Source organism: Adiantum capillus-veneris, chromosome 14 (genome assembly GCF_014529385.1).
Source record: "Adiantum capillus-veneris isolate H3 chromosome 14, ASM1452938v2, whole genome shotgun sequence".
Lineage (NCBI taxonomy): Eukaryota > Viridiplantae > Streptophyta > Polypodiopsida > Polypodiales > Pteridaceae > Adiantum > Adiantum capillus-veneris.
This window is the reverse complement of record NC_140944.1, coordinates 107,710,579-107,854,757: the sequence shown is the minus strand read 5'-3', so window position 1 is coordinate 107,854,757 and position 144,179 is coordinate 107,710,579. Positions and strand designations below refer to the sequence as shown.

Below are 144,179 nucleotides of genomic sequence, written 5' to 3'. Positions count from 1 at the left end.
AGAGAGAGAGAGAGAGAGAGAGAGTGCACGCTAAGGTCTCCTTGGTTAGAGAGAAAGAGAGAGAAGGTGAGAGGGCTCTCACGCCAACAAACTAGAGAGAGAGGGGAGGAGAATAAGCATTGGTCTTACAATCAGCAAAAACAACAAAGCGATGATGAAAAGAATCCACAATAGAGAATCAAGAATCGACATCAACATCTACAAAATCAAGAATTGATGTAATTGGAAAAGTTTGATCTGCTGAGTCCGAGGCAAAAGGTGTGCAAGCCCAAGGCAAGAATGAACCTCAATAGATAGCAAAGGTGAATGATGGGAGGAAAATCTGGAAACTCTTGGCTATTTTTGAAGCACTAAACCAAAGTTTTTCCAAGCACTTAGAGGAAAATTAAAATTTTCAAGGAAAATCTCAAAAATTTGTAAGGGGGGTTGCACTAAATAGATGTAAGGCACAATACTTTCTCCAAAAACTTGGTGGAGTTATACTAAACCTAGGTTTTTTTCCTCTAATTGTTGTGGGTGTCCTAATCTTCAAATTAAATCTTATGAGTGTGTGGTCCATCCTATGGTGTCAGATCCCCAACCCGCCTATACCAAGATCGGGATGGGATCCTTGACAGGTCTCTAGGTCTGATAACAATCAGAGTCTCTAAACAAGAGAAATCCAAGGAATAGACCTTTACCATTGACAAGGGCTTGGGTCTATAGCCTTAGAAGAAGACCTAGTCATGTCTCGCAGCGGAAACGGGACAACCTCTTAAAAGTCCAAAAAAACTATTTTGGCCATATAACTGCCACAATTGGGCTAAGATTCCTCAACCGACGCTTTTTTCCCCCTAACAGATGTGAGGGCACAGCCGCTGGTGGACTCCTCTTCCAAGTGAAGAAGTTTTCTAAACGTTTTAGTGCGAAGGGATGGATAGTTACATGAATAATCAGGTCCACCTGTCCATGATTGACAACCTTAGTCAATCCCCACTTACCACCCCGCACTCACACATGATTCTTTTGTTATTTAATTACTACCACGTTCTTATCACAATTAAAATAATGATTCATTTTATCTTTCACAACTGAATTTCATTAAGACAACTTTTGAAAACAATATTGAAAACATTCTTTTAGCAAACAGACATCTTTAAACTTAAGACAGGGTACTGTCAATCAAAAACATTGTCCATAATAACCATGACCAGTACTCTTCTTGTCTCAAGACCACCTAAGGGTGAAAAAATGGCACCCATTCCTTATTCATAGTCCGGAGTGGATAAACCCCCACCCAAGGTTCCGGGTGCCCATACACCAAACCAGTTGCCCATACAACCGGCTCCCCTAGGATAAAAAACGGTATCCTAACTTATATAGAAACATCAAGACACGACACAGAGTAGAAACTCATCGTTCATGGGGATAACCGACTTATCCGTGGCTAGAAAGCCAATCATTATCATCAAAATATACCAAGGAGTCGGAGGTGTCTTGAGCCAAGCTGTCTTAAGGATGATCAACATATCTTTCCTAATTCAACCAATTTTAACCCAACAATTCTTTCTTACATTATAAACAATGCACGTTGGAAGTTGCCCTCCGTTTTTGGTCAATTATTCCTTTCTTATTCTTACTCGCTCCTTATGTATGCAATGCTAACCTAAAAATAAACTTTAAAAGATTTAATTGAACAAAATAGAAATCCACCTGGGACTGCTCGCCCATGTGCTGCTGAGCTACAGCCTGCAAACTTTTCTCCATCGGCCTATGGCTAGGCCCAGCCTCATGGTCGTTAGTGGCTTTATTTCTTTTGTTGCTAATATCCTCTTCCTTGGTAAGAGGATTTCCTCTGGTTCTCTTTGGAGCCATATCGGCAGCCTTATAAAAAGACTTAATCAATTAGAAGTTTAATTGAATAATCTCTTTTTTTCCTTTTTACCCAAAAATAAGGATTTTTGGAGTAAGTAGGTATCCTTGATAGTTAATTGGATAAGATATTCCTCCTATAACTTCCTTGTACAATAAGTAATTTCCCATAATTACCATTTAATTAAGGAAGCCATTTAACTAAGTTTCTCCTTAGTCTATATTCCATGAATATTTTATATTTAACCTTAGTAAATTATAAATTCCTATCGGCTAATGGATTACTCACCCTAAATTGTAATTTGATATGTTCTATCTTTAGGAATTTTCATAAATTTGATTTATAACCTTTCCCTCCTATACTTATGGTCTAATTTAGGCAAAATTTTGTTGATAGTAATTTGTTATACTAACCATTTATGCTGAGGTAATTTTCCCACCCTTCAATAGTGATTTTGGACCTCAGATATTTATTTGATAATTAGATAAATTCATTTACTAATTTCCTTTCTCTATTTTATACACAAAATCAGTTACTTTTAATGAAGATAAGTATTTAAACTATTTCTTTGAGGTTGGGGTATCTATCACAAATTCCTCAAGGTGGGTTCTACCTTTGATAATTATATCAAATATTTTTGGATAAATTTACTATTTTACCCTTTTTATTTATCCCTAAAAATAATGGAATTTTATTGATATAATTAGGTAAACTAATTATCTGAGGTTAACATAATTACCACGGGTTCCTTAACATGTGATTAACCTTTGATAGATAACTCAAAGCATTTTGAATCGCTTTGTTAATTTCTCCCTTTTAATTTTTCATAAAAACAATGTAATTATGCTAAGATAATTAGGTAAATTAATTATCTGAGGTTAACATAATTATCCTGGGTTACTTAATCTATAATTAATATCTAATAAATAACTCAAAATATTTTAATTTAATAAACTAATTTCCTTTATTTAATTTCTCCTTAAAACAACATAATTCTACTAAGATAATTAAGTAAATTAAATATCTAAGCTTAACATAATTATCATAGGTTTCCTAAGGTGTGATTAACCTCTTATAAATAACTCAAATCATTTTGAATCAATTTGCTAATTTCCCTTTTTTAACTTCTCTTAAAAACAGTGTAATTCTCCTAAGATAATTAGGTAAATTACTTATCTGAGCTTAAAACAATTATCACGGGCTTTGTAAAATGTAATTAATCTCTAAAAAATATCTCAAAGCATTTAGAAACAATTTGCTAATTTCCCTCTTTTAATTTGTCATAAAAACAATGTAATTATGCTAAGATAGTTAGGTAAATTAATTATCTGAGATCAACCTAATTATCATGGGCTCTCTAAGATGTAATTAACCTCTGATAAATAATACAAAGCATTTAGAAACAATTTTCTAATTTCTCCTTTTTTAATTTGTCCTAAAAATAGTGTAATTCTACTAAAATAATTAGGTAAATTAATTATTTACAGTTAACATAATTATCATGGGTTCTTTAAGATGGAATTAACCTCTAATAAATAACTCAAAGTATTTTGAATCAATTTGATTATTTTCCTTTTTATTTCTCTCTTAAAATTAATGTAATTTTGCTAAAATAATTAGGTAAATTTATTATCTGAGGTTAACATAATTATCATGGGTTTCTTAAGATGTAATTAACCTCTAATAAATAACTCAAAGCATTTTGAGTCAATTTGATTATATTTCCTTTTTGTTTTCTCTAAAAAATAGTGTAATTTTGCTAAATTAATTATGAGAATTACTCAAAAAATTATAAGATAATTTTCCTAGCTTAATGACAGTCTAATGCAGCTCTGATAATTATCTCAACATAATATAAACTTAATTAATATAATTCCCATTAATTTATGGTTAATATGGACAATTGTAGTCCTAATATGATATGATAATTAATTAGCTTAATATCCCTCACCTTAATTACAAAAATCAGCAGAGAATATTTAGTTAAAAGAGGATTTTTTAGTATACATAAGATTAATCTTTAATTTATTAAGAAAATAGGTTAACCTAGCTTTGCTAATTAAGAAGGATTAGACTAATTACCGTTTAATTTAACCAACTAGAGCTTAATCTCTAGTGATTTCTGCGTAGCGGTCTCTCTAGATGAGAGAGAGTGTGTCGAGGCTCCGAGTCTGTCAAATTGTGAAGCAAGGAGTCCTATTTATAGGTTTCTGGCACTCGCAAGCTCTCACAGGCTGTAAAAGGCACTTGCTTGCAGTTCAAGCAATCCCCAGGCTGAAGATGGCGTCCCTTGCTGCTATTTGAGTCCCTAGCAGGTTCCACACAGTCCCCCCCAGCTTCTAGAATCGATTTTTACTAATTTCTCTGATTTTTAATGATGAAAATTGAAAATATCAATAATTTCTAGAACCTTAGGATAAGAAAGTCTTTATTAATAATAATTACTGAATCCATCCAATTTTACTTAACTAATTAAATTCCTAGTGTAACCTTTCAAAGCCCGTAACTTCTCCAGATTTCATCGGAATTGGGTTGTGAAAAATTCTAGCCCAGGGTTTGTTGTGCTAAAGATTCCAAAAATACCAATATTTGCCACAGTCGAACAATTCTACATTGCTTTTTCAATAATCATATCAGTTTGATTAAGCTTTATACAATCTTTAAGGTTTCAGAAACTGGAAACCTTACATATGGATGGAGAGAGAGACAAAGAGAAACCCTTTTGTTGGTGCCTAATCCACTCTCTTTCTTGACTTGTCTTGGTCTCCAACTCCCATCCCCTCCTGGCCATTTCCTTATGTCACGTGGTAGGTGCCTCCAAGGTGCATTAGATATAGTCAAGAAAATTTGTAGGTGGGATTACACTAAATCTAGGTTTTCCTCGAGCACTTGGGTACACAATAGTTTTTTATTATTTTATTAAATATTCTATTATCTATGCTCTTTATAAATAAGCTTGAAAAACTAGAGGAGGGAGAGGGTCTCCACGTGTCGCCTTCTAGTTGATTTGCATGGCATGTTGGATCAACACCAAAATTGAGTTGTTGAGTCCTTGTTGGGTCATCCTCCTTGCTTTAGACACTTTAAAGAGCCTTCAAAAATTGCGTTAAGTATTCTAGATTTGATGCAAATCTATTCTTTCCCAATGACTTGCAATAGTCAAAATTGTACGTCTGACAACCCTGTTAATCTGTTTCTCTATGTGTGTGTTCCAATAACAATATAGCATAAACACCAAAGAATTTTAGTTTCAAAAACTCCCAATGTTCAGTCGGCCAAGTCGTTAATTGAGCAAGACTAGAAGGCCTAGCACCGGTCCCACATGATCACATCCTATACAGCCAAGTGAGCAAAATTTTCGAAGGAAACATAATACTCAGTGTTGGAATTAGGGTTGCAGACAAACGCACACAACTTGGAGAAGACAAAGGAATCTCAAGGCACACAATAGAGAGTGTGTTACTTAGTGTGCAATGGAAAGATAGATAGCCCTAGAGTGATGGGCTTATATACAATGCTCGCGGGAAAAACCTCCTAAAGAGGGAAAAAATGCCCCAGCGGTCCTAGTGTGTTCACACACATCACTACCACATGTATATGGTAACAAATCCCCCCTGGAGTGATGCGGTGAACGAGAGCTGGCACATGAGTAAAGGGAAGTGCCATGCCCTAAGGACATGATCAATCCACAAAGGGCAGTAAGCCCAAAGCTTTGTAGAAAGCTTCAAGCTTCTCATGAGACAATGCCTTTGTGAAAACATCTGTAAGGTTATCTTGTGTTGGCACATAAGCCAAGATAATCTCTCCTGAGAGCCTCTCCCTAACATAGTGGTAATGCACCTCAATGTGCTTTGTGTGAGCATGAAAAATTGGGTTCCTCGCAACTACCAATGCGCTCTGACTGTCAGTGTAGATAGTGTTGGCAGTGTCCTGTCCAACACCCAAATCATCCATAAGGCGTCTGAGCCATACACACTCAAACGTAGCTGTGAAGACTGCCCGGTACTCAACCTCACAACTCGAAGTGGCCACAGTATGTTGCTTCTTACTCAACCATGATATACATGAACTGCCAAGCATGAAACAAAAACCACTTGTGGACACTCGCGTGTCAAAACAACCAGCCCAATCTAAGTCCGAAAAAGCATGCAACTCTGGCGGCAATGATCCCCCCTTGGGATAAAACAAGCCAAGATGTAAAGTGCCATAAATGTCTTGTGAGCTTACATTACTGTCTCTAGTACATGACAGCAAGGGCTAAACAGAATCTTCCACAAACACTACATCCCGTGAAACCAGAATACGCTTTTTTGCGGATGATATAACCTGTAACCTTTGCTTTCAGCACTATAACCAACAAAAATACATTTGACAGCCTTATCATCCAATTTTCTGCGCTGTGTTTGTGGCACCAAAGCATATGCCAAACAGCCAAAAACACGCATGTGCTCAATAGAAGGCTTTCTATCATGCCATGCTTCATATGGAGTAATAGACTGCAAAGCTATTATAGGACACCTGTTAAGTACATAAGTGGCACACATGATGGCCTCAAGCCAAAAAGAAGGCAAAGCTTGACTTTTGACCATACATCGTGCCATTTCCATCAGTGACCTGTTTTTCCTCTCAGCAACACCATTTTGTTGAGGTGTATAAGGCACTGTACATTGGTGTTTTATCCCACGACTAGCCAGAAATGCATTAAATTCATGAGACATATACTCCCCCCCTCGATCAGAACGGAGGGTGCCCATAGTACATTTCGATACATTTTCAGCCATAGCCAGAAATTGTTCAAAACACATAAAAAATTCGGACTTCTCTTTAAGCGGAAATACCCATGCATGCCTGGAGTAATCATCAATGAAAGTCACGAAGTACAGGTAATTGCCCAAGTATGGAGTTTGCATGGGCCCACAAACATCACTATGCACAAGCTGCAACCTGCATGTGGCCCGAACTGAACCATCTTTTGGAAACTTAGAACGTTGCATCTTACCCAAAATACAGCCTTCACAAACATGTTTGACAGGTGCTTCAAGAGGCGGCAAAGAAGCAACCATATCAGATTTTTGCAAACGCAGCAAACTAGCAAAATTCAGATGACCAAAACATGCATGCCAAAGTTTTGTATCTGAAATAGCCCTTTAATCTGCAACAGCATTTGCAAAAAAAATTCCACACTTGTCATAGAAAGTGAGCTTATATAGCCCCCGGCACAAAAGGCCAGATGCAACAATTTCATCACCAAAACTGAGATCATGAACTGTACATCTTTCATCAACAAATTTGACTACAAGTCCAAGTCTAGCAAGTGCGGATACAGACAAGAGATTCTTCTTGATCCCAGGTACATAAAGTGCATCAACAAGTGTGAAGGAACTGCCATTTGCAGCAGTAAGAAAAAACTTTCCAACTCCCTGAACTGGATAAGAGGCATTGTTGGCACAAGTGACAGAATCCCCATGAGGGACAGACTCGAGAAAGGTAAATAATTCACGATGTGAGGTAATGTGCTTTGTAGCACCACTATCAAAATACCACACATGTAAATCTATAGGAACTGACAAGCATGCATCATGGATAGCAGGATTGTAAGTGCACTCTGCGCTAAAAGCCCATTCTGCATCAACATCAGCATCACAGTCTCCTTTCATAGAAGACTCAACAATGGCTGCATTTGTAGTGGAACCAGCATTTGCAGTGGAACCACCCTCTTTCTTCTTAGCCTCTTTGGCCTTCAACTTAGGACACTACTTGATCAAGTGATCATTAGCTTTACAATAATGGCAATGCATCTTCTTTTTGCCCTTATCACCAGAATTGCCAGACGAAGTGCTGCTAGAAGAAGCATTAGGAAGAGAAGTTTTGTCACTCGCAGCAGAACCATAAGAAGTGGCTGCATTGCTGTTACCACCCTTTCTTTGAGAAGCAATAAAAGCATGTTCAACTGCACGCTATCTAGTCCTGTTTTTTCTGGAAAGTGACTCTTGCAACAGCAATGTGCATAATGTATCAAACTTGAGAACTTCTGGATTTCCTTGGGTCATAAGTCTCCAAGTACTAGCAAAAGTTTGGTAAGAATCTGGTAAGGCATCAAGAACAGTTTGCACAAGGGAACTGTCTAAAATGACTTCACCTGCAAAAATAAGCTGCTCATTGATATCCTTGACACTAGCAAGGAAAGTGTCCATGTCATCTTCCTCATGCATAATCTTCGACTCCAGCTCTTTACACAGCAAAGCAATTTTAGCCTCATTGCGACTTGCATAAAGACCATCCAAAATATCCCAAGCCTGTTTTGCAGATTTTGCTAAACGGATGTGAGGAACAATGTTACGCTTCACAAAAAACACAATAAATGCATGAGCTTGCGCATCCTTTACATCCCAACGAGCTTGTTCTACAGTAGGAAAAACAACTCTAATAGAAGCAATCCTTGTAGCAAGACCTGCAACAACCTCAACATCGCCTGCATCCTCAGAACCAGGACGTACATCAATGCCCTTCACAATATTCCAGACGCCCTTTGACACAAGAACATGTTGCATCATATAAGCCCACATAGGGTAATTGTCCCCATCCAACCTGTCCTCAGCAACAAACATCTTGAACACATCTGTGTTGTTGTTGTAGCCATGGTAAATGTTGCACCTGATGTGAAAACTACCCGAAAATAGGAGAAATGAGGCGGGAACAACACGTGCTATATAGCACAAACCATAGAAGACTGTAAGGCACCTATTATGCAAAAATAGGCATTGACAGAAATTTTGTAGAAAATGACGAAGTTGCCTATGCATAGCTGCCTGTAGTGGGAAATGGATGCCGAAATGAGCCCGAATCAAAAATTTGAGCAGACTAAGCTCTTCGAGCTCACCCAAAATTTTTGTTGACCTGCGAACGCTTGCCAAAGCTCACTGAAATCAGAGAAAGTGAGCAGGCATGTGCTGGAGCAGTTGGCGACTAAGCACAGGAGGATGCAACCTGCTCTGATACCAATTTTTGGAATTAGGGTGGCAGAAAATGCACACATCTTGGAGAAGACAAAGGAAGCTCAAGGCACACAATAGAGAGTGTGTTACTTAGTGTGCAATGGAAAGATAGATAGCCCTAGAGTGATGGGCGTATATACAATGCTCGGGGGAAAAAACCTCCTAAAGAGGGAAAAAATGCCCCGGCGGTCCTAGTGTGTTCACACACATCACTACCACATGTATATGGTAACACTCAGACGGTATAGACTTGAATTGAGCACTAGTAGTAAGCATTGTATCCAACCCAAAATTACCCAAAATAAGAATACCTGCTGCGATAATTCAAACAAGTTAATCCATCAGTGGGTTAACTATATCATATAGGCTCTTTCATCAAGTATTAAAAACACATCAATCAACATAATTTAACCTAAACCAAGGTAACAATTAACCAGTATTGCAAGAGGATCCCTTTATACAATGATTTTTTATTTAAAAATATACCCTATGACCGGTTCATACCAAAGCTAGGCCCTTTGTTTTATACCCAGCAGGAGGTCAGCTTTACCATATACGGACCTTCACCAAGTTAAAAGACAACCTATAAGCTGTTTAAGCTCCATACCTCTTGTATTGTAGGAGGCTACTCTCCTTCCATGTTAGAACAACCCGAGCTAAAGAGAGGGCCGTTTTTATGCATCAACAAAAAGGCATTCACAACCAAGGACACGGAAACATACTATTGCCCTACTTTTGATTTATCAATAAAAGGAAATCATTTCCTAAAGGAAACTAGACCAACCATGCCATAGCCAAAACGGCTCAGTAGAAGTCATATTACAGTATAGAAATGAGAATAGTACCAACACATCAAATGTATCACAGCATTCAAATAGCAGTCCATAGCTTACCTGAGATGGAGTCGGAGCGGCCAACTCTACGACAGCATGCTTATCCTTGCCTTTAAACATATAGTCAAATACTAAACCTTATACCCTTGTGGTATAAACCCTCACAGTCTCAAATAACACAAGTAATCACACTCTCACAAGTACTAATGCTAAGTTAGCAAAATTGCTCACCTTTATAGTGTTGGGAGCCAGAGGCCCCTTCCCCTTTCTAGTAGTGTGGCAGGCCATCTTCAAGAGGAAGATGATGACACAACAGCAACCCACATTCCTTCTTAGTAATGAGGCAGCCCCGATTTTGCAGCATCCTTATCTCGCACAGAGAACGGGGGAGGGTAGATAGAGAGATAAAGAGAGGGAGGCTGAGAGAAGGGAAAGAAGATGGCATTAGAACACGTAGTGTCACAGACTGCAGTGGCCATTGAGGTTTAATTACAAAAGAAGGCAAAAAAATGGCATAGTGCGGCCGCCCATAGCTCTTTAGCTAGCAACTAGTAGTGAATTTTTTATTTAAGGCACCTATCAACTTATCACCTACTGAATGTACTTCAGTTAACACTAGAATGGTAACAGGACACTTTTATGTCCTTGGACACTTTTGTGTCCTATAAAGTGACCATTTTGCTTGAATTATTTGAAGAGTATGAAAATGAATTTCTAGGTGCTATATATCCACAATGTTGCCTCATGAGCTGAAAAAAACTTAGCATTTTTTTTTGAGTATCAATCTCACCATTAACCTTACTCTTGCACAACATTTTTGAACCTAAACTGTGTGAAAAAACGGATCCTGTTTTTGGTTTTTTTTCAATTTTTGGCAACTATACCACTATAAACTTCATGTTTGTGAGGTTTAGATGGCTAGAGGTTAGGCCTTCATAGTTCTCAACATGTTTTGATGCTTGTAGGGAGAGCTAAGTGTTAAAATTGAAAGTTATGACCAATTTATAAGAATTGCATAATCCTGTTTTTTGGCCAAAATTAGCACTTTTATGATTTTTTTGGTGGCTTTCTTGATGTCCAAATTCAATTTTGATTGTGTAAGTGTAATGTATAACATAAAGATAATCTTCCTTGAGTTTTGGGGGACCTAATATGCTATATAGCATAGTATATGACGATGGTTGAGTTTTTGATTGCTGAAGAATACGATACATTTTAGAGTAGCAAGTATAACTTTCTCAATATTGCTAGTTTCTTAGGCCAATTGTTTGTATTTTGTAGGTAGTAAACATATCCAATCATATACTACAAACTTGGCTAGATATTGAGTAGTTTATATGGGTTTCTAGAGGTCATAATGCTAAACCGAGTTTTTTCATGTTTGCTTTATTTAGCACTTTATCATTGCCCCCAAGGTTTCAATTGTAAGAGATCCATTATCCTTTTGACATGCTCCATGGCTCCTTTTGAATCCATAGGCCCAAAGGGAACTAAGAAAACATGTATATAGTATCTGTATTGAGCTTGACTATAGAAACTTTGATGATAGGCCCGCAGAATGGCAAAAATGAAACTTTTTTGTACCTATTTTTTTTTCCCAAAAAAAAATTAGTGAGGTCAAAGCAACCATATGTTTTGGTCACCAACCCATTGAAGTTAATGGGGCATTTTATCTCATGTCCTACAAAAATCTCCACTCTTATTTATATGCAATCAACCGTAAGAAATTGCTGTTTTGGGCAAAATGCACTGGTCCATCAACTTTGGAGGCTTGTAGTGACCAAGGGATGAGAAAAATTACAAGTTTCTCATTTTTTCCATATGTAGTAGTTATTGAACTATAAGCTCATGAAACGATTTTTCAAAATGAGTGGATCTACTATGCTTTTGGAATTTTTTCCCAAAACCCTGAAAGGACACTTTTATGTCCTGTTAGGTTACCATTCTAGTGTTAATAACCCAAGGCTCCCTAGGCCAAATAATCCCCCGGTTAAAAACCCCACAAGGTTATTAATACACCATCCCTAGTAATGTGTGTGTGTGTATGTGCGTGCGCACACACACGCACGCGTGCCAATTATCACCTTGTGACACACACACACACACACACACACACACACAGATCACTCTACCACTAGAAACTTTTAAATTATTCAATGTTTTCCAACTCAAAAGCCGCATAGACCTTAAAAAAGCATGAGGATCCAACTCCAAACCATCCTCGAAAGCTCATCCCGGAGAAAACCGTATGAAAGTCCAACCTGATAGTTTAGGTGAACCATATGTGCATTATCCATCAAGGACTGTGCAAGGCTTTATCCTAGATTCCTCAGACATGGTATCTTAAAAAATCAATGCTATAAACACAAAAAAGTATGGTTAATCAAATCAATGTATATAAGACCTGAATATCGAGCGACATTATGTGAGTAGTTTTTTGTGTAACCCATTGGTAGTTTTATGCCTATGATGTGTGCAATATGTTTAATACTAATGTAACTTGCTTACAAGAAATCTCTAGGTACCTACGAAACAAATCCAATTCTAGACACTTGTCGAACTTATAAGCCGAATATAGACTACAAAAGAGTTAATTAACAACAATATCAAATACGCATGCCATAGCTAATTTCCTCACGATTAAATGTTCTTTATTTATGAAAATGAGTCCAATTTTACCAAGTTAACATGCATCAGTGTTAGACAATCATGTCACAATCTGTTTCTAAGTAGATGCATGAGCACCTACCTGTTGGTTGTTCTGCGAGCCAGACTATCCTGGATAGGTGGTTGCATCATTATTCAAGAGGATGCATATTGATGGTAATGTCCCAAGTGTTGCAATTGTTTATCACACAAAGTACAGCAGTATGTGATGCATCTAGTTGGGCATGCAAAATAGTGATTTTCAAGGGTTGACAAGTAGGAAACCTCTCTAAGGATAGTGCATGTACATGCCATGAACTCCATGGGGTTTGTAAAATAAGTGACCACAAAGGGATAATTGACGCGTTGAAGGATGCCTTAAGGGGGATGTTCAGATGAAAAATTGTGAACAGCAGAGCGGGTCTTACTAGCTTCAAGTGGTGGGCTAACATGGAATCCCTACAGGTAATAAGCACGCAGGTATGCGAGAAGGGAAAAGACAGAGAATGAGAGAGCGATATACAAATATAATCAGCCAGGTTAGGAGAGACTAAATAAATCTACAAAAATCAATGGAAAAGAAATCTTTAAATCAATTTGCCACCTTATGTGTGGTTGTACACATGCTAAAATCCATTGTTTAATAAAAATATTTGTTGAATAATTTAAATCTAGCCATGTACTCACATCAAAGCTTATGTAGTGCCAAAAAGATAGTCTCCCATGCAATAAGTCTTCAGCTATGTTCCTCCATCTTGGTAGATGAGCATACCCCAGATAGATAATGTCACACTTAGCCAACATAGAAACATATCATGTGCTCCAATATTGCTAGATTAGGCAGGGATCAGTCAACCATGCAATCCCAACTAAGTGGAGGTTAATCTTGGTGCTTTATGTATGTGTGTGGATTGAGTACAACCGGGGTGAGTAGTTCCAGAAGGAGAGTGAGTAGTAACATTATGTTAAAGGTTGCTGAAAAAAACCAGTAATATGTATATGATTTGAGAACAGGAGAAATCAACCTTCAGATGATCCTGTAATTCCAGAGAAAGGGAAAGAAAATCACGCACTTGAGCAGCTCATAAGGTAAAGAGAAAATATGAGGTTATTCAATGGGTCTCCTGTGGTAAGGCATATGTGAGCGGAGAAAGGTTCACCAAAAACTTCCTTTTCACCAAAGAAAAAAGGGGGGATACTTGAAGGACTTGTGATTGTGGCCTTATCCCATTCTTGAGGAGAGATTTACCTGGTATTAAATAAGCTTGTGTGTGTGTGTGTGTGTGTGTGTGTGTGTGTGTGTGTGTGTGTGTGTGTGTGTGTGTGTGTGTGTGTGTGTGTGTGTGTGTGTGTGTGTGTGTGTGTGTATTCAAGCTTTAGGTATAGCCTGCCAAGGTTTAACCAAGGCATTTCCGTCCAGATAGAGAGAACGGGATTATCAAGAGGGAAGAATTTAGCCAAGGGTTAGTCAAGGAAATGTCAAATAGATAAGTGTGTGTGCACGTGTGTGTGTGTGTGTGTGTGTGTGTGTGTGTGTGTGTGTGTGTGTGTGTGTGTGTGTGTGTGTGTGTGTGTGTGTGTGTGTGGCCATTCCCCATCCTAGAGGAGAGATCCACTTGGTGGAGGAATGGTCCACCAAGTGGACCAATCCCCCACCAACTGTAGTAAATGCTTCCTAAAAATTTCCATGTTTATAACTCAATCACTTGTACTTTGAGAGTAACATTTTATGTCAAAAAACTGTGTGTTGTTTATCAAAAGAACCATGTAAGGTCGATCAATAATATCTCCGCTCAAATTTTCAACAATTGAGAAAACCTTGAGCACGTCAATTTGTAGAAAACAAGTGGCAACCCGGATTGCATCCCTTCTTCTATGAGAGTGTGCATGAGCCCCATATAAAAAGATCATCGGGATCTCAAAAGACCAATAAACAGAGTAGCTTTTTGATACACCAATATATCCATCAAACATGTGCAATTCCCAACACACATTCAGTCACGGCCTAAGAAGAAATTAGTTAACATTATTCTTTCGCTGGTATAAAGTTGTATCTATCCTCAACATGAGTTACCCAACATGCTTGCCCTTACTGTATGACATCGAACCATATATGAGTTGTAAGTTAGATATGTGAATGAAAAGACTTCAAAACTTGAGCTCAAAAGACCATTATATTTTAAATTATTTACTATTTTCCAATTCAAAAGCCGCATAGACCTTAAAAAGGCATGAGGATTCAACTCCAAACCATCCTCAAAATCTCATCCCAGAAAAAATTCTATGAAATTCCAACCTGAAAGCCATCTAGTTCTTAAGTGAACCATATGTGCATTATCCATCAAGGACTGTGCAAGGCTTGATCCTAGATTCCTCACACATGGTATCTCAAAAAATCAATGCTATAAACACAAAAAAGTATGGTTAATTAAATCAATATGTATAAGACCTGAATATCAAGCTACATTATATGTGAGAAGTTTAATGGAAAAGAAAATTTTAAATCATCTGCCATCTTATGTGTGGTTGTACACATGCTAAAATCCATTGTTAATAAAAAGAGTTGTTGAATAAAAGCTAGTCATGTACTCACATCAAAGCTTATGTAGTGCCAAAAAGACAGTCTCCCACGTAATAAGTCTTCAGCTATGTTCCTCCATCTCGGTAGATGAGCATACCCCGGATAGATAATGTCACATTTGGCCAACATAGAAGCATATCCTGTTATCCAATATTGCTAGATTAGGCAGGGACCGGCCAACCATGCAATCCCAACCTAATCTTGGTGCTTTATGTACGTGTGTGGATTGAGTACAACCGGGGTGAGAAGTTCCAAAAGGAGAGGGAGTAGTAACATTATGCTAAAGGTTGCTTAAAAAAAACCAGTAATATGTACATGATTTGAGAACAGAAGAAATCAACCTTCATATGATGTCGTAATTCCATAGAGAGGGAAAGAAAATCGCCCACTTGAGGAGCTCATAAGGTAGGAGAGGTTGCCATTTTGTGAGGGGTCCAGAAAGAGAAGATATGAGGTTATTTAATGGGTCCCCTGTGGTAAGGCATATGAGAGCGGAGAAAGGTTCACCAAAAACTTCATTTTGACCAAAGAAAAAAGGGGGGATACTTGAAGGACTTGTGATTGTGGCCTTATCCCATTCTTGAGGAGAGATTTACTTGGTATTCAATAAGCTTGTGTGTGTGTGTGTGTGTGTGTGTGTGTGTGTGTGTGTGTGTGTGTGTGTGTGTGTGTGTGTGTGTGTGTGTGTGTGTGTGTGTGTGTGTGTGTGTGTGTGTGTGTGTGTGTGTGTGTGTGTGTGTGTGTGTGTGGAGTCAAGCTTTAGCTATAGCCGGTCAAGGTTTAACCAAGACATTGCCATCCAGATAGAGAGAGTGGGGTTATCAAGAGGGAAGAGTCAGCCAAGGGTTAGTCAAGGAAATTTCAACTAGATGTGTGTGTGTGTGTGTGTGTGTGTGTGTGTGTGTGTGTGTGTGTGTGTGTGTGTGTGTGTGTGTGTGTGTGTGTGTGTGTGTGTGTGTGTGTGTGTGTGTGTGTGTGTGTGTGTGTGTGAGAGAGAGAGAGAGAGAGAGATCCCATTGCCATGCTTATCTTGGCCGCAGTAATGTGCAGGTCACATACTAGTAACATTATATGGCGGAGGGGAGTCCCCTTTACACGTGGTGCAAGATGCAAGATGAAGGCTATGTTCCAAAAGAGAGAGAGAGAGAGAGAGAGAGAGAGAGAGAGAGAGAGAGAGAGAGAGAGAGAGAGAGAGAGAGAGAGAGAGAGAGAGAGAGAGAGAGAGACAGAGGCTGCCGAAGGCGGCTGGCTCTACTAGTAAAATTAAAAAGAAATCGTGATGTGAGTGCTTGGTATTTGAGGGTATGTGAGAATGTGTGGGGAAATGTTGTTTAGCAAGGAATGCCACAAACCAATTATTTGATTGCTGTTGTAATCACTAAAGTCGGCCAACAAAAAGTTGGTGCCCCATAATGTTGAGTGAACTCATTGTTGTTGTAATCACTAAAGTCGGCCAATGAAAAGTTGGTGCCCCATAATGTTGCGTGAACTCATTGGAGTGCCTCAATGGTGGTTGGTGAAAAAGGTTCATAGGTTGTTGAGAGCGATAGTGAGCATAGGAGGGTGAACCACCATGCACTGAACTTGCACAGATTGGATGTCATTAATTTCAAAATGGCCAAAGCCAATACAATAAGGACAGACTCGCCCTTCAATTTTACATCAAGCACAATTTTGATATCCTTCTCATTTGTCAAAGTCGCTTTCTTGGCCCAATAGTCAACCATGGCGTTGTTCTTGTGGTACCAAGGGATTACTAGGAGGACGTCACACCCTATTAAAGGCATGATGTAAAAGTCCTCGTGCCTTGAATACCCCTAAAAAAGCAAACAAAGTTTTCCAATGATAGGTGTAATGGCAACATCCCGTTCGAGTGCCACAAGAACTACCTCTGCCTGTGGCCCCATCCCCGTCGCATGTAATTCCAAGTTGGGCTACCAATTTAGGTGAAATGAAGTTGGCCTTGGCTCCTCCATCAAAGAAGATGCGGGCTTCATGATCTCTTACTTTTGCCCATGCATAGCAAAGTTCTGTGGTTTCATCCATCTGACTCGGGTCTGACTCGGGTCAGTCCCCATACAATCCGGTACCAGTCCTTCTTTCCTCATTCCTTTTTTGGCACGTTCTTCAGCTACTCTGGAAATCTCTGGCCTATCTTCTGATTGTCCTCGTTGTGCCTTTTTGGGGCACCTTGCAGAGATGTGTCCTTGTTCTCCGTAGTCAAAGCACTTTTCCTCTTTGAGATAATCTAATCTCTGTTGCTTGGTCAATCGAGTCGTGCATCCTTCTTTTTTTGGAACTTTGTCTTTCTTCTATTGTCATTTGTTGAGTTTTGTCCGTTCTTGGGGTAAAAACTTGATCAGTGGGGTGAGTCAGGTTACCCAAATGCATCGTGAATCCCCGCTTAGCATGTCCCATCAATTGTTTTATGGACTTGGACTTTTGCTCAAGGCAGTAATCTTGGATCTCTTTGGAAAGTCCATAGCAAAACCGTTGTGACCTTCTTGAAAGAAGATTCCAGTAGAAAAGCATCCCAAAACCTCTCACAATAAGCATTCAAAGTGTCATCCTTAGTCATCCAAAGATGGTTCCAAGCGGTCATCACATCTCATTCATACTCCTGAGTCAGTTAAGAAGAAATAAAGAACCGCTTGAACTTTACCCACTTGTTGGTAGGGGTTTCATTAGGAGAAAGTTGGACTCACTTTTGGGCCCTGTAAGAAGTTCCAGGTCGGCTTAGAGAGAGAAAATGAAAATGTTAAATTGTGAATTTTATGTGATACTTTTTGCGCCAATAAAAAGCCAAAATGACATTCTTTGGTAGGTAGCCACCGTCTATATCATTCTTATCCTTTGTTCTCTTGTTAGGAATCCAACCAACCGTATGACTAATGATTTGAAATGCCAACTTACAATCGTTCCCTCCAAAAACATAAGCCACACAAACTCTATCAAGTCTAAACATGAGAATATTTCATGAGTTTTGAGTGTCTGCCTATTTCTCTATCAACTCTAGGAATGGAGAACTCTTCTTTTTCTAATGAAAACACCAATTTGAACTTGCAATCCTCAACCCCTTCAGCTTCAACACTTACCCAAAGAAATAACACACATCATCTTCACGTTGATGTTTTGCAAGAGTACGCACCACTACAGAAATGTAGGAGGGAGTCTTTCTTATCTCAACGGGAGAAAGAACTTAGAAGGACAAACAAGGAACATCATTTGGATTTGTGGACCGATGGGTCTATTTATCCGAAGGATCCTACGACAAATGTGCCACCTCCCTTTGTTAATATCACTAACCTCTTACATTTCACAGGCGATGGCAAGGATGGGCTATTGGGATAAACCGAACATTTGGAAATGAGAGGATTGAATGCGGAAAAGCAAAGAAACCTCCTGGCGATGGAGAACATGCAGCTGAAGAAACTTAATGAAGCATGCTCTCGGAAGATTTCATCAAACAAAGAGACAATCCAAAGCCTTGAGAAGAAGATCACAAGTTTTCCAGAGAAAGACACCGTTCTTAGTAGTCGAAAAAGAAAACGAGATATGTGCAACATTGAGAACATGAAGATTGGTAATGGTGGTGTGAAAAAATGAATACAAGCTTTAAGGTAACTCAAAGTTTGTTTGTGCTTTTGTATCTTCAATGTGCTTCACTAAGAAACAAATACACTTTCATATACATGATCATAATGCATGGTGATTTTTTGGCAGGTCTTTACTACATCCAAACTCGAACGGTGTAGGCTTCAATGCCGAAGTGCATTACAACCGTCTAGTTCCAAAAGTAGTTAAAGAGATGATAACTCAGAAAAATTTCCGTAAGTTGAAAGAGATGCTCCTTACCTCCTTCATGAACGAGAATCAGCTGGAACCAATGGAAGTGCAAGCAATACTTGATGAGAGTGGTATCTTGCAGATGGGATACAGGGCACTATTCAAAGAATTAGCTAAAACGTCTCAAAATAAACTACATATATGATCATTGTTGCCAAAGCCATCACATGTAAAGGTTGCTCGCCGGCACGTAAACAATGAGGTGTTTGAGAAACTTGGGCCACCATTCCATATTGAAGCAATGTTCTTAGGCAAGGGTGGCAGAGAGGTATAGTTTAATGAGCACAACAACCTCTTCATTGATCTTGAAGCATTGCAAAGGTATGCAATTCACTTCTTTGACATTAGTCAAGAGGAGTGCGGTGGGGTTCTCAAGTTTGTTTGAAGCTCAACGAGTGCGAGGTCCTGAAGAACAAGAAGCAGGAGAGAGTCACCACTACCCTCATGAACAGAGCTCTGGATCCATCAATAATGAAAGAGGATCCACGATACTTCAGCGTGCAATCCAAAAACAACATTCTAACTATAGGATCATTTCAGGTATACTAAGTTCACTCTATAATAACAAAAATATTAATTATTTGGTTGTTGATTTTTTGTTTTCATTTTTCATTACAGGTTGATAAGGAAGATTTTGAAATCTTCGATTGGGTTTTTAGTTAAACCCAAATTCGCAGTGAACAAAGAAACGGTGGAAGGATTTAGTGACTATACAGTGGAATGGCACATGGCAGGTGACTTAAAGACTCTTAAGTGTATGTACAACATAACACATGGAGCAGTTGTGGCAAATCCATGCTTATATTTCGTGCTGATGCACAATCTCTTGAAAGTGTGCAATGGAATAGAGCTCCCAACAAACCTCTTCAAGATTAAAAAAATTTAGGCCAGTGCTTGATATTCCTCTGAGTAGAGTTCACGTCTGTACACTTCATGCACTCTGTCAAATAATTGAAAAGGTGGTTCATTTGTACGTATGTTTTGCATGGACATTAAAGCTAGAGAGTGAGTCCAAAAGAGTGATCAAATCATTAGAGGGGGTGCACTCAGACATTGGTTTGCATGGAGGCAACGTCAAAATTGAAGAGGACCCTAAGATGTCTCAAAATCATTACAAGGTACCTAGGAAAGCATCGATAGGCGGCGTGAAGGCTAGAAGGTTTCTTGGGTTTAGCCTCAAAGATTCAGATAGAGCAGAGAGGAGAAACCTATTCAACAAATGGAAACAGTTACATAAAGTGGTTAAAGACAATGATAGTGGTTGGGCAATCCAAAATCACAAGGCGAACGTGTGGAAATCACTAGATAAAATTTTCCACTACATTGAGCAGCATTCTTGGGACCAAAGTAAGCTCAGATCATTTCAAGTAGCCTTGCTGGATTGGAAGAAGGCTTACCTTACAGGGTGGGGTGGGCAACATATCACACATTACATGGTGGGTTAGTATTCTATGTATACAAACAAAATTTAAAATTGTACTCTACTCACCATTTTGTTTTATTTCAATGCAGCACACATTGTTCAACCATGGTCCATATTTTGCCAAGACATACGGTTTACTATCAATATGGTCCATACAAGGCATGGAAAAAACCCACTACATGGCAAGAACAGGTTATTTTAAGCACACTAGACATGGGGAAGGAAAGGATAAGGCCAATAGCCTATTAGGGTTACACCAATGGACTTATAGACGACTTATTCATAGAGCAAGGTAGAAGGAGCTTCTTAAGAGTTCAAAAATTACACGGTCTTTACAATACATCCACAAAGAGAAGAAACAGATGGCTTGGGGAAATTCAAATGCGGGGGAGCAGCACCACGTGAAGTCACAAGTCAGGAGTGGAAGAAGATGGACTTGAGCCCGTCGTTTTTATCCACTTTGATGCACCTCCTTCTTCCTCACTCTGTACCTCTTTGATGTGCAAGCTCTGTAGACGAGCTCGTTCCTCTATTGATGACAGCATCCCCACGTGCATCAGGCGTCTTCTTTCCCTCATAAACAGCCGCTTGTTGTATGGATCTAAGCTCTCCGGGTATTCAACCCCTGCAACCAGAGCCTCAGTTGTGTAGGACATGAAATAGTGGGCTCTGAGTGCTTGGCACCCATACCAAATGCCAAGGACGTGTAGAGCAAACTATTTCTCGATCAGAATTAGTCTTTCTGCTTTTAGTGGGAGGGGGTGCCCACCACACAATCTTGTAAGAACTTTCATTGCAAACAGTGGGAACTTTGCATTGTCCTTTGAGTATTCCTTGTGGTGTATTATTATCTACAAAACAATATTAAAACATTTATGGGCTGTAAGTGAGATGAGTACAATTGCCAAGTACTTGAATTGTTTCTACAAACCTTTTTGTGGTTGAAACACCCGATGTAGTGAGACAACGCCGCATCCTTGCCTTGTACTCCAGTGAGACAAGCCCTTGCCATGAGCCTCCTGCTCTTCTAAGGAAACTATCGTCATACACTAGCACATGTCAACAAAAAAATTGATCATGATATTTCATCACTGGGCCATCTCCAATACCATCTGAATGCCTTTAAAAATTACCATCTGATTCTCGTCCATTTCCAGCATCGATCCTCCCCATAAGTGAATAGACTGGCTATTCATTACCTGAGCTCTGGGTGCCAAGGGCCTACCCATGTTTTCCAAGCCGAGTTGTTTTGTTGTCAATTGAAACTGCTCATCTGTTGGTAAATTGCCCTCTCCGGACTTTGCTTCATTGAATGTATCTTTGATCAGTTGCCACCCTGAAGTGAATTGTGAGTCGTAAATAGTTGTGTCAGCAATAAGATGTTGGTCCACTCCATCATCATCCACAAATCCCATGTCTTCCTTGCAAAAATTTGCAATTGCAGCTAGGCACTAGTCCTCCTGTATATTCATCTCATGCATGATATCTGTGAGCAGAACATAGTGGGTGTCGCCCGCCATAGAAAAGCTGGGAGCGCAATTCAGAGGCAAAGTCACTTCCTTATTTGGGCTTTCTTGCTTGCACCCTAATGCTGCATTCGCAAGAGAAGCAAGAGTTAAGCCCGCATCAAATGTTTCCTTTAATACCTCTACCCGCTCTTCTTCTGGGTCAAACTGCACCTCTACATCCTCTACCTCTTCCTCCGGCGCCAATGGAAAACTACCGAAAATTGTTGACTGGGAAGTCTCTAACTCACCATCCATCTGCAAGTACAAGTAGCAAAAAAACCCGTGGTTGAATTCCACTAAGTGACACTTTTTTAAGTGCTTTATACACATGTCTTGTACAAGCACTGTTTTGGAGGGACACTTTTCTAGACATCGATTCAGTCTCCTTGCCGCACTCTTGTCAGGGTCAAGGTCGGTTGGGTGCACATATGTCATGCCATCAATTGTCATGGAATTGTCATAAATGACTGCCTCATACTGTTGCAAATGGGTTTGTAGGTACTCAAATGAGCAATCTATGATCCTCTCTATATAAAAAAATCTGCATTAAACATTCCCGATAGTTTTGGTGCACGATGTTGAGCACGGGCGTTGTATAAGAATGTGAATAGTTTTTCTTCACATGTATCCTCGCCCACATTGTCTGTCTCCAGGACTATGATCCCCATGACTGAAGAAAAAACAAGCCAAAACTACTATTCAAAATTGATATGTATTTGGTGTCATAACCAAGCAAATATTAAGCCTGGAGTATCCCTCAAGGTCTCTATTCGCTTGGCTCTGTCTCGTGCGCTAATGTCATAATAGGTGACGTGACTAGAGTCCGAACTAGGCGAATACGGGCCCCAAGAATCTCCAAAGGGCCCTATTCGCTTGGTTTTGACCCAAGTTGAATTTACATTGTACCCACTTCCATTCAAAACAGGTGGATTGGAACACAGCATTTAATGTTATCAGTAAATGCTTTGTATCCTCGCCCACATCGTCTATCTCCAGGACTATGATTCCCATGTCTAAAAGAAAATGCAAGCCAAAACTACTATTCAAAATTGGTTTGTATTTGGTGTCATAACCAAGCGAATATTGGGCCTGGAGTATCCCTCAAGGTCTCTATTCGCTTGGTTCTGTCCCATGCGCTAATGTCATAATAGGTGACGTGACTAGAGTCAAAACCATGCGAATAGGGGCCTCAAGAATCTCCGAAGGGCCCTATTCGCTTGGTTCTGACCCAAGTTGAATTTACGTTGTACCCATGTCCATTCAGAACAGGTAGATTGGAACAGAGCATTTAATGTTATCAATAAAAGATATATAGGCTTACTCACTCAATATTCCCAAACATAGCATTGAATAACAACTCAGGCACCATCACATAAGGAGTAATTATTCCAACCATGCGGTGCATGGAGAATCTTAACTAGGACGTACGATTTGTAATTATGCCAATCTTCAGGTTTTGAGACTTCTAATCTTACCCTAACGACCACTCTTGGCCCTACTCTTGGCCCTTGGAGTGTTGTTCCCCTTGTGTCCTAACCCTGTAACGTAGTGGCTTCACTGTGCACACAGTTAACAACACACAAGGAGAGAGAGAGAGAGAGACAGAGAGAGAGAGAGAGAGAGCCTGTCTGCAATATCCAATGGCACCGAGTTGGATAGTAATGTCGCAGGTTGCTGAGAGCAAGAACCAGAAGGTGGCCAGGAGGAAAAGGAAAAAAAGGTGAAGGCAAGGGCGATAGCGATGCGGCAGCAAAGGCCTCAAACCAGTGGAGGTCTCTCAATGCAGGATCGCAAGAGACGGCCAAGGAAATGAGCAAAGAAAAGGCGAAGGCAAGGGCGGTCTGTTTGTTCTACTTGGAGATGGAGATGGCGGCTGCAACGATGATCGGCATCTGACTCTAAACGGTCACTCAAAAAAGGCATGTGGGTTGTGCTCACAAGGACAACCATTTTGGGAGTAATAAATGGGCTCAGATTCCCATGCAGTACGATCTATCAACCACAATCTCGGGTATAATCATGCGGATAAGTGAAGTTGTCACCCTCGCCGAGGTAAGAATACTAAGTTTAGAGGCAATACCCCCTCCAAACATTTTAACTATACCCTCGCCCTAGATGAGCGCTCATGCAGTGAGCAAATAGTAAAAGCTTGAGCGCTCTTCTACCTCTTTTTGCATCCTCTACTGCCTAGTGTTTTAACTCTGCCTCTGCCGACGCTACAGAGTAAGCAAACCGTCTCTTTTGTGCTCCCAACCCTTTTTGCGCATCCTCCTCTTACTTTCTAGTGCTCCTCCTTTTTGCGCATCCTCCTCTTACTCTTGTTCTACAGTGTTTTAGTGATGCAGAACTCTACACACAATGAAGAGGTATGCTACTACACTTTTGTGCACTTGTATTTTGTGAGGTTAGCACCAAGCGAATAAGGGAAGGCAAACTTTGTTCATTGCACCTGTTCGCTTGGTAATGACCATCATCTTTATTAATGATGTTTGCTATTATAACTTTTTAAGGTTAGTACAAAGAGAATAAGGGAAGGAAAACTGTGTTTGTTGCACCTATTCGCTTGGTAGTGACCATCGTCTTTATTAATGATGTTTGCTATTATACTTTTATGAGGTCAGTACCAAGCGAATAAGGGAAGGCAAACTCTATTCATTGCACCTGTTCTCTTGTTACTGACCATCATCTTTATTAATGATGTTTGCTATTATACTTTTTTGAGGTCAGTACCAAGCGAATAAGGCAAGGCAAACTCTGTTTGTTGCACTTTTTCACTTGGTACTAACCATCGTCTTTATTAATGATGTTTGCTATTATACTTTCCTAAGGTCAATACCAAGAAAATAAGGGAAGGCAAACTCTATTCGTTGCACCTGTTCGCTTGGTACTGACCATCATTGCACCTATTCGCTTGGTACTGACCATCGTCTTTATTAATGATGTTTGCTATTATACTTTTTTGAGGTTAGTACCAAGCAAATAAGGGAAGGCAAACTCTATTCATTGCACCTGTTCTCTTGGTACTAACCATCATCTTTATTAATGATGTTTTCTATTATACTTTTCTGAGGTCAATACCAAGCGAGCAGAGACAATACAATCGTATTTGGTGCACTTCTTCGCTTTGTGCTCACCCTAGAAATCTTAAGTCCCTTGTGCAACAAATGACATGTCATTTTTTGTTATGCTATTTGTAGAGATGCCTCGTGCAAAGGCCACGCCTAGAAGGGCAACAGGTGACTCTTTGCATGCTCAAGCAAGAAGACACCGATATGAGGTGCACAGACGTGTCCTACAAGAGCTGTGCAGGATCAAATGATACATGCAACCGATCATTCCATGTCTTCCTTTCCAGCAAGTAGCGCAAGAGATTTGCCAGCATTGGATATTTGTGAGCATTGGAGAGTGGACATGCGATGGGCCAGCAGTGCACTTCTCTGCCTGCAAGAAATTGCAGAAGACTACCTCGTTGAATTCTTCAGCGATGGATATATCCTGGCTGCCCATGCACACCGTGTTACGATGGGCTCCTTCAGCCACTACCGATCCGGGATAGTAGAACCATGGATATTCTTAACATCCCCCCTCTCCATCCTCGTGCATGGCAGATAGAGCCTTCTAGGGTAGAATTAAACAGCAAAAGGACACGATCATGGGTTGAGAGAAATGACACAGATGGGTAGGCTGAGCCAGCCGATGAGGGGCCTGAGTAGGCCAGGGCGGACCCTGAGGTGATCATTGAAGACACAGAGATAGTTATGGAGGAACCAGTTATGAAGCAAAATGAGCAAGGTGTGGAGGATATGGAGCCAGTTAGGGAGGTCCTGTGCCAGTAAGGGAGAAGCCTGTTAGGGAGGAGTCTGTGCATGTTAGGGAGGAGCCTGTGCCAGTAAGGGAGGAGCCTGTTAGGGAGGATCCTGTGCCATTAAGGGAGGAGAATGAGGCAACCACGGATAAAGCTCAAGAAAGTCAAGGGAAAGCCTCTGCTTCACAAGGGCCATCCAACGAGGAGCCTTGATCAGAGGAGTTGATTATTTTAGAGCAATCAACAAAGAAAACAAAGAGGAGTTGCAAGTTGATCAGCGCAATGCCTCTGCATGCACAGATATGGCTATCTGGAAGGTCAGAGGAGGCCTGCATTTTCAACCTTGATCAACAAGACTTCTATGTGGTACTTATCAAGCTCTTTATAAGTCATGCTTGGTTCATTAAATGGCTCACTTCCTCTAAGACATGGGTCAATACCAAGCGATTCAATGGCTTATGGAATTGGATAGTTATACCACTCGCTCGGTATTGACCCATGTCTTAGCGACAGTCGTCAACGTTGTTATGTGTTACGTCTCAAGCTTTTCTTTATAATTCATGCTTGGTTCATTAGATGGCTCACTACCGCTAAGACATGGGTCAATACCAAGTGAGTCAGTGGCTTATGGAATTGGATAGTTATACCACTCGCTCGGTATTGACCCATGTCTTTGTGGAAGTCGTCAACGTTGATATGTGTTACGTCTCAAGCTTTTCTTTATAAGTCACGCTTGGTTCATTAGATGGCTCACTACCGCCAAGACATGGATCAATACCAAGCGAGTCAGTGGCTTATGGAATTCGATAGGTGCCCCAATCACTCAATATTGACTCATGTGTTTGTAACAGTGACAGTCCGCTGATATATGTAATGTCTAATTTTGCCATTGATTCATGTTAGGCACGCTTTCCCGCTGATGTTCAGAAAAAACATATGTAATAGATCCGTTGATCTTGCCTATGCTACAGAACAAAGGAGTTTCCTTTTTGGCTCTGTTGGGATGGTTTAGCAGGGTCAATTTTGATCTAGCACATTTTCTAGTCACTGCATATTGTTTCTTCTTGCCTTGTAAAAGCCATGTTGGATTTAGCATCTTTCTCCTCATCTTTGATGGTTTTGGTGTAGTGATCATTGGAGTCTGTTGTTATTTAATCTTGAAGATAAGATTGTCTACTACGCAAACTCTGAGCAAAGCAGGTTGTTTCACGGTTGTGTCAAAACGTAAGGCACATCTGGATACATTTGGAAGTAGTATCTCTTTGTAATGGGTTACTGACTCAAGTGGTTACGTATGTAGTGCCGTGAAAAAATTTGTATGCTATGTAGAGCATGTTTTGTTAAAACATGATCTAGGGAGCCATCCGACATGAACTGGTCACTATGCCCATGCAAGTTGATGACTATAGTTGTGGTTGGCAAACTTGTTTGAATGCCTTATTGCTCCTCAGTCAAACTTTGGATGTACCAAATGTAAGTAATCGTGTTGTTTCATTGTTTGTTTGTTGCAACGTTTGTATTAAAAGAAGGAATACCTTTACTTACTTTCTTATTATCACGCTTCTACAGGAACTTCAATTACATAACTACACCCCCAACGATGTGCGACAATTTTTTGTAATGGCCATCTAGCATATTATAATCTCGGTAAATAGACGTACAAGAGAGGAAGGGGCGAGAGCTGAGGAGTTTGAACAAGCTTGCATTGACGAAATGACGCAGTGCTACCATCAAACTCAAGAGGAGGTTAGAAATATGCAAGAAGCAGTCAATCAATATTATGTGGACGGTGGAGAAGTAGAGGAATGGGCTACACGTCATCGGAAAGAGCAAGAACACAGGGAAGCTTCACAAGTGCAAGATGCATGGGAAGCCATGGAAGAGGCCCATGATTTTGAACGACACGAAAGGATGCCCGAGACCAGTGTCCCCCGAGGGAGAAGAAGTAGCAACCGAGGAAGAGGGCAGTGGAGCAATGGCATCAATCGAGGGAGAGGAAGGGGACTAGTGGCACCAACCAAGGGAGAGGACAGGAGAGCAGTAGCAAGGGAAGGGAGCAATAACTACCTCTCTTTGTATACATCTTGACAGAAACAACACAATTTGTAAAGTTTTGAGACAATGAAAAGTGTACATTTTTTAAACATTGTTTGAGTGGCACAAAATGTCTCTGTATTAGTCATTTTGAAGAGTACATCATGGTTTGCATGGCATCAAAGCTCATTGCGTGCACAATGTATGTGACCTAGCTTCCGGTGGAAGCAATTAAGTGAAGTGTATTTGAGAAGGACTTCTTGCACAATGTTGTTTTCTCCTTGCATCTTGGAATATGAGAAGAAGAAAGAGTTATATTCTATGTCTCGATGTATTAAAGACAATCAAAATTCATCCATTTAGTAAGCACATTTCTATTGTTGAGACTGAATGTATACAATTTTGACAAAAGTGGAAGTTCTTTACATGTAAGATCTACCCTAAGTTGTGCAAGAGTTGTGCTTGACATTGTCTCCATCACAGTAAATAGGCTGTCTCAAAAGTAGAGCTCCATTGATAAAGGTTTGTTCTCGAGGCTAGACTTTGTATCTTAGTCGAGTGGAATAAGCTGCCCACTAAGAAGATGATATCTAATATAGTAAAACGACACTATGAAATTTTAAGAACTTATAATAAACTTGCAAATTATGGACTTCTTTTGCAAAATACAGCTTTTTTCATGTGACTGTTTCCTATCCCAATTATCATCTAAAAAATCCAAACAGCTCTCAGACTTGCAAATGAACATTGTTGCGGTAGTTCTTATTTGCTCATCGAAGAAGAAATCTATAAACACTTCAAGAGGCATAAATAGTGCAAGCCAAACTATTTTTGTGGCAATTGAATACTTGAGGGACTTTTGTATATCCTGAAACAACCTATTCCTAAAGCTTTCAGTAGTTTGTGAAGCTGCAAAGACCAATCCTTGTTGTCAAAGGATGGAAGTGACAAAGGAGCTACACGACCCCAACCAAAGGAAGTTCTCGGTCCCAACTATGACAAATCATAAAAGAATATTCCATTATCTGCAAGTTCCTTGTGTTGTCTTCCTTGGTACATTTGCTCACCAATAAATGCATGGAAAGCATCAAAAATCCCAACTATGCTCTCAACTAGTTTCCAATTCGTCCTATTTGATGGATAAATATTTGAAACATACCAAAGATGATATCCACCACTTAACCTTTGAGTTTCCAATCCGTCCTATTCGATGGATAAATATCTGAAACCCAAAGATGATATCCACCACTTAACCTTCGAATATAATCATGCACTAAGTGAGATGCTCAAAATAACTTACAGTTGGGTCGATGCGGTGGAAAACTTAGAGGACATGTTTGCAACCTTAAGTCAGCATGCTGGAAAGCATGTTGTATAAGGACCCGCTTTCTTTGTGCACACTAAACTCTTTAACTTGTCCCTTGAAAGCCTCCACAAAATCATTGCGTTGCCTCCTCTTTCTCCTCCTAGTTTGCAGTAGTATCCAACTTCCGATAGTTATTCAAGATGGTATCCATGCTTGATCATCTGTAGTATAACTGTTAAAAATGCTAACAGAGCCAGTGGTAGTGCTATGCCTTCGAGAAGTAGTCATGGTGTGCACTAGAATACATAGACAAGTTAGCACAAATATGAAAAATGGAAGAAAGTTTTGAGAGAGAAGTAGAGCTACTCAAAGTCATATTCGGGCACAAAAATAGATACTAGATAGAGTCTTCAATGAAAGTTTTGAAATTCGTCGGTACAGAGTTAGTACGACTCATGGCATTTATGCCTTGAAAGCGTGAAATTGTGCAATTTGATGAACAAAAATAATATTTTCTCCCTTTTTTCTAAAAGAGCTTGGCTCCAGAATTTTGATTCTCAACGTAACGTTAGCCTCTTCCTCATTGGTCGAGCGCCACTCTCTCTCTAGAACTGAAAGGCCCAAAAGTGAGTCCAACTTTCTCCTAATGCTTTTTGTAAAAGAAGAGTGGACTTGGAGTGGGCTCCTTTGTTGAGTAGTGCCCTCTTGAAAATGCTATATCAAACTGTTGAATAAAGGCTAAATCCTTGGGAGCATCTTGGAATCCTGAAAAGGATTCAAACTTTACTGACGGTCCACCTTACTTAAACTCCTTGGTCATTTTGCTCTTGTCCTCGAGAAAATAATTTCCTTGGCTCTATAAAAATGTTTCTTCTTTGCATAGAAAATGTAATTATCGGAGTCCGAATTGTCATGGAAGGATAAATCCTCAGTACAACTATCACAAACGAGTCGGGATCTGCTCTTCTTTGCCTTCTTCTTATTCTTTCCAAAACTTTGATTCTTGGTTTGCTTCCTTCCTTTTCCTCGCTTGAATCGAACGAGGAAGAGCTATCCAAACTGTCACAGGAAGAAGAAGAACTGGGTAGTCCTTTGAACACCATTTTTTGCACTTTCTAGCTTTGTTTACCCTATAGGATACCAAAAACATTAACATATAGTGAAGCCAAGTGTTTATGCAACATTAAACTATATTTTTTAAGTGTCCAATGTAATTGGGCCTTTTGGTGCAAGGAACTATTAAGTAGAGCTGAAGGACGTGATAGTGTGCTTGAAAACTTAAATTCTAAGTTGATCTCACCTTTTTATAGTGTCCTTGAGTGAAAACATACATTCCATAAGCAAAAAAAAGGGTTGCCACAAGGCCGAGCAAATTGGCCATCCAAAACTGATGGATGGGCCATTTGCCCGCCCTGGTGCCCACCCTTTTTTTTGCACTTGGTAGGCTTCTCTACCCCCCAAGATACTTAAAAAACATAGATTAAGTGAAAGCAATTGTTTTTGCATCATTGCTTAGAGATACCACTTCTTTTCACTCAGATGTGTTTTATACTTTTCCCAAAATTAAGGTAAGTTGAAAGGAGTATCATGTGCATCCAACTTCCGTTGTGTTGTTGACAGGAGCAAAGCGAACCCCAAACCCTGACGGCCTCTAAAACACCGGGGACCGAATGGCACGCCTCGAGCCTGTCATGGTAAAGCAAACAGGGGGCACCACCTAGCTTCAACGGCTAGGACGCAAACAACACACCACCATAACAAAGTTTTCATCCAAGAGAGATGGATGCTTGGGAGTAATGATGAAGAGGAAAGGGAATGAGATCAAGTGAGAGAGAGAGAGAGAGAGAGAGAGTGAGAGAGGGGGTATAGCGGCTTAGTACTTAGGCACCACAAAAGGATGGCGAATCCGCACACCCTTCACACATACACAAGCTCACTCCAAACACAAGACTAGGTGGCGATTCCGCACACCTCACATGGGCAAAACATTGCAAGAAAACATACTCACAAAACCTCAAGCTTTATTTAGAGAATAAGGCGATGAAATGGGGAGCATAGGGTAGGGGAATGAGAAGAGAGAGAGTGGTAGAGCACATGGCAGATAGGTGGGAGTTGATGGCGAAGACTCGCACGAGGGTTATGGCCATCATCCTTCATTTAGTTGCCCTTCATCTTCCATGGCCCAAGGGTGTATAGGTCATGCTCAAGACGAGCATGGTGATTGCGGTGATGGTGATGGTGTGGGTGTGGGTGTGTGTGTGTGCACTAGGCACACACAGTGCATAGTGTACTCTTTGGTGATGTTGTGTGTGTGTTTAGTGTGATGGTGACCCCTCTTCATATAGGGGAGGAGGGGGGAGAAATTCTAGAATTTAGAAATGAAGAAATCATTATCTACATAGGCCATGTGACTGTGGGCCCCACTTCTTTGGCTGTGTGTATATGTGCCAGAATAGCAGTCTCATGAGAGAGAGACTAAGAGAGAGAGATGGGTTGATGAAAAAAAGTGAGAGGTGACATGGAGAATAAAGTAATTACAAGAGGGGAGAGAGGGGAGTGTGTTCAGAGGTGAATCTGTGTGCAGATATGTGTGAACACAAGAAAAATCAGGTAACCACCGGGTGGGGATGGGTCTGTGGGCACCTTTTGCAGTGAAACTGAGTGTGTGTGAGTGTGGGGGAGGTTATTTAGCTACAATACAAGAGACATGGCGCCCTTTAGAGAGAGGGGGAGGTATTTGGGTCATGGGATATGATAGGAGAGAGAAAGGGGGGTGGGGTATACTATTTTGGAAGATAGGGTAAGTTGCATGTGAGTTAGGGTGCATTATTGGTGAGTTAGAATGCATTATTGGTGAGAGGTGGGGTAGCTTGAGGGGAGAGAGAAAGGAGAAAGGACAAGGGGAAGAGAGAGGGGTTGACCTTTTGAGTGGAGGAGAGGAAAAGGGACACACGACGGGGCAACAGTGAAGAAAAAGGAGGCAAGGTGGGGATGGGCTGCCCCGCAGGCATGAGGTGGCCTATTTTACCTTTCTCATATATTTACATAATCATACTTTTTTTTTTCTTACTTTTTTCCAATGCCTTTTATCACTCCCTCCCCAAGAGGGGGTTTTCATGGGGTGGGGAGGAGAGAAGAGGGGTATGGGAGCTTGGCTTGTGAAAAGCCCCCATCATTAGTCCTCCCCTTTTGGCTAGAGGCATTCATGTCTCTAGTTCATCTGTTTGATCATTATCGTCGGAGTAGAGGCTGATGGTGTGTCCTCATCTGGAATGTCAATTGGTGGAGCCTGATCAAATCGAAGAAAATAAGGTTTAAGTCGCCAACCATTTACCCTGGTTTTATGAAGTTTTCCATCAGCCTCCATAAGCTCGTAGCTTCCATTGGCATACTTTTTCCTGATGATGAAAGGGCCTTCCCATCGGAGCAGGAGTTTCTTATCCTTGTGCGTGTCGAAGCGATTGTCGTAGCAGAGCACCAACATTCCTTTCTTCAATTCTTTTTTTCGGAGATGCTCGTTAAAGCTAAGCCGTCTATGCTCTGCTTGTGCTGCATAATAATTTATTGCTTCTTCTCTGTCTAGATGCAGTCTTTCCAAGTTGATGATGTGATCTCTCAAATGCATGTTGGGTTGTTGAAGTTGGCTTGCCATTACTCTGAGACTTTGTAGTTGCACTTCAATTGGCAAGATTTCTTCCTTACCAAATACTAGATGATACGGTGTGAATCCCAAGGATGTACGAAATGAAGTTCTGTAGGCCCATAAAGCTGGTAGTAGATACTTATCCCAGTCTCCGGGATGATTGTTTACCTGCTTGGTAATAATTTTAGAAACCATTCCATTTACCTTTTCAACTAGGCCATTACATTGAGGGTAATATGGTGAAGAGTGCCTCCTTGTAATGCCTAGTTTCTGCATTAATTCTCCTACCAAGTCTCCTCTAAAACCTGGCCCTCTATCAGATATGATCTCTAGAGGTGTGCCAAACCTACAACATATGTGCTCGTAGATAAATTTAGCTACCTCTACTGCTGTGATTCTAGTGGTGGCTGTAGCCTCTGCCCATCTAGTCATGTAGTCGACCCCCATGATAATGTAGAATTATCCTGAGTTGGCCCTAGGTAATGGCCCAATGGCATCGATACCCCATTTTTCAAATGGGCCATATGAGAGAATAGGTGTCTGTGGTTCAGGCATAAGTGACCTAGTGCCGGCCTTTTGACACAACTTACACGTTTTGCACCAGTGGTGTACATCACGGTTGAGGCTAGGCCATATGAAGCCTGCCTGCAAGATTTTCCTACTTGTTATGTTTAGGGCAAAGTGACCACCACAAACCCCGTCGTGACAGCTAGCAATTACTCCCGTGATTTCCTGAGAGAGAGGGACCTTCCTGAGTATTTGGTCCTTACCCTTACAATACAAATCGTCATTAATGAGTCGATACCTTGTGGCCTTCCGCGTCAGCCATTGCTTCTGTCCCTTTGTTAAATCTGATGGGCATTCCCCTGTTTCCAAAAAATGCATGATGTCAGGCAAGGAGTCACTGCCTTAAAATAGAGGGAGCTTTAGTTTTATTGCTCCAACCACCACTTCCTGTAGTCTTTCACTTGCTAGGGCATCTGCTTCTTGGTTTTGAGCCCTTGGGATATGGTGTATTTGAACTTCTTCAAACTTACCCAACAAGGTTTTTACACCACTTAAGTGAGTCCTTAAACTAGGATTCTTGCATGTCCATGCTCCATTTACTTGCCTTACCAGAAGTAGAGCATCCCCAAATACATTAAGGTGTTGTACACCTTGTGAGACGCACCATTGTAGACCGTTGGTTAGTGTTGCATACTCAGCTTCATTGTTAGAATGTGAATCTAACAATTGGCCCAACGAAAATACCTTTGTCCTTTTGTCATCAAAGACCACTATGCATGCAGCTGCTTTGTCGAACGCTCACTTGTAGGCTCCATCAAAGTAGAGAGAGTATGCTCCTTCTACCATCGGTGGTACTGGAGGTAATCGTACTTCTCCTTACTTAGATTGCTTCTCCTTCCTTTCAAAGACTTGGTAGGTCATGAGTCCCCCCAAACTTGCCCTTGTCGTGCTTTCTACCTGTACCGTGTAGTCAAACTCTTGCAGACGAACTAGCCATTTAGTGATCCTAGCAGACACATCCATGTGTTGTACAACATAGGGAAATATTTCATCCGTGGTTAGAATCACAAATTGCTTAGGCAGCAAATATGACCTAAACTTTGTAGTTGCAAATCTAAGAGCTAGGACTAAGTGTTCCACATGGGTGAAACCTTTCTCTCCTGCTGTCATCATTCGACTAGAGAAGTAGATTGGCCTCATGAAAGATGTCATCGTATCCTTTTGGAGTAGCACAGCCCCCAATGAGTCATCACCAACACTTGAGGTGACATAGAATTTTTCATCCCACTTAGGTGGTGAGATAGTTGGCAGAGTGGCTAAGACCTCCTTTACCTTGTTGTAGTGATGTTGGCTTTCCTCGTCCCAAGTGAAAGTTGATCTTTGAGTGAGTTGTTGCAGCGGTAGAACAAGTTGTGATAGTAGATGTATGAATCTACTTAAGTACCTCACCTTCTGTAGAAAAGAGACCAGTTGACGTGCGGTCGTTGGTGAAGGTAGGGCTATGAGTGCGGACACCTTACTTGGGTCGGCGTTGATACCTTTTGCTGAAATTTCATGGCCTAGTAGAATGACTTTACTCTCCCCAATGTGGCATTTATCCACATTTAATTGCCCACCTAGGCTCTGCAACCTGGCCAAACCTTCAGTTACCTTTTCTAAATGTGAAATACGGGAGCTATATATACAAAAATCATCAATGAACACTCTTATGGATGTTCCAAAGAACGGTTGAAAAACATATGTGACATATCTTTGGAATGTGGCAGGTGCATTTGTGAGACCAAATGGCATAACCCTGTATGCAAAACAACCCCATGGCGTGATAAAAGTGGTTTTTAGCTGATCTTCCAAGGCTATGCGTATTTGAAAGTATCCAGAATAACCATCACAGACGGTATAGCATTCAAAATCCGCTACTTCATTCAGAATTTCATCCAAGAAAGGGAGAGGAAAGTGGTCTCTCTTTGTAGCTGCATTTAGTGGTTTGTAGTCAACACAGACCCTCCACTTACCATTCTTTTTAGGCGTCACCACTACGGGTGACACCCATTCTAAGTTTTCTACAGGATAGATGAATCCCGCCTGCAGCAGTTTCCTTACCTCGGCCAAGAGTGCCTTCTCCTGTATGACCCCCAGTCGTTGCAGCTTTTGCACAACTGGTTTTACCCCTTCCTTCAGCTTAATATGATGTTCCACCATTGTAATTCCTGTGATTCTTTCATAGTTGTCAATGAACAGGTTAGGAAATCCCATCAACATTTGCAAAAAACTATCTTTCTCCTCAAGTGTTAATTTCGTAGACAACATCTTTTTTTACGAAATCGGGTGCAGCTTCCCCCCTTGCCAGTGACTCAATCCACTGTTCCCACAAATCCACAAATTTGGACTCATAGGTGGCATATTCTAAAATACCCTCCTGCTTCAAGTTTCTCAACTTGTCCCACAACTTTTTTGAAGTGGTACCTCCCCCAAAGCTCCTCTTAAAAGCGGTTTTTAAGGGTTCCCAGTCATCCTTGGTTGCTTGTGAAAGTGCATTGTACCATGATCTAGCTTCTAGCTTCATGAGATGCTTAAAGATTCTAACCCGGGATTCATCCGTATCTTTGTTTCTCACTACACATGCTACTTCAAAGTCATCTAGGAAGTCTGTTACCAAATCCTCCCCCTTCTTTCCTTTAAATGTTGAAAATGCTACACTTGCCATGATTACTGAGAGAGATCTAGAAAGACACACTGCTTAACTTGCAAAAGTTTTTTTCTTCTTTACAAGGAGGCGTGTATACCCTCTTATACTAGGACATAGATTAAAACTTCAAACGGTACATTGCCTTGTACCAAAGGTAAGACAAATGGTTGATCTGATGCTAGAACCTCAAAAAACCGCTCCCCACCCAGCATGGTGTCAATGACGTGCTGGTAGTGAGCCTTCAAGTCCAGTATTACCTTGATTGAGCGTACACGTGTTGGTATGTGTGATCTGTCTTGAGGTAGGTTGTACTGATTCATGTGAAGCTTAGAGGTGCTTAGTCACTGTCCAAGCTTGTGGGAGAGGGTGGTGTTCTTTCTTGAAACAAACTCAGTAGATCCCTAGTTTCTCTAGTGAGAGTGTGAGCCAATGATTCCGTTATCTGTGCTGCAGTATCAGGTGCGACTTGAAAACTGACTGTGATAATTACCTCGGTGACTTGAGTTACCCGATTCTCAAAGTAGAATAGTGTTGATTCTCTATTGTGCAGAGCTCCTTCCATTTTATTGTTGTTGTTTGGTTGTAGGTTACGGACATGGTTTCGACCTTCTCCTTCTTCTTCTTGGCACTTGGCCTATGTATATCCACTGGGTTTGGCGTGTTGGTTGACTCTCCCACTGCAAATCGATTACCGTTACGCCTGGCACTCGAGCTTCGATGGAGATGCGGAGTTCGTCGAGTTGTGCTTGGAGCTCTTCTTCTTCTGTCGTCCAGTTAGCAAATCCTGCTAGCCATTCATCCATTCACAATAGTTTAGGGGTTTCAGTCTTGTAAACTGAAGGGTTTCATGAAAAGATCCTCAGTGGGGGCACCAAATGACGGGAGCAAAGCGAACCCCGAACCCCGAACCCCGACGGCCTCTAAAACACCGGGGAACGAATGGCACGCCTCGAGCCTGTCATGGTAAAGCAAACAGGGGGCACCACCTAGCTTCAACGGCTAGGACGCAAACAACACACCACCATAACAAAGTTTTCATCCAAGAGAGATGGATGCTTGGGAGTAATGATGAAGAGGAAAGGGAATGAGATCAAGTGAGAGAGAGAGAGAGAGAGAGAGAGAGAGTGAGAGAGGGAGTATAGCGGCTTAGTACTTAGGCACCACAAAAGGATGGCGAATCCGCACACCCTTCACACATACACAAGCTCACTCCAAACACAAGACTAGGTGGCGATTCCGCACACCTCACATGGGCAAAACATTGCAAGAAAACATACTCACAAAACCTCAAGCTTTATTTAGAGAATAAGGCGATGAAATGGGGAGCATAGGCTAGGGGAATAAGAAGGGAGAGAGTGGTAGAGCACATGGCAGATAGGTGGGAGTTGATGGCGAAGACTCGCACGAGGGTTATGGCCATCATCCTTCATTTAGTTGCCCTTCATCTTCCATGGCCCAAGGGTGTATAGGTCATGCTCAAGACAAGCATGGTGATTGCGGTGATGGTGATGGTGTGGGTGTGGGTGTGTGTGTGTGCACTAGGCACACACAGTGCATAGTGTACTCTTTGGTGATGTTGTGTGTGTGTTTAGTGTGATGGTGACCCCTCTTTATATAGGGGAGGAGGGGGGAGAAATTCTAGAATTTAGAAATGAAGAAATCATTATCTACATAGGCCATGTGATTGTGGGCCCCACTTCTCTGGCTGTGTGTATATGTGCCAGAATAGCAGTCTCATGAGAGAGATACTAAGAGAGAGAGATGGGTTGATGAAAAAAAGTGAGAGGTGACATGGAGAATAAAGTAATTACAAGAGGGGAGAGAGGGGAGTGTGTTCAGAGGTGAATCTGTGTGGAGATATGTGTGAACACAAGAAAAATCAGGTAACCACCGGGTGGGGATGGGTTTGTGGGCACCTTTTTCAGTGAAACTGAGTGTGTGTGAGTGTGGGGAAGGTTATTTAGCTACAATACAAGAGACATGGCGCCCTTTAAAGAGAGAGGGGGGTATTTGGGTCATGGGATATGATAAGAGAGAGAAAGGGGGGTGGGGTATACTATTTTGGAAGATAGGGTAAGTTGCATGTGAGTTAGGGTGCATTATTGGTGAGTTAGAATGCATTATTGGTGAGAGTTGGGGTAGCTTGAGGGGAGAGAGAAAGGAGAAAGGACAAGGGGAAGAGAGAGGGGTCGACCTTTTGAGTGGAGGAGAGGAAAAGGGACACACGGCGGGGTAACACTGAAGAAAAAGGAGGCAAGGTGGGGATGGGCTGCCCCGCAGGCATGAGGTGGCCTATTTTACCTTTCTCATATATTTACATAATCATACTTTATTTTTTTCTTAATTTTTTCCAATGCCTTTTATCACTCCCTCCCTAAGAGGGGGTTTTCATGGGGTGGAGACGAGAGAAGAGGGGTATGGGAGCTTGGCTTGTGAAAAGCCCCCATCATTGTTACTTCAAGCAAAAAAGACACAGCTTATTGAAACATATCACCAATTACAACAATTTTCAAGATTGACAGATCACATTTAGAAGAATGTACAAGATAGAGAGACAATTCAAAATATTTTGTTATTACTTGAAAAAAGTTTATTTTACATCATACATCTTAGGAGTTCATAATTTTCTTGACCATTTCGTGGCACCTCTCTTGCACGTAAAGCAACTCCCCAATCAAGAGGGGTTGCGCTATGGCCTTTGGGTCAGTTGAGCCAATGGAAGCATGTATCCCTATCTGGGCAAGCACTTTACCACGGAAGCCACTACCAAATGCTATGCATACAAGGGATCTACGCACTAGGAACACAAGATGTGCAGTTTGAGCAATGGTGCTCAAACACAAAACCTTGCTCAAAGCTTTCAACGACCACGTCATAAAATGGCCTTGGGGAGTAAATTCATTATGGAAAATGGCAATATCGCTAGGGGGAGTTGTCCTAGGTAATGTGCAAGGGAAGACTGAGGTCCAAAGCTCATCTGCCTGCCACCCGTCCTTGCTGCAAAATCATCAACCTCCACGACGTCCTGTCATAAACCAATCAAGGTTGAGAAAAAAGGAAATGAAGGATACAAAAGTAACATGAAAATTAGGATAGATTTTGCCTCTTGATCCTTGTCATCCTCCTCCCTGTGTCCCTTTCCATCTAAGTCAATGCTTCCATGCACCACAGCTACGAGCTTTGGATCATTAGATGGGGGGTTTCGTAGTGGCATAGGCATCCTAGCAGCCTCAACCTTGACTTGAAGGCTTGGAATTGTTCCTCAACCACCTCAACTGATTTGCTGCTAGGACCTCCACACACACAACTGCAATAGTGTCAGCAAAACAGAGTCCCCAAGTGGCAAGAGCTTGCTTTCAAGGGAATTTGGCGTATTGTCTAAGGGAAATTTGGTGATGTTGCATAGCACGCTCAATCATTCATCCATGCGTAGGCCAAATGCTTTCTCCAAATCATGCATAAGCACATACTCCTCCCTATCCACTACCACTGAGGAGAAGTGTCTTATTTCCACCTCTGGGATAGCCTCATTCGTCGATGGTAGTGGAACTATAATGTCACTAGGGCCAGCTACGATGATGGATTTCTCTACCACCTCCTTGAGCCCCTTGGGGTACTTGAGCTCAAGTGTTTATCCTTCTCTTGCAAGGTTCATGGGGTCAACCATCTGCTCCTTGGTGTCCTTGATGAGGACCCAACCTGAAGGTGTGGTAGGCGGAGCTCCTCCATATCAGGTTCCTCGCTCACCAATAAGATGAATGCTGCCAGCCAGGAAAGGTACTCCACCCCCAACTTGCACTTCTTGAGCGCTGACACCCCTGGGGCTTGCTCGTCCAAGAAATGGCCTGCGTCGACCGCAATTTCTTGGAACCGTCGCAACCGCTTAGAGAATAGGCGATCACCTTTATGTTTGTAGCACAAAAGATTGCAAGGCACCCGCACCCACATCCCTGCATGATGTGGGGAGATAGATACGGAATATTTTATGATGTGCTCCTCCATGAACGCAAAAATATCGGCAAATGCATCCATGTGAAGGGCAATTGTGGCGCCAGGGTCAGGGAGACAAGTAAACAAGGTGTGGACGTCCAACTTATCTTTGTATTTGGTGTCCTTGAGAAAGAGGGTGAAGCGTGACAAAGGGGTGGATGTGGGTGCAGACGCAGAGGCTGTGGAGGCGTCCATATCTAGCCTGGGATGCAGATAGAGAGTGGAGGAGCTCAAGAGTTGCAAAAGTGAAAAATGTGAATGAGTTATGCGACCCCCTTTTATAATGGTCCCTTTTTTAAAGACATTTCTTCAAAAAAAAGACACTTTCACCAAAAAATGATCTATCATCTCAATGCGAAAAATTATATTCAAAGACATGATTTGCCGAAGCAAATCATGTTGATTACATTGGAGATTGTTTTTAAAATTGCAAGAGTTGCAAAGTTATAAGAGTGATAGCATAGTTCCATCCATACCCCAGTCCTCCTCGACCTTCAATGTGTCTTCCATTCTCTTCCCAATCTGCGAACATTATTACAATAAGCATCCAATGATCGACAAACTATGATGTATTAAAATGTGGTGGAGGATTCTCACCTTATGACCTTGTAAACGACATTGCGCTTGTTGAAGGGCATCAAAACCCATAATAACCAAATGTTCTCGCACATTACTAAGAGTCCAATGCTTGTTCACTTGGATTGCCTCCAAAGCATCATTGGGCATCCTCACTGCAATGTTAAAGCTTGCAATAGCTTCGTCTACACTCTGTAAGGGAGTCCACACTCCAAGCTTGCACATCCAACGATCATAGTGGAATCATATGTACAAGGAGGTGCAAGATTTCAAATAGCGCATTCCAATACCTGAAGCTCCAACCTTACAACGGTATCGGTCTCCATTGTGCATGCCCTCACAGAACCCCAGTCCTCTTCTAAAAGCCTTCCTAATTCCTCATAATGCACATCTTTACATACAAGCATTGTGGTAGTCTCCACAAATCCAAACTCTTTAAAAATGTGCACAAAACAATGAATAGGCAAACACCAACTCAAGCCCACAGACCTAGAAGCTTTAGAGTATTTCAAAGAGTTTTGGACATCTATTATCATCTTTTGCTTGAAAGATGCTACTGACCACAAATCTGGCACCGGCCACTCCATATTTATAAGGAAGTTACTTTTATGGGTTCAAGCATTCCAAACTCTTGTGTAGAAGTAGGCACAATATAGGAGTGAGAATAGAAGAAAATCCTTCTTCTAACCAGTTTGGTTGGGCAAAGATGTGCAAACATTGTTGCTCCAATATCCGCATGTATAGCATTGAATGTGCCAAAGAGACTATGTAGTGGCTGCTCCTCCACCAATGTGGATGGAAATATGACTATAAATGCATGGCAAATCTTAAATATGAATCCATAATAACATTACACTGTGATTTCACACCTAGCTTTGTATTCTCAAAACATGTACTTACAATGTGTTGGAAATCGAGGTGGTTGTTGCGATTGCATGCTAGACATTGAGAAAACATATTGCACAATGGCTACGGTCCCCTTGTCTTTGTGGTTCTTGAATCCAAGGAGATTTCCTTTCCAATGATGATCCAAGTTTGCACGATTCCGCAAACGATGAGGGCCAATAGCAGATGGTTGCATGTATACCCAAGCACCTTTGGTGGACTCTTGTGGCACCCACTCATCATCTATACCTCTTGTGTTGTGGCATGCAAGTATTGTGACCTCATCCTTTGGCCGCCTTTGCGAAGTAGAGCTGGCCATGGTTGAACAAAGAAAATTAGGAGGAGGAGCAGGACCTTGCTTGTTGCCACAATGTAGGTGGGATAAAGTGATAGGAGAAGGTGGTTAACCCTTGCTTGGTGTGGCAATGCGAGGAGAAGGTGGATAACTCTTGCTTGGTGTGGCAATGGAAGGTGTTAGGGGAGGAGAGAGTAGCTTCCTTGCTACAGCAACGAAGATGGTGTAGAGAGAGAGTGTCGAAGTAGAGGGTGAGTGTGATGGTTGCAACCAAGGAGGGGTTGGAAAAAGGGTTCTAGAGAGAGAAAATCACTTTTTACCTAAGGACTACTTTTGGGGGGGCTCTGGATAGTAAAAAAAGATTTTTCAAAAGTTTTAAAAAAAATTTGAATTTTAGGGTTTTTGGATACACATTTTGACTTTTTGAGGTCAAAAAATGCTTTTTTGACCATAAAATAGATTTAGAGGGGTTTTAAGAATATAAAATTTAAGTTTTGAAAATTTTGGAAAATTTCAAAACTTTTGGATTTTTTCATAACCGGATCAAAAAAGGAGGGAAGTTGGAGATTCCATATGGCCCATTATCATCTTTTGCTTGAAAGATGCTACTGACCACAAATCTGGCACCGGCCACTCCATACTTATAAGGAAGTTACTTTTATGGGTTCAAGCATTCCAAACTCTTGTGTAGAAGTAGGCACAATATAGGAGTGAGAATAGAAGAAAATCCTTCTTCTAACCAGTTTGGTTGGGTAAAGATGTGCGAACATTGTTGCTCCAATATCCGCATGTATAGCATTGAATGTGCCAAAGAGACTATGTAGTGGCTGCTCCTCCACCAATGTGGATGGAAATATGACTATAAATACATGGCAAATCTTAAATATGAATCCATAATAACATTACACTGTGATTTCACACCTAGCTTTGTATTCTCAAAACATGTACTTACAATGTGTTGGAAATCGAGGTGGTTGTTGCGATTGCATGCTTGACATTGAGAAAACATATTGCACAATGGCTACGGTCCCCTTGTCTTTGTGGTTCTTGAATCCAAGGAGATTTCCTTTCCAATGATGATCCAAGTTTGCACGATTCCGCAAACGATGAGGGCCAATAGCAGATGGTTGCATGTATACCCAAGCACCTTTGGTGAACTCTTGTGGCACCCACTCATCATCTATACCTCTTGTGTTGTGGCATGCAAGTATTGTGACCTCATCCTTTGGCCGCCTTTGAGAAGTAGAGTTGGCCATGGTTGAACAAAGAAAATTAGGAGGAGGAGCAGGACCTTGCTTGTTGCCACAATGTAGGTGGAATAAAGTGATAGGAGAAGGTGGTTAACCCTTGCTTGGTGTGGCAATGCGAGGAGAAGGTGGATAACTCTTGCTTGGTGTGGCAATGGAAGGTGTTAGGGGAGGAGAGAGTAGCTTCCTTGCTATAGCAACGAAGATGGTGTAGAGAGAGAGTGTCGAAGTAGAGGGTGAGTGTGATGGTTGCAACCAAGGATGGGTTGGAAAAAGGGTTCTAGAGAGAGAAAATCACTTTTTACCTAAGGACTATTTTTGGGGGGGCTCTGGATAGTAAAAAAATATTTTTCAAAAGTTTTTTAAAAAAATTAAATTTTAGGGTTTTTGGGTGCACATTTTGACTTTTTGAGGTCAAAAAAATGCTTTTTTGACCATAAAATAGATTTAGAGGGGTTTTAAGAATATAAAATTAAAGTTTTGAAAATTTTGGAAAATTTCAAAACTTTTGGATTTTTTTAAAACCGGATCAAAAAGGAGGGAAGTTGGAGGTTCCATATGGCCCACACCCCCCTGCCCCCCACCCCACCTTCTCATTAGGTAAGAGCCCATTAAGAAGTGTAAGACTACTTTATCCCCCTCCATTTTTGAGGACATAGAGTGTGTCCACCACCCTCTTCTCATTGGCCGGCCTCTAATTAAGCTTAATCCCAAAGGGTCCCTAATGGGTCGAGGTTGCCCGTACTTGTGATCTGCTAATCCACTTCAATTGCCCGTACTGCTTTCCGTTCTCGAGGTGGCAGGAGGAATCGTCTGTTTCTTACCTGAATCCATGTGTGTCGTGAGAAAAGGGGTCGGATTTCTCAATAGAAGAGAAATTAATTGAGCTCCGATACCACTGTAACAATCTTGGACACCCCGAGTCTGGAATTTGTTGCGACATGAGTTAGAGAATCACTTCAAACACTTCAAAATTAAATCAAGGTTCAATTTGAATCGACACGGCCCGATGTAGTTCCGTGCCCGGAGAGATTGGCCCTAAAGATTGGCACCCCCTTTTGGTATTTCTTTTTATATTAATAATTGAGAAAATTACAGGTGTCATTGGGTCGTCTCTGCTCACCGGCTCGTTAGCACACTATGAGCTAGAGAAGACCCAAAGGACTTATCTAAAGGCTCTAGACCTAGAAAAGCAATTACATAAAAAGCTTTCAAACTCAAAAGCATTATGTCCCAAAAGTTGACGCTCAACTTCAGCCAGCACAAATCACGAAAATTAGTATGGCCATTCACGTCAACAGCCCGGCGTGTTTTACAAAAATTTTGCACAATCCATGTACGATCAGCCACTTCAGCAGCCTTAGCGCTTTTTGCGGAGTTATCTGTACAGCCAACTGCTTTGCTGTTTTAATTTTCCCTAGTGTCCCTTGGGGCCCCGTTGGCCTTTATGTCACTGCTAAAAATAATAGGTGTCCTACCAGCGATTGTGTTTTACATCAATTTTCTCCAAAGTTTCTAGGTTTGTGCACCTTTGGAATTGGAATTGAGAGGTAAAATCTCAAATTTTGTAGGCAGGACTACATTAAAGGTACATTTTATTAGCACTACATGACATGAGAGCCCTCCGGATGGAGCGTCAACTTCTATTCCAAGAAAGAAAATATTTTGTTTAAAAGCTACAAAAATTAATGTCTAAAGAGATGTTTGACAATTTGATAAGAGAGATTTTGAAAATTTTGGAAATTTAAAGGACATTTTTGGAAAATTTTAGGCCAAATTTGAGAAGTATTGAGGAATTTTTTACATTTGGAGCTTGTTCTCTCCACTCGTCCTCCCCTTGCCCTACTATAGACATTGGAAAATAAGTGGGGGTTACCCATAAGACATACGCTTATGGCCTCCATTAGAACCCCATTTCCTTACACTACTCTCGTAATACCATATCGAAGTATATGGTAAGCCCCCCGAGGTTGTAACCTAATGCATGAACATATTTGTCATGGGGTGTTTGTGCATGTTTGTATCGATATATAGCAAGTAGAGTGTTTTAACTCCTAGACACGGTTCACTCACAAAACAACATCACAAGGAGTGGCATATTACTTCCAAGAGGCTATGTTCTCTAGTAGCCATCATCTTTTGTGGTTTTTCCATCAAAATAGAATCTATCCAATTGGGTTTTCTCCACATACATGTGAGGATTATAGTGTGAATGGTTTGTGTTTGTAGGTCCCTTGTATTGTTCTTTGTAGTTATACAAGCATTTGGACAAGACTTAGGATTTTGATGCATTTCTACAATTTGCTTCATCATGATATTTCAATGAAATCATGTTTGAAATGATTGGGATTGGGATGGGTTGTACACCATCAAAACACCTCGGATGTCATCCATCCTGGGAGAAGTATCCCTCTCCTCCTGCACGCATAAGTGCTTGCACCATGAGGGACTATATTGAGTCTCGTCAACATATTGAGTGCACTCACGTCTAGCTCACATGGGTTCTTTAAAGAAATGCTACCCATCTAGTGTAGTGTTTCTGTTGGTAGCCAACTCCAAATCATGTGGCACCCTTTTTCTATCATAGTAGAGATTGGTCCTATCATTTTGTCTCCATAACTTTGAAATTTTTATAAAGATGTATATTCTTGCGAGGGATTCCTGCGAAGGAGAGAGAAAAGGGGGAAAGGAAGGGGGGAGGGGGGGGGGGGCCGGGGGCAACTGTATAATCATGTTGATATACCATGTGAATTTAGTAGGAGGGGTTTTTTAATTTGAAAATTTAAACAATTTTATTACTTATTTAACAAAAATACATTAACTAGGGGGATTTTTTTAATGCAAAAAACCAATTAATTCATCAAAAAAGAAGGGTCCCCTATTCATGTCAACGTTTTAATAGAGGGGTTTTTTAAATATCCTGAACGCCTGTTATATAAGGGGTATGAAAAAGCTGAAAATATGTGCAAGTTGTCAAAGAAACCAAACCTACACTTTAACTACCCAATACCTTTTCAACTTAGCCAAGAGCCCAAATAACATATCCCACTAATCCAATCTCTCACTAATCCAATCTCTTGTACCTACTGGCTCTACTTTTACTTTCCATTACAGAGAATCTTCTCAAGATGCTTTAGCATCTCCACTTAGCATCTCCATTCAACTCACAATTTAAAATCAATGCTAATGGGTAGGATTTGACCTCATCACGTAGGAGAAAAAAGGCTCAACCTCAACCACTAGGCTACAAGCCTATGGCACCCTTGGAGGTGCCCTTAAGCACTAAAAAACAACAATAACCCCCCCCCCCCTCCCCCCCCAACCCACCCTTCCCTTTTCCTTTCTTTTCCTCCCCTAAACTAATTAATGGTTTCTCAAAAAGTCGTTTTGGGGACCTACTCCAATCATATTCTAAAGGGTATGAGCAAGTATTGCAGTATTTCCAAATCCACAAACACACATAGCAAACCCAATCACTATCTTTGTGTCAACTAATCTTTGGGTCTCCACTGTATAATCATGTTGATATACCACGTGAATTTAGTAGGAAGGGTTTTTTATTTGAAAATTTGGGCTTTTTTATTTTTTATTTAATAGAGATACATTAACAGGAAAAAAATTTAATGGAAAAAACCCATTAATTCATCAAATAAGAGGGGTCCACCTATTCATGTCAAAATTTTAATAGAAGGTTTTTTAAATATCTTGAATGCACGTTATATAAGGGGTATAAAAATTTTGACAATGTGTGCAACATGCCAAACCTACACTTTAACTATCCCACTCAATGAATACATTTTCAACTCAGCCAAGAGCCCAAAAAACATATCCCACTAATCCAATCTCTTGCATCTATTGGCTCTACTTTTACTTTTCATTACAGAGAATCTTCCCAATATGCTTTAGCATCTCCATTCAACTCACAATTTAAAATCAATGCTAATGGGTAGGATTTGACCTCAGCACATAGGAGAACAAAGGCTCAACCTTAACCACTAGGCTACAAGCCTACGGTACCCTTGGAGGTGCCCTTAATCACAAATGGATACCTAAATCACGAATAAACCAAACCAACTTTTAGAGAGCCACACACAAAATAGTGAAATGCGACAAGAGACTACGTTAACATGTAAAGCTTTCATCTCGCAATGCAAAGCCATACTTGGATTCAAAATGCAATGTTACACGAGGGAGAAACAAGTAGATGAAATTGCAATAGAGAGAGTCTCACACAATCATATGCTCAAAAGCTTTCTCATTAAGAATTTTGTTCCAACTTACAAAATTTGACCTTTACACTTGGTCAAAGGTGAAAATCTTGATTCTTGAACAACATGGCTCAATAATTTGATAATCCAAGTACCCAAAAATAATATAAATAGATCTTAGAAGCTCATAGCCCTAAACTAACCACTAATGGCTCAAATATATCTCGAGGTGTCCACTATGAAAGAGTGGAGTAGGATAAGGAGACATAACGTTAGAGAAAAATTACTAAAGAAGGACATCACTAGACTCACCTTGTAATCATTTGATACAGGAAAGGTTTAGTATTGCTATAGTAAACATCTGAGCTAAATCTAGAAAATGTGTCTACAATTCTCAAAAAGTCTTGTTTTAAGCAGAATCTGCGAAAATTCTAAGGTAAAGGGGAAAGGGCAAAGGGAGTGCGCGCGCCGGGGGGGGGGGGGGCCGACCTCCTACAACCAATAGGCGCACGCACATGGGCGAGTATGTCTGTACAATTTCTATGAAATCCTTAAAAAAGGGGAATCTGGTGGAGATCCATTTTGAGTAGAAGTTGCTGCGGGAGGAGGAGGGATAGGTGGCTAATGCCCTCTTTCAAGTCGCAGACTTTTGCAACAACCGTGGCCTCGAGTATCCCACCCATTCCACCCCCTCTCAAACCACAATCACCATGGGAAACCTTCATCATGAGCGAGTTGAAGAGGCTAGAGCAGGAGGTAACCAGCTTGAAGTCGGAGTTAATCACCAAAGAAGCCCGGATGTCCAACCTAGAAGAGCAGTTACAAGATGTTGTGACCAAACAAAAAATTCAAGAGAAAACCCAAGAAGAGATATTGAAAGCGTGCAGAGGTTTGCTACTACGACCTACATGAGAAGATCAAGTTAATGAAGCAGACTAAATCATTGCAAGGCACATCAATATGGATCTCAAATGAATTGACACCCCTTCAACTCAAAAATAGAGCCAAAGAGTTGGCTAAGTCAGAGAAGCAAGGAAGCAAGGAAAATGGACTTTGAGTATGCATCATATACACATGTCAAATATAACGTATTGGTGAAGTTTGATAAAATTTGGTATTTCTGATCACCTCCAAAGACTAAATCTGGAATAAGATAGTATGGTACCCTAAATCTTGGCTATTAGGTCAAGCAAAAGTGATCCAAATTGAACCAAAATCTACCAAGGAGCATAACTTTAGACAAAAAGGAACATGTGTATCAAGTAAAACTTATCACAACAAGTCGGAAGACAACACCAATATTGAACTCTTCTTCACTTTTTTTTTCTTCTTCTTTTGCGAGAGAAGGGGGGGGGGGGTTCTCCCCACTGGCAAATTATTGCGCTCTAGGAGATTGGCCTCTTCGCGACGCGTTCATTGTAGCCATTGACAATATTCCACATCTATTGTGGTCTTGTTCTCGTACGTGATAGTTTGTGGATAGCATCTCTTCAGCTCTTCGCTCGTGTTTTCTTGACTCACAATTTGGTAAATTTTTCTGGATCTTTGGAGTGCTTTCACCTTTCCTTCAGTCGTATGCATACTTTTTCAGCTGGGTTAGACTCTAGGTACTATGGACAGTTTGGAGAGCACGAAATTCCCTGAAGTTTCAACAGATTCAAGTGGAGTACATTTCTTTTTCAAGATATCCCTTAAACAATCTCTTCAAGTTGCCTATGGCTTGGACGAGCTCCCTGTTACCCATTACCAACTCTACTTTGACTGTTTCTGAGTTACAGTTTGTAATACTTTCTATAGGTTTTCCTCACCTTGAGGTTTCCCATTTGTAATTCAATCTGACATTACAAAATACATGCTGGACATTTCCTTAAAGAATCAATGCGCTCCAAAATACGACATCCCCACGAGGAGCTCATCAAAAACATTTTGTGCTTACAACTAGATTTTGCATACATACCGAGAATGGTTCATAGAGGCGACAGTGACCGACTGATTGACTAGCAATTACATCTTACAGCTATTTGCCCATGTCAAATTCTTGAATACTGCAAGATTCTTTAGAGTTGCAAGTATAAGGCTCATAGCTTCCTTCAAGTGTCACGCAACATGGCTTCAACAAGCAAGCATAAGACATGTTCAAACCACTAGAGAAACCGTTGCTTTGCATAGGATGAAAAATGACAGAGCTAAGAGAGAGAGAGAGAGAGAGAGAGAGAGAGAGAGAGAGAGAGCTTTTGTCACTCAAGCAGCACTTCCCAGTTGTCAAGCAGTGCTTCCCAATGTTCGGGAAAGTCTTTCCCTAGATGGCCATGTATGCAAACCAGAAAGAGTACTGATAGCATTCTCCGTATTTGCAAGGTTTTTCAAGATATTCCCTTATATATTGTACCAGTTCTCTTCTTTTACATAGGATTGAAACCAGCTAATCTACATTTTCAACCGGCTCTATGCTAGGCTGAGGCAAACACATGCTTCTCTGTGTAGGTAGCCCATTCTGATCTTTATACATTGCTACAATTCCTTCTGAAGATATTTGCAGTTAAAGAGGAACTTTCAATGACAAATCCCGATTGAACATAGACAAAAAGTAAAGTCATTTTACGAACCTTCACAAAATTGACAATGAATACATTCAAAAGATAGAGCAAGAGGAGATCAGCACAATGGTCCTTCAAAGTTCAAAACTCTGTGGTAAACAAATATACAAATGGAGTCCAGAACCAGCACTTGGGTGTACCCAAACCAACCAAGAAGACCAGATTATGATGCTTGCCACTTCTACGGGTATGCCTAACAACTGGGGTGCGCATGGCTACCATTGTATGAAATACATGAATGCGAGGGCAGAGCTTATAGAAGGCCCGTGAAGCAAGTACAAAGTTTCTCTATACACACAAGCCATGGAGCCTCAAATTGCCGCTCTACCAGAAGTAAAGCAAAATCCCTCTGATCGTAATCGGAATTCAAAATAATCTCCTCAGATATCTACATGTATCTTTCCTGTTATGCTTTCGCCAATAGATTCTCTGAAATCCAGAACAAAATAACTGAGGTACGCCAATGAAAACCCTGACGACTCCACCACATAAATATAGCCTCTTCTATTCTAAGCAATCTACATTGGGTGTGTTGGGCTTCTTCAGGTGACACATTAGATACTTACATCACCAAAATACGCAACTTATTAGATAAACACAATGGAAAAAAATTTGCTTACTTGCGAACACAATACTGGAACTCCCGGCCTCGTTTGAAATCGATCTCACCTTCTTCCAGCTAAACATAAAGGGATCTTTCACTTAAAACACTGAATAACTAGTTGCAGAAACAGAATCTATACAAGCAAACTTACTGGATCATCTCCATAAATCTTCTCATAGCATGCGGCGGATACACATCTCAAAGCACAGTTCTCTTTTTCGATGGCTGAAGACTTACAATGCCAACCCCAAAGCCCGCTGTAAAGCACATATGTAAGCATCTTCTGTGTTAAACAAGAGAGAAATCTCCTTGCAGTGTAACATTTTTGCATGTAGAAACGTCAAGCAATCAGAACAGCTGAATAATTACCTATAAGGCTGCAGAGCACAAGAATGATTCTTACTTGCTATTGTAGACTACAGTCTCGACACAAGAAAGAAACTCGAAAGTGATAATACAGAGCTACTGAGACAAGATTTTTGTCAATGCAATGGCGTGTTGAGAGTCTCATCCCCCATTGCTTCTGTATGGCTAATGGCTTTCCTGGGCTGGCCACCCACTGCATCGCCTGTAGGATGCATTTAGCTTAGTACGGTCAGGGTCCAGATTTGGGGTTTCCCATTTTTACCCACTTTATGGAGTTCTTTAGGTTTTTCCCAACATCTATATTTTTGAGTGTTTCCCTACAGGGCCCAACTCCCCTTTTTCTTTTTCTCTTTTGAAAACACGGAGCAGATATTCTATTACTTGACCCCCCTTGGAGCACCCAAAATGGTGCCTGTCACGAGGACGTGGCAACTGCTAACCTTCGTTGTTGGTTTCTTTCCAATGAATTTTGTTTAATTTTTGAGACCCTCTTTTTGAAGTTGCAAATGGTCGGACATTGTATGGCCAATGTGAACGGTAGTTTCATCCGCAGACGGGAAGTTGGTCAGCACTGGAACTCGTAAAGTAAAAGGATGTCTATGCTCAGATCAAGATCATGTAGGAACTCGTAAAGTAAAAGGATGTCTAGGCTCAGATCAAGATCATGTAAGTCCCCCCGTCGCACTTAGCAAGTTGGTGGATACTAGGAAGTGAACTCAACAAAGGCATAGAGTCAAGGTGGGATCACCAACAGAAAGTATCCTATAGATGGGCCACATTGCACTTTTGGATGGGGTCCCGATGAGGATAGATGGTCAGATGACCAGTGGGAGCCCAACGGAAGCATCTCCTAAAATTTAGGGAATTTCTATTTTGGGCCACGAAATGTGTTCGGTATGACAAGGGGAACATTTTATTCATCTGCTGCAAAGTCAACTAATGCACCGGTTGAGAGAGTTTTAAGAAGGAAGCCCAATGCGGGGACATTGCATGCATGAGTGCCAAGTGGCACTTTTTGGTCAATTTACCAAGTTTGGGAGAACAGAACTCGTAACTGACTTTTTGAAGCAGTTTTGGAGGCTATTAACTATGATTTTCAGCCATTTCTCTCCATTTTTGAGCTTCCCATGACTTTGCCTAGGACCAAGGAGCTCATTTTCAGCGTTGGAAGACATCAGATGCGTGTTTGCAGGGCTGTTTTGCTGCGTTTTCAACGATACAATACGCAGGTTTTGGCAGCCTTGGAAATCTTCCCCTTTTTGCATCTATTTGTTCACAGATGTATTACAGGTCAAGCGCGGAAGAGGGTGTAACAGACTTGGACACTCCAAGTCAAGAATCAATCACCACAGCACCAAATAACCACTTCAAAACAATTCACAGATCACAATAGATTTGCACTAACCCGACGGAGTTCCGTGCCTAGAGATATTGGCCCCAAAGACTAGCTCCCCTTTCGGTATTTCTTTATGTATTAAATCAATGTCGAAGTACAAAGAGCGGTTAGGGTTTTCACTCTCAGACTCTGCGTCCAGATGCTCTGCAGAGTGAGCCCTAAACCGTTTACTTAAGGTTACAAGGGATGCCCAAAAGCGGAGCCCCAAAAGCTTTCAAAAATTAAAAGCAAAGTTTCCCTCTCTCTCTCTCAAGAGAGTAAAAATAAAGCAGTTCATTCTCTCTCTCTCTTGTCCAATTTGCGTCGCCCATGAGGTTGCTTTTCACTTCCGTAAAATCCGGAAATCCGTACACTGCTTCCACGTAGCATTTAGGGTTTCAGCCAGTAGTTAGGGTTAGGGTTTCTGAAAATTAGGGTTTTTGACAGAACTAGGGTTTACAGGAATTTTAGGGTTTTTGGCAGAAATTAGGGTTTCTGTTGTCGATAACCACGTCATCACTTTGTGACATACCCCCCTCTTGAAAGCATTGTAATCGACCGCTATTACGCCTGCAAAACCGACAGAAGCCATAAACCGTCTTAGCAGACATTGATTGTTAGTACCTACGTACTAGGAACACACATCTAGCACATGTACCAAATCGACAGTCACCTCACACGACATCACAAGACATCACTAGACATCACATGACATTCAACATTCATTCGGATCTTAGACCATGATTTATCGGCAATGTAGCTAGCAATCGCATCTAGGTCCAATCGGGACCTCATCGATGTCCGATTGACTAACCCCTATTGCAACCATGTCTATTCGAGATCAATCATATCAAAATGCTACAGTCATTTCGTCTATCAGTTCCTGCACTCAAAAGAAGTCAAGAACAAATCAGTATCATAATCAGGAATTCCATTTCATAAAGTCATCCAGAAGAATACTGTCAGCTCTCAGTATCCCTGAAGCTCAAAGAGACATCAGTGACTTTAGTATCAAAATCAAGGCATCTATTGACAAAGGAGTGGAGTGACTCCCCTCTTGTGCATCCCACTGCACCAAATCTCCGGCCAAGCTGAATTTTGGGTTCCATTTGGAGTAGACGATGCTAAACCAAAAACATCGAGGTAAAGTTTCACAATCCGAGGAGTATCTGCTAGGTCCTCCTCCTCATCCACTTCACATCAAATGCAGAAAAGTTCTTGAACTTAACCAAGAACCGGCTTCGGACTTTACCTTTCTTCGTATCCTTGTGTGCCAAAATCTGTTCAAGAACAAGGATTTCCTCGTTTTCTTCCACTTCGGGTTGCTCATCAGGCTCCCCATCATCAGGCACATCACCCTTAAAAGGTTTCAAGAGACTCACATGAAATGCATTGTGAATCCTCCAAGTATCTGGCAGTTTCAATCGGAAGGAGACATCATTTATTTTTTCAGTGATCTGGAAAGGGCCGTAGTATCGCATACTAAGCTTTGGAAAAAGCCTCTCCTTTTCCTTTTTCTTTCTTAGGTGTGCCTTCTCAAAACGTAAGAGCACCCAATCATCCTCCTTCAATTTTAAGTCGCGACGATGGCGATCCGCTGCCTTTTTTTGTCGTTCTTGAGACTTCTGCAAAGTCTCGCGAACCATGGCAAAAGCCGTATCTAAGTCTCGCGTGTATTCATCCGCTTCAAAAAAATTTATCTTTCGTGCTTAGGAAGGGTGGAACCTTCGCAGCACCTTCAACAATCTCAAATGGTGCCTTCCCCGTCAAAGAGTGTATCGTGTTATTGTAGGCAAATTCCACCAAAGGTAAGTACTTTTCCCATTGAGTCTTCTGATCTGAGATATAAGACTTCAATAAATCTAGAATCACTGAATTGGCAATCTCGGATTGCCCGTCAGTCTGCGGGTGGAACAATGACGAGAACTGCAACCGCGTGCCAATGTTCTCCCAAATTGCCTTCCAAAACAAACTCGTAAATCTGGGGTCTCTGTTGGAGACAATCGTCTCAGGCATGCCATGTAATCTGAATATCTGGGCCGCAAACAGTCTCGCTAAATGATCCGGCTTGACTGTCTTCTTCACTGGAATGAAATGAGCCTACTTGCTAAATCTGTCAATAACAGTCCAGATCCCATCGTGACCACTCTGTGTTCTCGAGAGATCAAAAATGAAATCCATTGCAATACTTTCCCGGGGGGGGGATATGGGTAAAGGCTATAACAATCCCTATGCCTTATGCCTGTCAAACTTGACCTTCTGGCATACTAAGCAATTGCGCACAAACTCTTCCACATCCTTCTTGAGTCTCGGCCAATAGAAGTATCTCTCTACCCCTTTCATGGTGGTAGCAATGCCACGGTGACCCGTACAAGGTGGACAGTGGCATTCAGTCATAACCTTTTCCCTCAACGGTTGTGTAACACACAACATGGTTTTTCTCATCAAGTAGCCTTCCCAAATGGAGTATCCTGCTACTGTCTCCCAATCCCGTATCCGTGTGCAAATATCTGCAAAATCTGTATCTGTGGCATACTGGTCGACCATATCCTCGAAGTTCCTATGATGTATCGCGGAAATAGCCAGAACCAACGGCTTCCGAGACAAAGCATCTGCCACCACATTCTTTTGTCCCTGCACATGGACAATCTGGAAGTGAAATTGTAACAAGATGTTCGTCCACCGCATCTGCTTTTCCGAAAGCTGCTCAAACTCTGATGGTCTGTCAAGACAATAAAATCCGCTCCGAGTAGGTAATGCCGCCACTGAGTAAGAGCATGGATAACCGCCAAAAGCTTTTTCTCATAAATCTGTGTTGTCATCTCCGGCCTAGAGAACAATCGGCTCTCGTAAGCAATGACATGGCCTTCTTGCATTAAGACCGCACCCAGACTACGACCACAAGCATCACAATATACTTCAAATGACTTCTGCAAGTCCGGCAAAGTCAAAACAGGTCCTGTAGTAAATTTCTCTTTCAATGTCTGAAAGGCACTCACCACTGTGGATCCCCACGAGAAAGGGACTCCTTTCTGTGTCAAGATATGCAAAGGGGAAGCAACATCTGCAAACTTTCGTATGAACCGCCTGTAGTACAAACACAGTCCCAAGAAGCTTCTAACTTCATCAACATTCTTCAAATCGGGCCAATCACGTATAGTCTCTATCTTGGCCGGATCCATTTGCACTCCTACTGTTGAGACAATGTGTCCCAAAAAGCGTATCTCTGGTAGGAAAAATTCATTTTTCTTTGCATTAATCACTAACTTGTGATTTCATAATGCCTGAAAGACCTGAAGCAGATGATCTCTCTGTTCTGCCTCATTCTTGGAGAAAAGAATGATGTCGTCAAAGAAAGTGCCAACAAATAGCCTGTGCTGTCGAAAAATCCTGCCATCATCCGGTTAAATGTCGCGCGAGCATTGGTTAAGCCAAAAGGCATCACCAAAGACTCAAATAACCCAAAAGTAGTCCGAAAGGCTGTCTTGTAGACGTCTCCCGGCGCGATTTGGATCTGATGATATCCACTCTTCAGATCAATCCTGCTAAAGCACGAGGATCCCTGTAACCTGTCGAGTATATCATCGATCCTAGGTATCAGAAATCTGTTCTTGATGGTGATTTTGTTGAGAGTTCTATAATCGATGCACATTCTCCAAGATCCGTCTTTCTTCAAATCCAACAACAGTGGAGAGCAATACGGTGAAGTACTACGCTGGACAAGACTCTAAGCACGAGGATCCCTGTAACCTGTCGAGTATATCATCGATCCTAGGTATCGAAAATCTGTTCTTGATGGTTATTTTGTTGAGAGTTCTATAATCGATGCACATTCTCCAAGATCCGTCTTTCTTCAAATCCAACAACAATGGAGAGCAATACGGTGAAGTACTACGCTAGACAAGACCCTTTTCCAAGGGTCTTTAACTTGGTTCATAATCTTTTCAGTCTGTACTCGGCTCACACGGTAAGGTGGCTGGTTCGGTGGCGTGCTTCCAAGTATCAGATCAATGGTTTGATCTTCAGACCCTCTAAAAAGCAATCGGCATGAGTGTGGAGAAAAATCTTGGCGTTCTTTTGTTCAGGTCGAAACATATTCAACCTTTATCCATCGTTCAGTTCTCTCCCAAATGAGGAAAGAAACTGAAGTTCATCAAGTACAATCTATGAGCCCTTCATTTGTCAAAGTCGCTTTCTCGGCCCGGTAGTCAACCACGGCGTAGTTCTTGTGGTACCAAGGGATTTTGAGTAGAACGTCACTCGCGTGCCCTGAACACACATGTCATTGCAAACGAAGTTTGCCAATGCTCGGTGTAATGGCAACATCCCGTTCGGGTGCCAGTCAAACTACCTCCGCCTGTGGCGTCAGTCTGTCGGGCATAATTCCAAATCGAGACGCTAATTCCGAGTGAAAAGAAGTTGGCCTTGGCTCCTTCAAAAGAGCTTTCTGATCCTTCACTTTGCCCCAAAAAGCGGCAAAGTTTGTACTTTCATTCATTCGATTCGGTGCAGGTCCCACGCCATGTGGTACCAGTTCTTCTTTTCTATCTGCCTTTTTTGCCACATTCCTCAGCTGCTCTCGAACTGTCAGGCATGTCGTCGTCCTTATTATTCTGTTCTTTCGGTGCCTTTGGGTTTCAGCCAGCAGCTAGGGTTAGGGTTTCCAGAAATTAGGGTTTCTGGTAGAATTAGGGTTTGTAGGAATTTTAGGGTTTTTGGTAGAAATTAGGGTTTCTGCTGTCGGTAGCCACGTCATCACTTTGTGACAGAGGGGGCACTCAATTTATGCTCGTGGGATGCTTCATTGAGAACCTATCCACAGGTTAAGAGCTATGGACTGCTCTCTCTCTCCCCCACGTGCAGTTATGTGATGCCCCACAAGAGGGCTCTTCATTTGACTGATGTACAGCTGTGTGGTTTCATGCTTTTGTGCTGAGGCAAGAGCCTCCTTGAGCAGGAACAGGGGTAGCTGACTGCTACTCCAAAGCAGGCACCGGTGAGGGTCATAACCTCACCGTATAGGTGCATTTTCACGCTGTGTATGCGCTGTAAATTGACTGTTTTTCAGCCATACAGACGCCAGAACCATTGGGAATAGTGCCCCACTGGCAGAGGACAGTTAGGGGACTGTTTGGGGCTGAAAACAGGGCAAAAACCATTAAATACAGCGTGCTGAATTTACTGTTTTTGGGCAGGAACCAGAAAATTTACGCCAGTGGAAGAGAGTTCCAACAAGGGAATTGGTTTCGCGCAAGTTTTGGGCCTGTTATGCTGCCGAAATTTGACCAGAGCAGGTGGTATCTAGCTCGATATAGATAAAGGATTCCTAGGACTCTTCTTTGTAATTTACCCTCCTAAAGAATAAAGAAATACCGAAAGGGCTGCCAATTTTGGGGCCTACAGGTTGTCGGCGTCTTCTCGGAGCATTCTAGCTTCCGAGCCGTGTGTGTGTTCAAGTGTTAATTCCCGTCGTAGGTTTCCTTTGCAAAGTGCTTTGTGTGTGTGTCTAAAGTAAAGAATTTCGGGTGAAAGCCAACGTCTACCGCCCTACGGGCCGGTTTCAGTGCCTATCCCAAGGGGAAGTAAAAACTGTTACATAAGACGCATGTAGGCAGTTACAAGGTCTATGGGCAAAGTACAAAAACTGTAAAATACGAAAAACCCACGAGGGGAAAAACCCCTCCTACTGAGGTAAGAACTGCCCTGGTAGAGAAAAACCGAGAGCTCGCTGCTGCTCCCTCCCGCCATCGGTACCCCTCCTTCCCCTCACGCTGTCCCCCCCCCCCCCCCCCCCCCCCCAAAATCGCGCTGCCCCCCTCCCTGCTCCCCCGCTCGTACTGCTTTCAATCCAGTCGCTCGTGCTACTGCCCTCCCCCCTCGCACCCCCCCCCCCCCCCCCACTTGCGCTGCTTTCCATCCCGCCACTCGTGCTACTGCCGCTCCCCCCTTGCACACCCCCCCTCCCCCCCCCCCCCCCTTTCGCGCTCCCGGCCCCACCCCGCCCCGCAACACCCTTCTCCTCCAGCCCCCATATCCTCCTTTCACCCTCGTGCCCTATCTACGAGCTGTTTTCAACCTACTGGTGATCTTCATCGATGTCTTCGCCTTCTTTTCAACACCAACCAGCCTCCCCTTGTGTCTCTTTTCACTCATTGAGAGCGGACCGTGCACTTAGCGGCCGGCCAATCGACGTGAGGTGGGAAAAAGCAACCTTGGTGTGAGCGAAAGGCCGCCAAGGGGTGCGCCCGCGGAAAAGAGTAGAACTCGGGTGAAGAGAAGATCCTTCTCAAACGCAATTTGCAAGCGAAAGAAAACCTCAAGAACCTCAAGATCCTCAAGAACCCAAGAACCCAAGAACCAAGACCCTCAAGAACCCAAGTTCCTCGTGAAGTTAAGAACCAAAGATCATAGTGCATGGTCGTCACCCGAAGCGGAATGGATACTTCGCATACAGGTGATGAGCATGAGAGAGGCGGCGAAGATTTTACCCCACCAGAAGATTTTTTCAACCCTCCCCCTTCGCCATCTACTCCACAAGTTGTACTAACTCCTATGGAGATGATGGTCAAGTCGATGTTGGACATGATGGCACAACAACATGAAACGAATCGAGTTGCATTAGCACAACTCGCAAGCAAAGCAGAATAACAAGAAGCTAAGGACCGTGAGCGCGATGAAAGAATTGCAAGACTTGCCGCAGAACAAGCAGCTCATGACCGTGAGCGCGACGAAAGAAACGCAAGACTTGCCGCACAACAAGAAGACAATCGCCTTGCTTTAGAACGCGAACGCGACGCACGAAAAGAAAGAAAAGAACTAAGAAAGGAGGAAGCAATAGCACGAAGCGCGGCCTTGGAGGTCGAGCAAGAGGCTCAAAGAGAACTACGAACTCAAGAATTGGTTCGACAGGTACTTGCCTCGAAAACCGAACCACCCAAAGATCGTGGGAGTTCCTCCAGTGGTGCAAGCCACGATGCGGATTCCAACCATCCAGTCACAGAGAAGTTGACTTTCAGTAAGTATGATGGTAAGATGGATGCTACGGTTATTCATTCTTGGTTGCATCAATTTAATGCTTATTTTGCGACAACTAAGAAGACAGGAAATAGCAAAGCTTTGACGGCAGCTCTGTACCTTGCCGGTGATGCCATCAATTGGTACCACGCATGGCAAGAGGCACAGCTAGCCGCACACCTAGAGGAAGCCGACAAATTCACGCCCTTTCCGTCAATTGGGCTGATTTCCAAGACAAGCTCAAGGCACGGTTTATGCCACCTCAGTACCTCACAAACTGCTGGTGTGGACGGAAAATTCTGGCCATCATCCTATTGAACGTAGCAGAAGCATTTGTGAGACCAAAGGGCATCACTAAAAATTCGTAAAGGCCAAACGTTGTTCTAAAAGCAGTCTTGTGCACATCCTCTGATCTAATGCGGATCTGATGGTACCCACTCTTTAGATCTATCCTGCTAAACATAGCTGCTCCTTCTAATTTGTCCATAATATCATCAATTCTAGGTATAGGGAACCTATTCTTGATGGTATTCTTGTTCAGTGCACGGTAGTCAATGCACATACGCCATGAGCCATCCTTTTTCTGCACCAACAACACTGGAGAACAGAATGGAGATGAACTGGGCTGAATCAGCCCCTTTTCTAACAGCTCCTGTACTTGGCCCATTATCTCTTTCTGCTGAGCCGCACTAACCATGTACGGAGGCTTATTTGGTGGGCTACTGCCTGGCACCAAATCTATCGCATGGTCCTCGGGTCTCTCTGGCGATAATTGAGACGGTAATGAATCGGAAAAGCAGTCACTATGCTGTTGTAAAAACATTGACCTCTCTTTATCTAACACAGATAAATTTGATTCATCACAATATGGCACTTCACGTGCAAAAACCAAGACGCAGAAAGATGCTTTTTCAATACAGAAGTAATAGCAGAAGCTGATACAGTGGGAATAGACTCCCCTTTAAGCTTTACATCCAGAATGTGAGTCTTTCCCCTGCTCTGTACAGTGATCTTTTTGTTGTAGGCATCCATGATTCCCTGTACACGAAACAACCAAGGAATACCTAGCAACACATCACATCCGTCCAGTGGCATGATGTAAAATTCTTCAACATCTACATAGGACTGGATATGTAGACGCAACTTTCCAATGATGGGTGTCACAGCCTCTGTATGGCCAGGACATGCCAAACCTGCCTCTGTTGTATACCCCATCTCTTCAGGTCTGATTCCCAACTTTGAAGCCAATTCTGGGGAAATGAAGTTGGCTTTGCCACCTGTATCAAAGAAGATAAGCACCGTTTGATCCCTGACCTTTCCCCATGCTCTGCAAAGCTCACTTGCATCTGAATTTGGCTTGTCGCCCACCATATCTAGCACTAGACCAGCCATGGGCTTCTTTCCTTTCTTGTCTTCCTTGTCATCAGAATCAGCTGGCCTTTTCTTTGTAGGACAATTGTAAGCAATGCGGCCAGGCTGCTCACATATAAAGCATTTGTTCTCTGTCCTCAGGACCTCCTTTTGCTCTTCTGACTTGCGAGGAAAACGTCTTTTCCATTTCTTTGCTGGTCCCTTTTCTGATTCAGCCGTAGCTTTATCTTTCCTTGCGTTGGCTGACTCCCGAGTCCCTTTAGGAGCCTCATTGGGAACATGCTTCTTGGCTGAATTTTTCTTGCCTGATCCTGCCTTGACGCCAGTGTTAAATTCACAATCTTCTCCCTTGAGCAAACCATTGCCAGTGTTTGCTACCTCGATGAGCTGCGTCAAAGTAGTGACTTTTGTCTTCGTACAGTACTTTCTCAATCCTTTAGGTAGGCCACAACAGTATTTTTCAATCTGTTCTGTCAATGGCACAAACCTATAGGAAGTTACTGGAAGTAGAGCTTTCTAAAACTTCCGATTGTAATCATCCAGATTTCTGCAAGTGGCAGCATTAAGCTGGTGCCATTCTGTCATGACATCTGCTTCAAAGTCATCAGATAACCATGCTGCTGCAAAAATCTGCTTGAAGTAAATCCATGTGGACGGAGCTTGCCCTTGAAGCAATAAAGTTGTCCACCATTGTCCCGCATTCCCTGTCAAGAAAGTGGCTGCCTTGCGGACCTTTGAAGCCTCTGTAAAGTTTCCCCTTGCATAGGCCTTGTCAAATTGCTGGAGGAATGAGAGAGCCTTCTTCCTGTCATCAAACCCTGTAAAGGTCGTGAAAGACACACCTTTGCCACCTTCTTTGTACGGAGTTGGCCTCTCCAGCGACGTTAAATTGTCATATGGAAGTGACTGAAACATGGGAACACTGTAAGGATTCATTTGTGTTCCCTGACCGCAATTAAGTTGACCTGGAAATGCCATATTTGGCTACTGAATTGTCATTCCAACCATACCAAAATTTGCCTGTGGCATCCCAAATTGGCCCTGAGTGCTCTGAAACCCTGGTAGCATGCCCGTGACACCATACATGGGGTTAGGCATCATCGTTTGAGCACCCCCGAACACTGTTCCTGGCGTGTAAAACTGATTTCTAGGTGCATGACTAGCCATGCTCTGGAATACCGATCCACCTCCAAAATAGCCAGGGTGTACTGAAGGTGGTGGGAAGACTTGTTGCATAGCCTGTAGGTTGCTTCCCTGCCCATTAGAACCAGCTATAGGCTGCTGAAAGGTGGCGGGCTGAACTGGTACAGCTTGAAAGACTAGCATCTCAGCCACCTGTTCTTGCACCTTAGGCACAGGTTGTGGAGACTGCATGTTCTCCGTCAAGTGTAAAGGTGTTTCCATTGACTGTGCAGTATGAATCACCTGTGCTCGAGCCTTAACAGGCTTTTGAATATGATCCAATGACCCAACTTGCTGAGACGGAACAGGAGGTTGCAGAAAGGCTAAAAACCTCGGATTCTGCATTACTTGTGTGAACATAGCCACAGCAGTAGCCAACTGGGTCCTGAATATATCATCATCCGTCTGTGGTGATCTTGAGGACTCACCAACTTCATGTGTCTGTTGACCCTGTGAAGAGGAAACCTCTTCAGTCACATCATCTGGTCTGTCAGCCATAATTGCAATTCCTTGTGTCTGGTCTATGATCCCCTGTGTCTTCAAGCCCAACCTAACCAAGGCTCACTTCTATGGGAAAAAGTGATTTAATCCCGTCGATGGAACCATGAAACCGTTGTCTTCCACTTTACCTGTACTTTCAAGACACAACAAAGGGGAGAGGGATACAGGCTGCTAGATTGCACCTGTATGCGTAGACCGACACCAGATTGGCCCCTAACTTAGGCGCCCCTTTCGGTATTTCTTTATTCTTCCAAAGAGGGAATAAACGTTGTGGATCCCTACAAGCTGCCCCACACAAACTTGGCTGAATTTCAACTGTTCCAGCCCGATTTCGGCAACATAACTGTACTAGGACCCTTCACAATCAGTATTCCCACACATTGACCGACTTTCCCAACGCATACGGGCACTTTGCAAAACCTGGCGAGAATCTGCAGCACGCTGAATTCTCTGTTTTCAGCCTCGAAAATGCGCCAGATCACCTGTACAGCCGTCCCCTCGCGTCGCCGAACCTCCTGGGGGTATTAGGGACCGTTTAGGGCCAAAACCCTAAACCTGCAAAAATACACAGCAGGCTGTAATTTACTGTTTCGGGCTCCGTTTCGCGTGCCGGTCACATCCGTAGCAAGTCCTCGAGCTCCCGCACCTGTAGGGCTACTTGCCCTTTGAATCGGACAAGATTTCTAGCGTGAAACCTCTCCGAATTCACCTGTACCTGCGGGGGATTAGTCGCTAGCTAATCCAGTACCTATGCAAGAGGCTCTTGCCTCGGCAATCGCTCATGAACCCACACAACTGTACATTGATCAAATGAAGAGCCCACTAGTGGGGCATAACATACTGCCAAAGGGGAGAGGGAGGGCAGTGCGTAGCGTGCAAGGCATCACTCCTGGCACCGCACTGTGCATAAGAGGGAAAGCAAGCACTCCATAGCTCTTAACCTGTGACAAATTCTGAAATGAGGCTCTCCCTCCTTCAAATTCAGTGCCACTTCTTGTTGCGTGAGGAAAGTGCACCAGAAGGTGCCACTTGGCACGTTTACAAGCATTTTCCCGTTTTGGGGTTGCCGCCTAAAAATCTCCCAACCGGTTGCCCAGTTGACTTCACGGCAGAGTAAGAAAATGTTCTCCTTGTCATTCCGGAGGTAATGACGCAAACACATTTTCAGGTCCCAAAATAGCAGTTCCCTAAATTTTAGAAGATGCTGCCATTGTATCTTTCTAGGTCATCCGACCCTCTTTGTACACTGTGGCCACATCCAGAACTGAAATGTAGCCTCTGTAGCAAAGGATTCGACTCTGGCTAGTCAATGACCCCACTTTGGCTAACCATAGTCTTTGTCCAACCTTAGTGCTCTCTTGCCCTCAGGCCTGGACTCCCTCTGGACAGTTCCACACTAGCTATGCAATGCAGGGCAGTTAGATTTCCCGAGGGGTGTTTCCAAGAAGTGAAAATAAATCAATAATAAGAAAGAAATCAGCAAAAGGATAAATAGTAGTCACACGTTGGTGACACCGTATGCTATTGGCGATCTCCCTCGACGCCATACAGTTTGGTACCAGTACCTCACTTTGAAAAGGAGGGGATGTCACGTGACACATCCAACCCTGTGTGTCCGTGGACAAGCTACACCATGATCAGAGTTCAGTCAGTCCAGATTAGAAGTGATCTGGCACTTTTGTGAGTCTATTCGTAGACCGTGCATGCCCAGTCACTTGGTATAGATGCATATCCTCCGGTTGCACACAACATGATCATCAGAATTCCCATCAGAATCCATTAGAATTAGTCAGGGAAATTTTCTAGTGCATTTAGCCTATTTTCCCTATTTTTGACATTTTTCACTTATTAATTTAAGTGACTTCCCAACAAAAGTAGGTAGAGCAATTTTGCTAAGGAAATATATAAGCAAACCCAAGTTAGCACTAAATGGCAGAAGAGGCAGCAGGAGCTCCACGCTCAACAGGCAACTTCTCAGCAGAAACCCCCCGGGCAAGAGACTTAGCGTTTTCAGCCAAGGACAACCTGATGTTTTCTCCATTGCAGATCAGCCCCAGCGTTTTGCATGGCAGATCAACCCGGCAACAGTTAGACACAATAGATCAGCCTAGCGTTTTTGCATTTGTAGAACCTCGGCGACAGAAACACCATTTTCAGCCCTAGCGTTTTTGCATCTGCCAGCAACCTCAGCGTTTTGCATATCTATCGCGACAGAATCAGCCCTAGGACTCGCGTTTTCAGTTTTCAGCAGTTAGACTTCGCATATCAAGTCCCGAACCTCGCAGATCTCACCTTCCCGTAGCAGTTCCCCGCCGCATGGTCAGTTTCCGCAAGGTTTACAGTTCAGCCCAGAAAACACAGATTTCAGCATCTGCGTTTTCAGCGCGTCGTCGTCGCATCGTCGTCGTCGACATAGAGTCAGAATTCAGCAGATACAAGATTTGCATATTTCAGCCCATAGAGTTTTTGGACAACAGTCGAAAGATTGCAGATTTCAGCCCTTAGGTCGATCACCGTCGTCATCGTCGACATAGCCTAGTCCTGCATCAGTCTCATGCATACAGTTTTTACCAGATTGTGCAATCATAAGTAGACCACTCTCGCCGACGAGTGGGGCCTTCGGAGGAGGGTTTTACAACGTCTCTGGTGTCGTATCTCTCTTCTCTCTCTATCTCTCAGTCTCATACACTTGCACACACAGTGTCCATTCACTTCGTTTGTAATCATTGCACTCTCTCATTAAGAACAAAAGGCTCTCCCTTCCATAAGAACATAAGGAACCTTGAGCACACTTCGGAGCACTCATCTTGAGCAAAGCGCAAACATTCATTCCACTGCACCTAAGAAGAAGGCTTTAGAAGAAGGATCTAGAAAATTCTAGAAGGTTCTAAAAAGTATCGAGGAGATTCTAGAAGTTTATAGAAGCATGGAGAAGATTCCGGAAGAATCTAGAAGTTTTTGGAAAGCTCTAGAAAGTTGAAAAAGGATCTAGAAGGTTCTAGAAGAATTAGAAGGATCTAAAAGGTTCTAGAAGAATTAGAAGGATCAAGAAGGTTCTAGAAGATTCTAACCTCCTCAAAAAGAACCTAGAAAGTCCTAACCTCCTCAAGTAACCTTCTCAAGCACTAGTATAAATAGGGGTCTTGGGCCACAAGCCCCTCAGTCTTGCCAACACCAGTTGTGAGGCTCCTATGAGGAAATCCCTCTTCTAGTTCTTATGTTCAAGTCTTATCCTTGCAATCAAGCCTTGTCTTGTATTCAAGTCATGTATTCCAAGTCTTGTATCTAGCTCTCTTAATAAAGTATTAAGTCTTATAATCAATATTAAGCTTATCATCAAGTCCAAGTTCTTGTACATTGTGAGCGCCTCCTCTTGCTCTCTTCTAGCTCTCTACGCGCTCATAACAGTTTGGCAAGACCACCATCTCTTAATCTTCTCAAGCCATCATGGAGCCGACGATGGAAGGTGTCATCAATGCATTGCAAAGCATCCAAGCTCAGTTACAAGAACTTCGCGAGAGTAACACTCAACTTCAAGCAGGGCAACCCCTAATCTTGGGACCGGCATTGCAAGATCTTCAACATCAAATTCAAGAGCTTCAAGAGATAAGCACACATCAAGCACAAGCTGCAAGATCCATCTATTCTCAACAACATAAGAAGGAGCCGAAGGTCAGCATGCCTGAAACATTTGATGGAGCTAGATCAAAGTTTAGAGGTTTTCTCCAACAAGTGCGTCTCTTCATTCGAATGCAAAGAGAGTGTTATCCAGATGATGCCTCTCAAGTAGGCCTTATTGGGACCCCCTCTCGGGTACGGCGCTCTCTTGGTTTGCACCCTTACTTGAAAAAGAATCTCCTCTCCTTCATGACTTTGAAGCTTTTGTGCGGGAGTTCTCTGCAACCTTTGGGGATATTGATAGAGCAAGGGTTGCTGAAACCAAACTTAGAAATCTCCGCCAAGGATCAAGACATGCATCCGTCTATGCATCCGAATTTCAACAGATCACTTGTGATCTGACTTGGCATGAGGACTATTCATTAGCCAATTTCGGTGGGGATTAAAGGATAACGTAAAAGTTCTTTTATTCACTATGCCAAAGGTTCACACAATAAGCGAGTTCATCTCTCAAGCAATAGAATGTGATAATCGACTATTTGAGAGGAGACAAGAGAGGCGTCTTGAGGCACCATTGCGACCCCAAACAAAAGTGACACATAATGCTACACACCTCAACAGGGCCATGAATCGAGCCCATGCAAATTGATTCAGCACGGCCTCTCTCAGCCCAGGAGAAGCAAAGGCGACACATTAATGGCTTATGTGTGTATTGCGGAGAGCAAGGGCACATGGTTCAACAGTGTCCAAGGAAGAGAAGAATGAAGGTTCATGGTGCAATGGCCTCAACGTGTTCGGAAAACATGGACATCCAACCCCAATAGAGACTGACCGGTTGGACAAAAGACAAGCAAAAAAAGGTCTCTTTCTTCCCGCTGATTCCACTTCAAGTTTTATGCTACTAGTCAAGATCCATATGCGGGGTAGGCACATGGATAGTGAAGCATTACTAGATTCAGGCGCAACGGCGTGCTTCATGGACAAATAATTTGCAAAAGAACAAGGCGTACCACTTGTGGAGAAGTCTAATCCAACAACTATAGAAGTCATTGATGGTCGTCCCTTCGCTTCAGGGGATGTCAGATATGAAACTTGCCCCATAGAAGTAACATTGAAGGAGCATGTTTCAAGAATAGCGTTCAATATTATACAAAGCCCAAGCAGTCCAATTGTTATTGGGCTACCGTGGCTTGAATTACATAATCCTGACATCAATTGGAGGGCTCGGAGAATTGAACCACGAAAAGTCCAAAAGAAGAAGGGAAGGCATAATAGGCCTATATATCTTGGAGCCAAGGTCTTCGTGCGTGCAGCCAAAAAGTATCCAACTTTCCTGATATTTGCAACACCAACCGACACGTCGACAACAAAAATCATGGAGGCATTGCCACGTCAATATCAAGATTACAATGATGTTTTTGAGAAGAAGAATGCAAACCTCTTACCAGAGCATCGACCCTATGATTGTACTATAGAGCTTCAAGAGGGAACCCAACCCCCTTTTGGCCCAATATACAAGCTATCTCAAGATGAATTGGTAGAATTACGAAAAAATATTGATGAGAATCTTGCTAAGGGGTTCATACGGCATTCAAAGTCCCCAGCAGGAGCTCACAAAGAGTAGCAGGAGCTCCAATACTCTTTGTAAAAAAGGACAGAACTCTCCGGATGTGCGTGGATTATAGGAGCCTGAACAAGATCACCATCAAGAATCGCTATCCCCTTTCCTTGATCCCAAAGCTTCTTGAGCGCCTTGGGCAAGGCAAGAATATTTACAAAAATAGACCTTCGTGGTGCTTACAACCTAGTCAGAATCAAAGAAGGCGATGAATGGAAGACAACCTTTCGCACAAGGTATGGCTACTTTGAATATACCGTCATGCCGTTTGGCCTCACAAATGCTCGAGCTGTTTTTCAACATTTAATGAACGATATCTTTCGGGAGTATTTGGATTATTTTGTGGTAATATATTTAGATGATATCTTGATCAAGAAGAGCATGAGCACCATGTACGATTAGTGCTTGAAAAGCTTCGTGCATCAGGGTTATATGCAAAGTTGGAGAAGTGCTCTTTTCATCAATCTAAGGTGGAATTTCTTAGTTATGTAATTTCTAAAAAGGGAATCAAAGAAGGTTCAAACCATCCTTGATCGGGAGACACCCACCTCGGTAAGAGATGTTCAATGTTTCCTTGGATTTGCAAATTTTTATCGTGTCTTTATACAGGGATACTCCAAGGTGGTTACACCACTCACAAGGTTGACAGGACATAATAAGTTTGTCTAGGACTCAGAGGCTGCAATAGCATTTCAAACTCTCAAGCAAGCTTTCACGACCGCACCCATTCTAATTCACGCAGATCCTACAAAGCCTTTCATCCTAGAAACAGACGCTTCAGATTTTGCCCTTGGCGCTATTCTATCCCAAGTAGGAGAGGACGGTCGAGTACATCCACTGGCTTTTCATTCCCGCAAGTTCTCAACTGCAGAAATCAATTATGAAATCCATAACAAAGAGCTCTTAGCAATCATCGACTCCTTTGACACTTGGGTCACTTACTTGAAGGAGCTCCTCATAAGATCACTGTCTATACAGATCACAAGAATTTGGAATATTTCATGCCATCCCACGTCTTGAATCGTCGCCAAGCCAAGTGGAGTGATATCCTATCAAGGTTTGATTTTCTTCTCTCTTATAGACCTGGCCGTCAACAAGGTAAGCCAGATGCCTTATCAAGAAGATCCTACCTTGCACCTAGAGAAGGCGACACAGCATTTGATCAACAAGAGTCACTGATTTTGAAACATGAGCAGCTTAAGCTAAACATCACCATGAGCCAAGCTCCTTAAGATTCTACTTTTTTTTCTAAGATGAAGCCAAAGACCCACTTGCTCATAATATTTGTAAGGTGCAGCGGAAGTGAATGTTTGAACTTTGCTCAAGATGAGTGCTCCGAACTGTGCTCAAGGTTTCCTTTTACTTACGAAAGAGAGAGCCTTCCGTTCCTTTGGTAAGAGAGTGCAATGGACACAAACAAAGTGAATGCACACTGTGAATGGAAGTGCATGAGATTGAGAGATAGATAGAGAAGAGAACATGACACCAAAGACGTTGTAAAACCCTCCTCCGAAGGCCCCACTCTCTATGGTGAGAGCGGTCTACTTATGATTGCACAAATCTCAACAATGCTTGGACTTGCCGACGATGAGGACGACGACGAGATGGACTGAAATCTGAAAATGCTAATGGTTGAAATCTGCAAATCTTCTATCTGCTGAATTCTGACTCTATGTCAGTGACGATGTCGATGACGACGATGCAACGACGACGCGCTGAAAACGCAGATGCTGAAATCTGTGTTTTCCGGGCTGAATCTACAAACTTCGCCAGATCTGATCGTGCGGCGAGGGTCTGTTGCGAGAAGGTGAGATCTGCGAGGTTTGGGAATTGTTCTGCGATGTCTGACTGTTGAAAACTGAAAACGCTGAGTCTAGGGCTGATTCTGTCGCGAAGGTTTGCAAAAACACTGATGGCTTCAGGTTGAGGCAAAAACGCTAGGCTGAAAATGGTCCTATTGAGGTGAATCTGCTAACGCTGGGGCTTCTGCTTCTTGCTATCGCCAGGAATCTGCAAGATCCAAAAACGCTAGCTGATCTGGTCCAAAAACACTAGGTTTATGCTGTGGAGCAAAAACGTTAGACCTCTTGGGGGTTATGTTGAGAAGTTGCCTGTTGAGCCTGTGCTCATGTTGCCTCTTTTGCCAGAAAGTGCTAGCCCTAGGTTTCTATTTATACAAACTTAGTAAATTTGCCCTATCTACTTTCCAACAAAAGTCACTTAAAGATAATAAGTGAAAAATGTCAAAAATAGGGAAAATAGGTCTATGCACTGTAAAAATGCTACTGATGGGTTCTGATTGTAATCTGATGATCATGCTGTGTGCAACCAGAGGATATGCATCTAATCTAAGTGATTGGTCATGCACGGTCTGCGAACAGACTCACAAAAGTGCCAGATCACTTCCTATTCTAGACTGACTTGATTGAACTGAACCCTAGTCATGTTGTAGCTTGTCCACGGACACATAGGGTTGGATGTGTCACGTGACATCCCCTCCTTTTCAAGGTGAGGTACTGGTACCAAACTATATGGCGTCGAAGGAGATCGCCAATAGCATCCGGAATCCTGGAAGGGACTCTTCGTCGGCCCACTCTGATGTGTGGATTTGTGCAGTACTTGAACTTCATATAGGTCTGGAACGCTTGCTTCTTTGGTCCGCGCCGAAAACGACACAAAGTCTTCCGAGTCTCCTTCAATGCTTCAACTTCGTCTATGGACATAGGTCCATCTTCTTCAAGAATCTCCGAGGAGAAAAATTCCTGAAACCACTTCCAACACAAAAACAAAAACATACCCATTCCATGTAAAGTGACTGGAAAAATACTATTCTTTCTCAAAGACTGTGCATGCAACGTAGATGAACAAATAGACGGAGTGCCAAACAGTTCAACACACACACGCAAACAATGAGATCGAATCTTGTGTTTCTGATCTAAATCAATCAACTGTGGCAAATCACAATGGACATGCCCATGCTTGATGCTCAATCTTTCTTGTGCACTTACTGATACTGATGAGCGCGCGGCGGTGTGTACAAGTGAAAGAGCACGCGAGGAAGTGCAGTGTGTGTGCAGAGAGGGGAGGCGAAGAGCAGCAGGAGAGGAAGCGCTAGCAGAAGAAGAGGGAGAGAGAGAGTGCTCACGTTTTTGGGCAAAACCTCAATAAGTAAGTTTTGGATTTTTCCACTTTTATTATGAGTGACCTTTAAAAAATGTGTCCAGGTTCAATATGAACCTGGACAAAGTATAAAAATGTACAAAAAGGGGTTATTTAGGCCTTTAACCCAACAACCTCCCACTTAAAGGCATAAATGGCGCCTTTAAGCTACGTGACTCCCACCATCTATATGCATAGATGATGTTGTGCTTTGGGTAAGCACTTAGTGAGAGCATCGGCTGGATTTTGTGATGTATGGACCTTAACCAATGGTGATACCGCACATCAATATGCTTTGTGCGTGCATGAAACATGGCATTCTTTGCAAGACATATGGCACTCTGGCTATCACAACCAAGCATAGGTGCCTTGGCAGGCAAACCAAACTCACTACATAGGCGTGCTAACCAAATAGCTTCTTTGGAAGCTTCAGTGGCTGAAATATATTCAGCCTCTGTCGTAGACAATGCAACAATCTTTTGCAATCTAGAACACCCTGAAACAGCACCTCCGCAAGAGTAAATACATAGCCACTTGTGGATTTCCGTGTATCCACATCACCAGCCATGTCATAGTCACAAAATCCTTTCGATTCCATTGGTCCTTTACCATAGCAGACGCATTTGTTTTTAGTCCCTTTCAAGTACCTCATAATGAACTTTACTGCATCCCAATGCAACCTGCCTCGATTAGCCATAAATCGGCTCACAACTCCCACTGCATGGGCTATGTCAGGCCTAGTAGCAACCATAGCATACATAAGTGAACCACAAGCTGAAGCATAAGGCACACTTTGCATGTCATTGGCTTCTTCCTTTGACTTGGGACAATCATCCTTAGAGGTCTTGACATATGGCTGTAATGGCACACCAAGAGGCTTTGCTTCAGCCATGTTAAATCTGTCCAGCACCTTTTCAATGTACTTTTCTTGCGACAAATACAATAGGCGCTTGTCTCTTTGCCGTGTAACACGCACTCCAAGTATATGTTCAGCTGCCCCAAGGTCTTTCATTGAAAACGCAGATTTCAGCTGCCCTTTAACAGCATCAACAGTGCTTCTTTTCTTTGCAGCTATCAACATATCGTCTACATAGAGCACAAGAATGATAGGGCTGCCATCCTCTTCACGTTTGGTATACAAACAATGGTTTGCATGGCTTCTTTTGTAACCATGTTTAAGCATGAAGCGATCAAACTTCTTGTACCACTGTCTGCATGATTGTTTCAGCCCATACAAGCTTCTATTGAGCATACATACCAAATATTCCTTGCCAGGGATGACAAAACCCTCGGGTTGCTTCATGTAAAGCTCTTCTTCCACATCACCATGCAAGAAAGCGGTATGTACATCCATTTGGTCCATTTCCAAATCAAGAGCAACCACAATGGCAAACAATACACGCAAAGTGGTCATCTTCACAACAGAAGAGAACACTTCCTGAAAGTCTATGCCCTTGGTTTGAACGTATCCCTTTGCCACAAGCCTTGCCTTATACTTGGGTTTTGCATCAACAGTTTTGATTTTATACACCCATTTGTTAGGAATAGCCTTCCTTCCTTTGGGCAATTCAACCAAATCCCAAGTATGATTAGCATGCAAAGCTTTAAATTCTTGCTGCATAGCAAGCTCCCACTTGTCGCTGTGCTCACATGTCTTTGCCTCTTTGTACGTAATAGGCTCTTCCTCATCTGTCAACATAATGTAATGCAAAGAGGGGTCATATCGACTCACAGGCCGTCTTTGACGAGTAGACCGCCTCACCCAATGATCCACATTATCCGGCAATGGGTTTACATCAGGTGGCACTACAAAATCATCAACAATGGGTTGATGTACATCATTTTCAGCACCATTTTCAGCATTGTTTCTTGGCTGAAAATGCCCTTCAGGAGCTTCAATTTGCTGTCCAACATCATCTGGCTCAAACACCACTGGATCATCTACATTTTCAGCCATTTGTGGTGCATCCTGAGGGTCAAAAATAGGCCTAACAGGTGGCTGGTCATGCTGAAATTTCACCCTTTTATGGTCATGCTTTGAGGCACAATTGTTTTGAAGCAGCCTTGTCTCATTAAAAACAACATCTCGGCTGCGTACAACCCTTTTGAGCTAAGGTAACCAAATCCGATAGCCCATTTTGCCTTCTTCACCATATCCCATGAAGAGGCCTGTAATGGACTTCGCATCTAGTTTACTCCTCAACTCAGGTCTAACATGCACAAAAGCTTCGCAACCAAAAATGCGTAAGTGATCATATGAAGCACGCTTGCTAGACCAAACCTCTTCAAGGATGTCACCTTTCAAAGACATGTGAGGGGATCGATTGCATATATGCACTGCAGTTTTCAAAGCTTCTCCCCAGAGAGATTAGCTATGGACAGCATGCATCTCCCCCTCTCACAAAGTGTCCTATAGAATCTTTCAGCCACACCATTAGAAGAGGGGTTGTATGAAACAGTAAGCTCCCTCTTAATGCCCAAATTTTCACAAAACTTGTTAAATTTAGCACTACTCTCCCCCATTGTCTGTACGCAAGCATTTTAGCTTTCTACCTGTTTGGGGTGGTCACAAATGCATGAAATCTCTTAAACGCAACAAAGGCTTCATCCTTAGACTTGAGCAAATAAACCGAAATTTTCCTAGAATGATCATCAACAAAGGAGACAAAATAACATGCACCACCCATAGACTTAGTAGGCATGCTACATACATCGAAATGTACAAGATCAAGCACACAAGATTTACGAGAGACACCAGAGTAATAAGAACGCTTTACTTGCTTGCCATATTGACATTCATTACAAAAGTCAAGCTTTGTGCCTTCAGCATCAAGCTTGTTCAAAGTACAAAGCTTAGAAAGGCCTTTTTGGCTCATATGGCCAAGCCTCTTGTGCCACAACTCCATGTGAGAGTTAATTTCAGCCAATGCAATAAACTTGCCCAACACGGCCTTTCCATGCATACAGTAAAGTGTCCCTTTCTTTGTGCCCTTTACAATCAGTCTTGAGCCTTTAGTCATTTTCCATGACCCTCTCTCAAACAAGATGCTGTAACCATGCATATCCATCTGACCAACAGAAAGCAGACTCTTCTTGATTCCCGACACATATCGAACATCATGCAAGACAAGCTCATTTGTGCCATCTATGGAGAGATGCACAATGCCAATACCCTCAATGGAACATGCATGATTGTTTCCAAGGTATACATGGCCACGCTTGCCCGCATCAAAAGTAGAGAAACACTCCTTGATAGGAGTCACATGAAATGAAGCACCGGAATCAACAATCCAAGTCTGAGACAATGCATCATTGACAGTCAACAAAGCATCAATAAGATCACTCTTGGTGATCTGCATGTCCTGTGAATGAACATTTAGAGAGGCATCAAAGTCATAAGCATCATCATCTGACAAAGTGGCACACAAGATGTCCTCTACATCTGACAGCTCCTCAATCACGACACTAGAAGCCACATTGGCCTTCTCTTTGTCCTTTGAGCTATCCTGTGCATCTGCCTTGACTTCCTTCTTCTCTTTCTTTCTGTCTCCACCATTCTTTTTCCTTTCTAATTCAGCTTTATAGTACCTGCAATCAGGTTTCTTGTGACCTTTCCTGCCACATTAATAGCAAGTCACATCACCCTTGCCTTTGCTTGCATTTCCCCTTTCTTTACTCTTACTCTTACTCCTTTGTGCATAAGCATTCTTCTTTTCTGTCCTGCCCCTAACCATGTTGGCACAGCTGCCTCCCTCTCCACTTGCTTTCCTCTTGATTTCTTCATTCAAGATAGAACCCCTAATACCATCAAAGGTCAAATTGGGGTTATTGGACAACGAAACCACCAAAGTTTCCCATGACTCAGGTAAGGTCATAAGCAAGAAGATAGCTTCCAGCTTATCATCAACAGGGGGCAAGCCAGAATCCTGTAACTGCGACAAAGTACCTGCGAATAATGACAAGTGCTCTGCCGTGCTCTTGGACTCATCTAGTTGCATGCCAACAAGTTTTCGCATCAAGTGCACCTGGTTCACAGGCGTTGTATTTTCATACATTCCCTTCAACTTCTCCCACACATCAAAAGCAGTCGTGAGACCTTTCACATCAATGACGGTCTCATCTGTCATGGCCATTTTAATGTATGTAACGGCTTTCCTGTTCATGCTAATCCATGCTTCATCTCTGTCATATTCTGTGGCTTCACCTGTTCAAGTGCCCCTTCGCAATCCTTAAGAAATAGGACTCCCTGAATCCTGTCTTTCCAAAGATCAAAACCTGTACCATCAAACCTCCTAATCTCGAAGAAATTATTCACATCTGAAGAAGATGAGGCCATAGTTGCACGAAATAAGAGGGATAATACGCTGATTTTTTAGGCAAAATGCGCAAAAATCGGAGTATAGCCTCATAGAGATGTGCACTACAGCTCCAAATGGTCACAGGAGCAATTTGGGGCAAAATAGGATGAGTTGGGCACAAAATTCAATTTCTGAAATTTATGCGCAGGAAATTTCAGCGAGCGAATTTGTGCTCGAAAACAACGAATTTAGTTGTTTTTAGCCTCAAAAGACATACATAGGGCTAATACACAGCCTTTAGAAGCATGTAAGCGCAAAAGCCCCCATTTGTAGCATCAAAATTGCATGAAATCATTATCATTGGATTGCAAAATCTGACCAGCTCGCTACTGCTGCACGCTCCCCCCCCCCCCCCCCCCCCCCCCCCCCCCCCCCCCTGCTGCGCCATCGCTGCCCCTCCTCCCCCCCCCCCCCCCTACCTCGCCCTCGCACTTCCTCCAGCCCCCGCACTGCCCCCCCTCCCCTTCGCGCTGCCTCCTGCCACCCCGCGTTGCCCCCCCCTCGCCCTCTCGCTGCCTCCCTCACCCTCGCGCTGCCTAGCCCAGCCCGCCCCCCCTCCCCCTTGTGCGCTGCTGCCAGCCGCCCTCGCCCCGTGCCGCCCCCCCCCCCCCCCTCGCCCATCCGCTGCCTTCCCCCCTTCCCTCCAGCCCGTCCGCTGCCCTCCCCCCCTCCCTGGCCGCTTCTCCCCCACCCCGCCTGCAACCTCTTGTCTCTCACTCGCCGCTCTCTCCCCCCCCCCCCCCCCCCAGTCGTCCTTACTGTTCCCGAAGGTCTTCTACACCTAGCTCTGCAGCATTTCTTCTTCGGACGAGTGCTCGGTGTACTCGGTTGCAGACTTCCTTCACCGTCCGCTTCTAGACACAGCAGTAGACACAGATGGAGGCTCCAGCTCCGCCTCAGAGGGACTCGCCTGAAGCTCCCTCGCCCGACCCCGCTGAGCCCACCATTCGACTTGCTCTTTCGCCGACAGAGCAAGCGAGCCTTGCCGCAGAGGTAGAGCGCTTACAGGCGACTTCTGTCATCTGCAAGGTTCTCGGCACCCGTCCTAGCAGAGGAGAGCTGCGAGACCTTCTCCAAGCCCGCCTTCTCGTAGAGGTGGGCAAGATCTTGGATGTCCAGATTCTCGGACGGGGGTACTACCAGATCGAGTTTGAGACTTCCGAGATGGCCTCCAAGGTCATAGCTATGAGTCCACTGGCCATCCGAGCATCACGCGCCCACTTTCGACAGTGGCAACATGGTTTTGACCCGACTTCGGATGTGCTCGTAGAGGAGGCAGACATCCCCATCTCAGTTTGCTTTCCGGGTTTACGGAGGGAGTACCTTCCACTTCTCTCCAGGATTGGCTCCGCCATCGGGACTGTCCTGGAGACACCTCGCACGGCAGCATCAGTAGCTGCCAAGGCGGCTGGCATCCCTTCAGTTCGAGTTTTGGTCAGAGATACCCACACGCTCCCGAAGGTCATCCTTCTGCCTCGGGTGAGTGGGGGTTGGTTTAGACAGAGTGTGGAGTACTCGGGTCTCCCGAACCAGTGCTTCATTTGCAGACAGATGGGCCACCTAGCGAAGGCCTGTCCACGGAGGAGGCCACGACCTGCACCTCAGCCTCAGCCCCAGCCTGCCAAGGCTGGGCCGCAGCCACAGCCAGCAGCACAGCGCACAAATTCAGAGCCATCCTCCAAGCCTGGGGCTCCAGCGGAGGAGAGGTGGCAGCAGGTCCGTGGCCGTCGACGCCAGGGGCCACAGCGACAGCCTGGCACTCAGAGTGGCCCTCAGGTGCCTACTCAGTAGCAGTGGGTTCCCACGGGGAACCGCTTTGGTCCTCTTGAGCAGGAGGAGCCCCCTACGCCAGCCTCCACCTCAGCTTCACCCTCGCCAGCCACCCCACCTTCAGATTTCCCCTCCTCCTCCACATCCCATCCCCCGCCCTCTGCTCCTGCCTACTCCCCTCCTCGCCCTCCTGTCTCTGTCGCCCCACCCCGCTTCTCTTCTCCTCCGCCCCCCCCAGCTCCTTCTCCCCCTCCTCCTGCTCCAGTACCACAGTCGACTCAAGAGACTGGTCCCTCGCCGGCGGCTAGGAGATCTCTTGGCAACGCCTTTGCCACGAGTCGCCTAGCGAGAGAGGGTCAGCCCTTCTTGCGGCCCCCTCTGCAAATTCAGACATTTTCCCTTGCAGCTATCCCTCGTGGTCTGACGAGCATCGACCTCCAACGCCACTGGGATTTCTTCGACTACGGGTTCACTCGCTTCCTCGGCGATTCCGCAGCAGACCACGAGGCAGCCTGCTTCAGGGTCCACGCTTTGTTCCTCGCCGCTAGGGGAACAGAAGCCTTGGACTCAGCAGTTGGTTTCTCCTTCCCCCTCTGTGGGAGGACCGAGACAGAGTGGTCCCTAGACTCAGTGGTGGGATGGTTGCATACACAGGTTCTCGAGTTCTCTCACCACATGGGAGAACTTGGAGCTACAGATTTGCTGCAAACTTTGTGGCCACTGGCCAAGTTTGCGGTGACACCCCCAGACTTAGCAGGATGTAGGCACATTGTGGTGTACTTTTTTGTTGATGCGCAGTGTTTGCCTTGCTATGTATACATTCATGAGGACTCCTGGACAGAGGAGGTTGCTTTACGCACGGCTCGCTCTGCTTGGGCTTGGGCTAGGCACTCACTGCAGTCTCGCCTATCTAGAGGACGCTCGGATGCGGATTACTCCCCATCCAAGCCAGCCTCGAAGATAGCCCGTCTTGCTGCTGCGGCAGCATCTGTTCTCTATCGCTCCCCATGAGGATCATCTCGTGGAACGTGCAGGGACTAGGTGGGCCCCAGTTTCAGCGACGGCGGGGCCGATTGTCACGAGGACGTGGCAATTGCTAACCTTAGTTGTTGGTTTCTTTCCAATGATTTTTGTTTTATTTTGGAGACCCTCTTTTTGAAGTTGCAAATGGTCGGACATTGTATGGCCAATGTGAACGGTAGTTTCACCCGCAGACGGGAAGTTGGTCGGCACTGGAATTCGTACAGTAAGAGGATGTCTAGGCTCAGAGCAAGATCATACAGGTCCCCCCCGTCGCACTTAGCAAGTTGGTGGATACTAGGAAGTGAACTCAATAAAGGCATAAAGTCAAGGTGGGATCACCAACAGAAAGTATCCGACAGTTGGGCCACATTGCACTTTTGGATGCGGTCCCAATGAGGATAGATGGTCAGAAGACCAGCGGGAGCCCGACGGAAGCATCTCCTAAAAATTAGGGAACTGCTATTCTGGGCCGTGAAATGTGTTCGCGTCATTACCTTCGGTATGACCAAGGGAACACTTTAGTACTCTGCTGCAAAGTCAACTGATGCACAAGTTGAGAGATTTTTAAGCAGGAAACCCAATGCGGGGAAATTGCATGCATGAGTGCCAAGTGGCACTTTTTGATCAATTTACCAAGTTTGGGAGAAGAGAACTCGTAACTGACTTTGGAGAGCAGTTTTGGAGGCTGTTAACTTGGATTTTCAGCCATTTCTCTCCATTTTTGAGCTTCCCATGACTTTGCCTAGGTCCAAGGAGCTCATTTTCAGCATTGGAAGGCATCAAATGCGTGTTTACAAGGCTGTTTTGCTGCGTTTTCAGCGATACGCAGGTTTTGGCAGCCATGGAAATCTTCTCCTTTTTGCATCTATTTGTTCACAGATGCATTACAGGTTAAGGGCAGAAGAGGGGGCGCTCGATTTATGCTGGGAGGATGCTTCATTGAGAACCTATCACAGGTTAAGAGCTATGGAGTGCATGCTTTCCTCTCTATGTACAGTGTGGTGCTAGGAGTGATGACCTGCACACTACACACTGCTCTCTTTCTCCCCTACGTGCAGTTATGTGATGCCCCACAAGAGGGCTACTCATTTGACTGATGTACAGTTGTGTGGGTTCATGCTTTTGTGCTGAGGCAAGAGCCTCCTTGAGCAGGAACAGGGGTAGCTAACTGCTGCTCCAAAGCAGGCACTGGTGAGGGTCATAACCTCACCGTACAGGTGCAAAATCAGCGCTGTGTATGCGCTGTAAATTCACTGTTTTTCAGCCGTACGGACGCCAGGACCATTGGGAATCGTGCCCCACTGGCAGAGGACAGTTAGGGGACTGTTTGGGGCTGAAAACAGGGCAAAAACCAGTAAATACAGCGTGCTGAATTTACTGTTTTTGGACAGGAATCAGAGGGTATACGACAGTGCAAGCAAGTTCCAGCAGGGGAATTGGTTTCGCGCAAGTTTCGGGGCTGTTATGCAGCCGAAATTTGGCCAAATCAAATGGTATCTAGGTGGATACACGTGAAGGATTCCCAGGACCTTACCTTGTAATTTACCCTCCTAAAGAATAAAGAAATACCGAAAGGGGCGCCAATTTTGGGGCCTACAGGTTGTCGGCGTCTGCTCGGAGCATTCTAGCTGCCGAGCCGTGTGTGTATTCAAGTGTTAACTCCCGTCGCAGGTTCTCTTTGCAAAGTGCTCTGTGTGTGTGTATAAAGTAAAGAATTTCGGGTGAAAGCCAACGCCTACCGCCCTACGGGCCGGTTACACCGACTGCGTCAAGAGCTTCAGCGTTGCCTTGTGGGAGGAGAGATTGATCTCCTTATGCTTCAGGAGACCATTTGTCTGAGAGCCGCATTCGGCGATGTGGTATGATTTTGCGTGGACGGTATGATACCTTTTGGTCAGCTGCTTTTGGACTTGGAGGCATCCAGGGTGGGGTATGTATAACCATTGCGGACTCATTGCAGCAGGCCATTGTGGGCAGAGGGATTATTGTGCCAAGCAGGGCTCAGTGGATTACTATGCAGCTTCAGGGTGGCCTTGTGGGCTTCCTGAACATCTATGCGCCCAATGTGGCGAGTGCTCGTGTAGAGTTTTGGTCACAGATTGTCGAGTTTTTGCCACAGGTTGACCATTGGTGTGTAGGAGGGGACTTCAACATGTTGGAGGACCCTTCTGACAGGATCGGACGCAGCCATGCTACTGTGCATGGAGTCGAGTTAGCAGCTTGGGAGAGGTTGTGTATGACTTTGAGGGTCTCGGATACATGGCAGCATTCTGGCTTTGTGAGGCCTCCAGAGAGTCTTGCCTTCTCCAGATCGGACCGCAGAGTGGGAGGAGTGAATCTATCGCGGATAGATCTACACTAGTGACCACTTCAGTGACTTGGGGGGCTCAGTGGGCATCCTGGCATGGACATCCTTCTCGGACCATGCACCAGTGATCCTCACAGTGGCAGACAGGCAGAGGAGTGGGAGCACGATGCTTCGCATCCCAGAGCGGGTCTTGTTGGACTCAGCACTCAGAGAGAGGGTAGAGGCTCTCTAGACAGAGGGCATGGACAGCCAGGCTCTACCTGCAGACAGAGTGGCCTTAGGCCTAGCTCAGCTTAGCCACTTTTTTCTACAGGAGTCTCTGGCTCGACGGGTTGCAGCGAGAGAGGAGGAGCAACGTCTTAGACAAGGCATTGCTTCACTACAGAGGATGCAGGAGCAGCATCCAGACAGTCCATGGTTGAAGGAGCAGTTACAGCAGACTCGACAAGAGCTTGCTTGCACACAGGAGAGGCGCCATGAGTTTGCCTTTCACCGACAGGCATCTCAGTGGACTCAGGTGGGTGACAGAGTGACAGGTGCTTTTTTTGAGACAGTGGAACCTCGACACTCGCATGCCTAGGTCAATCAGTTGAGGAGACCAGATGGGTCAGTTGTTTGTGAGCCCGAGGATATGCGTGCAGTTGCTACTGACTTTTACCGTGAGTTACTGTCGGCTGAGCCCCAGTTAGAGAGACAGGATGCATGCAGGGAGCAGGTTTGGGCACAGATGCCTTGTCTTGTGTCTGAGGAGATGCGCCAGAGGCTAGAGATACCTCTTCAGCTTGAGGAGCTGCACACGGCTCTTAGGGCCCTTCCTCGTGGTAGCTGTCCAGGTGAGGATGGGCTGACTCCCAGTTTCTTCTTGGAGTACTGGGACCTGCTTGGCCCAGATCTGTGTAGTGCCTTTCAGTACATTCTGCTCACAGGAGTGATGCCGGATAGCATGAGTGAGGGCCTGATTTACCTCATTCCAAAGGAGGGTGGCTCCTTGGATGAGATTCGACAGTGGCGCCCCATCACCATCCTAAACTCAGCCTACAAAATTCTTGCCAAGGCTCTGAGTTTGAGGATTCAACCACTTTTGGAGAGCCTTATACATGGGACTCAGACAGGTTTTGTCAAGGAACGCAGTATCCTTGACAACATCTTCACCTTCTGGGAGGCTTCTGCCATGGCACGACTCCGTGGGGAGGACCTTGTGATTCTTCTTCTCGATTTTGAGAAGGCATACGATAGAGTTGACTGGGACTTTCTAGAGGGCACACTACGCAGGATGGGCTTCTCAGATGCTTGGATCAGAGGGGTGTCAGCTTTGAAGTTTGTACAGACAGGCTCACAGTCAGGTGCTTTTGGCAGGCGGTAGAGGTGAGCGCTTCATGCTCACACGATCGGTCAGATAGGGTTGTCCTCTTGCCCCCTTTCTCTTTCTGTTTTATGCGGAGGCGATGAGCAGATTTTTGGTGTCACAACAGGTTGGTCTGAGGGGCTTAGCACTCCCTATACGGGGAGATGAGCTTCTGGACGCTGAGTTCGCCGACGATTCGGCCTTGTACTTAGAGGGCCAGGAGGCCAATTTACACAGATGTGAGCAGGCTTTGGAGACCTTCTGCTGTGCATCGGGCGCACTGATCAACTGGAGAAAGACAGTGGCTTTCTCGGTTGGCAGTGCTCCTGTGCCAGATTGGATGCCAGGAGAGGGTTTCAGGTGGATTCGTCCAGGGACTGCAGTTCGGTACTTGGGTTGTCAGGTTGGTTTGGACTTGTCCCCCGAGCAGCAGATTGCTCTTCTCCTGTCCATCAGGAGAAAGCTGTTACATTGGAGCTCAGCACGACTCTCGCTAGCTGGTAGAGTAGTAGTTGCCAACCAGGTGTTGTTGGCGACTATGTGGTACATCACTTCTTGCTGGATCTTCTCGAGTTCTTATATCAGCCAGGTAGAGAGGCTGATCAGGAACTTCCTTTGGTCAGGTCGCGACACTCAGATTGCCCGAGCCAAGGTGGCTTGGTCGGTCATCGCACTTCCTTGTTCTCAGGGAGGGCTTGGGATCATTGATCCAGCACAGCACAGCAGAGCCCTTCTTGGGAAGTTCGTCGTCAGAGGACTTCTTCCAGGCGAGGAGCCCTGGAAGGAGTTCTTGCTGCAGAGGCTTCGTGCCAGGGTGCCTCAGTCAGGAGGCCCTTGGCAACCTTCGACCAAATGGATCTTTACAGAGCTGCGCCGAGTTGGTTTGAGCAGGAGACTGGAGGACCGATTTGCTGTGAGTTTGCTTCGATCTTGGGAGCTCTTAGGGCGTGGCCTAGAGCAGAGACCGCCGACGTGCACGGAGAAGCGCCTACGGCAACCCCTCGTCTGGAACCCCATGGTTAGCACTCAGAGAGGACACTTGGTTGGGAGTCGGCCTCATGTTTCTTGGGGTCCCATGGCAGCTGGTCCAGCGCGCTCTCTAGGTGACTGGCTAGAGTTCACAGGTTTGTCGGAGGAGGTGCAGGCTGTCGAGCTACAGGGCATGAGAGGGGTGCAGAGCATGTGTCAGGACATCTCAGAGTCAGTTCCAGCGGAGTGGCTCACGCCTCTCGAGCCAGTAGCACCCCGGTGGATGGGAGCCTTCACACGACTGGAGGTTCTCATTTCAGTCAGGGCTTGCTCAGAGATTGTCCCAGCCCTGTTCTTCGAGCTTCAGGGTGGGGGACGCTTACAGCGAGTTGCAGTAGAGGCCCCGCAGGTAGCAGAGTGTTGTTTCCAGAGGATCCGAGTTGTGGGCATCTGTGGGAGGACTTGCGTCTTAGACCCAGACCCAGCAGCTCTTGAGACAGGACACTGGAGGCTATGGGCTTGGGAGTGCTGTCCACTGGCACGAGTACAGTGGGATCCTGGTGAGTGGCTATGGAGGGACCCCTTCTCTTCTGCAGACCGCCCAGGAGTCCCCTTCTTTCAGTACACTGTTCGGCTTGGACGTCATATACTTGCAGCACAGAGAGAGGCCCGCCCCGCTGCAGCACGTCATTGGCAGGAGGAGGGCCTCACAGTCGAGTTCTTGGCAGTTTTTTGGCAGAGGCTGTGGGACTCCAGACAGCCGAGGCGAGTCACCTTGTTTCAGTGGCTGGTCGCACATAGAGCCACAGCAGTAGGGAGCTGGCTTGTGCATAGTGGTCTCTCGGCCACTTGTGCAGCTTGTGACCATTTGGTGGAGAGTCAGCGTCACTGTCTTTGGGACTGTCCCTCGGCCCAGCAGGTATGGCTACGAGTTCTTCGGCTGATGCCTGCTCTCTCCACGGCTCGACAGTACACTTGGGGGGCAGCGGCTTGGTCCACCCTCACGGGCCCGGCACTTCAGTTTGAGCTATCTTCCACCAACAGGATGATAGTGATACAGGGGGGGCAACCTACACTTCAGCCTGCTACAGAGCTTACTCCACTGGAGTGGTGCAGTGAGAGAGAGGAGTGTTGGGAGCTCATCAGTGGCCTGACACTTTGGTTCATTTGGCGGGCCCGTTGTTTCCGCATCTTTGAGGCTCGCCCTGTGCCACCAGCAGAGACTGTTCGTGACTTTTGGCTAGAGTTGATCCATACTCTCAGAGGACAGCTTGAGGGACTACAGGGCAGCTCCGACCGCATGCGGGAGCGCCGCGAGGCTTTCCTTCGACTCTAGCGCCCTGGGCCTTTCTACACCATAGTCCAGGGGGTGCTCAGATGGCACTACTGTCCACCTGTGTGGCTTTTCCCTCCTCCCATCTCTTGATTTAGCCCCATTGTATATATACTTTTTTTTCATTGGGAGAGTCTCCCCATCATGCTTGTTGTAGCCCTCTCTTGCAGAGGTGGTTGTAGCCCTATGGGCAGTTTTCATTAACTAATAGAAAAATCTTTTTCTCGGAAAAAAAAAAAAATTTTGCATGAAATTGAGCCACAAATGGTCATACATCGACAAAATTTGTCAAATGTGCGTAGATTGCATCGATTTGCACTTTCCCGAATGTAATCGCACCATAAAAACACTTGCAAAAACCTGCGTAAATCTAAAATTTGCTTAAAACACCTGTTTTAGGGCTTGTTTTTCGGCAATTTCAGGGTTTTCGGGTAGCGGGGACTTAGCAAAAGTATTCCCACACCTTGATACATCATTTGCAAAACTTGTATTTTCGCTGTCATAACCTGTAATTTCCTGTTTTTGACCTAATTTCAGCCTGTTTTAGGTCAATTTGGGTTGCCGAGAGCTCTCTGGTGTCCGGGGACGAGTCCTTGGGCGACGAAATTGCAAAATCTCGCAATAAAGTTTGACCTTCTTAGCTGAAATTCAGCGTTTGCAGGTTTGGGGGCAAACCCTAATCGGGCTCTGATACCAGTTGATGAGCGCGCGGGGGTGTGTGCAAGTGAAAGAGCACGCGAGGAAGTGCAGTGTGTGTGCAGAGAGGGGAGGCGAATGAGCAACAGGAGAGGAAGCGCTAGCAGAAGAAGAGGGAGAGAGAGAGTGCTCACGTTTATGGGGAAAACTCAATAAGTGAGTTTTTGGTTTTCCCACTTTTATTATGAGTGACCTTTAAAAAATGTGTCCAGGTTTATATTGAACCTGGACAAAGTATAAAAATGTACAAAAAGGGGTTATTTAGGCCTTTAACCCAACAGATATTGTGTCATGCAAAGGAGAGACATTGAATGTGACTTCCTTGAATGCAAACATTTCATCTTTTCATGAGAAATCCGCATACATCCGTGCTCATTCATGAGTGAAACGTGCTCAACGTACAATATGTGATGCCTAGAAAAAGGGATCACATAAAGACGCTGACTAAAATACAGGAGACGATAACGAATGGAACATTCGAACAATGCATCCTGACTAATCATGCGAACACACAGTACTTCCTGTGGGGGTTCTTTGGATCTAGGCTCAAGAGCCAAGATCGGTTCATCGTGTTTGATCGAATCTGCCTGGGGGGTTGTTGTGGACCTCGACTCGAACGCCAAGATCGATTCTTCATGATTGATCGAATCTGCAACGAGGTTAGCTTCGCTAGAAAAAGCATCAACTAAACCATCATCCTTGTGAACAATCACGTCTTGATCATACAAATCATCATGCTCGTGAGAAATCACATCTTGGTCATGCAAATGAAATGGTTTCAAGAATTTTCAGCAATGGAGATTCTTGAAAAAGAAAGAAGCAGGACTCTAGACTTGAAGCATTGAAGATGACTTTGTGTCGCTTTCGGCGCGGCCCAAACAAGCAAGCGTTGTAGACCTTTATGAAGTTCAAGTACCGCACGACCCACACATCAGAGTGGGCCGGCGAAGAGTCCCTTCCAGGATTCCGGATGCTATTGGCGATCTCCCTCGACGCCATACAGTTCAGTACCAGTACCTCACTTTGAAAAGGAGGGGATGTCACGTGACACATCCAGCCCTATGTATCTATGACAAGCTATAGCATGATCAAGGTTCAATTCAGTCAAGTCAGTCTAAAATAGGAAGTGATCTGGCACTTTTGTGAGTCTATTCGCAGACCGTACATGTCCTGACACTTAGTGTAGATGCATATCCTCTGGTTGCATACAGCATGATCATAAGCATTCCCATCAAAATCCATCAGAATCCTTCAGGGGAATTTTCCAGTGCATTTAACCTATTTTCCCTATTTTTGACATTTTTCACTTATTAATTTAAGTGACTTTCCAACAAAAGTAGGTAGGGCAATTTTGCTAAGTTAATATATAAGCAACCCTAGGCTAGCACTCTTGGGCAGATGAGCAAGGAGCACAACAGGCCGCCAGGCAGCAGGTACTCTCCTCTCTCAGCAAGACCTCTCCAAGCTTCCCTTGGGGAGCCCCTCTCCCATCAGCCTAGCGTTTTTGGTCATCATCATCACCTCCCCCAAGCTGGTGTTTTTCAGCATGTCTTCATCGGCAACCTCCCCAGATTCCCAGCATTTTCAATAACGCTACAAGGCTGCCAGCGTTTTTGGATTTTCAGCCTTCAGTGAAGCAGACAAGGCAGCGTTTTCAGCCATTAGGAACAGCAGCAGATTCAGCCCTAGACATTGCAAAAGATCGTCATTTTCAACCTCTCAAAACGCAGCCAAAACCAGCATTTTCAGCAGCCCTAAACAGTCCCAGATTTTCAGCCATAGCGTTTTTATGGACAGCAGATAGAAGGTCACAGATTTCAGCCCTTAGGTCATTGTCGTCGTCCCCGTCGTCGTCACCGACATAGTCCCAAGTTGCATCAGTTTCCATGCATCATCATTGTACCACTTTGTGCAATCAATCGTAGACCACTCTCGCCAACGAGTGGGGCCTTCGGAGGAGGGTTTTACGTCATCTCTGGTGTCGTATCTCTCTTCTCTCTCTATCTCTCAGTCTCATACACTTGCACGCACAGTGTCCATTCACTTTGTTTGTGATCATAGCATTCTCTCATTAAGAACGGAAGGCTCTACCTTCCATAAGAACAAAAGGAACCTTGAGCAAATATGGATCACTAATCTTGAGAAAGTACAACATTCATTCCGCTGCACCTTACAAATGATGTCGATGACGACGATGCAACGACGATGCGCTGAAAACGCAGATGCTGAAATCTGCGTTTTTCGGGCTGAATCTGCAAACTTCACAAGATCTTATGGCTTCAGGTTGAGGCAAAAACGCTAAGCTGAAAATGGTCCTGCTGAGGTGAATCTGCTAACGCTGGGGCTTCTGCTTCTGCTTCTGCTTCTGCTTCTTGCTATCGCCAGAAATCTGCTAGATCCAAAAACGCTGGCTGATCTGGTCCAAAAACGCTAGGTTTATGCTGTGGAGCAAAAACGCTAGACCTCTTGGGGGTTCTGTTGAGAAGTTGCATGTTGAGCGTGTGCTCCTGCTGCCTCTTCTGCCAGAAAGTGCTAGCGCTAGGTTTCTATTTATACAAACTTAGTAAATTTGCCCTACCTACTTTCCAACAAAAGTCACTCTTGGGGGTTCTGTTGAGAAGTTGCATGTTGAGCGTGTGCTCCTGCTGCCTCTTCTGCCAGAAAGTGCTAGCGCTAGGTTTCTATTTATACAAACTTAGTAAATTTGCCCTACCTACTTTCCAACAAAAGTCACTTAAAAATAATAAGTGAAAAATGTCAAAAATAGGGAAAATAGGTCTATGCATTGTAAAAATGCTACTGATGGGTTCTGACGATGATCATGTTGTGTGCAACCAGAGGATATGCATCTAATCTAAGTGATTGGTCATGCACGGTCTGCGAACAGACTCACAAAAGTGCCAGATCACTTCCTATTCTAGACTGTACTCAACCCTGGTCATGCTGTAGCTTGTCCACGGACACATAGGGTTGGATGTGTCACGTGACAATATTAGACAACAACTACAAGGACAAGAGGTTAATGAGGACTTTCAAGAAATTGATGGACTAATTTACTATAAGGGTATTCTCTAGATTCCGCCAGGACCAACACGCTTGGAGGTACTTCAGCAACGGCATGATCTTCCATCAGCAGGGCATTTTGGGGTTAATAACAATTGAGCTTCTCTCCCGTGACTTTTAATGGCCTCAAATGTGGAAGCTTGTCAAGGAGTATGTAGACACTTGTGACACATGCAATAGATCAAAGGCCCCTCGTCATCGTCCTCATGGGTTACTCCATCCCTTGCCCATTCCAAGCAAACCACAGTCATCCATCTCCATGGATTTCATTGTAAAGCTACCCTTGTCACAAGGATTTAACTCCAATTTAGTAATCCTGGATCAGTTTACAAAAATGGCACACTTCATTCCAATCACTAAAACCATCACCGGTGAAGGTACGGCCAAACTCTTTCTACAACATATCGATCGTTATCACGGATTACCAGATGACAGTTTTTCTGATCGAGGCCCACAATTCATCTCTAGCTTTTGGAAAAGCTTATTCAAGCTACTCGGAGTACAAATCAACCTCTCCTCAGCCAATCATCCACAAAGTGATGGACAAACAGAGAGAGTAAATCAAGTTTTGGAACAGTATCTCCTTTATACTATCAATTATCACCAGGATAATTGGGTCGAGCTCCTACCGCTAGCAGAATTCTCCTATAACAACAGTTTTCATGCCTCCACCCATCACACTCCATTCTTTGCTAATTATGGTCAACATCCCAAACAGGATATCCACAGACACCATCAAGTCAAGAATCCAACTGCTATTCATCTTACACAACAATTATCTGGGATTCACAAAGAACTTACAATTCATATCAAAGAAGCTCAATCCAAGTATAAGGAAAGTGCAGATCTCCATCGAATGCAACATCCAAAATACAAAGAAGGGGATAAAGTGTGGCTCCTCCGACGTGACCTGCATTCATCTCGTCCCCGTCAAAAGCTTGATTATCGAAGGCTTGGGCCGTTTAAAATTATATGTCAAGTCAATCCAGTCACCTATCGACTCCGATTTCCCTCATCCATGAAAATCCATCCGGTCTTTCATGTCTCAGTCCTAGAACCTTGTCACACATCTAAGTCCCAGGAAGAGCCCTACAACCACCTCCTCCGGTTGAGATTCAAGGACATGACGAATATGAGGTCGAGAAAGTCCTAGATTCTCGAGTTTCACGTGGCAGGTTACAGTACTTGGTGCATTGGAAAGGCTATGATGTCAATAAACGAACCTGAGAACCAACACACAATCTTCAGCATGCATCTCTCAAAGTCCAAGAGTTTCATCAACAGCATCCGTGGAAGCCCCAGTCAAGGAACACCACTGCTCCTCGTGGAACTCGTCGCTAGAGGAGGGAGTAATGTCATGGATGTTTGAGAGTCAGTCGCTGCTTGCATCATCGCCTGTGTCATCACCTACATCATCACTAGAAGGCTCTACAAGAATCTAGAAGGATTTAGAAGATTCTAGAAGATTCTAAAAAGTATCAAGGAGATTCTAGGAGTTTCTAGAAGCATGGAGAAGATTCCGAAAGAATCTAGAAGTTTTTGGAAAGCTCTAGAAAGTTGAAAAAGGATCTAGAAGTTTCTAGAAGAACTAGAAGGATCAAGAAGGTTCTAGAAGATTCTAACCTCCTCAAGAAGAACCTAGAAAGTCCTAACCTCCTCAAGCACTAGTATAAATAGGGGTCTTGGGCCACAAGCCCATCAGTCTTGCCATCACCATTTGTGAGGCTCCTATGAGGGAATTCCTCTTCTAGTTCTTATGTTCAAGTCTTGTCCTTGCAATCAAGCCTTGTCTAATGCATTATTTATATTCGTGGGTTTATGCTCCAAAGCTGGGATTTCATCATATGTCTGTCCACAAGGCGTGCAAGCTTGGTATAAAAGTGATTTTTATAGAGGATGTGGTATCTATTCGAGATCGTGAATCCGGCAAGGAGGTCAAAGGGACTCAATGGAGAACAGACTCTACAAGCTCCATGCTCTTTCTTTAGCAAAACGAGGATACCCACAAGTGATCTTTGGCATTACAGATATGGTCATTTGAACAATGGTGCTCTTTGGCTTGCTTTTCATGAGCAGATGCTTACAAGCTTACCAGATGTTGGGAGTAAGCATTGGCAAATGCATTATTTGCATCCGTGGAAAGCAACATCGAGAATCTATTCAGAGGCTTACTACATGCCGAGCCATTGCCGTTTTGAAGTTGGTTCACACGGACCTTTGTGGACCTCTGCAAACTCCTTCCCTCGGCAAGGCTCTCTATTTTCATGTAGCTCATGGGCGATTTTAGCCGCTTTACTTGGGTATATTTTCTACAACACAAGTATGAGGCATTTGGCCTCTTATGGAATTGGCGTTCTCTTGTGGAGAAGGAAATTAATCAGGTTTTGAAGATTATTCGATCAGATAAAGATGGGGAGTTTACCTCCAAAGCAGTCCTTCAGTTTTGTGCTGACAATGGCATCAAGTGAGAGCTTGCAAATACCGAATCTCCGAGTTGTGGAGCGGAAGAATAGGACAATGGTAGAAATAGCACGGACCATGCTTGAGCATCGAGACTTGCCAAAGTCTTTATGGGCAGAGGCAATTGCGACGGCCGTTCATACCATAAACCGATCTCCAACCTCTTTAGTTCCAGGCAAGACCCCATTCGAAGCTGTAAGGTGCAACAGAAGTGAAAGTTGAACTTCTCTCAAGATAGTGCTCCGAACTGTGCTCAAGGGTTCCTTTTACTTACGGAAGGGAGAGCCTTCCGTTCCTTTAGTGAGAGAGTGCAATGGACACAAACAAAGTGGATAAACACTGTGAATGAAGGTGCTAAGACTGAGAGATAGAGAGAGAAGAATACGACACCAGAATGTTGTCAAACCCTCCTCCAAAGGACCCACTCTCTATGGCGAGAGCGGTCTACTATTGATGGCACAAATCTTTACAATGCGATGGACTTGCCGACGATGTCGACGACGACAAGACGGGCTGAAATCTGAAAACGCTAATGACTGAAATCAGCAAATCTTTATCTGCTGAATTCTGACTCTATGTAGGTGACGACGACGATGCAACGACGACGCGCTGAAAACACAAATGCTGAAATCTGTGTTTTCCGGGCTGAATCTGCAAACTTCGGTGGATCTGACCGTGCGGCGAGGATCTGTTGCGGGAAGGTGAGATCTGTAAAGTTCGGGACTTCTACTGCGGTGTCTTGATGCTGAAAATTGAAAATGCTGATGCTAATCTGTGTTCTATCGTCGAGGAACTGCAAAACGCTGGGCTGCTGTGCTGCTCCAAAAACGCTAGAGCTGAATTGGGGTCTGCTGCAGAAACGCTAGGTAAACTACTAGAAACTGCTAACGCCAGGCTTCTTTTGTTGTCTGCAAAACACTAGCTGATCTTGATGAAAAACGCTAGGCTCTTCTTTGGTCTGTTGGCTGAAAACGCTATGTCTCCTGCCGGGGGGGTCTTGCTGAGAGGTGCACTGTTGAACACGTGGTTCCTGCTGCCTCTTCTGCCTTGATTTGCTAGCGCTAGCTTTTTTTATATAGTGCCTGACTCAAATTGCCTGCCCAATTTCCCAACCAAAGTCACTTAAAAATAATAAGTGAAAATTGGCTAAAATAGGGAAAATATGTCACAATTGTGACTATGTTAACAGCAATACATCTACTCCTAGTTGCAGATACACGAAGTGCCATGCCAAGGAGGACCCCTGCGCTTGGATGGTCACACCCCTTCGCCCAAAGGACGTGTCTCTTTGCCAAAAGCCACACTCCTTCGACGACTGGTCCCACCCCTTCGCTCTACGGGTGCGACTCTTCGCCCAATGGTTGCAACTCTTCGCCGAAAGGATGTGTCTTTACGTCTAAAGTCATGTTTCTTCACCAGGAGACATGTCTTTTCATTTGTGTCTCTTCGTCTCCTATATAAGAAGCCTATTGTACTCACTTTTCAGTCAGTCATTCAATCAATAAAACACAGAATCTTCTAAGTCTTGTTTCTGACTTCAGTTCAAGTTTATTAACTCTTAATCATGAGTTTAAGTACTTAATTGAGGATTAGTACCCAGAATCCTTACAGTGGTATCAAAGCAAAAAAAAATTCCCGAGACCCGAAGGTTGTGAGCCTCCCACCCTCGCCGCTACCCTCTCCCCCCCCCTTCCCGGAGTTGCATGGCAGCAGAAGAAAGGTGGTACATGCACACATATGCGAGCATGAGGTAGCTTGATTTTCTTATTTCAGTTCAATAAGATAAGAGACGGAAGAGCTGTGTGTGTGTGTGCGGCGTACCCGAACAACCCACACCTCTTCGTTGGGTTACACCCGTTCGCGCTTGTGTGCTCGCACCCTTTCCTGTGAAAGGTCATGGCCCTCGCATGGTGGTACCTCTTGACGTTCGCGGACTCGCCGCTTCGCGTGCCCCCTCCATGAAACACTGGCTGCCTGAAGCGTTTCAATTGCTGCCTCTTCGCACGCTAGCTGTCCTTTTAACGCTTTGCTGGTGTATTTCGCTTCAAACCAGCAGTGTTGCTAATTAGACCATTTTCTTATTTTTAATGATTAATCTCTTTTTTAGGATATTTTATTGTGTGCACTAGGAACTGTTAAAAGATTGTAGCTACAGGAACTGCCATCAAGAACGGACAACTCTGATGTGTCATTTGATGGGTGACGGTAAACATCGCGAAGGAGTTTCCGTAAGTTCGGTGGAAAGGGCCGGGTTACGAGTGCCCCTGATGCGTCACATGATGGGTGACGGGTGCATCAGTAAGGGGGCATCCCGTAGGCTAAGGAGGAAATCCGAACTGAGTAAGAAAATACGTGTAAGAACGCAAGCACAAGAATAAAGATGGGTTCAATGAAGCTTTTTACGAAAAGCACGAACATTCGCGAGAGGGCAGATGTTTTCCCACGAGGAGTCTGTGTCTGCATTGCATCTGTGCCGTGTCCTGCACCCAGGGACGCCTGGAATGTGTTCGTGTAGCATGGTTTTCACTAACTGAGTGAGTTTTTAAAGTTTGAACAAGTTCGCACTTTATTTTATTAAGTGGCCGGTCACTTTTAAGTGGCCGGTCACTTCCTTTTATTAATAAAATAAAGCAAGGCTCTAAAAATCCAACGCTAAAAACTTACGTATGGGCTGAAATCTGCGATCTGTCTCTCTCCTCTCTCTAGAAAGCGCCAGAATCAGCGATTCTTCTCTCTCCTCTCTCTAGGGCGCCAGGGCTCTGCTTTTTCGGCTGCTATTCCCGCCGGGTGCCAGGGCCTATAAAAGGGCAACAAGCGTTCAATTCTTGGGAAGCCGGGAGCAGTAGGAAGTACTAGCGCTGGGATTCTGGAGTAGAGACTGGCGACGGAAATTGCAAGTGTTCGCGTGACGACTGAGTACGGAGTCGATTCTCCGAGCAAGGAGCGACAGGTATAAGGTGTTGATACACATTGAGAATTGTTGCTTTATGTGGTTTGTTTTGCAGGAATCTCCCATTTTACGGAAAGGCCCTTCACGGGAAGTACGGCTTCACGCCTAAGTCCCTTACGGGAAGGACGGCCTTGTACCCAAGCCCTTTACGGGGAAGCACGACCCTCGGGTCTAAGATTACAGAACGGAGGGGTTTCCTCGGGTTCTCGTGCTTGTATAAGAATTCTCCCTGAATAAAAGAATACTCTTAACGGGGGGGGGGGGGGGGGGGGGGACCAGCCCATCTTCTAGTCCCCAATACTGTGTCGATCTTCTCCCTTCTCTCATGTTTGCAAAGTATTATAATTTTCAGATTTCTAAGTGCTCGTGTACGCTCCCGTTTTGTGACAATGGTATCAGAGCTTGGGCTCCTCTCCTTCTCTGCAAAGAAGGACGATTCCAGGAAGAACGGGAAGAACCATGTCGAGCCAAGGGAGAAGCGTTGAAGAGGAGCTTCAACAAGTGCAAGCTCAGCTTGCGGAGTTGCAACAAATCTTACTGTTGCCAGACGTCCAAAAGCTTTTGGGCGGAATGAAGAAAACGAATGGAACTGATGCAGCCAAGCATCCAGACAACACTGTTGGCGTGAGACCACAGGAGGCAAGAGAAGAAGAACGTGCCGAGGTGCACAAAGGCTCTTCGGATCGGAATGAACGGCCTACTCCAAGGAAAGGCCAGGAAAAAGCGCTCTCTTTGCTAAACGAGAGCAAGGACATCTCTATCTCATCTCCATTCTACTCTCCTGATTTTACTTCTACTTCTCGATCATCTCGTCAGAAGAAAGAAGCCGCTACTGCTACTACCCTACATCAACCTAAAGATAAGCCTCGATTCAAGAAGCATGGTCGCAAGTCTCAACATCGCATGAGAGTTTTCAAATCGGGCGACAAGGACATCAAGTTCGAAACCTACAACGGACGGAGAGACATCTCCAAAGCACTGTCCTTCATCAGACAGTTTGAAGTCGCCTTTACCAATGGGCACTTCACAGAAAGATCCAAATTACGCCATGTGGGGATGCACCTCAAGGAAATGGCAAGTAATTGGTGGTTAGCCAAGATTCTGGAAGGTTCTCAAGCCAGAACTTGGGAGAGCTTCAAATCTGAATTTTATGAACAATTTCTTCCACCTAACTTCGAGCAGGACATACGGAAGGAATGGGACTGGGTTACCCAAAAAGAACATGAAAGAGTAACGACCTATGTGGACTCCCTTCATGAAGATTGTTGACGAGGAAAAGAAACGAAAGTTCGAAGCGGGTCTCCAACCGCAGCTTCGAAAGAGTATGAAAGTGTATCCGCATGACACTCTTCAGAGGATGATGGAGTCAGCAATCATTGCTGAGGATTTGCACTCAACTGGGACGCCCAGAAAAATGGAGCATAGCACTTACCGTGCAAGACAAAGAGGTGTCTACGATGACCAAGGGGGCCAAGGAAGAAAACGTCCTCCATCTAGGGACGATGATCATTCTAAGAAGCCAGAGGGCACTGGCAAGCGAACTAAGTATCTTTCTCCTACTCAACTTCAAACTTTCAGAGAGGAAGGAAGATGCTTCTACTGTGGCGAGAAAGAACATATGAAACCGGATTGCCCGCTAAAGCAGCAACGGCAAGAACAAGCCTCTACAAGGCAAGAGAAAGCAAGGAAGGAACCCGCACCGCCACGCTCAAACTCAATTCTAGATGTTCAAGGAAACACAGAAACGGAGAAAGGGAAGCGTCAACTTCTGAAGTGTTGGGGGTCTTTGAACAACCAGCGAGTACTGACTCTTTATGATCCAGGATCCACAGATAACTTCATCTCCCTGGATACTGCGGAACATTTGTGCCTCACACCGGCTCAGCTTGGCACACCTGTTACATCCGGATCGGCATTCGAGGGGTTGACAACCAATGCAACTCCCGTGCAAGGACAGCTCAATCTTCGGATTGGCGAGTACAAGGACCACGAATCATTTTTGATGGCACCCATCGAGGGATGTGATATCATCTTGGGTATGCCATGGCACTTCCACATGACACCTATTCCCGATTATGTGGAAAAGACCCTCACTTTTGATCATGGGGGTAAGAAAATAAAGATTCATGCTGATGTAGGAGATTGGCAGTTCCCAATTGTAAGCCATATCTCCATTAAGAAAGAAATGAAGAAGTGTGTTTCTGCTTACTTGATTTTTGCACGTGAAAAGGATAAAACTAGTCGGGACTCTCTCTCTAGTCTGGAAATTAAGCGTCTTCAATTTATTGAAAAGTACAAAGATTGTTTCACGGAAACACTTCCTGATGAACTCCCTCCGGTACGACCGGAAGATCACCGCATAGATCTCATACCAGGTAGCTCGCCTCCCAATCAACCCCCTTATCGGGTGAGTCTTGCTCAGCAAGAGGAAATTCTGAAGCAAGTCAACGAGCTTCTAGAGAAAGGGTTAGTACGGCCAAGTGCTTCACCCTACTGCTCAATTGTTCTACTGGTGCAGAAGAAAGATGGCACGTTTCGAATGTGCATAGACTATAGGTCTTTAAACAAGATCACGATCAAGAATCGCTTTCCGATCCCTCGGATTGATGATATACTTGATAAGTTGCAGGGTGCAAGTGTCTTTAGTTGCATAGATTAGTGGGTATCATCAGATACGGATCGCCCCTGAGGATGTCCATAAGACTGCTTTCCGCACAACCTTTGGACTATATGAATTTTTGGCAATGCCTTTCGGCTTGACCAATGCTCCTGCGACGTTCAATCGCATGATGGACCGCATTTTCAGCCCATATCGAGCTTTTACGGGAGTATTCTTTGACGACATACTCATCTTCTCTAAGTCAGAAGAGGAACATCGGAAGCACTTGGACTTAGTGTTTCAAGAATTGCGAAAGCATGAGTTGCATGTGAATGCAAAGAAGAGCGAGTTCTTTCTCTCAGAGATACACTATCTCGGCCATATAGTCTCTCACAATCAAGTGAGTATGGATCCTGCCAAGATCCGAGTGGTCGAAGATTGGCCTATTCCCACTACGGTACATGATGTACGTAGCTTTCTGGGATTATGTTCGTATTATCGAAGGTTTGTCCGAGGATTTGCTCATGTAGCAGGACCACTTCATGACTCGACAAAGAAGAAGATTCCTTTTAGATGGGGATCGAGACAACAAGGAGCTTTTGATCGGCTCAAGTACTTGCTAAGCCATGGACCTATTTTGATAGTGCCTGACTTAAGGAAACCATTTGAGGTTCACTGCGATGCTTCAGGCGATTGCATCGGAGCAGTGTTAAACCAAGAAGGCCATGCACTGGCCTATGAAAGTAGACGGCTCAAGGATGCAGAGTTGCATGCATCAATCTATGAAAAGGAACTCACGGCTGTGATTCACGCCTTATCCAACTGGAAGCACTATCTTCTAGGAGCGGATTTTGTGATCAAGACTGATCACCAGAGTTTGCGGTATTTTCTTACGCAAAGGAAACTATCTGAGAAGCAGATGAGATGGGCAAACTTTTTGTCTATGTTCCACTTCCAGATCCTCCACAGTGCACACGGCTGGGAGTAAGAATGTAGTCGCAGACGCATTGTCTAGGTGGCCAAGGGTGAACGCTATCACTTCAGTGTATCACCAAGAATTAGAAGCACTACCGGATTTGTATCAGAATGATCCAGATTTCTCCACCATTTAGGGAAAGCTACATCGTGGAGAGAATGAGTTTCCCTATTCCATTCGGGACGGTTATCTCTACCACCGTCAGGCCATATGTGTGGCGGAACCATTAAGAAAGAAGATCATGGATGAAGCACACGCTTCGCCTTATGCGGGTCATTGGGGTATTCTCCCTACAACCTTAGCAATGGAAAGATATTTCTTTTGGCCTAGCCTTAAAGCAGACATTGATAAGTATGTCAAGGAATGCTTGGTTTGCCAAAAAGTGAAGTATGATCGGCATAAGACGCCTGGGTTGCTACAACCTTTGCCTGTGCCTAACGAACCTTGGGAAAGTATTGCCATGGACTTCATCATGGACCTCCCTAGAACTCAGACTGGAAATGACGCGATCTGGACCATTGTGGACAGGTTTAGCAAGCAAGCACACTTTATACCAGTCAAGAAAACGATCAAAGCAGATCATATGGCTAGGGTCTTTCTGGCACAGATCTTTAAGCATCATGGAATGCCTAAGTCTATTGTGAGCGATCGAGATCCTCACATGACAGGAAATTTTTGGCGTGCCTTGATGGATAATCTTGGTACGAAGCTGAATTTTTCATCTGCCTACCATCCTCAAACGGACGGGCAGAGTGAGATAGCCAATTCCACAGTATTGGATATGTTAAAAGCTTATGTGTCAGACCGGCAATCTGACTGGGAGAAATATTTGCCTCTTGTCGAGTATGCGTATAACAATACCATACACTCATCGACGGGGAAAGCACCTTTTGAAATTCTCTATGGTAAGCCTTTGCTTCCACCCATCCTTTTAACTAAGGATAAGATCTTTGCAGCAGATGAATTTGTCCGGGATTTGGACACAGCCTACGGGCAAGATAGGAGAGCTATTCTACGCTCTCAGGAAAAGCATAAGAAAGCTGCAGACAAGCACAGAAGGAATCTAGACTTAACAGTCGGACAGTTAGTCTTACTCAAGTTTGAGAAGGCAAGACTTAAGAAACAAGCGTCTCATAAGGGGAAAGTGGTAAAACTTTCTACCCGTTATTATGGGCCGTTCAAGATCACTGAGCGAGTGAATGATGTCACTTTCCGATTAGAGCTACCGCCTAATTGGAAGATCCATAATGCTTTCCATGTCAGTTTATTCCGGCCGTATGTGGGACCGCCTCGAAGCCAGCCTAGTGCTGAGTAACCTCCTGAGGTTGAGGAAACAAAAGAAATACTCCAACCGGAGCAGATAGTAAGTCATCAGGAGCAGCCTCTCAAATCCTGAAAGATAACACGGAAGTATTTGGTTAAGTTTAAGAACTATTCGAATCTAGATGCTCAGTGGATGACGCAGGAGGAATTAGCAGCTTATCCCGAGATACTGGAGGTATATGTCCAAGCACTACAGTTGAGGTCAACTGTTTAGAAGCCAGAGGGATGTTGCTAATTGGACTATTTCCTTATTTTTAATGATTAATCTCTCTTTTAGGATATTTTATTGTGTGCACTAGGAACTGTTAAAAGATTGTAGCTACAGGAACTGCCATCAAGAACGGACAACTCTGATGTGTCATTTGATGGGTGACGGTAAACATCGCGAAGGAGTTTCCGTAAGTTCGGTGGAAAGGGCCGGGTTACGAGTGCCCCTGATGCGTCACATGATGGGTGACGGGTGCATCAGTAAGAGGGCATCCCGTAGGCTAAGGAGGAAATCCGAACTAAGTAAGAAAATACGCGTAAGAACGCAAGCACAAGAATAAAGATGGATTCAATGAAGCTTTTTACGAAAAGCAGGAACATTCGCGGGAGGACAGATGTTTTCCCGCGAGGAGTCTGTGTCTGCATTGCATCTGTGCCGTGTCCTGCACCCGGGGACGCCTGGAATGTGTTCGTGTAGCATGGTTTTCACTAATTGAGTGAGTTTTTAAAGTTTGAACAGGTTCACACTTTATTTTATTAAGTGGCCGGTCACTTAAAATCACTTTTGAGTGACCGGCCCTTTTATTAATAAAATAAAGCAAGGCTCTAAAAATCCAGTGCTAAAAACTTACGCATGGGCTGAAATCTGCGATCTCTCTCTCCTCTCTCTAGAAAGCGCCAGAATCAGCAATTCTTCTCTCTCCTCTCTCTAGGGCGCCAGGGCTCTGCTTTTTCGGCTGCTATTCCCGCCGAGTGCCAAGGCCTATAAAAGGGCAGCAAGCGTTCAATTCTTGGGAAGCCGGGAGCAGTAGGAAGTACTAGCGCTGGGATTCTGGAGTAGAGACTGGCGACGGAAATTGCAAGTGTTCGCGTGACGACTGAGTACGGAGTTGATTCTCCGAGCAAGGAGCGACAGGTATAAGGTGTTGATACACATTGAGAATTGTTGCTTTATGTGGTTTGTTTTGCAGGAATCTCCCATTTTACGGGAAGGCCCTTCACGGGAAGTACGGCTTCACGCCTAAGTCCCTTACGGGAAGGACGGCCTTGTACCCAAGCCCTTTACGGGGAAGCACGACCCTCGGGTCTAAGATTACAGAACGGAGGGGTTTCCTCGGGTTCTCGTGCTTGTATAAGAATTCTCCCTGAATAAAAGAATACTCTTAACGGGGGGGGACCATGGGGGGGGACCAACCCATCTTCTGGTCCCCAATGCTGTGTCGATCTTCTCCCTTCTCTCATGTTTGCAAAGTATTATAATTTTCAGATTTCTAAGTGCTCGTGTACGCTCCCGTTTTGTGACAAGCAGCGCACGATTTTTTTGACTCCATGAGGTGCCCAATGTGGCCGGCCAACCCAATAAAAAAAAAGGGGCCATATGAAAGCACCCCTTAAATAAACCAGCAAGCGATAGTAAAATCACCCAGCAAGCAATACGTAACGATGCCTTTTCTCTAGCCTTGGAAAATTCTGCTCGTCCCTCTCTCACACAGCCAGCCAGCGCTGGCAGTCATGGCCTCTTGCTACTCAGTTCCCTCGCGCGGTGCACTCCCTTGCTATGGCTGACGCGAACCGGTGGGCAGCTTTCCCCTACGTCTCGTACATAGCAAGGTTCCCGACACAGAATTGCTGGCGTACCCTCTCTCAGCACCCGAAGTCATTACCGGCGTACCCTCTCTCGGCACCCGAAGTCATTATCATTCCCGATACCCTAGAACCGAAACCCGTTCGAGATAGTGTTCCTGTTCTCAGAGTACCCGTCCCAGAAGTTGCACCTGTTCGAGAGTCCCCTTTGAGGCATAACCATGCCGAATTCTCAGAACGGAGGTGGTCAATCTGACGATGCCCTTACTCTTATCAAGGAGCAGATAGCCACACTTTCCATAAGCCTCGCATCACTTCACACTCGTTTGGATGAGATGCAGATGCAAAACACTTCTCAAAGTCGTCCTGCAGTTTCTCGAAATACTAATGCAGCCTCTTCAACACATTCTTCCGAAGCTTCAGTGGACGAACCAAACGAACCGGTAGACAATCGTGAACTTCAATTACTTTATAAAAATTTTAATGCTGCACAGAAGAAGAAGCTTGATGTTAAACTGCCGGAACCATACACTGGTCGCCGCGACAAGCGCGTGCTGGACCAATGGCTATTCAAAATGGAGATTTACTTATCGAACACGGACTTGGTCGAGAGTAAAAAAGTTGCACTTGCTAGTTCTCTGCTCAAGGACACAGCATTTCTTTGGTGGCAACGACGGGTTGCTGATGGTAAACACACACCTTCTTGGGATAAATTCCGACGTGCTATTCGCAAGGCGTTCAAACCTGCCAATGCGGACTTTCATACCCGGTCCTCTCTTCGCCGCCTGAGCCAGACAGGTTCCTTGGCCGCGTACATCACAGAGTTCCAAAGGCTAACTCTGGAGATAGAGACTCTTAGTCCCTCTGATAAACTTCACAGTTTTATTGACGGACTCGAACCCAACCTGATGGACGATGTGCACAAATACAACCCTACCACCTTGGATGCTGCAATTGCCTATGTGGAGCGTCTTGGCAATAATCAATGCCCTACACGGAAGTTTCTCCCTGGTAACAGATCTTCAAATAGCGCTCGCTTTTCACAGCGCGATCGCAGAGACAACTATAGGCAAAGTCAGCAACATCAGTCTCAGTTCAGACAGCAAGCAATGCAACCTTATTCAACTTCAAGGTTCTATTCTCAAGATCGACAATCTGAAAGCATATCTTCTTCACATGTTCCTCCACTTGATCGGCATTCCAATACTTAGCAAGGCTCTTCGTCAAATGGATCTTCGACTTCAAAGAAGGAAGGATTATGTACAATTTGCGGTGGTGACCGGTACTATTGTGACTATGTTAACAGCATACATCTACTCCTAGTTGCAGATACGCGAAGTTTCTTCACCAAGAGACATGTCTTTTCATTTGTGTCTCTTCGTCTCCTATATAAGGAGCCTATTGTACTCAATTTTCAATCAGTCATTCAATCAATAAAACACAGAATCTTTTAAGTCTTGTTTCTGAGTTCAGTTCAAGTTTCTAAAGTCTTAATCGTGAGTTTAAGTACTAAATTGAGGATTAGTACCCAGAATCCTTACAAAATAGGTCTATGCATTGTAAAAATGCTCCTGATGGGTTTTGACGGTAATCTGATGATCGTGTTGTGTGCAACCAGAGGATATGCATCTACTCTAAGTGTCTGGACATGCACGGTCTGCGAACAGACTCACAAACGTGCCAGAACACTTCCTAATCTAACTGAACTGAACCCCTGTCATAAAGTAGCTTGTCCACGTACACATAGGGTTAGATGTACACGTGACATCCCCTCCTTTTCAAAGTGAAGTACCGGTACCGAACGGTATGGCGTCGAGGGAGATCGCCAATAGCGTCTGGAATCCTGTAAAGGACTCTTCGCCGGCCCACTTTGATGCGTGGGTCATGCAATACTTGAACTTCATAAAGATCTGCAACGCTTGCTTCTTTGGGCCGTGCCGAAAGCGACAGTCATCTATGGCTCCTTCAATGCTTCAACTTCGTCTATAATCATGCGTCTACCTTCTTCAAGAATCTCGGAGGATGAAAATTCCTGAAACCACTTCCAACACAAAAACATGAATATACCCATTCCATGTAACGTGACTGAAAAAAATCTCGTCTTCTTTAAAGACTGTGCATGCAATGTAGATGAACATAGAGACGAAGTGTCAAGCTGTTCATCAAACACATGCAAACAATGGATTCAAAACTTGTCTTTCTGATCTAAATCAATCAACTGTGGCAAATCACAATGGAAATGCCGATGCTTGATGCTCGATCCTTCTTGTGCTCTTTCGAATACTTTGTCATGCCAAGGAAGAGACATGGAATGTGAATTCCTTGGATGCAAACATTTCATCTTGTCATGAATAATCAGCATACATCCTTGTTCATTCATGAGTGAATCGTGTTCATCGTACAATATGGCATGCCTGTAAAAAGGGATCACATAAGGACGGTGACTAAAATACAGAAAAGCATCACGAATGAAACACTCGAACAATGCGTGCTGACTAATCATTCGATACTTCCTGTGGGGGTTCTTTGGACCTAGACTCGAGAGCCAAGATCGGTTCTTCGTGATTGATTGAATCTGTAATGAGGTTAGCTTCACTAGAAAAAGTGTCAACTAAACCATCATCCTTGTGAACAAACACATCTTTATCCTGCAAATCATCATGCTCGTGAATAATCACATCTTGATCATGCAAATCATCATGCTCGTAAATAATCACATCTTGATCATGCAAATCATCATGCTTATCATTATCAAGCAATTCATGTGTGTCGTGCTTTGGAAAAGAAGAGACTCAAAGAGTTTCCTTCTCCTATTTCTTTTCAATCTTCGCCTGCACAGTAGAAATGAGAGATGAAGAATGAACAACTTGCTCTCCACGAATGACAATGGGAGTCACTTTTAGCATTGAAAGTGAACGTATTAGCTACCCAATCAATGAGAGGGTTATGCTCACGAAACCATCGAATGCCTAAAAGCATATCACATCTTGAAAAGGAGAGACTACAAATTTTCTACGGAAGGACGCTTGTTGAACAGTGAACAAAACATCAAGGCACTCTTGCGTGATGAGAGAGTCCATACAGGGAGAGAGAAGCCTAACACTTTGAAAGGAGATGTCCTGCTAACCTCCAAGCGGGCTCTTTCGACAAGAGAGTCACTAATCAAATCATGCATACTGCCTGGGTCAAACAATATGACAATACGCTGACCCTTCACATGACCATAACACTTAATGAGAGACTCATCAATGGGAGAATCATGAGAGACTTGGGTCACACTCGTGTTCTCATTTATCGCATTGACAGAGGAAGTGGGTTCTGTGGGTTCTTTAGATTCATTAAATTCAAGCTTAGGACATGTTCTTTTTATGTGACCCTTGATGTGACAATGAAAACAACGACCTTCCTTAGAATAAATGCTTTGCTCTTCCAACGTGATGTATCCTCCTAAAATTCCTTGTTCTACCTTTTCATCTGGAGTCAGCTTAGGTTTAGCAATTGTGTTAGCTTTACCCTTACGTTCATTTGGAGAGTTCTTTTCTGAGAGACTAGCTGAAGATTGGTTAGAAATGTTACCATTCTTACCGTTCTTACCATTCTGAGAAGTTTGAGTGGTACTTGGGAGAAGTCTTGTTTTCCTTAGGCTTTCCCTTGTTGTGCTTCATCTCTTGTGCGAGAGCAATTGCTTGTTGAGATCGATTGTGTCGTGGACTTCGATATCGAACCTGATATAGTCGTTCACCTCAAAAATGAAAGCCTCCTTGCGCTCATCATCCGATTTGCGTAATTGGGTGCCAAGTTGCAAAACACGATTAGAGAAAAACATAACTGGCATACCATTTTGCTTAAGACTGCGCCAATCGTCTTTCAACCGTGCTAGATACTGTGGTGGCACAAACCGCGCCTTGAGCTTGTCTTGGAAGTCGGCCCAATTGAAAGAAAGGGGCATGCCTTCCTCGACTTCCTCTAGGTGCGCGGTCAACTGTGCCTCTTTCCGTGCGTGGTACCAATTTACGGCATCACCGGCAAGATACATAGCTGCAGTCAAAACTTTGCTATTTCTTGTCTTCTTAGTTGTCGCAAAATAAGCATTAAATTGATGCAACCAAGAATGAATAACGCTAGCATCCATCTTACTATCATACTTACTGAACGTGATCTTCTCTGTGACGAGGTTGTTGGAGTCTGAATCTCAACTCGCGCCACTTGATGAACCACCAACATCTTTGGCCGGCTCGGGTTTCGAGGTGAAAAAAAACCTGTCCGACCAACTCTTTCATGCGTAGGTCTTCTGTACCTCACGCTTTGCCTCCAAGGCCGCTCATCTGTCTTCGGCCGCCAAGCGCGCTTGCTCACGCTCACGCTCAATAGCTGCCTTTCTTTTTGCTTTTCTTTCTTTTCGTTCATCGACCACCAAGCACGCTTGTTCACGCTCGCAAGCCATTTGTTCCTCCGAGAATGCCTATCTTTCTTGGCGCTCACGCTCCAAGGTAATGCGTTGCACTTCTTGGTGTGCCATCATGTCCATCATCGACTTGACCAAAGCCTCCATAGGATTTGGTGCAATCTTTGGCGTAGATGGGAAAGGAGGAGGGTCAGAAAAACCTCCTAGTGGGGAAAATTCTTCTTCGCCACTGCCATGCTCATCACCTCCATGCGTAGTATCCATTCCGCTTCGGGTAATGACCATACACTGAAGTCTTGGGTTCTTAAATTCACGAGAAACTTGGGTTCTTATGGGTCTTGGGTTCTTGGGTTCTTGAGTCTTGAGGTTTTGAAGTCTTAAGGTTCTTGAGGTTCTTCTTTAGCTTGCAATCTGTGTTAGAGAAGGATCTTCTCTTACCCAAGCTCTTCTCTTTCCTGCCGGGCGCACCCCTTGGCGGCCTTGCGCTCACACCAAGGTTGCTTTTTCCCACCTCACGTCGATTGGCTGGCCGCTAAGTGCACGATCCGCTCTCAATGAGTGAGAAGAGAAACAAGGGGAGGCTGGACAAGCCCTTCTTTCTTGGGTTTCCTGTCACTCTTCAAAAACACAATTAGGAATCGACACGCCCAAGTGAACTTGGATTACGTGCAACAAGCAAAAAAAAAAATATGTGGTTCTTTCCTTGAGTGATACAGAACACTGCCAAAGCTCTGATACCAATGTAAGGTGCAGCGGAAGTGAATGTTGAACTTTGCCTAAGATGAGTGCTTTGAATTGTGCTCAAGGGTTCTCCTTTTACTTACGGAAGGGAGAGCCTTCCGTTCCTTTGCTGAGAGAGTGCAATGGACACAAACAAAGTGGATAAACACTGTGAATGAAGGTGCTGAGACTGAGAGATAGAGAGAGAAGAATAAGACACCAGAATGTTGTCAAACCCTCCTCTGAAGGGCCCACTCTCTATGGCAAGAGCGGTTTACTATTGATTGCACAAATCTCTACAATGCTATGGACTTGCCAACGATGTCGATAATGATGAGGACGATGACGAGACGGGCTGAAATCTGAAAACGCTAATGGCTGAAATCTGCAAATCTTTATCTGCTGAATTCTGACTCTATGTCGTGCAACGACGACGCACTGAAAACGCAGATGCTGAAATCTGCATTTTCCGGGCTAAATCTGCTAAGTCTACAGTAGAAACGCTAGGTAAACTGCCAGAATTTGCTAACGCAAGGCTTCTCCTGTTGTTTGCAAAACGCTGACTGATCTTGATGAAAAACGCTAGGCTCTTCTTGTTAGGTTTTTGCAAGCCCGTGGAAACACTATCTATAGCATGCAAGGAAATGTTTAGTTAGAAGTCGAGTTTTGTTTTGTTTTGCATGAATATCTAAAGCCTACTATATGTAAAGCTTCACATAAGTAATTTGATATAGCGTGTTTTTCAAGAACTGTGTCAAACTCTCTCTCTCTCTCTGCTTCGTTTTCATCTACTGCACGCCATGAACTCTCCAAATCTCCACCCGCCATAGCTCTCTAATCCCATTATCTGGTATCAGAGCATTGCTCGAAGCGCTGCGTGGGAGCAGTCCCTTACAGAGAATGAACGCAGCACTGTCGACTGCATGAAAAAGACCAAATGTAGCTGCAATCGGGGTCGCCCTAGCTTTCTGACCATCTTTCGACTCTTGTGCAACTTCAACTTCTACCTCCTCGGCCCGCTGCGAGTGCATCAATCATGCCCGCCATCTCCTGCCTGCGCTGCTACACAGAAAGCTTGTTTTTTATTTTGTGTCCACACCTTATTAAAGTGACCAATTTTAAGTAGCCCCTTAAACCAAAGGGATTCACACCCTGCGAGTTATATGCTCAATGCTCAATGCTCAGTGTTCAAGCTTAAGCGGCTGTAAATGCAATTCAGTTTCAGCTATGGAATGCAATTGAGTTTTTCCCGACTCTTCCAAGCAGTCTTGAAGGTTTGGTACGGATCCAGTGATATGTCAAAAGGCAATTCAACATTCTATTAATAACCAAGGTCGACGATCATTATTCGCTCGCAAGCATAGCAAACAGGACCAAGATATCCTTGACATATTGAATATGGCCTCAAAGGTGGATAAATTCAACGGATCTTGCTTCCACACCTGGCAAATTAAAGTGAAGGGATATATGATGCGGAAAAATTTGTGGAACGTCGTCCAGCCGCTATCAGCCGACGAATCTGGCACATCCGCTGCAGTTACCAAAGCATTATCTGCCGAGAAACAACGCAAAGACGAGCAAGCATTAGGTATAATTCCGACATCTCTCGAAGATGATTTTATTCATTATCTGGATGACATGCAATCTGCCAACACTGCCTGGATACAGGTAGAGAAGGTTTTGGTGCTAAAGCCAAGTATTCAATGATGAGTCTAAAGATGGAATTGTACTCTCTTGCTATGCGTGCTGATTACATCTTTAGTTAACCAGCTGAAGAGGATTAAAACTCAGCTTGTTTATGTCGAAGCCCCAGTACCAAAAGAAGATCTCATAGCCGTTCTATTAAAAAGTTTGCCTGATAAATTTCATCAGATTGTTACTGTTTTAAAGGAAAAAGATCCGCTGCCCTCCTTAGATGGTATCATCAATTCATTGCAGGAAGAAGAACGAAGGGCACCTAGTACCAATTCTACTATTTTTCCCAGTGCATATACAGTCTCCAATGCAGTATCCCCCATCAGTTCTTCTGATACTTCCAGTGCATATGCAGTCACTAAATGTGTTGCTACCTCAACTTCATCTCGACCATTCAGTGGAACCAAATCTTGTGCCATTTGTGGGCGCAACAATCATCAGACTAAAGACTGTTTCAAGAAGAATCCTTGTGTTCATTGTTGTAAAACAAATCATCCGTCAAACAGATGCTTTCAAAAGGGTAAAAATCAAATTCATATGATTGAGGGAGACACCGAGCCTGCAATATATTCTGTTGATAATGATGTTCTTTAATTAAAACTTTTTTCATGTTTTTAGTCAAAATAAATTGTACGGGCTCTAGACATTGCCACACATGAGTGGTAAGACCTCCCAAATTCTCACTTTTGTTCTCAAGTCCTGTTTTGTTACCACTTCTCATGAGGTTACTCGGTACACCTGAAACCCAAGGTTTGGCAGTGAACCAAAAACTCGAGGTATCATGAGTTGCTTGTCCAGTTCGGGCTTGAGGGGGGGATTGTTAGGTTTTTGCAAGCCCGTGGAAACACTATCTATAGCATGCAAGGGAAAGTTTAGTTAGAAGTCGTGTTTTGTTTTGTTTTGCATGGCTATCTTAAGCCTACTATATGTAAAGCTTCACATAAGTAATTTGATATAGCGTGTTTTTCAAAAACTGTGTCAAACTCTCTCTCTGCTTCGTTTTCACCTACTGCACGCCATGAACTCTGCAAATCTCCACCCGCCACAGCCCTCTAATCCAATCACTTCTTTGGTCTGTTGGCTGAAAAAGCTATGTCTCCTGCCAGCCCTCTAATCCCATCACTTCTTTGGTGTGTTGGTTGAAAAAGCTATGTCTCCTGCCCGGGGGTCTTGCTGAGAAGGTGCACTGTCGAACATGCGGTTCCTGCTGCCTCTTCTGCCTGGATTTGCTAGCGTTGGCTTTTCTTATATAGTGCTTGACTCAAATTGCCTTACCCAGTTTCCCAACAAAAGTCACTTTAAAATAATAAGTGAAAATTGGCTAAAATAGGAAAAATAGGTCTATGCACTGTAAAAATGCTCCCAATGGGTTCTGACTGTAATCTGAGGATCATGCTGTGTGCAACCAGAGGATATCATCTACTCTAAGTGTCTGGACATGCACGATCTGTGAACACTCACAAACGTGCCAGAACACTTCCTAAGCTAACTGAACTGAACCCCTGTCATGAAGTAGCTTGTCCACGTACACAGGGTTAGATGTGCACGTGACAGAAGCTTATTTTGATAAGAAGCTCGACACCTCCAATTTTCGGATCTTTGGGAGCGATGCATATGTCCATGTATCGAAGGAACAGAGGGGAAAGTTTGACCCCAAGTCCACGAGAATGTTTTTTGGGGCTACAATACTCTTTCAGAGGGATATCGACTTTATGATCTAGAAAAGAAGAATGTTGTACTCAACCGTGATGTTGTTTTCGACGAGTTTTTACCTTTAGAGGGGGCTTCCGCTCCCAAGTCTTCCCAACAACCCCAGATTTGCCGATACTAGGAGACCCAGATTATGTGTTGCCCCTTGGTGAACCCTCCTCTCCAATCCTTGTCCCTCAAGCTTTGGAGGAGAACGCACCCATTTCAAATGATGCATATGACAGCGATTCTCATCATAGTGCAGTGTTAGAGCCAGATATATCAATAGCTCCTCCCCTGAGGAGCAAGTCAGACAAGTTACCAACGTGGCTATTGGAGACCTTGCAAGATGCAACAACTTCAGATTTTCCACTTGACTGGTGTGAAGCCAGTACTACACGACGATCTCAGCGACTTTGATTTGCTGAGGTAGATGGGACTTTATTACAGGTGAACTATGCTTTGATGATGAAAGTGATCAAGGACAAAGATCCTTTGACAGTTAAAGAGGCGCTTTCACAACCGAAGTGGAAGTTGGCCATGCAGAAAGAACTGATTCCATCAAGAAAAACAACACTTGGGAGTTGATTATGCGGCCTACCAAGCGGAAGGTGATTGGTGTCAGATGGGTCTACAAGACCAAGTACAAATCTAATGGTTCTTTGGACAAGCATAAGGCAAGGTTAGTTGCCAAGGGCTTCTCTCAGAAACCTGGTGTGGATTATGACAAGACCTATGCACCGACTATGAGGACGGTGACCATTCGGATAGTTTTTGCCCTTGCTGCCTTTTTCGGGTGGCCCGTGTTTCAGATGGATGTTTCTGCATTTCTCAATGGTGACTTAGAGAAGGAGGTATACCGTATATGTGGAGCAACCTCTAGGGTTCGAGGATCCAGACTTCAGAAACAGGGTTTATAGGTTGCTCAAGGCTCTCTATGGCTTGAAGCAAGCACCTCGAGCGTGGTACCAGAAGATAGACTCTTTCTTCCTACGACACTCCTTTCGATGATCTTCTGCAGACCCAAATTTATACATTTACCATGAGGGAGGATTGGTGACACTTGTTATCCTCTGTGTGGACAATCTTGTGATTATAGGTAGCTATGTTGAGCACATCCATAGTACTATGGAGACCTTGGCTAAGGAATTTGAGATAACAGATCTCGGCTTGCTTCACTACCTTCTTGGATTGGAGATATGGCGGATAGAGGGGACATCTTTTTCTCTCCGAAGCGCTATATCCAAGAGTTGTTGGAAGCATTTGGTATGACTAAGTGTAAACCTATCTCAACCCCTATAGATCTCAATCAAAAGTTGTCACAGTATGACCCCCCAGACGTAGAGCAGATGCTACAAAGTATCAAAAACTAGTCGGTTCTCTTATTTGGGTTCTCAACACCTGGTTTGATGCCAATTTCCCAGTGGCCCTTCTCTGTTCTTTCATGCAGAGACCTGCCAAGTCACATTTGGATTGGGCTCTTCGGACTCTGCGGTATTTAAAGGCGACCAGGTCATTAGGCATTCACTATGCGGTTGGAGGTACAAACCGCAAGACCATTCTACAAGGATGGAGTGATTCAGATTGGGGTGGAGATCCATATGGACGACAATCGAATACAGGTTACACCTTTTCTTTTGGCTCGAGCAGTTTCATGGAGCAGCAAGAAACAACCTCCTGTTGCCTTATCTTCCACAGAGACAGAGTTCCCGGACTGAGCCGGCATGCATTCGAAATCCTTGCTTAACATGTCCCATAAGTCTCTGGATCGAGTCAGACTTATGGTCTAGACAATTCTCTCGAATCTCTTTCGGCAAACCACAACAAGACCGCTCAATCTGATCACTCAAAGAAACCTTCGGAAACGAAGACACTGGCAAAAAGTATCCCAAAACCTCTTGCAATAGTCATCCAATGCATCTTAGTCATTCTCAGATGATGCCAAGCTGTAATGACATCTCTCATATTTGTTCGATATTCAAGTTGACGTGAAAATTTCCTTGAATTTTACCCACGTCTCAGGTGCTTCTCTACGTAACAACAAAGTAGACCACCATGTCTATGCAGTTCCTTTCAAGTAAGATGACGCCCTTCGCACCTTGGCATGTCAAACTGCTGTATAAACTCAAGGGCTCGATGGGTCTCCTCATAGCCTGAAAATGTCTCAAACCTGATGGTCTGACCCCCTTCCTTGAACTCCTTGGTCTTCTTGCTCGTCTACTCACTACTAGATGGCCTCCCATGCCTTCTAGACTTTTTCAAAAATCTACTTTTCGTGCTTGTCTTGCTTTTTCTCCGCTTCTTTCACCTTTTCTCATTCTTACTAGAACTAGAGGACAACGAACTAATAGAACTCTCTGAAGACGAAGAAAAATCTGAGCCATCCTCGAGATGACCACGCTTCTTCGATCTGCTTACCACCTTGAAAGTCAACTTCCGGCCCAAATAACTGGGAAAATCCGTTGATTTCCTCTTCTTCTGAGAGTGCTTTAAGCCTTTCATTATCTGGTTCATCTTCCTATCAAGAGCTCTGTCCAGCGCTTTCTCTGAGAACAATTTCCACTTTTCTGCACTCCGCTTGTCTCTTAGCTTTCTTTCCAACTTGAGAGTAGAATCAACAACCTCATGCCATCTCAAGTGAATCTCATTCATCGGATAATTCTTCAAGTGTTTTGCAAATTTTGGGTCTCTGGAGTACTTGATCAATCTTTTCACACACAAGTCAACCTGCAGTTGATATTTGTACTTTGCTCTCGCAAACTTCTCCGCTGAAAATTAGCCCAATTCTTCATTCTTTTCTTCAGTTCCCACGCTGGATTTCAACTTTTCTTCGCCTTCCCGCTAAGAGGTGTTATCTTTGTAAGATTCTCCACGAGAACCCATGTGTGGTCTTGGATTCTTTACGGCTTATGCCCCTTAAGACAGAGCGATGAAGACAGGAGCGCGCCCGATGCGCGATGGACTAAGGGTGAATAAGTCCGAGGCAAGGACACGAAGATTCCTTGACAAACAAAATCTTGACTGCTCTGTCAGATTCTCCTCGAGAACCTATGTGTGTTGCAGAAGGGATCGGATCCTCGGTAGAAGAAGATCTTTTTGAGCTCTAATACCACTATTACATGCCTGGACACTCCAAGCAAGAAATCAATAGAGCAACACACAAACAGAAACTGCAAAATCACTAAACTTTAAGAGAGAGAGAGAGAGCGAGTCGATACAACGTCCAGATGCACGAGCCCCAAAGACTGGCGCCCCTTTCGGTATTCCTTTATTATTGCTCACAGCAAAGTACAACTCCCAAGGATCCTCTACCCTCTGACAATGCGTCCAAATGCTCTGCCGAGTGAGGTCCCAAGGTCTCCTTATAAACAATACAAGGGTTGCCTAAAGCAGAGCCTCAAACGCACTTAATCCCCAAAAGCATCTCCTACCGAAAGCTGCTCGCAGCGTGAATCGCGTAAATCCATACAGCCTGTCATGTCTTCACAACATCACAAATCACGTGATTCCGTACGACTGCCACGTCAACATGACTAGCACAAATCACGAGATTCCGTACAACTACCACGTCAACATGGCCAGCGCGATTTACGAAAATTGACCCCAGGGTCCAAGTTTGTGGTTTAGGTTTTAGGCCCCTCAGCCACCGGTGCTCCGTAAGTTCTTCAAGTTGGTTCGTTCAGTTTCTCTCGTCCACTCGTCCATTTCTCTTCCAGTTGGTCATGCCACGTCATCACTTTGTGACAATCGATGGGCTGCCGAATTACTAGACCGCAACAGAAAGCTTGCGAGAACAGAACCGGGCCACTTTCCAACGAGAAAAAGGGCCGAAATCTGAAAACCCTGAAGCTGATTTGGCATTTTTGAGCCAAAACACTAGGGCTGATGGCTGCTGCTGAAAACGCTGGCTGATCTGGGAGCAAATCGCTGAGGTTGATATGCTCCTCCACTTAGCACTAGACAAATCTGATAAGAAACACTAGGCTCTTGGCTCCCTTTATAGGTGAAATTTGCACGTTATAAATCAACTAAGGCTCAGGCAGGGCAAAACCTCTGTCAAATCCTTATAATATGAATCATTAAAATGATTCATTAATAACTTTGACCATGGCTAAGTTTCTAGGTGAAACTGTTGCACATTTGCGGATTCAAGAATCTGATTTGACACGCGGAATGGGCAATTGGATTCCTCCTACCTAAAACTACATGCACGTCATACCAGATGCCCACCGTAGTGTAACATCTATCAAAACGCTTGTACAATCCATTTATGCAAGAGGGTTCCAAAATTGAAAAACCTAATCTAATGGACTCGTCCGGACATGCAAGTCTTGCAAATTGGCTCACAAAATCGCCAATACTAATCCTCCTAGGATTCTAGACACTCCTATCTAGGGATAGGTGGAAGATTGGCTCTGGAAGTCAATGAAGCATGTCCACGTGGCACATAGAGCCATGTGCACATGACATAGGGCTCAAGCAGGTAGGGAGGGTGGGTAAAGCAGTCTCTCACCGTGTGCTCAAAAGCATGGCACTTGAGACACTGATCCGGGAGACCAATGACCACCAAGCGCTGCAGACAAAACCACCCTATAGTGAAATCTCGAAGTCTTATCTGAGGAGTAAAGAAAGTACACAGCACTAGGTTTACAGCAACCATTGCATGAAACAACCTGTCTACAAACTTTGTATCAGGACATTTTTCTTCTACCCTTTGAGAAGCCAGGATATCATGAGACAGCTGAAGATGTTCTTTACTTTGAGCACATTATTCGTGAAGTGCACTAACACATGGCGTTCTGAGAGTCTCTATATTCAATTTTTAAAAAAATGTGACGCTAAGTATTATGCAACTATAGCCACGGATAAACCAACAATAAGACGGAAAAAAAAAGGGTGACACTCTGTGTTTACAACAGCATTTCATCAACCCATGTTGATTTCAAGCGCACATCTTACTTTTGAGAGACTTCATCGAGAAGATATTATGCACCTAGCTGTCATCAAGGAAATATTCGTATACAAGCATGAGCATTTATTTTACTTCACACTCTACATCAAATGCAATAAAGAAGCAGAAAGCTCCAGCATACGGTCCCTTCATGTAGATTGCATGCCTTACATGCGCCTTCTTTCTCAAATGTAGCTAAAGGAAGCTAAAGAGCTCCTTCAAACAAAAGAAAACACAGGCTAAACTGAAGAGAGCACATACTTGTCGATGTTTTCCACGCACAAGGTCTTCTTCTTTCTAAATTCAGCATCCTGATCATGATGCAGGAAAATAAAAATCAGCCAAGCTACGACTGTAACAAAAGAACGCGAGAATATCTGAATGACATGCCAGATTACAAAAGCAGGAAAAGGCAAATAAACTGTGCGTCGTTGTCGAAGAGAGAGAGAGAGAGAGAGAGAGAGAGAGAGAGACCGTGATTGGGAGGCGCCTGACGTTGTGGATTGCAGAGACGAGAATCGGACAGACGAAGAAGAAGATGCAGCAGGCAAGCGCCTTCACCATCTTTGGAGCGTAGAAAACCCAGTCGGAATTTGGAACGTTAATTCTCATAAATCAATCGGTACCTTAAATTTGGAAAATGGTTCTTTCCAGCAGTGGCTTTAATTCTGATTTAGACTGCCCGCCCAAGTAGAGAAACACTGAGCGTCAGTCCTGCAAAAAAGCATGGTTTCCGGAACTAACACAAAACGGGCGGCCCCGTATCCTCGGACATACACTAGGTTGTGCACCCTCAGCTTTAAGTGCCACGGGGTCCTAACCACGGGATCAATGGCTCCTGTGCAAAATCAAAGGCGCTCGCAGATTTCGATCGTCGATGCGTAAAAACTAAACTCGGGATCCCAAGTTTAGTTTTTATGGTGGGGTCCACAAAATCTAAACTCGGGATCCCGATTTAGTTTTTATGTCCAAATCTATTGTTTTAAGTTTAAGTTTGTGAAAAAACACATCTACCTCAAGAAAGCGCGCGGGCGGGATGGTTAAGGCCTCGGACTCTCAAGCTAGTGGTGAGGGTTCAAATCCCGGCTGGGAAAGCGTGGGCATCCCGAGATTAGGCCTCCCGTGGTCGGTAAAAACTAAACTCGAGATCCCGAGTTTAGTTTTAGCAGATCGATGGTCCAGATTGATCTTTCACTTGGGACCATTGATCCCATGGTTGAGACCCCGTGGCATTGAAAGGGGAGGGTTGTGCACCTTTTCAGCGTTGAAAACGGCATGATTTTGAACCTGTGACCCCACCATGGAAGACAAGGGCTCTAGCCACAAGCTTCAATCCTACGAGCTGTCGTTTAAGCACCAAAATGTACTTTTGTTCTCGTCCGTCTCTTGTGTGAACCACACTTGACTAGAAAGGCTAAAAGATAGCTTGGACTCGGCGACAATTTGAACGCACCCTTAGCCTCAATCAATGGTTGAAAAGAACCTAGGTTTAGTGCAATGACCCCTACTAAATATAAATTTTAAATTTGAAGGTGAGAAAACCTAGAAAATTTAGAGAAATTCAATGTAAAAACATTTAAATATAGCCAACTTACCTCGAAAATTTCCATGTGTAGGTTTTCCAAAAAAAATTACAAATAATTTTTTATCTTGAGCATTGGTCTCAGTCTGTTGTTGTTGTTGTTCCATAAATATCATCAAACAGCTAAGTATATCACTTTGTTAGGAGAGAAGGCTAATTTCCTTGAATAATGTAATAGTATTCTATGTGTGAACACACTAGGACCGCCGGGGCATTTTTTCCCTCTTTAGGAGGTTTTTTCCCCCGTGCATTGTATATACGCCCATCACTCTAGGGCTATCTATCTTTCAATTGCACACTAAGTAACACACTTTCTATTGTGTGCCTTGAGCTTCCTTCGTCTTCTCCAAGCTGTGTGTTTCTCTTCAACCCTAATTCCAACAATTGGTATCAGAGCAGGTCACGTCCTCCCGGGCTTAGTCTCCAGCTGCTCCAGCACACGCTTGCTCACTTTCTTCGATTTCAGTGAGCTTTGGCAAGTGTTCGCAGGTCGACAAATATTTTGGGGTGACTCGAAGAGCTCGGTCTGCTCAGAATTTTGATTTGGGCTCATTTCGGCCTCCATTTCCACTACAGGCAGTGCTGTACAGGCTATTTCGTCATTTTGTGCAGAATGTCAGTGTCGTTTTCTGCATAACAGGTGCCTTGTAGTCTTCTACGGTTTGTGTTATATAGCACAGGTTGTTCCCGCTCCGTTTCTCCTATTTTTGGGCAGTTTTCACATCAGGTGCAGCATTTACCATGGCTGACAACAACAACACAGATGCGTTCAAGATGTTTGTTGCTGAGGACAGGTTGGATGGGGACAACTACCCTATGTGGGCTTATATGATGCAACATGTTCTTGTGTCAAAGGGTGTCTGGAACATTGTGCAAGGCATTGATGTACGTCCTGGTGCTGAGGATGTAGGCGATGTTGAGGATGTTGCAGTTCTTGCTGCAAGGATTGCAGCTGTTAGAGTTGTTTTGCCTACGGTAGAACAAGCTCGTTGGGATGTTAAGGATGCGGAGGCTCATGCATTGATTGCGTTGTCTGTGAAGCGCACCATTGTTCCTCACATTCGTTCAGCAAAATCTGCAAAACAGGCTTGGGATCTTCTAGCAGGTCTTTATGCAAGTCGCAATGAGGCTAAAATTGCTTTGCTACGTAAAGCGCTGGAGTCGAAGATTATGCATGAGGAAGATGATATGGACACTTTCCTTGCTAGTGTCAAGGATATCAATGAGCAGCTTATTTCTGTAGGTGAAGTCATTTCAGACAGTTCCCTTGTGCAGACTGTTCTTGATGCCTTACCAGATTCCTACCAGACTTTTGCTAGTACTTGGAGACTGATGACCCAAGGAAATCCTGAAGTTGTCAAGTTTGATGCATTATGCACATTGCTGTTGCAAGAGTCACTTTCTAGAAAAAACAGGACTAGGCAGCGTGCAGTTGAACAGGCTTTTATTGCTTCTCAAAGAAAGGGTGGTAACAGTAATGCAGCCACTTCTTATGGTTCTGCTACGAGTGGCAAAAATTTTGTTCCTAATGCTTCTGTTGGCAGCACTTCGTCTCGAAATTCTGGTGATAAGGGCAAAAAGAAGATGTGTTGCCATTATTGTAAATCTAATGATCACTTGATCAAGTGGTGTCCTAAGTTGAAGGCCAAAGAGGCTAAGAAGAAAGAGGGTGGTTCCACTGCAAATGCTGGTTCCACTACAAATGCAGCCATTGTTGAGTCTTCTGTGAAAGGAGACTGTGTTGCTGATGTTGATGCAGAATGGGCCTTTAGCGCAGAGTGCACTTACAATCCTGCTGTCCATGATGCATGCTTGTCAATTGCTGCAGATTCACATCTGTGGTATTTCGATAGTGGTGCTCTAAAGCACATTACCTCACATCGTGAATTGTTTACCTCTCTCGAGTCTGTCCCTCATGGGAATTCAGTCACTTGTGCCAACAACGCCTCTTATCCAGTTCAGGGAGTTTGAAAGATTGTGCTCACTACTGCTAATGGCAGTTCCTTCACACTTGTTGATGCACTTTATGTACCTGGGATCAAGAAGAATCTCTTGTCTGTATCCGCACTTGCTAGACTTGGACTTGTAGTCAAATTTGTGGATGACAGATGTACAGTTCATGATCTCAGTTTTGGTGATGAAATTGTTGCATCTGGGCTTTTGTGCCGTGGGCTGTATAAGCTCACTTTGTATGACAAGTGTGGACAAAATTTTGCAAATGTTGTTGCAGATTCAAGGGCTATTTCAGATGCAAAACTTTGGCATGCACGTTTTGGGCATCTGAATTTTGCCAGTTTGCTGCGTTTGCAGAAATCTGATATGGTTGCTTCTTTGGCACCTCTTGAAGCACTTGTCAAACATGTTTGTGAAGGTTGTATTTTGGGTAAGATGCAGCGTTCTAAATTTCCAAAGGATGGTTCAGTTCGGGCCACATGCAGGTTGCAGCTTGTGCATAGTGATGTTTGTGGGCCCATGCAAACTCCGTCCTTGGGCAATTACCTGTACTTCGTGACTTTCATTGATGATTACACCAGGCATGCATGGGTATTTCTACTTAAAGCGAAGTCCGAAGTTTTTATGTGCTTCAAACAATTTCTGGCTATGGCTGAAAATGTCTCGAAATATACGATGGGCACCCTCCGTTCCGATCGAGGGGGGGAGTATATGTCTCATGAATTTAATGCATTTCTGGCTAGTCGTGGGATAAAACACCAATGTACAGTGCCTTATACACCTCAGCAAAATGGTGTTGCTGAGAGGAAAAACAGGTCACTGACGGAAATGGCACGATGTATGGTCAAAAGTCAAGCTTTACCGCATTCTTTTTGGCTTGAGGCCATCATGTGTGCCACTTATGTACTAAACAGGTGTCCTACAAAAGCTTTGCAGTCTATTACTCCATATGAAGCATGGCATGATAGAAAGCCTTCTATTGAGCACATGCGTGTTTTTGGTTGTTTGGCATAGGCTTTGGTGCCACAAGTGTAGCGCAGAAAATTGGATGATAAGGCTGTCAAATGTATTTTTGTTGGTTAAAGCGCTGAAAGCAAAGGTTACAGGTTGTATCATCCGCAAACAAAACGTATTCTGGTTTCTCGGGATATAGTGTTTGTGGAAGATTCTGTTCAGCCCTTGTTGTCATGTACTAGAGACAGTAATGTAAGCTCACAGGACATTTATGACACTTTGTTGCCTCTTTTTAGTGGTGGAAATACGAATGTAAGTTCCAATGAGGAAAATGTACAACCTATGGGGGTTTCTAAAAATGTTCTAGATCAGCCTATTACTGATGCAGATGTACATGATGTACTTGATGAGGAAAGGGCTGAAAATGAGCAGGCTAGAGGTATGCCAAAATAGCTGGTGCACACTTTGCGTGACAGTAAATTGGATGCACCTTTGTCTAGCCGTACTCGTTCAGGCTCTCGCCATGCATCTTATGCATTAGATTGTTATGCTTTGGCTATGTCTAGCTTACATGATGTTGAGGAGCCTCTGTCTTTTGATGAAGCACAAAATTCAAAAAATTGGATGGCTGCCATGCAATCAGAATATGATGCACTTATAGAAAATGACACATGGACTTTATGTGATTTGCCTCCTGGCAAAAAGGCCATTGGTACAAAGTGGGTTTACAAGTTGAAACGCAAGCCGGATGGTGAGATTGATCGCCATAAGGCTCGACTTGTTGCAAAAGGTTATGCACAGCAAAAAGGCATAGATTATGAAGAGACTTTTGCTCCCACTTGTCGTATGACTACTGTACATTTTCTATGTGCATTGGCAGCTCGTTTTGGTTGGGATGTACATCAATCAAACATTGTTACTGCTTTCTTGAATGGTGACATATTCGAGGAAGTTTATGTAACGCAGCCTCACGGTTTTGTCATAAAAGGACAAGAGGACAAAGTGTGCAAATGTAACAAGGCTTTGTATGGGTTGAAGCAATCTCCTCGTGCTTGGTATGAGAAAGCTGACACTCATTTGGTCAAACAAGGCTTTCGTAACAGTCCAACAAAAAGCACATTGTATGTAAAACGTGAGGATGATGTATTTCTCATCGTGGTTCTTTATGTCGATGATTTGCTGATCACTCGACCAAATGAGAGACATATTGTTGAATTTAAGGCTGATTTGAATGCTACTTGTTGAGATGTCGAGCTCTACACCTTGAGCTGGCATCCACTACGGGTCTTGGCCGCTTACGGCATTTACTCACTGGAGCGTTAGGTGACCGACATGGAGGATCTCTGCCAGTGATTCTACAGCTGGACTACACTTATAGTGCCAGCCTAGTACGCTTCTAGCGAGTTCACACTTAGTGACCACATGTACATATGTGCTACTTTTCAGCTTTAGCACTTAGTCATTTTTGTACTCTCTTTTCTAAGAAGAAGAAGAAGCTTTCCATCTCTGTGTGCTTTGTGCTTGTCTTGTGTAGCTCTCTTGCATCCTCATTCTTTACATGGTATCAGAGCCTGATGCAGGCAAGAGAGGCTAAGAGAGCAAGAGCATCACAATCCCTTCGTTCACAATCCACGACCTGATGCAGGCAAGAGAGGCTAAGAGAGCAAGAGCATCACAATCCCTTCGTTCACAATCCACCGCACAAGTTTCTGAACAGGTCTCCAAAGTGCAGTATACAGAGATTTACTATACAAGTACAGTGGTTGTATATACGCTTGATTGTGGACACTCGTTGAGTGTAGAAAGCGTTACAGATACCACGATAGCAGGTTCAGCAGATTTGCAGGTTTTTGCAGATTGAAGCTATTTTGTCTTAGTGCTTGAAGATGTCTGACGATTTCAGTCAGATTGTTACTGAGAAGCTTGAGAAAAAAAACTACCTTGCATGGAAGTTCAGAATAACAAATTTCCTAAAAGGAAAAGGTTATTGGGACTATGTAGAAGGAGACAATGAAAAGGAACCAGAGATTCCCGAGGCAAATGCTATAGCAGAACAAAGGAAAGCTTTGAGGGACTGGCAACAAGGCCAGAGCAAAGTGATGTATTGACTTTCTATGAGCATCACAGATGGCATGATGGGCTATCTACAAGATGCTGAAACCCCCGCCATTGCATGGAGAAACTTAGGCAGAGTGTTCGAGGTGAACACCAAGGCCAGGAAGCTTCAACTAAAGTCGGAGCTAAATCAGGTTAAGAGGAACAACCTCTCAATCAATGATTATGCCTTGAAGATCAAGAGTATCATTGAGGCTCTTGGATCTATTAAAGTCTCAGTGGAAGACGATGACATTTTCCGTGCATGCTTGGATGGTCTAGGAGATGAGTATGTACATTTTAGGTCTTCCATGAATACAAGAGACGACATCCCCGTGTTCCAAGATTTGATTTCTATGCTTATTCTTGAGGAGAAGAACCTTGACACATCTTCTTCTCATGGCAGAAATAATTCTGAACAGGCCTTCTATTCTAACTCCAACAGAGGTAGAGGTAGAGGTCGTGGTCGAGGCCCAAGGGGTTGCAGGGGCCAATTTCTGGAAGGTCAATCAAATCAAAACAATACAGGTGGCAGGGGAAACCGGTCTCAAGGCAGGGGGAGTCAAAGAAGTCGTGGTGCAGGATCAAGCAGGCAGCAACATACTCCAGATAGCAGAGAATGTTGGACTTGTGGTGAAAGAGGTCACATGTCACGTGACTGTCCAAAGGGAAAAGCAAGTGGAAAGAGAGAACAGGGAAACTATGCATCTACTAGCAGAGATGCAGATGACAGCAAAAACGAGCGCATGTTTGTTATACAGCATGTAATGAATACAATGATTGCAGAGAATTCCACCCAAGATGATGTTTGGTATGTGGATTCAGGTGCCTCTAATCACATGACGTCTCGTGGAGAGTGGTTAGAGATATGCGCAAACCAGATGTGTCAGGCTATGTGCAGACAGGAGATGACATAGCTCACCCCATTGCTCATGTAGGGGACATACCTCTAAATACGAAGAGTGGGAAATCAAAGTACTTAGCAGATGTACTTCATGTCCCAAACATTACAAAGAATCTTGTTTTTGTTGGACAAATGGTTGAGCAGGATTTGCAGGTTCGCTTTAATCCAAATGGCTGTTATGTAGAAGATTTCCAGAATGGCTGTAAGCTGATCACAGAGGGCAAATGTGTGGGCAGAATGTTTACGCTGAATGTAGACATGCCTGAGGTAAAAGCTGCATTATTTGCACAGGGCACATGTGTTGTGGCTGATGTTGACATTTGGCACAAACGCATTGGCCATGTCAATGAGCAGAGATTGCGCAGTATGCAATCAAAACAGATTGTAAAAGGTTTGCCCAAATTCAAGGTGGATGGTATGCATAAAGTGTGTGCAGCATGCCAGTTTGGAAAACAGTCAAAGGGCTCATTTCCACATGAGCGCAATGTATGTAAAAAGCCACTTGAGGTGGTGCACACAGATGTTTGGGGTCCAATCGATACTGCAAGTATACATGGTTGCAGGTATTATGTCTCTTTCATTGATGACCATACAAGGAAAGTATGGGTCTACTTCATGCGTAACAAAAGTGAAGTGTTTGGTCACTTTCAAGACTTCAAAGTCATGATTGAGAAGCAGACAGATATGCAAATCAAGACATTGAGGTCAGATGGAGGGGGAGAGTACTTCTCCAATGATTTTTCAGATTTTCTGCGAATGCATGGTATACGCAGGCAGTTTACATGCAGATATACTCCACAACAGAATGGGGTCGCAGAAAGGAAAAACAGGCACATTGCAGAGGTTGCACGTGCATTGATGAATGAGAAGAACATGCCTCATCATTTCTGGGCTGAAGCCGTAAATACAGCTGTGTACATTATGAACAGGACACCTACAGTTGCGGTGCATGATGTAACACCTGAGGAAAAGTTTACAGGTACAAAGCCTGATTTGGCACACTTGAAAGTGTTTGGCTGCATAGCTTACGTGCATGCACCAGATGAGTTGCGTAGGAAATTGGATCCTAAAGCAGAGAAATGTATTCTTGTGGGATATTCCCTTGAACAAAAGGGGTACAGGTGCTACAATCCTACTACACGAGAATTACGAGTGAGCAGAGATGTAGGCTTTGATGAGATGAGCAGCTGGTATAGTAATGCACATGGCACTATTGGGACTGATGTAAAAGATGATGTGGTTGTACAAAATGTGAGGCCACAGTCACAGGTTTTGAGTGGACCACAAGAGTCCTCTTCTCGTGGCTCTGTTGAGAAACCATGGAATGGTAGACTACGTACGCAGGTTACTCCACCAACAAGTACAGGGAATGTATCACGAAAAGGAAAGGAAAAGGTTGATGAACCTCCCTTTATGGCTGATGCATCATCAGGTTTTTCACATGTAGACATGGATTCAGATGGTTCTGAACAAAGTCTTGATGAGGAATTTGGAATTCCGGCTGTCAGGACACCTGGTGTAAGGAAAGTACAAGAAGATGCTAGAGGGCAAAGGAGTGACCCAAGACCGCGCAGATCTAATAGAGTCAGAAATCCAGTTCAAAATTTGACTTATGATGGGTATCTAGCGCATCACCAAGCCTACATGGCTAAGGTGATACAGGATGTGGAGCCCACATGTTTTGAGGATGCAGTTGGAAATGTGCATTGGGATGATGCAATGAATGAAGAGATGGCTGCATTAGAAGCAAACGACACATGGGAGTTGGTGCCATTGCCAAGTGGCAAGAAAGCTATTGGCTGTAAATGGGTGTATAAAACCAAGCATAAGACTGATGGTAACATTGAGCGTCACAAGGCGAGGCTGGTCGCAAAGGGTTATGCACAGACGTATGGCATAGACTATGAGGAGACCTTTGCCCCAGTGGCAAAGATGACGACTGTGAGAGCTGTCATAGCAGTGGCTGCATCTAGAGGATGGATTATGCATCAAATGGATGTAAAGACTGCCTTCTTGAATGGTGAGTTGCAAGAGGAAGTGTATATGGATCAGCCACCTGGTTATGTTGATCCAGGTTACCCAGATTATGTATGCAGACTTCTCAAAGCTTTGTATGGTTTGAAGCAGGGCTCTAGAGCATGGTATGACAGGATTGCCAAGTATCTTGTCAGTATTGGTTTTAGGAGAGCTCATGCTGATCATTCACTCTATGTATGTGAGAGTGATGTGGGGATTGTGGTCGTTACCATATATGTAGATGACCTTATTATTGTTGGTGACAATGCTATGGAGATTGACCATGTGAAGGGTCTTCTCAAACAGGAGTTTGAAATGAAAGATTTAGGCGAGTTGCGCTACTTTCTTGGCATTGAGGTGATCAGGACTCCAGAGGGTGTATGGCTATCACAGAGACAGTATGCTTTGGACATGTTGTCAAAGTATGGTATGGCTGATTGTAAGCCAATTTCTATTCCCTTGGATGTGAATGCAAAGCTGAGTGCAGAGAAGGGTGATGTTGTTGAGGATGTCAACATGTACAGGAAAATTGTGGGTAGTCTAATCTACTTGACTATCACCAGGCCAGACTTGAGCTACACAGTAGGCTTGGAGAGTCAGTTCATGCAGCTTCCGAGGAAGCCACATTTGGATGGAGTACGACGCACACTTAGGTATGTGCAAGGTACTCTTGACTACGCATTGTTCTATGCAACAGATGCACCATTAGCATTGTATGGGTATACAGATGTAGATTGGGCAGGTATCATTGTTGATAGGAGATCTACGAGTGGCTTCATATTCTCTTTTGGGAGTGCTGCTGTTACTTGGAGCAGCAAAAAGCAGCCTACGGTGCTTTATCGAGCACAGAGGCTGAGTACAGAGGTGCAACAGTTGCGGCGTGCGAGGTAGCTTGGCTACGCACATTACTTGAGGACTTGGGAGTGCAGGTGGAGCAGCATATTTTCATCCATTGTGACAACCTCAGCAGCATGTAGTTGGCTAGGAACCCAGTGTTCCATGCCAGGACCAAACACATAGAGGTCCATTACCACTAAGTTCGAGAGCGAGTGTTGGCGGGCGACATCGACTTGGTCTACGTCAGTACAGAGGAGCAGATAGCGGATATCTTTACCAAGGCCCTTGGAGCTGAGAAGCTTCGACGTTTTCGGACTATGCTTGGACTCTGCGACATGCAGAGCTCGAGGGGGAGTGTTGAGATGTCGAGCTCTACACCTTGAGCTGGCATCCACTACGGGTCTTGGCCGCTTACGGCATTTACTCACTGGCGCGTTAGGTGACCGACATGGAGGATCTCTGCCAGTGATTCTACAGCTGGACTACACTTATAGTGCCAGCCTAGTACGCTTCTAGCGAGTTCACACTTAGTGACCGCATGTACATATGTGCTACTTTTCAGCTTTAGCACTTAGTCATTTTTGTACTCTCTTTTCTAAGAAGAAGAAGAAGCTTTCCATCTCTGTGTGCTTTGTGCTTGTCTTGTGTAGCTCTCTTGCATCCTTATTCTTTACACTACTTTCAAGATGAAAGATTTGGGACTGTTGCATCATTACTTGGGTATACAGTTTAAGCAATGTGATGGTGGTATTGCCTTGTGTTAGAAAAGTTACATAGAGACATTGCTATGTAAGTTTGGACTTGAGGATTGCAAACCTATTGCCACTCCCATGGAAACAGGTTTGAAGTTGAGTCTACATGATGCTGGCGATCTTGCAGATGTCACTCTTTACCAAACTGTTGTTGGCTGCCTCATTTATGTATGCAACACGAGGCCGGATATTCAGTTTGCAGTCTCACAGGTCAGCAGATTTATGCATAGCCCAGGGTCTAAGCATTGGCAGGCTGTCAAGAGGATTTTCCGCTACCTTAGTGGCACTTTACATCTTGTCTTCTTTTATCCCAAGGGGGGATCATTGCCGCCAGACTTACATGCTTTTTCGGACTCAGATTGGGCTGGTTGTTTTGACACGCGAGTGTCCACAAGTGGTTTTTGTTTCATGCTTGGCAGTTCATGTATATCATGGTTGAGCAAGAAGCAACCTACTGTGGCCACTTCGAGGTTTGAAGCTGAGTACAGGGCAGTCTTCACAGCTACGGTTGAGTGTGTATGGCTCAAACGCCTTATGGCTGATTTGGGTGTTGGACAGGACACTGCCAACACTATCTACACTGACAGTCAGAGCGCATTGGCAGTTGCGAGGAACCCAGTTTTTCATGCTCGCACAAAGCACATTGAGGTGCATTACCACTATGTCAGGGAGAGGCTCTCAGCAGGAGATATCAGCTTGGCTTATGTGCCAACACAGGACAACCTTGCAGATCTTTTCACAAAGGCATTGTCTCGTGAGAAGCTTGAAGCTTTCTGCAAAGCTTTGGGCTTACTCCCCTTTGTGGACTGATCCTGTCCTCAAGGCATGGCACTTCCCTTTACTCATGTGCCAGCTCTCGTTCACCGCATCACTCCAGGGGGGGATTTGTTGCTATATACATGAAGTAGTGATGTGTGTGAACACACTAGGACCGCCGGGGCATTTTTTCCCTCTTTAGGAGGTTTTTTCCCCCGTGCATTGTATATACGCCCATCACTCTAGGGCTATCTATCTTTCCATTGCACACTAAGTAACACACTCTCTATTGTGTGCCTTGAGCTTCCTTCATCTTCTCCAAGCTGTGTGTGTTTCTTTGCAACCCTAATTCCAACATTCTATGGAGAGTAGTACAAAAGAAATAAGAGATAGATAGATAGAGAGAGAGAGAGAGAGAGTTTTTGATGTTCTAGGAATAGTCATAAGGCCGTGTCACATTAGGGCAGGGAAGCGCGAGCCATGCTAAGGTGGCAGCCATTCATTTGCAGATTAAAAAGAGAAAGTTATCCTCCATCCCTTGTCAGAGGAACAACCTCCACCCTCAACCAAGTTCCTTTGCAGATGAAAAAGAGAAAGTTAGCCTCCACCCTTGCTAGAGGAACGACCTTGCACCTTTGGCCAAGTTCTCCAAGAAGCGGCCAACTGCGAAAGTGCATGCGAGAATTGATTCCAGAGGCGACAAACCTTGGCAGATAGCATGAAAGGCGAAAGTTTAACCACTTGGGTTACTATGATTCGTTGTCAACAGTGCACTGCTTGTGTTTGAGAACTTTCCTATGTCAATGTTTACAATTCAAGCATGAAATGAAAGAATCGATAGCATCTAATGCTACTGCTTGCTTCTTTGATAGTGTTACTTCTTCACATTCCTTGTGTGGATACCCTACGAACCTCAAATCTTTGTCTTTGCTTGCAAGCCCTCACTAGAGTCATCCACATTCCTTGTGTGGATACCCAACGAGCCTCAAATATTTGTCTTTGCTTGCAAGCCCTCACTAGAGTCATCCATAGACTCAAAATGTAATGTCCTCTTCCTTTCTACACCCATTAACATTTCTTCAAGCATCTCGTATTTCTGTTGTACTAGGGTTGATTTAGCAATCCCATCTCCTCATGTGAAACCCTATACATAGATTGACAAGGAATATCTATCTATCTATATATATATATATATATATATATATATATATATATATATATATATATATATATATATATATATATATATATATATATATATATATATATATATATATATATATATATATATGGAGGTAGATGTCTCTTTGACACCTTGGTCACACCTCGACTACTATGGGGATGAGGGATGGGAGGATGCTACAAAAGGAGGTGCGGATTCCTTGCAAATACACAAAATAACATAGCATACGATCAATATAATCGATGATCATGCATACCTTGAATCGTCCCACACACAAAAGGGAGAGTATGAGAGCACGTGTGTGCACACCTCCTAGAGTGGAGTGCTACGCAAACTTGAGCCAGAAGAGGAGAGATTAAAAGACCAATGCCATATGGGGGCAAAGATTATGTCCCAACACATGGTCCCTCAGTGAACCCATGTGAGCCTATTTATAACGTTTTAGGAATGTTACAATAATAGAGAGAGAGTTTTTAAATATAGACTTTATCCAATGAGCATATTATATCCATCAATAGATTTTGAGAGGTAATCTAGTGGTTTAGGATGCTTTCCACATGTCAGCTAGACAACAAATCAATGTTAATGCAATGTAACTAAATACCATTACATACCTCTTTGTCAAGGAAGCAACTGCCCCCGACATGGATTTTTATATTCCATTTTGAAAAGAAAATCCTAAAATATAGAAAACATGTTAAAAAAGCGGTTTTTAAAAGACCCCCCTAGTTCTCAATAGTGTGCCCCCCAAAATTATAGTGTCCTATACCACTATAATATGTAGTATATATCTTATCTTAACGTTTCAGGATATCATTGGTCAAAGTCATCATTTAATATCTAAGATCAATTCAAAGTTCATAAACAATGTCATCATCATCATCATCCAATTCCTTGTCAATATAATTCAAATCAATTACACCATATACCCACGTTGACAAAATCACACTAGTAGTAATTGGTGTTTCCTAGACCGGTGAATTTACACTTATACTACTTGAACTAGTGATTTATAGCCATGTTGCCAAAACCTCCCAATTTGCACTAATGCGGCCTAAATCGGCGAATCTACATTTATGGGCATGCTACCTTATGTACCGACAAATCTGCACTAATGCTCCTCAATCGACGGATCTGCATTTATGGTCATGCTCCCTAAACCAACAAATCTGCACGAATGTTCCTAAACTGGTGAATCCACATTTATGGTCGTGTAGCCTAAATCAAAAAATTTGTACTAATAATACCTAAACTGTCAAATCTATATTTATGGTCGAGTTTTGAAAGTGAACTCTAGTGGATTGGTGTGCTATGTATACCATGGGCTATAGGGAGGCATTTTCTTGTGTTCTGGGTGTGTTCCCCTTTCCCCCTCTCCATCTTCTGGTGCCCCCACTGAGGAGCACACTGATGCTCCTATCTGAAGTCAAAACGGCGATTTGTTGATGTCGAAGGTACGAGATTTGAAGACCAGGTCTTGACAGAGATGGCATGGTCCGATTTTCCCATTTCCACTTGGGTCAAACATGTGGAAATTTGGGTACAAGATTATGGTCTCTCGTGCTGGAGAGCAGGCTTCCAGGAGAAGAAGGCGAGATATGAATTTTTTCGCTGTTGTTTTATGGAAATGCGAAACGGCGGTTCGGTGGACTACACGAAGAAGAGAAGATGGATTGCAATGATTTGGAAGCGGCTTTTCAATGCGAGTATGTGTCGGAGGTGTAGATGCATGAAGGAAAGCGAAAGCTGGATTATCTAAAGCAAAGCCTGGACGGAGGTTTTCAAGCATTCACATGGGAATTTGAAGCCCTTTGGAGAAAGCTCATGGAGGTAATTGGTAAAGTTTTGGCATCTCAAGTGAACAGCCCAATGTGATCCCATTATTTAGTTTGGCTTTTAGGTATTTATTTTACTTATTTGTCAAAGTCTTGAGTAGGGCAATTTAGTGAGATTGCAATATAAGCAACCCCTTGCCTCCATTGTATACACATTAAGTTGCTCACTCATTGCCAAGGTTGATTGGTTCAGGTGACTCTCTCTCTCTCTCTCTCTCTCTCTCTCTCTCTCTCTCTCTCTCTCTCTCTCTCTCTCTCTCTCTCTCTCTCTCTCTCTCTCTGGTGCTCACTCCCCTTGGTCTCTACGCTTCCGCATTGTCGACGTTGACATGGTATCAGAGCTTGGTGTAGCTCGTGCATGAAGAACCTTGGTGGAGGCGGAGTAGCAAAGAGGAGAAGAAGAGATCTGTGTCGCCGGTGTCCACTCCCCCCCAATTGACGGTCTAAAACGTAGTCAACAGTGGTGCCACTTTTTGGCTTTCCTCTGTCCCAAGATTTTTGAAACGCTGCCTTGTAGCAGATTTACATATGTGGCCTCTCCTGATGTCGATCTCCCTCGCACTGCTCTTGCGAGCATTTTGAACGTTGTCGATGACGGCCCTTGAAAACTGCCACAACGTCTAGCGTTTTGAAATGCTGCTAGTCGATAGTGCCTCCCTTTGGAGACGGCATCCGACCCCGCCTCTCTCTTGCGTTTTGATATGCAGCGACAGGTAAAGTACCCCTAGTCAGCAGCATTTTGAAACGTATCCAACAACTCCCTCCCAACTTGTCTTGGCAGAAGCGGCAGCCCCCCTTTTCAAGTAGAAAGCTTGATGTTTGAAAACGCTGAGGGCTGAGTGGGCACCTTTTGGAAGCAGATTGGGAAGGTATGGCTTTGTGCCCAATTTACGGATGTTGTGGAGCGGCATGGGAGAAGCAAAACTTGGAGCTCTAGAGAGGGGCAAGCAGAGAAATTTGGGAACATTTTGAAGCTCAAATTTTTGGGCAAAGCTCCATGGATCAACGTGGGAGACGAAGAGGAGGACAGGAATGGCTTGGAACAGGCGAGGAGATTGCAGATTATTTTGCGGCTTGGGACTCGTGTGGCCAATTTTGGAGTGCAAGAAGGTACCAGATTACCAGATCTACTGTTGCCCCCACTAAGGAGTGCACTGATGCTTCTTTATCTGAAATCAAAAAGGTGATTTTGCCGATGTCGAAGGTATGAGATTTGAAGACCAGGTCTTGATAGAGATGGCATGGTCCGATTTTCCCATTTCCATTGGGGTCAAACATGTAATGGAATTGGCCTATTTAACTTGAGAGTAGCGGAAATTAATGAGAGTACTTTTGAGAAATGACTTTGTGAGCATAACGGGTGAACATAATTGAAGATAGCAACATAATCATAGCAATTAGTTAACTTGGCATGAACAATACTTTTGCAAGAGAGAGAATTTAGAGAACATGAAAACAGTTGAGGACCGGATTTATGTGGAGCCGGTCCCCCTTCCAATAGGCATTTGTATTATGATTTCTCCCATTAAGAGAGACTTGTTACAATACAATCTTTGTGTTCCTTGTGACCTAGGTGATGCAATGAAGATGGAAAGCTTCATGCATCACAAACATAACATGAATTTGAAGAAAGCTTTAACTATCCCAAGCCTCAGTCCCAAGACCTCAAACACCTTCGAAGGTGGAGAGAGCCAGTAGGGAATGAGGGTAGGGAGAGGAAGAAGAAACATTTCGTAGGAGAAAGAATTAGTTCCTCACTTATCATAACTCTTGTTGCTAGCATACATAATAGCATAGTAATGAAGAAGAAGGAGATGGCAAGCTTAAGCATTGAAGCATGGCTCTTGGTTGGATTTGCACTCCATATCCAAGAGTGTTGGTGTAGGCTCTCAACCTCCACTTGCTTGGAGAAGGAGAGGGAGCTTTTGCACTTTGCATAGCACACAATCAGAGTGTTTGTGAGTGTGTGTGGGTGAGTATACCCCCTAAGCAACCCCCCTCCTTGCTAGGTCGACCCCCTCTTCTAGCTCATCATTGAGATTCATTGGCTCTTGCCAAGCCTAGCCAATCACAAGCTTGGGCCATTTCTAGCAATAGGTGTAGTCTTGGGACAAGTGTCCCCCTTTCCCCTTTGAGAGAGAGGACTTGATAAATGCAAAAACAATTAGATAATTCCAGTAATTTATCATTGGACCCCTTTGAAGCTTAGCCAATAGGATTCAAGCATCTCATGAAGGTAACATAGGTAGGGGCCTGACATGTGTCCCTGCTGCCTCTTCAAGCTTGGGCCTTCCTTGTGTGTGTGAGTGTGTGTTCTCTCTCTATCCCCTAGGAAAAGGGCTCGCCCCCCCTCTTGTGGGGATACTTTTGACTTTTGGTGCTCAAGCACCTTAGTCATCAAGCATGACAATGGACTTGAACTAGGGGTGTTCCCACAAGCATCTCAGGCAAGCATGTCAAAGCACCTCGATCACCTTAATCAAGTAGCAAGTCAAGCACCTCAAGCATGTAGCAGGTCAAGCACCTCAAGCACCTTAATCAAGCACCTCAAGCACGACAAGCACCTCGAGCTTGGGCCGGGTTCCCGCCTCAAGCTCAGCCCTAGCTTACCTAAGGTCAAAGGACTTTTATACACATTATTGGAGGTCTTCAATGAAGCTAACCCTAAGGTCTTATGCTCCATTGGTTAGCCTTGCTCTTTGATAGACCATCTCTCATTTGGGCCCCTTTACCATTGGCCCCGTGTTGAGATAGATCTATAAGCACATATCTATATCTTAACACTTTTTCCCGTTTATTCTCCCACATTAAGTGATCAATTTAATATGAGAAAATCATTTGGGTTGGTTAGATATAGATTTTATGACATTACCTCTCTCTTGAAATCATAGTCGTCCTCGCCTATGAGGTAGAATAGATAAAGCCTTAGTCATTAGTCAATCTTACTTAGCGGGTAGAGGATCCCTTTTTACCCCACGACATCTTTCCAAGATGGATGACTAATCCGTTTGGTGCTTGGGAGACATAGCTGCCGCAAACATGTCTGCTCTTTAGTCCATTTCATTCTCCCAAAGTAGAGTGACAAATTATACTTGGTGTTTGAGAGACGTCGTCATCACAAACATGATTCTAAGCATGCATACTAGTTAGATTTGTGCACAATTAAAAAGAGGACTAGTCTTATAAGACAAAAACATGAGTCATTTAAAAGAAATTTGTACATTTGCTTACTCTAATGTAGCATTGTAAGCATTGACAAGGTTCATACTATCCTTAAGCTGTACTCCTTGCATACATCTAGCATCTTCAAAAGGATAATTTTTGAACTTAATAAGATACCGTCGGATAATCTTACCATGTCGTAGTACCTTGTCTTCATGCCGAAGGACAGCTTCGGGTTGTAGCACCTCTTCTTGGTCTTCAACTTCGGGAGGGTCTTCAATTGGTTCAGTTGGTGGCTCTCCTTTGTAGGGCTTAAGTAGGCTTACATGAAAGGCATTGTGTATGAGCCAATGGTTGGGCAACTTGAGTTGATAAGCCGTCTCATTGATGGGCTTTAAGATTTGGAAAGGACCATAGTATCTTTTTGCTAGTTTAGCATAATACTTTTGATGGCCCGTAGGATTTTTGCCTGTCGTTTGCCTTAATCGAGCCTTAGGAAACTTGAGTAAGACCCAATCATTTTCTTTGAACATTAAGGCTCTTCTGTGCTTATCAGCAGCAGCTTTTTGCCTTTGTTGAGAGATGGATATAGCCTCCCTAATCTTTTGAAAAGATTCTTGTAGGTCATGGCTATACTCATCGGCGGCGAAGATTTTTCCATGTACTTTGATTAGCAAGGGACTTTTAGGTCTTCCCTCAATGATCTCAAAATGTGCTTTTCCCGTAGAAGTATGTACAGTATTATTGTAAGCATACTCTAGAAGAGGTAAGTACTTTTCCCATTGTGAGCGTTGATCTACTTCGATAACATAAGTCTTGAGTAGATCGAGTATCGTAAGATTGGCTATCTCACTTTGGCCATCCGTTTGTGGGTGATAGGCCGAAGAGAAATTCAATCTTGTTCCTAGATTTTCAAAGAGACCTTTCCAAAAATTACTGGTCATTCTAGGATCTCTATCTGACACGATGGATGTGGGTAATCCATGGTGATTGAAAATCTGAGATATGAAGAGAGTTGCCATTTGATGTGCCTTAATAGTGTTTTTGACAGGAATAAAATGTGCTTGCTTACTAAACCTGTCGACTATTGTCCATATTCCTGTATTCCCATGGATAGACTTGGGTAATCCAAAGATGAAATCCATGGATATACTTTCCCATGGTGAATTTGGAATAGGCAATGGCTGGAGTAATCCAGGTTGCTTCCCTCTATCATACTTGGTCTTTTGGCATACTACACATTTTCATACATACTCTTGTATGTCCACTTTCATGGTAGGCCAATAGAAGTACGTCTCTACTCCTCGGAGAGTAGGTTGAATACCTCTATGCCCCGCATATGGAGGAGCATGGGATTCATACATAACTTTCTCACGAAGGGAATGGGTAACACATAGCCTATTGCCGTGGAGAAGATAACCATCCTGCAAGGTGAATGGTTCCTCTTTCTTCCCCAAAGCAAGGGCTGACATTATGGCTCTAAAGTCAGGGTCAGTAGCATACTCATCTATCATAGAGGATAGCTCATTGTGAGTAGCTATAGACACCGCATTAACTTTTGGTCGTCGTGAAAGTGCATCGGCAACTTGATTGTGCTTACCAGCTATGTGAGCAATATGGAAATTAAATTGCGAAAGAAAATTTTCCCACCTCATTTGTTTGTCGGAAAGCTTGGTTTGCGTCATTAAATACTTGAGACTTTGGTGGTCGGTTCGTAGGATAAATGGAGTCCCCAATAGGTAGTGCTTCCATGTGTCTAGGGCATGTAGAACAGCTAAAAGCTCTTCCTCATAAATGCCCAAGACTCGTTCATCAATATTGAGACTTCGGCTCTCATTTGCTATGGCATGCCCTTCTTGAAGCAAAACTGCTCCTAGGCAATCACCACAAGCATCATGAAGGAGTACGAGCGGAAGTGCGACGCGAGAGAGAGTGCGAGAAGAAGAGCACGACGATATGGTGAACTCGCTCTACTGTAATGTGTAGAGCATAGTGAGTTCTTATTAGGTTTTTACAAAAGAACATGTGTACATACTTGGCGGCCCGCCCACTTACCTGGGCGACCACATTGGGATTTATACCCCAACAACCTCCCACTTAAAGTCCAATGTGGTACTTTAAGTGTGAGAGAAGCTACTATACAAGCTAATATACAAGAGATGTAGAGAAGTGATGTACTACCCTACACCTAACTGCTTGCGAAAATGCGCAAAGCTCTCTGAGGGAAGTCCTTTTGTAAGTAGATCAGCAGGATTTTCTGTGGTGTGAACTTTGACAAGCTGAAGTTGCTTATCCTCGAGCATTTCCCTGATGAAATGATACTTCACATCCACATGCTTTGTCTTTGAGTGATAAACTGGATTGCGAGCCAATTGTATAGCACTTTGACTATCACAATATAACACAGGCATCTCTTCTTTGATTCCCAAATCTGTTACTAGTCAATTAAGCCAAATTGATTCTTTGCATGCCTCTGATGCTGCAACATATTCAGCCTCTGTAGTAGACTGAGTAACACAATCTTGTAATCTAGAACGCCATGATACTGCTCCACCAGCCAATGTAAAGACATACCCTGACGTAGACCTTCGGTTGTCTAAGTCACCTGCATAATCTGAGTCTGTAAAACCCTTTACACTTAGCTCCTGACTCCCATAGCATATACGCATACTCTTTGTAGCTTTCAGGTATCTCAATATTCCTTTCACTGCCTCCCAATCTTTCTTGCCTGGGTTTGACATGTATCGACTTACTACTCCCACTGCAAATGCAATGTCTGGGCGAGTAGCAATCATTGCATACATCAAACTACCCACTGCAGACGCATATGGAATCTTATCCATTTCAGCCGGTTCTTCCTCAGACACAGGACAATCTTGTTTGCTAAGTTTCACATATGGTGGCAATGGAACACTCAATGCCTTTCCCTTCTCCATATTGAAACGTTGCAAAACCTTGTCAATATACTCTGCTTGAGATAACCAAATCAAATTCTTTGATCTGTCTCTCTCAATGCGCATACCAAGTATATGACTTGCCTCACCCATGTCTTTTATGTCAAACGATTTTGCCATCTTTGAGTTCAAAGCTGAAATTTCTTCCAAGTGCTTGCAAGCAATCAACATGTCATCCACATACAAAATAAGGATCAGCCAACTGCCATCCTTAGCCTTCTTTGTATATAGACAGTGATCGAACTCACTACGTTTGTAGCCTTGAGAAAGCATAAACTTGTGGAATTTATGGTACCATGCCCTCGGTGATTGTTTTAAGCCATAAAGCCTCTTTAACAACTGGCATACCCAATCTTCCTTGCCTTTCTCAACAAACCCTTCTCGCTGCTGCATGTAAATTTCCACATCTAAATCACCATGCAAGAACGTTGTCTTGACATCCATTTGCTGCAACACCACATCTAATATGGCAACCAATGCAAGAAAGCATCTCAATGTAGTCATCTTGACCACCGGAGAGAAGACTTCATCAAAGTCAATGCCTTGTTCTTGCTTAAAGCCCTTGGCAACAAGCCTTCCTTTGTACTTTGACTGACTATCATAAGCAGTGATCTTATACCTATAAACCCATTTACAAGCTAGAGCCTTTTTGCCCCGTGGTAATTTAACTAGCTTCCATGTCTGGTTTTTATGCAGAGCTGTCATCTCTGACTGCATGGCCAATTGCCAATTCCAGGAGTCCTTCATTTGCACTGCTTCCTTGTAACATGAAGGCTCATTGCAATCAGTCAACATGACATAGTTCATAACAAACCTATCAGGAGGTCGCGTGATACGTCCAGATCTACGCACAATAGGTGGCTGAGGCTCAGCCACAACCTGTGGTTCCACTCTATCCTGTCCTTGCTCCTCTTGAGCCCTGACATTTTGTCTTGCACGTGCAGGTCCATCGTCTTGGAAGACAACTCTTCTAATCTCCTCAACCCTCTCTGGTTTAGAATGATATTTGGATTCATTAAAGTGAACATCATTGCTGCGGACAACCTTTCTGGATTCGGGATCCTAAAGTCTGTACCCCATCTCACCAGAATTACCATAGCCTAGAAAGATGCACTTTCTACTCTTTGGCTCAAGTTTGTTCCTAAATTCCTTTGGAACGTGAGTATATGCCTCACAGCCAAAGACTCTGAGATGCTTGTATGAGGGCATTTTGCCTGACCATACCATCTCTGGCACTGAATCCTTCTTCAAAACCTTGCTAGGAGATCAATTTACAAGATGAACAGCTGTTGATACAGCTTCAGCCCAAAACCCATTTGGCAGCTGTGCATTAGACAACATACTTCTGACCTTCTCTTGTATGGTCCTATTCATCCTCTCAGCAACACCATTTTGAGGAGGATTGTAAGGAGAAGTAAGTTCACGTTTTATACCTTTTGACTCACAAAAGTCCTGAAAGGCCTTTGAAACATACTCTGCACCATTGTCAGTGCGTAAGCATTTAAGCTTCTTGCCACTCTGATTCTCCACAAGTGTCACAAACATTTTGAAAACACTAAACGCTTCATCCTTGTGCTTGAGAAAGTAAACCCATACTTTCCTCGAGTAATCATCTATAAATGTCATAAAGTAAGAAGCTCCCCCTAGAGATACGTTAGGCATAGGTCCACACAAATCACTATGAACAAGTGCCAACTGTGTATCTCTTCTACTGCTTCTATGCTTATGTGGCTGCTGTGTTTGCTTACCATACAGACAATGTTCACAGAATTCAAAATCATTAAATGAAAAGCCACGCAAATAACCAGAACGAGACAAGATTTCCATTCCCTTCTTGGACATATGTCCTAACCGGCTATGCCACAAAGAAACGTTCGGCTACTCGGTTACATTGATTACATTTTTAGAGACATTTGATACATAAATCATGTAAAGTCCTCCAGACTTTACTCCATGTGCTACTGTCATAGAACCCTTGGATATCTTCCACATGTTCTGTCCAAAAGTGGTGGCGTAGCCAGCATCATCAAGTAAACCTGTCTTGATCAAGCTCTTTGTAATTGCGGGAACATGTCTCACATTCTTCAGCGTGAAAGAAGAGCCATTCTGAAACTTCAATTGTACATCTCCAACACCTAAGATCTCACATGTCTGCCCATTGCCTAGCCGAACATGATCTTTAGTGGTCACATAAGAGGTAAACCACTCCTTGCTTGGAGACACATGAAGTGATGCCCCTGAGTCTATAATCCAGTCACTCAGTGCATTTCCATCAGATGTTGTAAGAAGAGCTGAGTCCATTGTATTCTTCAAGAAGTAGATGTCTCCTGACACTAGACTGTCATCCTCTGCAACAGTGTTTGTCACATTTATTTCTTGAATCTTCACTGAGGACTTGTTCTTCTCACCATGGTCTTCAGCTTTCTCTTTGCCTTTTTCTGCTTTCCATTCTCTGCAGTCTCTTTTCATGTGACCCTTCTTGCCACAATGGTAGCATTCTATGTCACTCTTGCCTTTAGCACTGCGGGACTTGCTACGAGACTGATTCCTCTTTCCACCTTTGTACTTTTCTTTGGTCCTTCCCCTGACAACTAAGGCTGTTCCTTTGCCTTTGTCCATTGTCTTTCTATTGGTTTCTTCCGTAAGCAGACTTCCTTCTACACCTGCTATGTTCAAACCATCTGGAGGTGCAGAATTACTCAAAGCTGCGCGAAAAGGGTCCCAACTTTCCGGCAATGTGATCAACAGGAACATAGCTCTAACAGGTTCATCAAACTTGACACCTTGAGCTGACAGCTGACTATAGATTGTGTTGAATTCATTCAGATGATTGGACATAGGTGTCCCTTCTTTCATCTTCAAGTCAACAAGCTTCTTAAGCCAGTATACCTGTGAAGCTGCACTCTGCTTCTCATAAAGATCACTCAGCTTTAACCATGCTTGATAAGCCGACATCTCGTCTGCTACATTGAAGTAAACGCTTTCTGCCAAAGTCAGCATAATGGTAGAAAGTGCCAATTCATCCATTTCTCTCCATTCATCTTCGTCCATATCTTCTGGTTTTATCCCCTTGAGCTTTATAGGTTTTATCTGCTTCTTTTGTATCAACACGTGCCAAATCTGCTGCTTCCACAATGGGAAATTGGTTTCATCCAGCTTCTTGATATTGTAAAGAGCAGTGTCTTGTGATCCAGCCATAGCTACGCTTCACAGTAGTTTACTTTCCTGGGAAAAATTCGGCAGAGTTTCCCCTGTAAACTGACCTCTGAACCAATATCAACCTATCAAATGAACCAAGAAAGCTTCAGATTCTGCATAAATTTTGGCAGAGTCTCCTTTGTAAAATGGCTCTGGTGTACTAAAAACAGCTCAAAAAACACTTTCTCTCTGACACTGTAAGCTGCAGGTAAACCTGTCCTGCACCTGTATTGTCTCTGACTGTCCTGTCACTGTCATGTAAGCATAGACTGCGACAATGCCTCAACGGCAGTAAAGAAAAGATGCAATCCCAACTGTCTAACTCATAGTCAATACATCCTAGCTGCCTATCTAAGGGTGCTCGAGGGATCGCTCCAAGACCTGTATCACCGAAAGGATCTCAACATTCGAGAATCCCCCAGCTCAATAAAACCTCACTCGACCCTCAACAAAGGCTGCAGTAAATCTGACAGTACATAGACTTCCCACAAAGTCATACATCCACAAATTTCCCACTGTATGCTATAACCGCTGCGGCGGTTGTTTGCTGCGTGACTCACAGCCAGCAAACCCTCAACAGACATACATCATCTCTGACAATACATCCCATGTGGAAGTACCTGCAATGTCAGGATGAAATCTGGAATATCAAGCAGCAAACATAAGCTACCTGATGAACTAGTGGATGTCGCCTACAGTTTGTGTAGATGCGCCCGTGTTGTATGTGACACGCCTCCAAGAACTGTGAGCCGTCCTTCGATGTGTAGACAACCACAAATCAACACTCTGGGAGTGTCGATATCCTCAGCACCTGCAATCGTAGGCCGATAACCCCAAATATGCAGAGTCGGATCTGCACCCGCTGAGACCACGTAGTCGAAAATGGTCGCGCAGAACTTTGTCGAAGCCGAACGGTAACCGAGATTACCTTAGAATGAAATTCTGAGCACACCGAGCCCTTCGTTCTCCCACGAGATTTGGGGCCGTGTCTTTGCTTGTCGAATTTCGCTCCAATCCGAGTTGGTGACTCTAGCCTCCTGTAGTGCTGCCCCGAGCCTCGATCTGAGCTCTGATACCAGTTGAAGGAGTACGAGCGGAAGTACGACGCGAGAGAGAGTGCGAGAAGAAGAGCACGACGATATGGTGAACTCGCTCTACTGTAATGTGTAGAGCATAGTGAGTTCTTATTAGGTTTTTACAAAAGAACATGTGTACATACCTGGCGGCCCGCCCACTTACCTGGGCGACCACATTGGGCTTTATACCCCAACACATCACATTGGACCTCAAATGGATTTGAGAGATCCGGAAGCATGAGGACTGGTTGGTAAGTAAGCTTCTCTTTGAGATTTCTTTCAAAATTGCTCCTTAGCAGTCCATACAAACTTAATGTTCTTCTTAGTTAAGTCGTGTAGTGGTCCTGCTACTTGAGAGAATTTTGCTATGAAGCGTCTATAGTATGCACACATACCAACAAAGCTTCTTAGCTCATGTAGATTTCTTGGGTTAGGCCATGCTTTTATTACCTCTAACTTTGATGGATCCATTTGGATACCATCTTTAGAGATAACATGACCTAGGTATTGAATCTCTTGAAGGAAGAATTCGCTTTTCTTTTGGTTGAGATAAAGCTTGTTCTCCCTCAATGCTTGAAAAATCACTTGGAGATGTTGCTTATGTTCCTGCAAAGACTTGGAGTAGATGATGATATCATCAATGAACACTCTAGTGAATTTACGATATGGTCTAAAAATTTTCTCCATCAAATGATTGAACGTAGCTGGTGCATTAGTCAAGTCAAAAGGCATGACTAGATATTCATAAAGACCAAACGTTGTGCGAAACGCGGTCTCTAAGATATCTTCATCCACTATCCTTATTTGATGATAGCCACTCTTAAGGTCAATCCTACTGAAGTAGGTAGAGCCTTGTAGCTTATCAAACAGATCTTCTACCCGAGGTACAGGAAATCTGTTTTTGATAGTGATATGGTTTAATGCTCGATAGTCCACACACATACGGTATGTACCATATTTCTTTTGTACTAGAAGGACTAGAGAACAAAAGGGAGAGGAACTAGGCCTCACCATCCCTTTGTCTACCAGCTCTTGTACTTGCCTCATGATCTCCTCTTGTTGAGCTTGTGAGACTCAATAAGAAGGCTTGTTAGGTGGTGAGCTTCCAGGAAGGAGGTCAATACGATGGTCATCATCCCCTCGTTTTGGAGGTAAGTCCATAGGGATATCATCGATGAACACATCTTGGAATCCTTGTAAAAATTATACAAGTCTAACTCTTCTTGATTCCTACTATTTACATTTGATGAAACAGTAGTATCTTTTAGAGACGCTTTGACAAAAATCATGTACGCAGAAACTGAGATCTTCATTGACTTATCAAAAGCAAGAGGATTTACAAGTGGAATAGTGCGACCACGCTCACTAGCATCTATATACATGTTCTTTCCCCTGTAGGTGAAGTAGATTCTCCTTTCAGGGAACTTCATGTTGGCAGCCATGCGATCAAACCATGGTGCCCCTAGGATAACATCCTCATGTTGGAGAGGAGAGATGAAGAAGTCTTCTTTGTCGACATAGCTTTGGACATGAAGCCTCAACTTCCCAATCAAGGGAGTAACGGAGGCTTGTTGTCCCTTGAAAGCTGCATCAGCCACTACTATATCTCCCATCTCAAAAGCTTGAATGATCAACTTGGTGGCTAACTCCATTGATATGAAGTTGAGAGTAGAGCTAGGGTCAAACAAGATGAAGGCATCATGCTCTCTTACCTTTCCCCAAGCATAGGAAAGTGATGATCCTTTGGAATGAGCATCCTCTTTTGGAGCTTCGATGGTAGAAGCCCTAGGAGTCTCATTGCGAGCATTCTTCTTGGGGCAAGAACAATAGCCATGTCCTTGCTCCCCACACTTGAAACACTTATGGTCCTTGCGAAAAGCTTCAAGCTCTTCAGGAGAGAGTGTGTTTTTACCTTTGTAAACTCCCTTCTCCTTGGACCGATTGTTGTTGTTGTTGTTGGAATTGACTTGGGAAGTATTTTGAACATTGGTTTTCCCCTTTGCATCGTTTTTGTCTTTGTTTTTCATGGGCTTGACATTACGTCTGGCCCCTTGATGGAAATTGATGCGTGAAGCAACCATGGTGTGATGGATTACTTTGCTAATAGTACCAGGCCGTTGAGAGTTGATGTATTCGGCCATCTCTTCAGGTAATCCCGCACAGAATTGCTGCCTTTGCTCGGCAAAGTCTATCTTTTGAAAGACAGTAGCCTTGAGATGTAAATCCCAAAACTTGTCTACATATTTGTGGATAGACTCATGGGAGAGGAGCTTCAAGCTGCGCCATTCGGTAAGCACTTTGTCCTTTGCATCGCTTGCAAGGAATTGCTTCATGATGGAAACTCGTAGAGTTTTCCATGTCTTTGGGGCTTCACCATTTCCACGAAGGCTAGCCCACCATTGACGAGCTGATTTTTGGAAGTGCATAGCTACATGGTGTAGCTTGGAGGACTCTGTGAAGCCCTCATCTCCAAAGGCCGCATCAAATTGCTGAATGAAGGCCAACACTTTGTCGATAGCACCAAAGGTGCCATCATAGGTGAGAAAAGAGGTACTCTTTCCTCCCTCCTTGAACTTCTTCAGCTTTTGTGACCTTCGCCATGCAAGAAATGATTTGCGATGTCCTCCCCTCTTGTATTCTTTAGAAGAAAGCTTTAACTATCCCAAGCCTCAGTCCCAAGACCTCAAACACCTTCAAAGGTGGAGAGAGCTAGCAGGGAATGAGGGTAGGGAAGAGGAAGAAGAAACATTTCGTAGGAGAAAGAATTAGTTCCTCACTTATCATAACTCTTGTTGCTAGCATACATAATAGCATAGTAATGAAGAAGAAGGAGATGGCAAGCTTAAGCATTGAAGCATGGCTCTTGGTTGGATTTGCACTCCATATCCAAGAGTGTTGGTGTAGGCTCTCAACCTCCACTTGCTTGGAGAAGGAGAGGGAGCTTTTGCACTTTGCATAGCACACAATCAGAGTGTTTGTGAGTGTGTGTGGGTGAGTATACCCCCTAAGCAACCCCCCTCCTTGCTAGGTCGACCCCCTCTTCTAGCTCATCATTGAAGCTCATTGGCTCTTGCCAAGCCTAGCCAATCACAAGCTTGGGCCATTTCTAGCAATAGGTGTAGTCTTGGGACAAGTGTCCTCCTTTCCCCTTTGAGAGAGAGGACTTGATAAATGCAAAAACAATTAGATAATTCCAATAATTTATCATTGGACCCCTTTGAAGCTTAGCCAATAGGATTCAAGCATCTCATGAAGGTAACATAGGTAGGGGCCTGACATGTGTCCCTGCTGCCTCTTCAAGCTTGGGCCTTCCTTGTGTGTGTGAGTGTGTGTTCTCTCTCTATCCCCTAGGAAAAGGGCTCGCCCCCCCTCTTGTAGGGATACTTTTGACTTTTGGTGCTCAAGCACCTTAGTCATCAAGCATGACAATGCACTTGAACTAGGGGTGTTCCCACAAGCATCTCAGGCAAGCATGTCAAAGCACCTCGATCACCTTAATCAAGTAGCAAGTCAAGCACCTCAAGCATGTAGTAAGTCAAGCACCTTAATCAAGCACCTCAAGCATGACAAGCACCTCAAGCACGACAAGCACCTCGAGCTTGGGCCGGGTTCCCGCCTCAAGCTCAGCCCTAGCTTACCTAAGGTCAAAGGACTTTTACACACATTATTGGAGGTCTTCAATGAAGCTAACCCTAAGGTCTTATGCTCCATTGGTTAGCCTTGCTCTTTGATAGACCATCTCTCATTTGGGCCCCTTTACCATTGGCCCCGTGTTGAGATAGATCTATAAGCACATATCTATATCTTAACACTTGTTCCCGTTTATTCTCCCACATTAAGTGATCAATTTAATATGAGAAAATCATTTGGGTTGGTTAGATATTAGATTTTATGAAAAACACGTGGAAATTTGGGTACAAGATCATGGTCTTTCATGTTGGAGAGCAGGCTACCAAGAAAAGAAGGCGTAGTATGATTTTTTCCACTGCTGTTTCATGGAAATGCGAAACGGTGGTTCGATGGACTACATGAAGAAGAAAAGATGGATTGCAATGATTTGGAAGCGGCTTTTCAATGCTAGTATGTGTCGGAGGTTCAGATGCATGAAGAAAAGCACAGAGGTTTTCAAGCATTCACATGGGAATTTGAAGCCCTTTGGAGAAAGCTCATGGAGGTAACTGTTAAAGTTTTGGCATCTCAAGTAAACTGCCCAATGTGATCCCATTATTTAGTTTGGCTTTTAGGTATTTATTGTACTTATTTGCCAAAGTCTTGGGTAGGGCAATTTAGTGAGATTGCTATATAAGCAACCCCTTGCCTCCATTGTATACACATTCAATTATTAATTGCCAAGGTTGATTGGTTCAGGTCTCTCTCTCTCTCTCTCTCTCTCTCTCTCTCTCTCTCTCTCTCTCTCTCTCTCTCTCTCTCTCTCTCTCTCTCTCTCTCTCTCTCCCCTAGTCTCTACGCTTCCGTATTGTCGATGTTGACATAGTATCAGGGCTTGGTGTAGCTCGTGCATGAAGAACCTTGGTGGAGGCAAGGTACCAAAGAAGAGATCTTTGTCGTGGGTGTCCACTCCCCCCCAATTGGCCTTCTAAAACGTAGCCAATAGCGATGCCGTTTTTTGTCTTCCCTCTGTCGCAAGCGTTTTGAAATGCTGCCTTGCAACAGATTTGCATATGTGGCCTCTCCTGATGCCGGTCTCCCCCACACTACACTTGCGAGAATTTTGAAACGTTGTCAATGATGGCCCTTGAAAACTGCCACAACGTCTAGCGTTGTGAAATGCTACTAGTCGGTAGTGCTTGCCTTTGGAGAGGACATCCGACCCCGCTTTTCTCTTGCATTTTGATATGCAGCGACAGGTAAAGTCCCCCTAGTCAGCAACATTTTGAAAGGTATCCAACAACTCCCTCCCCCCTTGTCTTGGCAGAAGCGGTGGCCCCCCTTTTCAAGTAGAAAGCCTAATGTTTTAAAACGCTAAGGACTGAGTGGGCACCTTTTGGAAGTAGATTGGGAAGGTGTGGCTTTGTGCCCAATTTACGGATGTTGTGGAGCGGCATGGGAGAAGCAAAACTTGGAGCTCTAGAGAGGGACAAGAAGAGAAATTCGGGAACATTTTGAAGCTCAAAATTTTGGGCAAAGCTCCATGGATCGGTGTGGGAGACGAAGAGGCGAGGAGATTGGAGATATTTGCGGCTTGAGATTCGTGTGGCCAACTTTGGAGTGCAAGAAGGTACCAAATTACCAGATTTTGCAAACTTCATCATGGCCCCCTTGCTCGAGCACGCACGATGACAATGACCAAAAGCAACAAGTGGCTATGGATAACAGATCGTCAACCATCCATTTAGCGGCCTATGCACCTGCACAATTCTCAAGGAGCCCGACAAATTGTTTGGCTCGAGTTTGTGAAGTCAAAATCAAATGGCGGACTTCGCTAGAGGATAGCGGCAAAGGTGATTTGACGCTTTGTTTGGATCGACAGTTTGAAGCCAAAGGCAAAACCAGGAACTCACAGGAAGACAAGGATACAGGCAAGCTGGACAAAGATTACGGTAATAAAGATTTGGCAGATGAGATCGACATGGCACTCGTGGCGGTGGCCATAGTGGCCTTAACGTCAGAGTTCTAGTCAAATGAATGGTTTCACCACTAGCTTCAGTCAGAGAGAGGCTTGTGAGTGGCAAAAAAGGGCAATGACTACTCCCTATAATTAATTTGGACCCTTGTGTTGGAGTTCAAGTTATTGGTGTTTGGACCCATAGGTCGGAGTTCATTGCACATGCACCTGGCAAGGAACCAATCAGACATCTAAAACACTATGTTGGTCGGCAAGATGTGTTGCATAGTTCATTATCTTCGAGTTTTATATTTTGGATGTGATGTGTTCACTCTAATGTAATTGGCCTATTTAATTTAAGAGTAGCGGAAATTAATGAGAGTACTTTTGAGAAATGACTTTGTGAGCATAGCGGGTGAACATAATTGAATATAGCAACATAATCATAGCAATTAGTTAGCTTGGCATGAACAATACTTTTGCAAGAGAGAGAATTTAGAGAACATGACAAAAATTGAGGACCGGATTTATGTGGAGCCGGTCCCCCCTCCAACAGGCATTTGTACTATGATTTCTCCCATTAAGAGAGACTTGTTACAATACAATCTTTGTGTTCCTTGTGACCTAGGTGATACAATGAAGATGGAAAGCTTCATGCATCA

General features: G+C 43.8%; 1 protein-coding gene across 1 annotated transcript; it reads right to left on the bottom strand.

Moving 5' to 3' along the window:
• Positions 1 to 49,521: 49,521 nt before the first annotated feature.
• LOC147442910 (uncharacterized) lies at positions 49,522 to 113,357 on the bottom strand. The gene is made up of 5 exons (XM_086529741.1): positions 113,170 to 113,357; positions 112,957 to 113,006; positions 50,219 to 50,324; positions 50,084 to 50,142; positions 49,522 to 49,892 (listed from the first exon to the last, which is right to left on the bottom strand). Exons 1-5 carry the CDS (start codon positions 113,305 to 113,307, stop codon positions 49,844 to 49,846), a joined length of 402 nt encoding a protein of 133 aa, XP_086385867.1. The 5' UTR covers positions 113,308 to 113,357; the 3' UTR covers positions 49,522 to 49,843.
• Positions 113,358 to 144,179: the final 30,822 nt, after the last annotated feature.

What these genes read in the sequence shown, in the direction of transcription:
- LOC147442910 (XM_086529741.1), bottom strand. Translation starts at nt 113,307, where the DNA reads ATGAGAATTAACGTTCCAAATTCCGACTGGGTTTTCTACGCTCCAAAG. An exon ending in TGCGTGGAAAACATCGACAA is followed by an intron (nt 50,325 to 112,956) that starts GTATGTGCTCTC and finishes TGTGCTTTACAG; the next exon opens with CGGGCTTTGGGGTTGGCATT. An exon ending in TTCCAGTATTGTGTTCGCAA is followed by an intron (nt 49,893 to 50,083) that starts GTAAGCAAATTT and finishes TCTGGATTTCAG; the next exon opens with AGAATCTATTGGCGAAAGCA.